Raw genomic sequence first — 144,179 nt, 5'->3', positions numbered from 1 at the left:
GACTCACCTAGGTCAAGCTACCCTTCCATACCCCCTTAATAGTATGGCCAAAGGAAAAAACAAAGTCATAAACTACTCTAAGTGTCTCTTCAACTTCAAATGACACTTAGAACTAGTCCATCCTTAACCTTGTCGTCCATCCTTTAAAAACCAAAACGATTTCCATCGTAGGGGCATGACCACCATGATTACCCAATCAATCTCTATTACCGTAACCTAACTTAATTGCCTCTACAAAACACACGTTAGTCATAGTAATCACGTATTGTCATTAATCACCAAAACCCAACTAGGGGCCTAGATGCTTTCAGCGCCGCGCCAAGTCCTTTGTCCTCATTGATAGTGAGCTCTACAGTCAAAGCCACATCAGAATCCTATAGCGTTGCATCCTCATTAAACAAAGGAAGTAGTTGCTAAGTGATATCCACAGTGGGGTCTGTGGGCACCATGCTGTGCCTAGGACCCTGGTTGGAAATGCGTTCCGACAAGACTTCTACTGGCCAACCACAGTAGCCGATGCTGAACAGATTGTGTGCACCTATGAAGGGTGTCAATACTATGCTCGGCAAACCCACCTACCGGTCCAAGCGCTCCAAACGAACCCCATCATGTGGTCATTTGTGATCTGGGGGCTTGATCTAGTCGGATCTCTTAAGAGGGCACCCGAGGCTATACGCACTTGCTTGTCACTATACTCAAGTTTACAAAGTGGATAGAGGCTCCACCAATCTCCGCAATCAAGTCCAAACAAGCCATGTTGTTCTTCCTTGACATCATCCATCGCTTTGGTGTCCCGAACTCCATCATCATAGACAATGACACACAGTTCACTAAAAACAAGTTCCTCTAATTCTACGATGAATACCACATCCACGTCGATTGGGCCACTGTGGCGCACCCCACGGGAACGGGCAGGTCGAGCGCACAAATAACATGGTCCTACAAGGCCTCAAGCCTAGGATCTTCAACCGGTTGAATAAGTTTGGTGGACAATGGGTCATGGAGCTTCCTGCGGTGCTCTGGAGCCTGAGGACGACCCCCAGTTGGGCCACTGGCTACACACCATTCTTCATGGTCTATGGTTCCAAGGCTATCCTCCCGACCGACCTTGATTATGGAGCACCGAGGGTCAGGGCATACAACAAACAGGGAGCTAAGGCATCCCTCGAGGATTCCATGGACCAGCTAGATAAAGTGTGCGATGTTACCCTCCTCTGCTCAGCCAAGTACCAGCAAGCGTTACACCGGTACCACATCCATCGAGTGTGGGGTCAGGCATTTAACATCGCAGACCTAGTGCTCTGCCTCATCCAGAGCAACAAGAACCACCACATGCTCTCTCTACCATGGGAGGGACCATACATTGTCATGGAGGTGCTCCGACCAGGCACCTATAAGCTCAGGACCATCGACGGCGAAGTTGAAAGTGCAATCAAGCCCCAATCAAGCCCTAATTGTGGGTTTTCTTGCTAATGACCACGCAATTAGAGAACTAATAATATTTATCAAGATGACAAGCAGGGAATTTATATTCGAGGATGCTACATGAAATAGTGGAGCCCCCAATTACAAATATAGATGGCTTTAAACTCAAAGGAGGTTTAAATTCTTTTATATTTTGAATTTGAGTATAGGAAAAGCCATACTATAAAGGGGGCAACATGCTTAAGCTAATATGTGCTACCAAGTGCTCAAACAACCATATGCATCCTCAGATTCATAGCCAAGACAATCTACACTTCACTATTACCCTTGCTGTCTTGCGCGGTGCGGCACTACTGCACTTGAAGAGAGGTTCTCCCGTCCCCTTGGTCATGGGCTTCGGCTCGCTCGACCCTAAGGTCATGGGATCTGGCTCTACTGACCCCTTGTTCATGGGCTTTGGCTCTCTCGACCCCTTGGTCATGAGCTCTAGCTCAACCGACCCCTTGGTTTTGGGATTCAGCTCGTCTAACCCCTTGGTCATGGGCATCGTCTCGCTTGACCCCTTGGTCGTGAGCTCCGTCTCGCCCAACCTCGAGGTCGTAGGCTTTGTCTCAACCGACCTCGAGGCCATAGGCTCTATCTCGCTTGACCTCGAGGCTGTGGACTCCTCCTCGCTCGACCTCAAGGCTATGGGCTTCATCTCACCTGACCCTTGGGTGCGGTGTCTGTTGAGGGCTGGGGGTATATATACCTTTCTCTTTCCTCCCCAATAGCTATCTATGATTTAAGTGACCGTTGGGGGCTAGGGGGGTATATATATAGCTTTTCCCTTCCTTCCAAAGATCCACCTCTTCTTCCTCAGTTCAACACATTCAAAACAAAGCAGGAGCTCCCTCTCTCTCTCTCCATTGTTGAATTTGAGCCCTCAAGCAAATATATTGATTTCCCCATCAATCCTTGAGGAAAAAGGGTCCAAAACTCGATTAGAGAACAGCTCCATAGATTTTCAAAGTCTAAAGAGCATTTGGTTCATGTTTTGGCTGGCGGTTGTGTTTGTTACTCTTAGAGCTTGCCTCCTAGCTAGCTAGAGCATGACCCGGTGAGCTTGCCAAGTTTGTGGCAGCACCGGGAGGTTTGTAACCATATCTTGCAGTGAGTAAAATCACCCCTCAACTCAATAGTTCACTCTCTTGACTTTAGAATGAGGTAGGGCTACAAAGCCCTAAGCCTTAGTGGTATACCTCAACAACGTGGACTTAGGCAAGCCTTGGTGATGAGCTGAACCACATGACAAATCCTTGTGTCATCTTGTGCTTGTGTTGCTACACTTGTGTTCTTGCTATTGTTGAGGTGATTTCTAGGGTTTGAGGCCAATCTACTTGTGTGTAGTGTTCCCACCACTTTTAGCTATCGATCTATGATCTACTACTCAACAGGAAGCTAGGAAATTTACCCGATCTAAATTTCGTTGTGTAGATTTTGAACTATGAACTAATCTCTCTTGTAGGTGTGGCAGTGTCACTGTTTGGTGCGACAGTGCTGTGGGTGAATTTGACTTTGGTTTGAGTTGAATTTTTATAAGCCTATTCACCTCATCTAGGCGTATCAGAGATCCTACAAGTGGTATCAGAGCATGTTACCTCATGTGCGCTTCACCGCGTGAGGTCTAGAGCCTAGGAGAGGATTCGGTGTTATGAAGCCCATCAATGTCGATCCAGAGGACATTGGGCTGCATGACATCGACATCAGTGAACTTAGTGCCTCTACAGCGAGCAACTCCATGCTCCCACAACTAGAGGCAACCGATGCTGAAAAAGCTTAAAATGAAGAAGAAAGAAGAAGAAGAAGGGCAATTAGAAAAGAGAAAAGATAACCAGGAGAGAAGAAGAAGGAGAAGCAACGGTTAGAAGGGAAGAAAGCAAGAAAAGAAGAAAGAAGACTCAAGAGAGAAGCTAGAAGAAAAAGAAGAGAAGCAAGAAAGAAGAAGGAACAAGAAGCAAAAGCCTCCAATGCATCTTCAAGTGAGCTATCTAGCTGCTCCGAAGATGGTGATGATGATGAGTCCTACCAAATGCATAGCAAGAAGGACAAGAAAGAAAAGGGCAAGAAGAATGATGACAACAAATATGCCATAGTATCCTTTAATTCTTCAATGTCTATGACTAACCATGATCGCAAGTCTTTCATCAATGTGCCTACGGGCAAGTTATCTCATTTTGATGGGACTAACTTGCCAAGTGGAAGCACTTGATGAGAGCCTATCTTATAGGTCTTCATCCCAGCATTTGAGAGGTTGTTTGCAATGGATTTGAGCCACCAATTGATCCCAAGAATCCAACCATGGAAGAAATGAGAATCATCCACCTCAACGATCAAGCTACTAGTATGCTACTTAGTGCCTTGGATGGTGATGAGTACAATAGAGTGATTGGTGTGGATGTTGCCAAGCAAATTTGGGATACTTTGCATCTTGCACATGAAGGAGTTGACAAAGTGAGAAAGGCAAGAATTGATTTGTTGATGTCCAAGCTCAATCGATTTGTTATCTTGGATGGAGAAGGGACACAAGAGATGTTTGATAGGTTGATGACCATGGTGTGCAAGATTAGAGGCTATGGTTGTGATGAGCTAGATGATCACAAAGTTGTCAAGATTATGTTGGAAGCTTATTCACCAAGAAATGACTCCATAGTAACTCTAATTAGAGACAAAAAGAAGTTTGAGTACTTCACACCAAATGATGTACTTGGGAGGATCTTGACCTTTGACATGCAAAGAGAAGAAGCAAATGAGAGGAAGAAGCTTGGAGAATTGCAAGCAAAGCTAGAAGGCATCAAGATCAATAAGGATGTAGCTCTCAAGGCCAACAAATCAAGCAAGCAAGACTCAACTAGCGGATCCAAGACCAACAAGCAAGCTTTAATTAGCAAGCCCAAAGCAATCAAGCAAGTTCAAGAAAGAGTAGAGACCACCTCATCCTCTAGTGAGAGTGAACATGATGATGACCAATACGAGAAAGTGGATGATGTTGATCTCTTTATGAGGAGGTTTCACAAAGGGTTGAAGAAGCAAGGGTACAAGGTAGTAAAGAGGAAGTTTCCAAACAAGAAGAAGAGGACATGCTACAATTATGGAAGCACCGACCACTTCATTGCCAAGTGTCCACATGAGATCAAGGAGAACAAGTATAAGAAAGAGAAGGAGGACAAGGCTGACCGGAGAAAGAGCACGAAAAACATGGGAGAAGCTCACATTGGGCATGAATGAGATTCATCTATTGAAAGCTCACGTGAAAAAGATGAGAAAGTTGCAACCATTGCTATCTATGAGCCATCTTCTTCACCAACATGTCCGATGATGACTACTACTCCCCTCACATTTGTCTTATGGCAAAGGGTGAGAAGGTAAAATCTAAATCCAAGGCCAAAACTCCTCCACCTCCACCTGTTAGTGATATCTCTAGTAGTGACATTAGTGATAGCTCTAGTGATGATGAATCTAGTGATGAAGAAATTGATAAATTAACTAAGAACTTAGATGGAAAGACCAAACTATTCATCACTAAACTAATAGAGGATTTAGAGAGTGTTCAAGCCGAGCTAGAATCTAGAGAGGAAACTCTTATCCAACAAGAGAATCTCTACATTGCTAGCAAGGAAGCTCTTGCATTAGAGAGAACTAAGGTGGAATTCTTGCACAAGGCCTTAGCCAAAGAACAAGGGGACCATGCTATCACAAAGAAAGAAAATATTGCTTTCAAGAAAAAGTATTGTGACTTAGATAAAAAGCACAAAGAACTTGAGCTGCAATATAACACTCTTTGGGATAACAACTCACATCCCTCTAAGGCAAAGGATGCCTCTACTACCTCTACTAGTCAAGGTTGTGGAAAATGTTATAATATTGATTTGAATGCTTATTCCACTAACCTTGCAAACATGGAGGCAATAAGAAAAGAAATTGCTAGACTCAAGGAGATTATTGGCAAGGGTTGCTTGAGTGGTAAGGCTCAAATAAGTAACAAGGAAGCAAATGATTCAAAAGTGTCTCAATTCGAGCAAGGGAGACACCCCTCAATCAAGCATAGGCTTGGACACATTGTAGGAGCCAAGACAAATAGAAGAAAGATCATAAATGGCTATGAGTGTGTCAAGTTTGAGAGGAAGGAAAGAATTGGTATAGATCAGCCTGCACAGACAACGATAGTGCCGTAGTAAAGAGCGGCAGTACCACACTACGGTAGTGCCGTAGTGAAGGCCGGCTATGCCGCTCCTCACAAAAATGAGAAGGCTACCAATGCTGCTCCTGATCAAACTAAGCCCAAAAAGGTGTTCTAGTAGAAACAAGTTCAGCAGAAGCCAAAGGAATCAGTGTGGGGCACTATGAACAAGTATGCCTACCAACCAAAGTTTCAACCACCTCGATAAAGCTTGACTTCATGTTTTGTTTTAAGGAACAACAATAGTGGAAAAGTGGTTGCCAAATATGTTGGAAAGGAAGCCAACACATATAGGAATACTTTTATTTGGGTTTCTAAATTTCTTGTGACTAACATGCAAGGCCCCAAGTCTAATTGGGGACCTAAATCAAGCAACTAAATCTGTTTTGCAGGCATACTCCTCTGGTGGGTCAAGTTGGGTGCTTGATAGTGGATGTACAAATCATATGACTAGAGAAAAGAGTATGTTCTCATCATATACCCCAAAGATGGACTCAAATAAAAATATTCTCTTTGGAGACAACTCTAAGGGGGATGTGATTGATCTTGGTAAAGTTGCTATAACCCTTGAGCATTCAATTATAAATGTTTTACATGTTGATTTGTTATGTTACAATTTGTTGTCCGTCTCTCAATTATACGAGATGGGTTTCAATTGTCTCTTTATGGATAAGGGTGTGGAAGTCTTTATAAGGGAGGATTCCTCTATTATCTTTATGGGTCATTTAAAGAATAAGCTTTACCTAGTTGATTTCAACAAAAGTAAAGCTAATCTTGAGACTTGTTTAGTGGCAAAATCTAGCATGGGGTGGCTTTGGCATCATCGACTAGCCCATGTTGTTATGAGGAACTTGGCCAAACTTCAAAAGGACAAACACATCCTTAGGCTAATAAATGTTCACTTTGAGAAAGATAGGATATGTAGCGCTTGTCAAGCCAGAAAGCAAGTTGGCGTACCTCACCCACCAAAGAGCATCATGACTATGACGCAACCATTAGAGCTCATACACATGGATCTCTTTGGATCGGTCACCTACCTAAGTATCGGGGGTAACAAATATGGTCTTGTTGTTGTTGATGATTATTCCTGTTTCACTTGGGTATTTTTCTTGTTTGATAAGTGTCAAGTTAGAGACAAAGTGAAGACTTTTGTTAGAAGAGCTCAAAAGGAGTTTGGTCTCCCCATCAAGAAAATGAGAAGTGACAATGAGATCGAATTCAAGAACACCCAAATTGAGGAGTTTCTTGATGAAGAAGGTATCAAGCATGAGTTCTCAACTCCATACACCCCTTAACAAAATGGTGTAGTAGAGAGGAAGAATCGTACACTAATTGACATGGCAAGGACAATGCTAGATGAGTACAAGATGTCGGACCTCTTTTGGTGCGAAACTATCAACACCGCTTGCCATGCCATCAACCGCCTCTACCTACACAAGAAGTTGAAGAAAACTTCATATGAGCTTCTAACCGGTAACAAACCAAAGGTGTCCTACTTTAGAGTGTTTGGGTGCAAGTGTTTCATACTTAATAAGAAACCCAAAACCTCTAAGTTTGCACCTAAAGTTGATGAAGGTTTTTCTCTTGGTTATGGATCAAATGAGCATGCCTATCGTGTTTTCAACAAAACCTCTAGGAGAGTTGAAATAGCGATAGACGTGACATTTGATGAATCTAATGGCTCTTAAGTGGAGCAAGTTGATTCAAGTGTTGTAGAAAAGGAGGATCCACCATGTGAAGCAATCAAGCAATTGACTATTGGTGATATAAGACCACAAGAATACGAAGTCACTGAAGTGGAGGTTTCTCAAGCTGCTGATGAACAAAGTTTTGTTGATGTACCTGATGCTGAGGGGGAGCAACCCCCTACTACAAGTCAGTAGAGCGGCAGTGCCACACATAAGAGCGGCAATGCCATACTCCCTCTAACAGCAGTAGCAAGTCTAACTCTTATTCAAGGACAGAACCTACAACCCATATTTGAGCAAGAAGATAGTGAAGATTCAGAAGATGGACAAGAGGCCATGGATCATCCAAGGTTAAGGCAAACAATACAATAGGATCATCCCATTGACAACATCCTTGGGAGTCTTCAAAAGGGGTAACAACTCATTCATATTTAGCAAACTTTTACCAATATTACTCGTTTGTTTTCTCTTTGGAACCTCTTATGGTTGAGCAAGCACTTGGTGATCCAGATTGGGTGATGGCCATGCAAGATGACATCAACAATTTTGAAAGAAATTAAGTGTGGACCTTTGTGGAGAGACCCAACACCAATATCATTGGCACCAAGTGGGTCTTCTATAACAAGCAAGATGAGAATGGCATGGTGACAAGAAACAAGGCAAGATTGGTTACTCAAGGTTTCACTCAAGTAGAGGGCTTGGACTTTGAGGAAACATATGCACCGGTGGCAAGACTTGAAGCAATCCGAATGCTTCTAGCCTATGCCGCTCATCACAATTTCAAGCTATATCAAATGGCCATGAAGAGTGCATTCCTCAATGGCCCCATTTAAGAACTTGTCTATGTTGAGCAACCACCGGGCTTTGAAGATCATAAGTTTTCCAACCATGTCTACAAACTCCAAAAGGCACTCTATGGGCTTAAGCAAGCACCAAGAGCATGGTATGAATGCCTTAAGGATTTCTTGCTTAAACAAGGCTTTGAAATAGGCAAAGCCGATCCTACCCTTTTCACTCATAAAGTTGGGAAAGATATATTTGTGTGCCAAATATATGTCGATGACATAATATTTGGTAGTACTAATCGTTCTTTTTGTGAAGAATTTAGTAGGATCATGACCAAGAGATTTGATATGTCTATGATGGGTGAATTGAAGTTCTTCCTTGGATTTCAAATCAAGCAAGTGAAGGATAGAACTTTCATTAGCCAAATGAAGTACACCCATAATATGCTCAAGAAGTTTGACATGGTGAATGCCAAGCCTATCAAAACTCCAATGCCAACCAATGGACATCTAGATCTCAATGATAAAGGAAAAGCCATGGATACTAAGGTATATCACTCTATGATAGGCTCTCTACTCTATTTGTGCGCATCTAGGCCCGATATTATTCTTAGTGTGTTCATGCGTGCTAGATTTCAAGCTAACCTGAAAGAGTGTCACTTAGTGGCCATTAAGAGAATCTTGAGATATTTAGTACACACTCCTAACCTTGGCTTGTGGTAACCTAAGGGCTCTAGGTTTGATCTACTTGGGTATTCAGATTCTGATTACGCCGGTTACAAAGTAGATAAAAAAAGCACTTCGGGGACATGTCAATTACTTGAACAGTCCCTAGTGTCTTTGAGTTCTAAAAAGCATAATTGTGTAGCCCTTTCCACTGCCAAGGCCAAGTATGTTGCAGCCGGTGCATGTTGTGCTCAACTACTTTGGATGAGGCAAACCCTTCAAGATTTCGGATGTCACTTCACTAAAATCCCACTCTTGTGTGACAATGAAAGTGCCATAAAGTTATCCAATAATCTCGTAAGCCACTCAAGAACTAAGCACATAGCCAACAATCCCATCAACTATTCTAAGAGTTGGAAGCTGGTGGAAGAGGCAAGGGTGATCAATCCCTATATAGCGCGTAAGGATTTGGGCATTGATTATAGACTCTGGAATGAGTTTCATTCTAACTTTTATGCCACTGCCATTCTTGCATCCAAGAAAACCAAGATCATCAAGATGCAGTATATTGATTGGGGTGAGATGCAGGAGAAGGAGGAGCCTGAGTTTGACAAGGTAATCAAAATTTGTGATAGGTTCTAGCTTTTAGACATCATGGGTTTCCAGTATAACTAGAATGAGGTCCTTGCATAGTTTCATGCCACATACTTCTATGACTAGACCTCTAATGAGATTCACTGGATGACTAATGGTCGGCACTACCGAGTTGACTTTGTCACTTTCAGCTGAATTGTTGGCTTTGGGGAGGAGCATAGAAGTTATACTTACATTCATGATGAGCCTCAAGCTGAGATACATGACATCAGTTACATGTGGAGAGATAGAAGAATTGTAGATGGCAAGATGAGTGGTCTATATAAATTCTATTACATCTTCAATAACCTCATCAGGAACACCATCAACCCAAATGATGGAGTAGCCTCAGATATTAATGGCTATGTGAGAAATATGTTGGCTAGATTTGCTCTAGTGGGGATAGGTTCAATGTCCCTAGATTCATATGGACTGAGTTGAGATTTGTAGTGGAGGATAGGAGGAGGGGGCTGCCCTATGCCCCTGACCTCATGTTTATGATTGAGAGGGTCACTAGATTTTATTTTCTGAAGGATGGGATGTACACCGTCTATAAAATTGAGAAGACCCAGCCAGCTACAGCTACTCAGGGAGCGGGGAACTCTCATACTCATGTAGATATCCCTAAGTTTTCCCGCACTAGGTCTCATAGAGGAGGCAAGATGAAGAAGTTTGGCAAGTGGTTCAAGGCAATCTTCGATAAGTGTACCTATGCAGCTGACAGAGCATATGAGACACAGCTTGAGCAGCATCCGCAACATGGACAGGACCTTCCACCACTTCCTCCTATTCCATCTCCTCCATAGTATGACCTTCCGAGTCTCTCCAACATAGATTTAGATGATGAGAAGGAGCAGCAGGGATGAGCAGCAGATTGGGATGAGACTTTGGAGGGATATCATCAGAGACAAGAGCCAAGGCATTCCACTCGTTCCACTCGCTGCACCGCCACTACTCACCATCAGGGCCGTGCATGTATTGACTCCAACGACGATGTTGGTGATGGTGGTGCTAGGACTATTGCAGTAGGTGCTATGGCTATAGGAGGTGATGATATTGATTGGACGGATATCTAGGGAGATGACGAGTAGGTGTTGATCTTTCTTCTTTTCTTGTCTTTTTGGTGCTTTATGCCAAAGGGGGAGAAAATTAGAGGGGTCAATAACTTTTTCGATGCCATGGAGGTTGATGCAGCTAGAGTCCTATTCATATTTGTTTAGAGTAGTCTTCGTTAGGTGAGAGTTCGAGAGTCCATTAAAAACTTTAAATTATGAAATAATGCTACTATTTGACTCTTTGTCTGGGATATGGACATATATTAATTGGCAACGTATCAGGTGCAAAGCAACCAACCTATGCAAACTTAGAAACTACCAATCGGGACCACTAGATGCTGATCCAATGGATGAAGTGAGGGGTGGGATTTTTTTTGCACTTAAGCCCCCTACCTGCCGGCCTTTTTTGAGCTTAAGTCCCCTCACCCTATCCATTGGATCAACATCTAGTGGTCCTGATCGGTAGTTTCTAAGTTTGCATAGGTTGGTTGGTTTGCACCTGATATGTTGCCATATTAATCTATGATGTCACTTATGATACAATTGTGCTGGAATGTACATCTTTATATGTATCACATGTTGTGTGGTGTCTATTCTGATCTGTGCTATTACATCAAGTGCGGCAGTGCCACACTCAGCTGCAACAGCAAACTATGTTGTGCATAAACTATCATTTGCATCACATTTTACATACCTGATACAGTGTGCAGCACCCCATAGGAGCATGGATGTAGGGGGAGCTCCATCACTTTCACTAAAATGTGAATCTTGGTGTCTTATGCCAATTTGAGAATTTAGTTCTCTATTCACATACTTAGGGAGAGGCTCTACACCCATGGCTCAAAAATCTCAGTATTTATTTCATATCTTTTGTAAGCTCTAATTGAGTTGTCATCAATCACCAAAAAGAGAGAGATTGAAAGTGCAATCAAGCCCTAATTGTGGGTTTTGATGATAATGACCATGCAATTAGAGAACTAATGAGATTTATCGAGATGACAAACAGGGAATTTATATTTGAGGATGCTACATGAAACAGAGGAGCCTCCAATTATAATGTAGATGGCTTCAAACTCAAAGGAGGTTTAAATTCTTTTTATATTTTGAATTTGTGTATAGAAAAAGCCGTACTATAAAGAGGGACACAATGCTTAAGCTAATATATGCTACCAAGTGCTCAAACAACCATAAACATCCTCGGATTTATAGCCAAGACAGTCTACACCTCACTATTACCCTTGCTGTCTTGCGTGGTGCGGTACTGCCTCACTTGAAGAGAGGCTCTCCCGACCCCTTGGTCGTGGGCTCTGGCTCTCCCAACCCCTTGGTCGTGGGCTCCGGCTCTCTTGACCCCTTGGTCGTGGGCTCTAGCTCTCCCGACCCCTTGGTCGTGGGCTCTGTCTCACCCAACCCCTTAGTCACGGGCTCCATCTTGCCCAACCCCATGGTCACGGGCTTCATCTTGCCCAACCTCGAGGCCGCGGGCTCTGCCTCGCCTAGCCTCAAGGCCGTAGACTCCATCTCGCCCGACCTCAAGGCCACAGGCTCTGCCTCACTCGACCTCAAGGCTATAGGCTTCATCTCGCCTGACCCCTTGGGTGCGGTGTCCGTTGAGGGCTAGGGGTATATATACCTTTTCCTTTCCTCCCAACGGCTATCTATGATTTAAGTGATCATTGGGGGTTGGGGTATATATATATATACCTTTTTCCTTCCTTCCAAAGATCCACCTCTTCTTCCTTAGTTCAGCATGTTCAAAACAGAGCAGGAGTTCTCTCTCTCTCTCCCTTCATTGTTGAATTTGAGCCCTCAAGCAAATACATTGATTTCCCCATAAATCCTTGAGGAAAAAGGGTCCAAAACTCGATTAGAGAGCAGTTCCATTGATTTCCAAAGTCTAAAGAGCATTTGGTTCATATTTTAGCCGGTGGTTGTGTTTGTTACTCTTGGAGCTTGGCTCCTAGCCAGCTAGAGCATCACCCGGTGAGCTTGCCAAGTTTGTGGCAGCACCGGGAGGTTTGTAACCACCTCTTGTAGTGAGTAAAATCACCCCTTATCTCAAGAGTTCACTCTCTTGACTTGAGAATGAGGTAGGGCTACAAAGCCCTAAGCCTTAGTGGTATACCTCAACAATGTAGACTTAGGTAAGCCTTGGTGGCGAGCTGAACCATGGGATAAATCCTTGTGTTATCTTGTGCTTGTGTTGCTACACTTGTGTTCTTGTTGTTGTTGAGGTGATTTCTAGGGTTTAAGACCAATCTACTTGTGTGTAGTGTTCCCACCACTTTTAGCTATCGATCTATGACCTACTACCTAGCAGGAAACTAAGAAATTTATCCGATCTAAATTTTATTGTGTAGATTTTGAACTATGAACTAATCTCTCTTGCAGGTGCGGTAGTGCCGCTGTTTGGTGTGGTAGTGCCGTGGGTGAATTTGACTGTGGTTTGAGTTGAATTTTTATAGGCCTATTTACCCCCCTCTAGGTGTACCAGAGATCCTACAGAAGTCTTCGTCAATGCCTAGAACATCGAATAGCTACATCGCTTTTACCCTTAATTTACACACGCTTTCTCTTATCAATTTTGCTATCAACTCCTCGATCTTTAGTGACACCCAACCCCAGCAATGGTAGGGAGTTGGTCCTCACTTGAGGGCTAATAAAACCATATCTATCTAGTAGACATTCTCTATGCTTGACTCTTTCTCATGTTAAGACCTAGAAGCGAAGGTCACAAAAACAAACACTGAGTAAAACTGGTCGGACCACAAGAAACCTACGCCCCAGCGGCTATGGCGTTTTTTGCTCATCAGCGTGATCAAAGTTTTTTCCCGCACACTGAGCTTCTTAAGATTTAACTACAAAAAGAGCCGGGACACATTTAGGAGTATGTCCACCTAGCAAACATTCTATGTGCCCAACCCTCTCTCACATCAAGATCTAGAAGCAAGGGTTGTGAAAACGAACGCTGAGTAAAACTGGTCGGACTGCAAGAAACCTATGCCCCAGCGGCTATGACGTTTTTGCTCACCAGCCTGATTAGAGTTTGTTCACCCACACCCCGAGCTTTATAGCCTTAACAATGAAAAGGGTCAGAACACATTAACCTTTTTATATAAAAAGGGGAGAAGGGCTAAAAATCTGTTTGGCCATAACTAAATTTAAGAGCTTGTCCACTTATTATGAGTTCACCGCCTCACTTATCTACCTAACTAATTTCTTAGGGGGATGATCTAATCCTCAATCTCTATAGAGAGGTCCTATGCCATCGTGTCACCCAAGTCAATCGGATGGCTCGGGCCATTGCCGAGAGATGGGTAAGGAGCAGTAGAATGCCCCATATGGGTTATGCCGACTCTGTCATGAACTATGGACCCAGATTCCACTCGAACATATCCGATAAGAGCTCCCCGAACCCATCACTCAAGCCATCAAGGTAAGTCCTATGCCAATGGGTCACCCAAGTCGATCGGACGGCTTAGGCCGCTCCCGAGAGATGGGTCACCCTTAGTTTATGCACGTTTTCTCTTATTAGTTTCTCTATTGACTCCACAATCTTTAAGCGACACCCGACCCCAGCAATGACAAGGGGTCGGGCCTCACTTGGGGGTTGGTAAGAGTATGTCTATTTGGTAGACATTCTCTATGCCCAACCCTTTATCACATTAAAAACATAAAGGCAAGGTTTATAGAAATAAACGCTGAGTAAAACTGGTCAGACTGTAAGAAACCTACGCCCTAGCGGCTACGGTGTTTTTGCTCACCAGTATGATTAGAGTTTTTTTGCCCGCACCCCAAGCTTTAGCCTTTGCCTTCCCAAGAAGGGTTTCGGAGGGGCCCACCAGTGGAATCTCCATCGATTAGAGGCCAATAGGTCATCCAAGTCGATCAGACGGCTCGAGCCGCTGCCGAGAGACGGGTATGGAGCAGTAGAATGCCCCATGCGGGTTATGCTGACTCCGTCCCGAACGATAGACCTAGATTCCACTCGAACATAGACGATAAGAGCTCCTCGAACTTTACCAACCTCCACTTTACTTTTCTAGTGCATGAGCATTCATTCATCCATTCTCATACATCCAAGCATCGCATATGCAATTATTGCATCACAACGCTTCGCATCATGACACAAAGCGGCAGTCATCTCATTCAACATGAGCGACAACCAACCGGGGTTCGAAGGTTAGCCTATGAAGGGCTCGAGGCCGCCTCACGTCAACATGAGCAACAACCGACCGGGGTTCGAAAGCCAGCCCACGAAGGGCTCAAGGCTGCCTCGTGTCAAACAGAGCTAGGGGAGAAAACACAGATGAGCCCTAGCGACCTTCACCCAACCCACTTAGAAGTAGACAGGGTCATCTTGACCTTCTCATTTGATCCTAACCTCGAGCCATGCCCACAGAATCTCCATCGAGGAGAGGCCAATGGGCCACCTGAATCAGTCTTCAGAATGACTCAGGCATCTGTCGGGAGGTGGGTTAAGGAGAAGTGCAATGCCACATGAGGGCTATATCAACCCCGTTATAAATGACACACCTGGATTCCACTTGGACATGCCCGTTAGCAAGCTCACCAAGCATGACACTCGAGCTATCGAGGCAAGTGACGTTAGCTCAACCCTCTGATTGTGGAAACCACAGACAGGGTGACGATCACAAAGACGAGCCGACCCTCGACCAGACCTTCGGTACATGTGGGGGCTTAAGAAAAGTTGGACTCACAAGGAGACCAAATGCGCGGTCATAGAACGATGGCTTAGATTCTAGGGAGGGGGTACATATGAAAACTAAGAATAACATTTCTAAAATAAGAGACGCTTTCTCCTACTAGTTTTCGCTATCGACCCCAACAACGGCAAGGGGTCGGGTCTCACTCAGGGGCTGATAAGGATATATATATACCCTTTCCGAAACAGTCATCGTGCCCGACCCTTTCTCATGATTAAAAACCTAGAGGCAAGGTTTGCGGAAACAAACACCGAGTGAAACTACAAGAAACCTATGCCCCAGCGACTATGACACTCTTACCAGTGTGACCAGAGTTTCCTGCCCACACCTCGAGCTCTACGGTCTTAACAACAAGAAGGGTCAAGACACATTAACCCTTCTTTACACATAATAAAAAGGAGAAAGAATAGACTTGTTCAAACGAAACAAAAGGGATGGAACTTGTTCGCTTATTACAAAAACAACCACCTAACCTATTTAACTAACTAGCCCCTCCAGGGGAGAACTATGCCTTCTATCCAGTCCGCTAGGTCCTATGAAAGGGGAGCCACCACCGTTTTCATCTCCTCTAGCTCATGGACTTCATAACCGGGCATGTAGCCATGACTCATCACCTCCAGATTGATGCTATCCCCATAACAAGAATGAGCAATTGCGAAGGACTGATTGACCCTAGCGTGAAGGGCATTCCTCTTGAGTTGGCGCACCTAAGCCATGATCTCGATGACATGAGCTATGAGCGAGTTGGTCCCCTCTGACTGCACCACCTCAAGGTCATCGTAGACCACTCCAAGGGCGGTGCTTAGGATACCGAGCTCGTCACTCTCCACCTAAAGATTTCTCCTCACCTCGGCGAGATCCACAGCCAGCCTGGTAGAAACACTCTTTGCCTCTAGCTTCTAGGTCATCTCCCTTTCGAGCTCAGCCTAGAGGGAGCCAACCCTCTGCTGTGCATCATCACGCTCTCATAAAGCCTGGTCGAGCTCCTCGTGAGTCATGCCACATTCTGAGTAGGGCCTCTCCATGGTTTGGATCTACTCATCCTGCTCCTTGCGTAGCCGAGCGACCATCACGGCATCTAGGCTCGCCCTTTTCTCTAGGGCCATGAGCTTCTCCTTGGCCCCTAGCTTTAGATCCCTTTCTTTCTCAACCTCACCTAGAAGGTCAAGGATCCGATAATGGGTTTCGGTGTCCTTCTAGAGCAACTCATCCCACTCCTTACTGACCCTGACAACTTCTTCGTCATCCTTCTACAACCTCGACGATAGGGCCTCAAATGCCTTCTCGGCCTCATCAGCATCCCAATGGGCCTCGGCCACTCATGACCAAAGATTGGCCGCATCCTCGACGTGGGGAGTTAGCTTGACCACCCTCTACTGGGCGACAATGAGCTGAGCTGTCACCTCCCCTCGTAGCCACACCTCGTCAATGAGGCAGTCCCAGGCTTCCTTCTGTTGATGAAGGAACTGAGATTTCCCCTAGCTATGAGCCATAAGGGACTGCAGAGAGATGATGGTCAGGATACAAAAAGTATATAGAGGAAGAAAAGGGCAAGAAGTAGGACTAAGTAATACCTAGCTGGAGGGAACAACAACATTGCGCAATGCTCCCATGGTGTTGTCTAGGGCCTTGAGCATGAATGTGATCCCAACATCGAGGCTCTCCCGCTCCATGTTCTCTACGACATCATCAAGGGTAAAAAGAATTGACCCCAGATCCTGTAGATCTGATCACTAGAGCAGGGGCTTGCCCCATGTGGGCGAGCCACTGCCCATCGATGTCAAGGTCAGGGATGACTCCCCGTTGGCCCCACGCGCCGTGATGTCCCCATTGGGTCACCCCCTCTGATGATGGAAGGGGCCAACGGTGCGGACACAAACCTCTCACCCAGCACCACGACTCCTAGGGAACCCTCAGCCATGTCCCCCTCTGTCTGGCCCATGCCAGGCATCGTCGCTTGGGCTGCTGATGGCATGGGTCATGCCGATGCCTTAGGCAATGCGGCGGTTGCGCCTGGCTGTGACCTATCTATCATGGTCGCCGCCACCTCCACCTACATCGGTGGGGTCATGACCGGCTACGTCATGCCCGCCATGGTCGATGCCACGAGCATGGTCGGTGGCCCCATCCACACCGTCCTCGGTAGCTGTATCGTAGTCATCACTGGCTGCTCCACGACCTCCAAAGGCGCCCCTTGAATGCCCGTGTCCATCCGTCCCACCGAGGGCACAGGCGCCACCATGGGCGGTGCCTGACCAGTCGGTGATGCAGTCACGCTGGCACCGCTCCCATCCAAAATAGGCGTGACACCGGCTGATGGCTACCGCCCTGATTGGAGGGCGATGCTCTTCTTTGGTGCCGACGCCAAAGGATTCCACTGCCTGCCGATGCTGTAAGGGACGAAAAACATAAGTCACGATAAAATCTGACTAAAATAGGAAAAAACAGAGGAATTAATAACTCACCTCAGCGTCGTCGGGCGACAGATATGTTTGGGGGATGAACCCCCAACCCTGGCTCCGCCTTGTCAGAATGATGTTATTTCGAGCCCGCCCCTTGCTCTAGGGTAGTGGGGCTCACCCCTGGGAGCTCTTAGGGCACATTGGCGGAATGCCTCGCTCCCCTTGGCTCTTGGGGCACGATGTCGGAGCCGCCCACCTCCGCTAGCACCTTAGGTGCGACGATAGAGCCACCTACCTCTGTTGGCTCCTGGGGCAGGCCGGCGGTACGTCCCGCCTCCACCGAATCACCAGACGTACCCTCCCTTCTATGGAACAGGAAGGATCCCAATGCCTGCAAGGATGAACCAATGCCTATCAGCGCATTCTCGTTCTCCAGGTTGTCCCACTCGATATCATCGACTACCATTTCTTCTTCCTCCATCACCTCATCATTGACACCATCATCATCATCATCATCGTTGTCAGTGTCCTCCCCTCATTCCTATGCCCATAACTTTCGCTGCTTCTCTTCTTCTTGTCCTACTATGCCTTCCTCAGCCGCTCACCCTCGGTGTGATTCACTGCCCTCATGGCTGAATCCCTCGATAGTGGCACCAGGTGATCCATGAGGATGAGGTCCCATGGCTGGTCCTGTCCCTCTCAAAGTTAGTCTAATGGGGTCGGGAAATCAATTGAAGAGAAGGCAAGAGAAAGGGAAACTTATGAAGACAATGTAGCCTAGCTCCGACCGCATTGGAGGATGCCTCGGCACTGGGTAGACCAAGTCGAGGGTGGCACCCACGTCATCCCGCAAAGGCTCTATCGCCTCCTTGATGTGTTGTGGGATCTCGGAGTTAGGGAGCATTCCCTTGGCGAGCGCCGTTCTATCAAACGATGCCTCGAGCGCCATCGCGTATAGTAGGAGCGCGTGCGTCATCAATGGCGCCACCCTCCTCACATGGTAAGCCCCGATGACGCCTGACCCTTTTGGGCCATTCTTCTTTAGAATGTGGATGGCAACGATGTGGTCTCGGATCTTCTTCATATCCTTCTTCAGGATGCCCCACTTTCTCCACTGCTCTAGGGCCTCTTGGATTAGGCGCCAGTGAACTCCGATAGAGGGGCGACGGTGTCATTCTTGAGGTAGAACCACTATGAGTGCCACCCCTTGTTGGACATCGAGAGCTGCATGGATGGGTACTCGCCGACCCGATTGTTTCAAAGTTGGATGCCAGCGCACCCCATTGGCATGTGTAGCTCCTACCTACCGCCCTTCTCCCTCTTCTTCTGGAGGTTGACGGTAAAGAAATACCTCCACAAGTTGAAGTGGGGGCAGATCCCTAGAAATCCTTCGCACAGCGCGACAAACGCCGCCATGTGCTGGATCCCATTGGGATTGAGATGTTGTAGCTCATTCTTGTAGAAGTGCAGCAACCCCCTAAAGAATTTGTGGGCAGGGGTTGTGAGCCCACGCTTGTGGAAGTAGGCGAATGACACCACGTAGTCATCGAGCGGTGATAGTGAATCCTCGTTGTCTGGCAGCAACCACTGCTCGGCCGAGGTCCATGCGTGGAGAAGACTACAACGGACGAGGCCCTCCATGCGTTGGAAGGTGATGTTAGAATAGCACCAAGGATCCATTGAAAGTGGGGGCGGATGGATCCAAGCTCAATGGCGGTGGAGATGCGGAGGTAGCAAACCTAAGCGATGGCGGTGGCGTAGCTACGGAGGCAAGGATGCAACATATGGAACCCAGAGGGCTAACCCTTTAGTTTTATAGGGCGCATGCAACCTAAGGCCGTCCCCTCAGAAAACTTGTCGGATGTTTTTGCCTCCCCGAATGGGCCATGATCTATCATAGGTAAGAGGGATACAGAGCTAAAAACTCTCCTACAACCCATCAAGGCCCAGGAGTTTGAAGGTTGGCCCACCAACGGATTTGACAACCGCTCTAGGCACCTTTAGAGTGAGGGGTGGAAAGGGATGGGCCTGCTAGCAGCCAGTACCTAGGCGCACTAGCGCCACGGGCATCTCGGCCCATGTTCGAGTCTCGGCTAGATACAATTCATAGTTTTTCCTTGAAGAAAGGCAGAGAGCCCTCAGGACCGGTCGAACAGACTCGAGAACTATATGGATTGACTGATGAGAATCTAGAGTTGGTCACTAGCTGACGCAAGCCAGGCCCCCGCGAATAGGATGCTGGGGCCCCACTCGGACATGCCTGTTAGCGAGCTCATCGAGCACGACACTCATGCCATCGAGGCAAGTGACAATAGCTCAACCCCTCTGGTTGCGAAAACCACGGATGGGGTGATGATCACAATGACAAGACGACCCTCGACCGAACCCCCACTATGGTCGAGGGCTCGAGGAAAGTTGGACTCACAAGGAGACCAAATGCGCGGTCGCAGAACGACAGACCCCTGTAGGGGTCAGAATTAGGAAAGACCCTTTCTAACCCACCAAATCTCACAGCTATACCCTCAAGGGGTCCAATCACGATGAAAGAGAACCGCCGTCATACCAGGACACACCATGGGCTACAAAAAGAAGGCAAGGCCCTCAGAGTCCTCTTGTCCAGAAAAGCCTCCAAAGGAGTATTCTACTCCTCCACCAGGTCGAGGGCTACTGTCGGGTATCAATATTAAGGATACCCAAAGCAAGGGAGTTAGCCCCCACGCTGACTTCCCTGGATAGAGCAAGATGTATTAACATGTCTAGCCTAACCCTTTGGGTACAGGCTCCGTCTCGCCCGACCTCAAGGACGCAGTTTCCATCTCGCCCGACCCTAAGGCTACGGGGGTCTCGCCCAAGGCCACGGGCTTTGTCTCGCCTGACCCCAAGGCCATGAGCTCCGTCTCGTCCGACCCTTGGGTGCGTGCTCCGTCTTGTCTGACCCCTAAGGGTTACGAGCTCCGTCTCACCCAACCCTTGGGTGCGTGCTCTGTATCGTCCGACCCCAAGGGTCGCGAGCTCCATCATGCCCGACCCCCAAGGGTCATGGGCTCAGTCTCGCCCGACGAGGACCCATATCACCGCCAACCACTCCATGTCTAGGTGTATGGGCATGGGTTGAAACTCTGACACCAGGGGAGAGATGGGCATGACTTGTTGTAACCCGAGGCTATAGCGGGCCATACCTAAGGATTCACATCAAGAACAGCGTCGGGCGTACTGGTGCTATTCTGCCTACGCATAGATAGATGATGCCTACGCATGGCGCCAGTGATGGACATGGCCGCAATGTGGAGCCATCCTTGTTGACATCTATAGGATCGGCGAGACCCGCATGAAGGAGAAGAAGGACCCAACGATCTTGGAAGCCTTCCTCTCTCTCATTTCTTCTCATTTTCCTCCGCTGTAATCCGTGCTTTCCCTTAGCCTATAAAAGGGGAAGCAGGATGCCCCATGAAGGAGATTGATCCAGATCCACACAAGATCAAACTACAAGATAAAAACACAAGAGCATGACATGAGCACACAGCTGAGCAGCAATCAAGCTCTAAGCACCCGTTCGTTCTTCTCACCAGAGACTTGGGATTCTCTCCCTCTCTCGCTCGTTTCTAACCCCTACTGAAAACCAAGTGCCGGTAACACGAGCAGCAATAAACTGGACGTAGGGACGTTTCGCCCGAACTAGTATAAACCCTTATGTCCTCCGAGCACACCATCTGAGTCAGACGCGTAAATACAAATTTTCTCGTCGGTGGTCCAAAAACACCGACAAACACCATAAACCTGTGAGCACTCCTAAAAGTCTAAGCTAATAGATCTTGAGATTTACAAAATCACCACATACACATTGTTGTCGACATCGCTTAACTTTGAAGAAAAAATATATTATAAACGCAGATGCTTATATACATGTCCATTTAGGCTATGGACGCACACATACACCATAAACCTATTAGCACTTCTAAAAGACTAAGGCAACAGATCTTAAGATTAACAAAATCACTACATGCACATTGGGGTATGTCGCCTAACTTTGAAGATTAGCATCATTAAGAGCCTGTTTGGTGCGGCTCCTAGTGCTCCGGCTCTTACTCCTAAGACACTGTGCAACACTGTTTTTTACTGTAGCATGAAAAAAACGGCTCCGTCTCCTCAAAAAATAAACTAGAAAGAAGAGGAGCCGGAGGAGCAGCACATTTGGAGCTTCTCCTGGCTCCGCCACAGCAGTGCTACAGTGACATAGCCGGAGCCGGGAGAAGCCTCTCCAAACGGGCTCTAAATCATTGTGTATGTTCTTTTATATCAAGCTTGAAATCATTATACTACATTATTTATATTCCAAATAATGTCAAGACTCATGTTAATATTATATTTTGCTTCAAAAGTTTAATGGCACACGTTTCATGCTCATAGATTTTTTTTTTAAATGGCATGGCTGCAATCCAAACAACCTTTTTTATAAACTCACATTGTTAGTTCCACCTTGGGCGACTGTTTTTTCTATAAAAAGGACACTTAAAAGAGTGCCTCACAATTCATATGTCTTATTGTCCTTCGACGACTGTTTTGGCCGCAGAACAATCGTTAATTTTCCCCCCATTTTAGGCACAGATGCAGTCTCTTAACCAGGGACAGATCTCTGCTTGGATTGGGCTACTAGTAGCAAGTAAGAAGGAAACATGCCCTTCCTCCCAGCCCACAGACCAACCCAGCGGTACGCAGGCCCAGCCTGGACGAAGTCCAGCCACCTGACCGGCAACAGGCCCATGCAACGCAAAGCCCGACGAGATGTTAAACCCATCCGAAAGCAAGGCCCATTTGCTTCACAAGCCAGCCACCAAATTGCGCTTTGTCCCCTAAAAAACTAAACAAATTGCGCTTCGTACTTCTCCAAGCTCCGGCGCCGCCATTCGGAGGCGTCCGGCTGGCGCATTGCTTCGCGCACGGCATGGACGCATGGCGCGCGCATGCAAAGCTCTTGCTCATCCGTGGCGCGCGAGCGAACGCGACGTGTAGCAGCGTGGCGGGCCGTCTCTGTTTTAGGCGAGGGAAGTCCGAGCCCTGACCGCGACCGCGCAGGCGCGTACGGCGGTCAGCGGCGCCCGCCCGCCCGCCCGCCGCCCCGAGAGGCCAAGAGGGAGGCCACGGGCGTACGGCACGGCGCACCGCGACGACGACTCGTGCAGATAAAAGCCGCGCCGGCCGCGCGCGCAACCGCGTCTCGTGCGCTTTAGCGGCGATGCTTCGTGTGGCTCGGTGCCTGCACACGTACTCGACCGCTCCTGCAGGGTTGCGTGCCGAGCGAACATGTCCGAGGTGCCGCGGTTGCCCGCACGCACCCAGCACCCGGTGCTGCCACGTACGGAGGGATAGGCCGTTGAACGCGCTTGTTGGTAAATCTTGAAGACTTTGAGTGGAATTTCCTCGAGGCGAGAAGTGTTTGCGGTTCAGGCATGCCGCCGATCCTCCTCGGCTGCGTGATCTCGAATTCGCTCGATATCGCGCGAGTGAGCCGGTGAGCGTGACCGCTGCTGGAACCGAGTCCAAACGGCGCTGCTTTTGTCCGCGCGCGACGGTGCGCTGGGGACCGCGACTCCGTGAGGCTTGCAACTTGGACCGACGAGACGACGCGTGTATGGACACGGATTCTGCACTTACCACTACTGCAGATCGAACTAGCTAAGGTAGTAAAAGAGAACGTGGATTTTGTGATTGTTTATAGATGCACCTTGTAAACGAGTAAACGACATTCACACATGATGGTACTGGTGTGAAAAAGATAGCTAGCAGGACTGCAGGAGGGACACATTCATCCATTTCACTATTAGCTACGTGTGCAGCACATGGCACGCGCGGCAGCAACGAACCAATCCATGGATCGAGACAACAGGCACATCACGATATCCCATCGCGCTACACGCGCGTCCTGAAAAAACAAATTTTATACACTTGGGCAACCAGTGTGTGGGCAGAAAGATGGCATTGATCATGCTTGTCGTGTTCAGATAAGCCTGGTGTGGTGGCAACGGGAGTCTGTAGTGTCGGACAGTCGAGTCCGATCCAGAACACTTGTTTGGAACTTGATAATTCTTTTTTGACTCTTATGTTTTTACAAAAATAAATTATTTGATAACGATAGGACGAGGACGTCGTCTGGACGCACTCTTTTAAAAAAAACCATCTCACACGACACCCCACCGCAAGCGCCTCTTGTCGCCGCAACCCATACGATGTCACCGCGCTAACTCCATCTCCGCATGGCTCTTCCTTCCCCCTCGCTGTTGCTCCCATGTCTAACCTGACCCCCTTCTCATCTGCTGCGTTGCCGCCTCCAAACCCGCCGCCGCCGCCGCCGCGTCCTTCCTCTAGCACCACCTCTCCGTTTGGCATCCTACTTGAACGCCCCGTGCGCCCTTGCCATTGTGACTGTGTGCACACCGGGCCCCAAGGGTGCCTCCCTATCTCTCGCACTCGTGCCCAATGAGGTCGAGCGCACTCTCACCGGCACTCCCGTCTTCACTGCTTGCAACTCCAATAAGGCCATCGCTGGCCAGGTTTAGGCCAGGCGCAGGCACAGCTGGCCGCTGCCAGGCTGCACCACCATCCTCGGCCGCCAGCTGGCCGGACCTGACCATTCCCTACTCTGCTCTGTGTAGCATGAAAGAAGAAAGGTGAAAACACTTGTTGTAAGCCTATGTTTTAAGTGTTTTAGATGTTTCATAGGTACGTTGCAGTTGCTTCAGATGGAGGTTGCAAAAGTAGATAGGGATGCTGCACATATGTTGCAAGGGTCTGTTCCCCAATGTTTCATCTGTGTTTTCGGGCGTATATTGCATGTGTGTTTTATCTAGGTGTTGCATATATTTTACACATATGTTGTAAGTGTTTCATCTAGATATTACATATTATCGGTGCAGAAAGTGACCAACTAGTGAATATTTGTAGTTTTACCGTACGTTGTGATCGGAGGTGGCCTAGCACTCAATGACACAGGATTTATACTGGTTCAGGCAATATGCCCTACATCCAGTTTGGGTCGGTCATTGACTTTATTCCTGAGCCTAGGTGCTCGAAGTTTGCAGTGGGGTTACAAACGAGAAGGAGGAAGAAGAGGTGTACAGGAGGTCCGGTCGGCTCTGGTCGGAAGGGCCAAGAGCGATAGGAGCTACGCTATAAGCTAAGTATTTAAGCGTGTGCTTAGAGTCCGAACCCGATGGTTCTGTGGTCGTGAGCTAGTGAACTTAATCGGTGTGGTTGTCTTCAAGAAGGGCCCTCTTTTTTTGTTGGAGGGGGCGCGTCCCCTTTTATAAATAAAGGGGATAGCTTTACAAGTGAGAGGGTGAGGGTACGTATGCTACCGAGCCTTGTTGCCCACACCGGCGGGTACAAGATAATGGTAGGCGCCTACAACACTGTTGATGTCACTGTAGAATGTCAGAGAGGTCGTGCTGCCTTTTTCGGGGATGGTGGATGTTGGTACCTGCAAATACTATTTGATACCTAGAGGCATGTGAGGACTCTCGCTATGTTCACCCGGTACGATAAATCCTGACGCCCATACCGCTATCGATGCCCAGAGGCACGTGGGGGGCCTTACCGTATGGGGGTTTTAGCGGCCCCTATAATACTGTAGAGGGAGATATCGGCGTCTACAATGCTGTTTGTGTCAGGGGGGTGCAGAGTACTATTATGTGCAGGGTATGGTCCGTGGTACAGTGATTTTGACTTGTGAGCCTTGCCTTGCTTTTCTCCGCACGTCTTCTGGTTCCCATCGAGCGAGCGTCCCCAGTCGGATGGCTCCAGTTGGCTCTGAGTGCGTCGGTCGAAGAAGAGCGGTGAGCAGGGTTCCTGCGAACCTGGGTCGGAGACGCGAGGTTGGAGTCAGAAGTAGTGTTTTGGGCCAGGCCTTCCGATCAGAGAGGCCGTCCAGAGGCGGCTGGAGTCGAAGCGAACGCTTCGGTCGGAGAGATAGACCGAAGTAGCCGTCGAGCGGGCACTGTTTCTCTCCGGCCAGACCTTCCGATCGATGACTGGGCCGCCCTTCCGGCCTGTCGCTTTAGACTCTTAGGTTGATCCTTGGCATGGAAGCCGGTCCCCGAGGGACCCCGGGTTCATGAACCCGACAGGAGCCCCCGAGCCCCTGGGTGATTCAGGTAGAATCGTCCAGGGCAATTGTATCTTGTTGTCGGGTGCGTGCGAGCACACCCGCGGGTGTAGCCCTTGAGCCCCCGGGCGGTTCGGGTAGAACCGTCTGGGGGGTTTCCTGTGTTGTTAGTGGGGGAGTTTTTTTTGTTTTGAGATGGAGTTTTGTTGACCAAGGCGTCGTTGTGCAGCCGAGCCAGTTTTTTAGTTGTTCTGAGAGATTGGGTGAGAGGGAGCTTATGGATCCTGGTTTTGGTGCGCGCCATGGATCGAGCGAGGGAGTCAGTCAAGGGTGTTGGATGAGACAGAGCTTCATTGATCCAGGCATCAATGCACGCCGTGGGATCGGGTGAGGTAGTTAGTTTTGGACGAGATAGAGCTTCACTGATCCTGGCGTCGATGCACACCACGAGATTGGGTGAGGCAGTTAGTTTTGGATGAGACAGAGCTTCACTGATCCTGGCATCAATGCGTGGCGCAGGATCGGGTGAGGCAGTTAGTTTTGGATGAGATAGAGCCCACTGATCCTGGTGTCGATGCGTGTCGTGGGATCGAGCAAGTCGGAGTCGTGTTTTGGATGAGACAGAGCTCACTGATCCTGGCGTCGATGCATGCCGTGGGATTGAGCGAGGGAGTCCATCTTGGATGAGACAGAGCTCACTGATGCTGGCGTCGATGCGCGTCGTGGGATCGAGCGAGTCGGAGTCATGTTTTGGATAAGACAGCTCTCTGATCCTGGCGTCGATGTGCGTCGTAGGATCGAGCGAGGGAGTCAGTCTTGGAGGAGACAGAGCTCACTGATGCTGGCATCGATGTGCACCGTGGGATTGAGCGAGTCGAAGTTGTGTTTTAGATGAGACAAAGCTCACTGATCCTAGCGTCGATGCGCGCCATGGGATCGAGCGAGGGAGTTAGTCTTGGACGAGACAGAGCTCACTAATGCTGGCGTTGATGCACACCATGGGATCGAGCGAGTCGGAGTCGTGTTTTGGACAAGATAGAGCTCACTGATCCTGGCATCGATCCACGCCGTGGGATCGAGTGAGGGAGTCAGTCTTGGATGAGACAAAGCTCACTAATGCTAGCGTCGATGCGCGTCGTGGGATCGAGCGAGTCGGAGTCGTGTTTTGGATGAGACAGAGCTCACTGATCCTGGTGTTGATGTGCGCCATGGGATCGAGTGAGGGAGTCAGTCTTTGATGAGACAGAGCTCACTGATGCTGGCATCGATGCGCGCCGTGGGATCGAGCGAGTCGGAGTCATGGGGCAAGATTAAGGTCGCGGACCCGGATGTTTGGAGCGCAGTCGGAAGCGTAGCCGGATGGGGCGAGATCAGGGTCGCAAACCTAGGTTTTTTGGAGCATAGTCGGAAGCGTAGCCGGATGGGGCGAGATCAGGGTCGCAAACCTAGGTTTTTTTTGGAGCACAGTCGGAAGGGGCGAGTTTAGGGCCGCAGTCCTAGACTTTTTGTCTTGAGCCCCTGAGCCCTGTTGGGCCTTAGTAGGGGTCGGTGTGAGTTGTGTGCGTTACCCCATCCTCAGTTCCTCACAACCGGAGGGGCTAAGTTTTGTCGCTTGTCCCGATCTCTTAGGCTCGAGTGACGTGCTTGGTGAGTTCGCTAACGGATGTGATCGAGTGGAATCTGGATCCATCGTTCATGGTGGGGTCGACATAGGCCTCTTGTGACATTCCACTACTCCTTTACCTGCAACCCGATAGATGCCTGGGTCGTTCTAGAGACGAACTTGGGTGACCTGACGGCCTCCCCTCGATGGAGATTTTGTGGGTTTAGCGAGAGGTTCAAGATTGAACAAGAAGGTTGAGATGACCCAGTCTGCCTGACCAGGCGAGGGCCACATGGGGCTCATCTACGTTTTTCTCCCCTAGCTCTGTTGGTTGCTCATGTCGAATGAGGCAACCGCTGCTTTGTGACGCAACACGGAACATTGTGATGCATTTTGCTGCACGTGCGATGCTTAGTTCCCGAGCCCTTGGGCGGTTCAGGGCCCGAATCGTCTGGGAGGTTTGGGCATATGGAATGAATGTGCATATGGATGTATGAAATGATTGTAAGGAAACAGAGGGGGTTGGTAGTGCTCACCTTGTTGGCTTTGAGTGATGGGGTTCGAAGAGCTTCAGTGAGAAATGTCCGACCAGGACCTACGCTCATCAATCGTGGGTGAGTCCTTGCGTGAATAGTTTTTATATTAATGAACACATGCTCACCTTGATGACCTGAGTGATGGGGTTTAGAGAGCTTCAGTTGGACATGTCCGATCGGGACTCGTGCTCGTCGTTTGTGATGGAGTCAGCATGGCCTACATGGGGCGCCCCTTCGCTTCCTTACCTGTCTCTTGGTGTCTATCCTGAGTGATTCGATCGACTCAGGGGGGCCGGTGATCTCCCCTGGCGGAGATCTTGTTTGGGTTTCTCGAGGCCTGGCCTTGGGAAGCGGGGTGCCGCCCGCGTGCGGTGGCGCTTCGGTTTTTGTGCCCGGTGTGCGGTAGTGGTTGGTCGTGCGGTAGTGGTGGGCCCGGTCGAGGCCACATCCGGTCTAATCAAGAGCTATTCCATCAGGTAGGGCACGTCTCATCGATCAGGGTGCGTCTTATCTGCATTAAATGGGAAAGAGAGAGAGTTCCTCGCTCCACCGTTTTGCCTTCTCTTGATCGACGCACCCTTCCCTAACTGCTGTTCCCTTTTCCTTAAGTAGGAGAGGGGAAAGGGTTTTCGACCATTTCTTTTGCATGTTCCTCATCTGCCACCGTCTTTCCTCTTCCTTCTTGTCGTGAGCGTTCCTGAGAGCCACAGTGGTTTCTAAGAAAGAAAGGGGAGAGAGTGAGGGAGAAGAAGAAGAACTCACCGATCCATCTATGATTCTGGAGCAAAATGTTGGACTGAAAGTCATCCACCATGAGGGAGTCGGTGTTGAAGGCCTTTGTCGTGATGGGATTTCTACTGCCGAAGGAGGTGGCGCACTGGAGGGTTCCTAGGCGGGAGGAGTCCCCGCAACCTCAGCCCAACAAGGTGATTTCCTTCCTCACCTTCCACGAGCATGGCCTGGGATACCCTAGGCTTTGGTTCCTACGCAGTCTCCTCAACGAGTGGGGTCTTGAGCTGTAGCATCTTAATCCGATGGGGGTGCTGCACATCATCGGTTTCATCACCGTTTGTGAGGCTTTCCTTGGGATGGAGCCGCACGTAGATTTCTTTCGATGGCTCTTCTCCCCGAGAGCCTTGACGGTGGGGGACCCAGCCGAGGTCGCGCTGGTCGAGGGTTTTGCCCTGTAGAGAAAATTGGGCGTGGGAGACTCGTATCCCGCATACCTTCCCTGTGACTCTAACCGAGGGTGGCACAGGGAGTGGTTCTACATCAGGAATCCAGTGGCGGTGTTGTTCCCGGCGTTCACCGGTGGGAGGCCGAAGAAGCAGGATAGTTGGATGTGGGGTTGTGCCAAAAAGGAGAAGCATAAGGTGGGGGTCATTTAGGAGGAGCTCCAGAAGCTCGTAAAGTGCGGCCTTAATGGGGTGCGGGTGTTCCACACCCTGTACCATCGCTGGGTCGCGCCGTTGGCAGAGAGGATGCGACCGATGTGGCTGTACAGCGGCCCGTCGGACCTGGACCGCGCGTCGCTGGAGGATCTACCAGACAATGAGGTCTGGAGTCACCTTGGCCGGGTGCTACAGTTGAAGCCCAAAGAGAAGGTCGAAGGGAGGCCTGCACCTTTCAACTCCTCGATCGTGTCCACCCTGGTATGCTTCCTTCTTTTTAGCCCGCATGTCTGAAAGGATCTAGGATGCCGCCTAGAGGGGGGGTGAATAGGCGTTTCTAAAAATTAACACCTTTAAATGCGGAAATAATTAGAAAGGGGAGTTTCCAAAATGAAAACTCCAAATAAAGAGTACTACCACCCCTCACAAGTTAGCCACAGAGTAAACAAGGTATAAAGAATATATCTAGAAGCTACAACCCTGCAACACTAAGTTAGAGCAGAGAATAAATATTTTCAGTGCAGGCAGGAAATACCGGACGTGTCCGGTATGAATACCGGACGTGTCCGGTATACACGATTTCTGCAGATCGGCCCCGAACTTGCTCCTTTCGATTTCTATCTTCAAACCAAACTGCAGGCACCTAATGGAGATGACAATATACACAGAGAACCTGCAGAACAGCTAGAGCAACACAAATATCAAATGAAATGCGAATTAAGACACGATATTTGTTTTACCGAAGTTCGGACTCGTTGGAGTCCTACTCTCCGTTGAGGGGGCTGCGGGCGACCCAACGAAGGTCAGCCCTAGAGGATACCACGAAGGTCACTCTAGCCGGAGTCTTTTCCAACCCCTTTTCCTCCTTCCACTAAATGATTCCGAGGCGGTGGAATCGACCGTTACAAACTTTCCGAAGCAACCACAATCTCTCGGTTGCTCTCCGGCGACGCCTAGCCGTCTAGGACCGAAGAGTCCAAGAGTAACAAATGCGAATCACGAGATTGACAATATGCACAAGTGCTCAAGTGGTGGCTTGCTCTCTTTTTCAAATCTTTCTCAACCCACAAATTGATTTTGCAATTTGGATCACACACTCACTAAGAGAGGGTTTAGGAGAGTTGGCAAGGCTCAAAAACGTGTGTCTATCTCAGCAGAATCAGCAGCCTCCAAAGGTGGAGGCTTGGGGGTATTTATAGCCCCCTTGAAAAACTAGCCGTTTTATAGCCGTTGCAATACCGGACACGTCCGGTATGCATACCGGACACGTCCGGTATGACTCACACTGCGCCAATGGCAACTAAGTTACAGTGATGTGGTGAGGCGTTGGAACTCCCGAAAAATGCCGGGACTTCCGACCGTCAGAACTCCCGACTCCAGTCGGAACCCCCGACCCTCAGCAATTTTGAAAAACATGTAACTGAGTTAAAGTTAGTGAGGTGTCGGAACTCCCGACGCATGTCGGAACTCCCGACGCATGTCGGAACTCTCGACGCATGTCGGAACTCCCGACCGTCGGAACTCCCGACTTACGTCGGAACTCCCGACCCTTACGGCTTTTGAAAACTAGCCGTTGGCTTCTGGTCATCCATACCGGACACGTCCGGTATGACCAAAACAGTAAAACCTCCAAGTCTGTTGAAGTGCGAGACGTCGGAACTCCCGACCCATGCCGGGACTCCCGACCGTCGGAACTCCCGACCTACGTCGGAACTCCCGACGAACCAATCCGAGAGCAACAATTTTACAGCTGCTGGATAAATACCGGACACGTCCGGTATTGCCAGACCAGCAAGAAATCAGTTAGCACTTTTGTCGCTCAAATTCTCAAAACTCACATGGGTTGGCTTGAGCACTTATGAAACATTATCTATCAACATGATGCATCCCTCTTAGTAGTACGGCATACCTATTAAACTCAAGATCAAAACAAAAATGAATTTATACCACTTGAATTGATTTCTTTTGAATTTATGCCGTCCCTTCCAATCTTCATCAAGTAAGGGTGCTAACAAGTTGATGTTGATCTTTTCACTTGAGCATAGCCATCTTGAGCATGTGACTTGATTCCATTCATCAAATTTGAATAACCCCAAATGTATCAAGTCACTTCCATCAAATACTTCATTATAGATTTGATTCTTCACATCAATATGACCATCTTAGCTTGATTAGTACCTCAACTAAATGCAAGTACTTTCTTCTTCACCCTAGCTAGGTTCTTCGGCCGCCAAGCTGTCGCTTGTCCTTCACCCTTGCTTAGTACCTCGAAGCCTTTCCTTGCTATCTTCACCATCTCAAGCCATCAAGTCACATCTTGTGTTGAATCATCCATTCATATGTATTGTTATCTTTTTTATTTTAATTTAGCAAGCTTCAAATATGAGACCATTCCATATGCAATCCCTCATGTCTCATTAACAAATGATCACGTGCTTGCTTTCACATAGTACATGAAAATCCCACAAGAAATAAGCCTTCACATGAATTCCATTTGCATTGTTGTCTTGTGCTTGAACTGGATTGTTTATACAACAACACATCATTTTGGCTTTCATTAAGTACCTGTGAGATAAGCTATTACCTGTTCACACTTAGCAAACGGGTTAGTCCTTTAATCACGTTGTCATTCAATCATCCAAAACCCACTAAAGGGCTAGATGCACTTTCAATCTCCCCCTTTTTGGTGATTGATGACAACTTGATTAAAGCTTATAAAATGATATAAACATTTAAACTTTTGGGTTCAATGATTTATGAGAGGCTCCCCCTTAATATGTGCTTATGATTAGAATTCACAAACTGACCTCAAATGTCAATTGCACATACTAAAACCAATAGGAGACTCCCCCTAAATCATTGCATCCATGGGATGCATGTGTGTGTGACAGAGAGAAACCGTGATGCATATGACAAGATATATCATACAAGAATAAATATAAAGGCATCACATCAAATATTTTCATTCTAGCATGCATAGTCCTTATGAAAATAAATATGGCACATGTAATTCACACATAGCACTCATTACAAATTTTCTCAAGTCCAGAAACCACTGATATATAGATAAAGATCATGTCTCAAGAGATACATAGATAAAGCATAAGTCTCATCTCTCACAAGATACAATCTATCTCAAATTCAAGATACATCAATGAAGCTCAAAAACAAACAACCTGCAGTACATATCTTCAGGTACAAAGATAAGCAAATGAAACTATCCTGAAGCTTTAATCAGTCTCTCTCTCCCTTTGTCATCTATCACCACAAAGGTCCAACAATGACATACTAAGGACAAAGGGGCTACAAGCTGTCACGGAAAGCTGAGATCACTCATCATCATCATCATCTCGACCAGCATCCTCATCATCTGAGCGTGCAACACCGGCTGGACGAGAACCACCCACACCAGACGGGTCATAGCCACCAGACCCATAGAAGCCACCACCACCTATCAGGTCACTCCACCAATCTGTAGCCTAGTCGTCGGCAGTGCTGGGACGTGGCTGAGAGTGAGTAGGCACACGAGCCTGAAGTGGTAGAGTGTTAGGGTGCACAGGTGCCTACTGCTGCTGCTGTCGCTGTATGAACTCAACATACTCTCTATCATATCTAGCCTGCTGCTGCTCCTCAGTCTCCTACTCACTAGCTGCCTCATCTGATAGAGGAGATCTAGGAGGATCAAGCTCAAGATTAGAAGCAATTTGCTTCAAAGTCCGAGTGTCCTTCCTCCTAGCCTCCCTCTCCTTCTGCTGCCGAGTCTGGATGTCACGGCACATCCCAAATATGGAGCTGAAAAGCCTGCGGATAGGCGAAGGAGGACTGCCACGGCGTGAAGTAGAACGTGAAGGAGCACGTGGTGAAGGTGAGGCTCCTGCTGGTGCACCACTCCCAGGTGCATCTGCCTCTGGTGCTGCTGCTGCTCCTCCTAGTCCTGCTGGAGGTAACCCTATCTTAGGCAGATCTGCAATAATCTTCAGGGCCTCATGAATCTTATCATACTCGAATGTGTGCCCTGTCACCTGCTCAATCATATGCATGATATAAGGAGCAAAACCACAGCCCTTGAGAGGCCTCTCTCCAACACTCCTGATCTCGGACCAAATAAAATCAAACACGCTGAAGGGCCGAGCATCAGGTGCCATCCTATGGAGTAGGTTCCTAGAATAATCTGCAATGTTGCCCTTGTCTCCACCCTTGCAGTCAATAGTCTTCCTGAACATCCTATCTAGGTATCTGTAGGTAGGGTGAAGACCTAGAACCTTCCCCACAGCTCCTCTCTCACCACCTGGAGGATACATGTAGGTGAGCTGCTCAGGAGGTAACACCTGCTCGGTGTGGATCCTATCCCTCTGGAGATCATCCTCTGAGAAGCCAAGATGGGCGGCAAAAATATCATAGTCAACACTGTACCACTGGCCCTCAAGCATCCAGTGCATCCGCCGCTCATCCTCCTCAACAAATAGAGTAGCATAGAACTGAGCTACTACCTCTGTGTTCCAGTCATGCTGGAACTCCATGATCTCATAAACCCCAGTGCGCTGGCAAATAGCAATGGCATGATCAACTGAGGTCTTCTGCAACTCTGTAATGTACTGCCAGTCAATCCACTGAGACCTGGCAATCACAGGGTTCCTGGTGAGAATCACACTGGAGTAGAAGTCTAGATGAAAAGCTATCTGGAAGCGGTGATCGTACTGAACCTTAGGTAAGCCTCTCGGATCAACCCTTCGCTCATCTCTAGCTCTCCTGGTCATACCCTTTCCTCTGTAATCAACTCGGGGAACATAGGAGGGCACATTGGGCAGACGTGTCTCAAGAAGACCATAATGCATCCCCTGACCAGGCTGGTGCTGAACTAGAGGAACTGACTCCTCCTCCTCAATCTCCTACTCCTCATCTGAGCTGTCACCATCAGATCCTCTGTCAGTGCTCTTCCTCTTTCTATCTTCTCTAGGCTCTACTCTGAACTCATCAGAATCAGTGTCAGAAGAAGAGCTCCCTGATCCCTCTGCATACTGAGATGCTGCACTAGAGGCAGCTCTGGTAGGCCTCCTGCTGCTCGGCTGGAATCCAGGATGCATCTCCTGTCTCGCCTTCTTGTACTTCTCAAGTGCTGGATCATGCCTGTGCTTGGACCTCGGCTCCTGTCGTCCACTCATGGCTGCTGTCCTGTATCCAAAGATTTCCAAAGAATTTTAGATACATGCCCATAGCTTATTCTTGAATTGTAATTAGACATAGATTCTTTTATCCAAGGTTTTACAATCACCTCGACACACCATTGTCATAAGGTTTGCAAAACATAGATACAGAAGAAACTGTGCCTAATAAACAATTCTAGGATAGCATTGAATCAAAGGAAGTAGAGAGCCTGCTCTGCTGGGTCATATCGGACACGTCCGGTATCATACCGGACACGTCCGGTATGGGCGACCAGCAACCCTAACCAGGGTTCCTTGATTCAAACCAACATGGATTAATACCAAACTTTGGGCATTGCTTCTCCATCACCAATGCAGCATATTTACCGAAGGAATTTTCAAATCATGTATTGACCATGTAGATCGGACTTGGTCCGTGATTAGGGTACCTTGAGAGGAGAGAAGAGAGAGCGATGTGAAATCCAAATCCACGGGCCTTCAATCCTTGATCCAAGCCTTCTCCAATGCAATCTCCCTCTCTCTCTTTTCCTTGGTGGAATCCTTGATCACCCTAGGTGAGAAGAAGGGCGTCGGCTGGTTGATTTGGAGGAGGCAAGTCTATTTGGGCCGAAGGGGTATGCTCTGTTTTTATAGTCCCGCTCATACCGGACACATCCGGTATCATACCGGACACGTCCGGTATTCACGGGCTGGCCCAAATAATTCCAAAATGTGTTCTCACTCTTCTAATCCTTTTCTCTGTTGTTGCTCAGTCCAAAAAGGTGTATGATCTTGATCCAAACCGAGTACTATCACTTTTCTTATCCAATGCCATCAATTTATTTTCTCTTTTCCAAATATATGGCATAATCAATAATTTGCTTGCTTGAGAGAGATAAAGTGAGACAAAGTAGATTGTGGACTCAAGAAGAACCATGTCATGTGTGATTAGCCGATCAAACAATCAAGGAGAGCCATAATCACCACATGACAGGGCTAGGTCGCAAGGACCAAGATTCAAATAGTTTTTCAAATTCACACCACCTACACATGCTAGTTATGGGTCTTGAAAAAACATCTCTCCTATGTCACACAAATGCACATTCTAACATGTAAAGGGCCTTAGATGCACTTACAATACATGTATGTAAAAACATACCTTTGCCTTGAGCCCACAAGAATACCACTAAGTAGATACATGGCATGATAATCTTTATGTTGACCTTGATTGCCAAGTAATCATGCTTGATACAAATTCAATTTTTCATCCAAAGGACTACAAAGAGTGCTAGATAAATTTGTTAGTCCACAATGGTGTAAAATAGAAATTTAGCTCCCCCTAAATAAGTGCTTCAAGTATTTTGACTGACTTTCAACAAGCACTTTTATTCTAATAAGAAATTGAGAGCCAATTTTCATTTTGACCATAAACCAAAAAAGATTGCCATAGTTAAAGGTGAGTTTAAGAGATGCTCACAATCCACTTAGATTTGATAAAAACACAAGCTTCTGAGTAAGATAGGGATATATAAAAAATGTATGGATCGAATACTCAGTTGCAACACAATTAGTGTTCTGGTCCATGCAATACCGGACATGTCCGGTAGTATACCGGACACATCCGGAATACACAGAACAGAAGCACTGAATTTCTGTCCCTGGCCATATCGGACACGTCCGATAGTAATATCGGACACGTCCGATAGGTGCAAGACAGAACCAATTAATTTGCTGCTTGTGATTCTTCGTTTTAACTGTAATATTTATTTCTTGTATACTTGCATCTCAACAAATAAATTACTCTACTAGAGAGCTAATAAGAGCATCATATGGCAAATATGATAATCATCAAGTAAAACTTATTAACCACTTTCAATATTTCACAAATATGTCTATTTGTGACCTTTTGTACACAAACCGAATAAAGTGGCTATGATATAAAGTTTAGGTACTTGTTACCAATGGTGAGGATGAAATATATGATATGTTCATTGAATTATCTTCGGGTCAACCATATAAGAGATTATGATGAGAATTGGTTGATAGATTGAGTGAATATTGTCAATTTGCTTGCTCAACCACCCCGAAACCTTCATCTCATCACCAAGTACCTACATTATTAACCTAAGCACACTTTGGTACCCAACTCTTGTTGGGTCCTTTTGAGTTAGTCAATAAGTGCTTAGGCACCCAAATGGCTTTAGCATTAGTTTGTGGTGAACACATCACCTTACTAGTGCTAACTCCATTTGTGGTCTTCCTAAGCATATCATTATAAACAAATGTGTTTGGCTTAGGAGTTTTACCATTTGGGCATTCATAGCTTAGATGCCCCTTTCTTCTACAAGCATAGCATATGCGGCCTTTGTGTGCTCTATGCTTGCTTTGCTTGTATGGACATCTATCAACCTTGTGGCCCATCTCATTGCACCCATAGCATCTTCTAGTTGCAACTTGGGCTTCCTTTCTTGCTTCTTTGTACATTGGGCATTTCTTGGTAGGATGCCCCAATTTCTTGCTCATGAGACAAGCACTTTGTCCATGACTCTTCACTTGCTTGGCCTCCTTGGTAGAAGCCTTTTGATTGGCGGCTTCAACCTTGTCGGCCCAACTCTTGTGTGGACACATAGCCCACTCATGTCCATACAATCCACAACCATAGCACATCCTTTTTCCATGTTTCTAGCTCTTGGTTGTGTTGGCCTTGCTTGAGATGTGATTCTTTTGTTGGGCTTTGGAGGAAGCAAGGTTTGACCCCTTCTCAAACTTCTTCACCATGTTATCATGGTTATCTTGAGAAGGTTGTGCTTTCTCCTTACCCTTCAACCAAATCACATCTTTCTTTAATCTTTGCACTTCTTCTTTGAGCTCTATGTTTTCTATAAGATTTAGCTCAATCGAAGATTGGCTTGCTTGAGGAGCACACTCATTAGTACAAGAAATATTTATTTGAGATGGTGTACTAGTGAGCGGATGTGTGAGAGGTTGAGAGAATTTTACCGATGTAATCACAACCTCATGAGCCACCTCAAGCATGATGCTTGATTCTACTACTTCCTCATGAGAGCACTTTAGATGAACATAATTTGCTTATAGCTCATTATACTTGCTTGATAGTTCATCTAGCCTTGCCTTGAGCTCGAAGTTTTCCTTCTCTAGTTGTGAAACACTAGAAGAGGAATTAGTAACTAAAACATGCTCAATTGACAATTTTTCATACCTCTCATTTATTGCCTTTAGCTCTTGCAATTTGGAGATGAGAAACTTTTCTTGATTTTGAAGCGATTGCTCTTGCTTCTCAATCTCTTCTTCAAGCTCATCATTCTTTTCAACTATCTTCATGATGATGAACTTGTCTTTATGGTTGAGATGATCAAGGTTGTAGTTGTCTTCAACTTCAACATCACTCTTATCTTGATCATCTACTTGTGCTTTCTCCTTTTCTTGATCTTTCTTGCTATTCTTCTTCTTGCTTTTCTTGGCCATGAGACACAAGTGATGAGTATCATGAGATACTGAGGTTGACTCATCACTTGGTCACCATCGGGCTTGAGCATTGCTGCAAACAGCTGCTTGCTGGTCTACTGCCTTGGCCATACCGGACACGTCCGGTATGTGCAGGCAGACAGCACGTCATGTACTGCTTGCACTTCTTGCTCCGGCTCGGTGCTCTTGAGGTCTTGTGAGGCTTCTTTGCTGCATGAAGACACAATGGACATACTTTCCATTGACTCGACCTCAAGTGCATCATCACATTTGGATTTTCCATATAAATCAAAAAGTCTAGTCCAAATGAGATGAACACTCTCCGGAGGTGGTTGTCCGTTGAAGATTGCCTCATCTTGAACCTCTACACTCAATGTACTCAAAATAATATTAATAGCTTGAGCATTGAGTTGCACGCATATCTCTTCCTCTTTTGACAAATTTTTGTAGTTGCTCCAATCAACTATAGAAAGAGGTATGCTTGCATCTACAATATGCTCAACAAGAGGACTAATATCTCTAAAAGCATTGAGTACATGTATTGATCAAGTTAGAAAGTTTGAACCATCATTTTGGAGAAGCACCGGTTCCAACTCGATAGGCGTCGACATCCTTTTCTCACGGCGGTGAAGCTTTAGGTGAGAACCTCGCTCTGATACCAATTGAAAGGACCTAGGATACCGCCTAGAGGGGGGGTGAATAGGCGTTTCTGAAAATTAACACCTTTAAATGCGGAAACAATTAGAAAGGGGAGTTTCCAAAATGGAAACTCTAAATAAAGAGTACTACCACCCCTCATAAGTTAGCCACAGAGTAAACAAGGTATAAAAAAATATATCTAGAAGCTACAACCCTGCAACACTAAGTTAGAGCAGAGAATAAATATTTTTAGTGCAAGCAGGAAATACCGGATGTGTCCGATATGAATACCGGACGTGTCCGGTATACACGATTTCTGCAGATCGGCCCCGAACTTGCTCCTTTCGATTTCTATCTTCAAACCAAACTGCAGGCACCTAATGGAGATGACAATATACACAGAGAACCTGCAGAACAGCTAGAGCAACACAAATATCAAATGAAATGCGAATTAAGACACGATATTTGTTTTACCGAAGTTCGGACTCGTTTGAGTCCTACTCTCCGTTGAGGGGGCTGCGGGCAACCCAGCGAAGGTCAGCCCTAGAGGATACCACGAAGGTCACTCTAGCCAGAGTCTTTTCCAACTCCTTTTCCTCCTTCCACTAAATGATTCCAAGGTGGTGGAATCGACCGTTACAAACTTTCCGAAGCAACCACAATCTCTCGGTTGCTCTCCGGCGACGCCTAGCCGTCTAGGACCGAAGAGTCCAAGAGTAACAAATGCGAATCACGAGATTGACAATATGCACAAGTGCTCAAGTGGTGGCTTGCTCTCTTTTTCAAATCTTTCTCAACCCACAAATTGATTTTGCAATTTGGATCACACACTCACTAAGAGAGGGTTTAGGAGAGTTGGCAAGGCTAAAAAACGTGTGTCTATCTCAGCAGAATCAGCAGCCTCCAAAGGTGGAGGCTTGGGGGTATTTATAGCCCCCTTGAAAAACTAGCCATTTTATAGCCGTTGCAATACCGGACACGTCCGGTATGCATACCGGACACGTCCGGTATGACTCACACTGCGCCAACGGCAACTAAGTTACAGTGATGTGGTGAGGCGTCGGAACTCCCGAAAAATGCCGGGACTTCCGACCGTCGGAACTCCCGACTCCAGTCGAAACCCCCGACCCTCAGCAATTTTGAAAAACATGTAACTGAGTTAAAGTTAGTGAGGTGTCGGAACTCCCGACGCATGTCGAAACTCCCGACCGTCGGAACTCCCGACTTACGTCGGAACTCCTGACCCTTACGGCTTTTGAAAACTAGCCGTTGGCTTCTGGTCATCCATACCGGACACGTCCGGTATGAATACCGGACACGTCCGGTATGACCAAAACAGTAAAACCTCCAAGTCTGTTGAAGTGCGAGACGTTGGAACTCCCGACCCATGCCGGGACTCCCGACCGTCGGAACTCCCGACCTACGTCGGAACTCCCGACGAACCAATCTGAGAGCAACAATTTTACAGCTGCTGGACAAATACCGGCAAGAAATCAGTTAGCACTTTTGTCGCTCAAATTCTCAAAACTCACATGGGTTGGCTTGAGCACTTATGAAACATTATCTATCAACATGATGCATCCCTCTTAGTAGTACGGCATACTTATTAAACTCAAGATCAAAACAAAAATGAATTTATACCACTTGAGTTGATTTCTTTTGAATTTATGCCGTCCCTTCCAATCTTCATCAAGTAAGGGTGCTAACAAGTTGATGTTGATCTTTTCACTTGAGCATAGCCATCTTGAGCATGTGACTTGATTCCATTCATCAAATTTGAATAACCCCAAATGTATCAAGTCACTTCCATCAAATATTTCATTATAGATTTGATTCTTCACATCAATATGACCATCTTAGCTTGATTAGTACCTCAACTAAATGCAAGTACTTTCTTCTTCACCCTAGCTAGGTTCTTCGGCCGCCAAGCCATCGCTTGCCCTTCACCCTTGCTTAGTACCTCGAAGCCTTTCCTTGCTATCTTCACCATCTCAAGCCATCAAGTCACATCTTGTGTTGAATCATCCATTCATATGTATTGTTATCTTTTTTATTTTAATTTAGCAAGCTTCAAATATGAGACTATTTCATATGCAATCCCTCATGTCTCATTAACAAATGATCACGTGCTTGCTTTCACATAGTACATGGAAATCCCACAAGAAATAAGCCTTCACATGAATTCCATTTGCATTGTTGTCTTGTGCTTGAACTGGATTGTTTATACAACAACACATCATTTTGGCTTTCATTAAATACCTGTGAGATAACCTATTACCTGTTCACACTTAGCAAATGGGTTAGTCCTTTAATCACGTTGTCATTCAATCATCCAAAACCCACTAAAGGGCTAGATGCACTTTCAATGTCTTCTTCTGCTTTTCCTATGTGTATTTTTCTTTTTCTTTTTTGATTAGGAGTCACACATTCCGCAGGGGCTTGGAAATTACAAGTCCTAGCCACACCTTCCCAAGGGTCCAGAGGGCATGGCCAAGTAGGCCGCTCAGAAGGAGGCAGCAGATGCCCGGAAGAACAAGAAGGCCGAGGTCGCCCACCGGAGGCACAAGAAGGAGAAGGAGGTTGCTTGACGCATGAAGGCTGGGGAGAGGAAGAGCGACGTCGAGGCCAAGCTCGAGTCAGAGGACCCCACGGATGTGGACGACATGGTTTTCTCCAAGGAGGAGGGAAGTTGGGAGGTCGTTGTGACCTCGGTGGAGCGTCGTGACCCCACGGCGATGTCCGCCGGTGATGAGCAGGAGGCCGCACGGCGCGCAGTGTCTTCTGCGCTGAGGAAGTGCGCGGTGAGTGCGGATGCTGTCGGTGAACAGGTGGTAAAGTGGACGTAGTCGTCGCGCCCTTTGGTGGCGTCATTGGTCCCATCGCCGCCTGTGGCGGACGCGGCCGAGCAAGCCGGTTGGTCCACGGAGCGGACTGGCACTTGTGCATCGCCAAGACCGACAACGGTGCGTGACTCACAGCTAGGGGTGTCCCCGCTTGTCGCGGACATGGTCGAGCAAGTTGGGTGGCCTGAGGAGCAGACTAGCGCCTGCGCATCGCATGACTCACGGCCGGAGGATGCCCCGCCCCCTGCTCTGGTCAGGGAGTCTCGAGCCGAGGGCTAGGATGACCCGTAGGTCGGGAAGGAGCCGGTTGGGATGACTCCGCCCTTGGCCAAAGCGAGGGGGCGTGAGTCATAGCCTGCTAGCAGTCCATGTCCTATGGGCCCAGTGATGCTGGGTCTTGCCTTTAGAGTCGTACCGCTTACCACCCGGTATGTTCCCTTTTGTTTCTTTCCAATCTTTTGCCGTTTGAGTTTTTCTCTGGAGTGTGATTTACCTACACCCTCTGTCAGTGGTCGGGGGATGATGGGGTTGAGCATCACCCCAACTCCCATGCGGGAGGCATGGAGGCCCACCCTACAGTGTGCTACAATGAGCGGTGGGAGGAGTAGGATGGCGGCGGCGAGCCCTTCCCTTTCGGGGCAGTTGCTGCCATAGTGATGGCAGCGGCATCGATGTTGGCGGCGATTCTGGTGCTGATAGCAGGGGCTACATCAGAAGTAACCCTCGTGGCCCCTCCTCCCCCGGTCATGGTGGAAGAGGAGAGGGGGACCGAGCTCCCTGCCTCGCCGGGCGGAGGGCCGCATGGCTCACCCGCATGTTCAGAGCCAAAGGCGCTGGGGGAGAGTGCGGTTAGGATAGAGTCTGAATGTCTGGCGATGGTCCACGCAACCAAGGTGGTGGATATCCCATCCGATGATGAGGCAGATAATACGGCGGAGCCACCGGTGTCATCGTGGGAGCTGGTGGTGGTCCGGTCAGAGGCTGGGCCCTCCAGTGACCTACTAGAGGGTGACCTAGAGTGGCCTTGCCCTAAGGACCCAGCGAAGGCGTGGTTCATCCTCTAGGATTCCTAGGAGTGTCAGCTCTAGGACATCCTCGGGGAGCAGGGACATGCCACGGTGTCTGAACTTGCCGATTTGTCCACAAAGCTTAGAGACGCCCAGGAGCAGGTTAAGTTTGCTCAGCAATTGATTGAGGTTGACCTACAGCTGGCTATGGAGGTGAGTTTCGCAGACTTGTCTTTGACCTCTGAATCTTGTGTTGGTTGCCTTAGCATGTTTGTTTTTCGTAGAGACTAAAGGGGACGTCGTCCCGTAAGTCCTGCCTTCTCTGAACAGAGCATGCCCGGATGGCCGAGCTCAAGCGTCAACTAGCATCCACCTGTCGTGAGTCCCAGGACCGAGCAGTCGAGGCGACTGCGGCGTAGGCAGAGGGGCAGCGTGCAGCCAAGCGGGTGACTGCCGCCGAGCAAGGGCTCGAGGCGGCGAAGGCCCGTCAGGCGGAGACCGAGGTGGGGTTGCGAACATCCTTGGCAAACACTAAGGCAGCATTGCGAGAGTCCTTGGTGGCCCTTGAGCCAGAACAGGCCGCATTGGTGTCAGCGCAGAACGCCCTAGAGTCAGCACGGAAGGCCCTAGAGGCAGAGCAGAAGGCTCGGTCGGAGGTGGACCAGAAGGTGCTCATGCTCCGAGGTCCAGTGATGGGATGGAGGACGCGAGTGCCCGACTACACAAGCAAGTGGTTTGACAGGCAAAGGATCTCTCCATCCTTGAGAACTTCCGCATCGGTACGTGCTTTTTTTGTTCTTCGTTGTTGGTTTTTTCCTTCAGCCTGTTTCTGAGCTTGTCGCTCTTCTCTCAGAGCTAGGTGGAAAGGTGAAGGCGTTGGAGCAAGACCTGGAGACGATCAAGGCAACCCTCAGTCAGAATGCAGAGGAACTGGCCAAGTCCCATGAAGAGCGACGTGCTCTCGAGGGGGATCTTGACCAGATCCGCAATGCTGCTCAGCTTGTCGTCTCGAACGTCTTCGGGTCGGCGCCCAGTACTAGCGCACCCGTGGTCCAGCTAGTGGAGGTCCTAGATGCGGTTCAGGACCTTATTAGGAGCGGGCTATTCTACGGGGCGTCGGGGGTGCTAACTTTGGTGGCGACGCACCATCTGAACCTGGACTTCGCTACCATCTGTAGTGGGTATGCTGAACGCTTGAGCATGGATGACATCCAGTTGATCGGGGAGGGCTTGCTACTGCACGCAAGGTCGGTGGTGGAGCAAGTCTCTGTCCAGTGGGTGATGGACGTCCACCATGAAGACATGGCCAGAAGCATGCGTAGAGAAGACGCTGCCCAGTCTGCAAACGGCGTGGAGCCTGGGTCAGAGGTGAACATCGCTCTGGCCCCGACCGAGCCAAATGTCGTGCCACCAGGGAGTGAGCAGTCCACGCCCCCGTCAGTCGCTCCAACAGCAGATGCCACCGGGCCGGTCCAATAGCTTGCAAAATATAAGTAGTTTAGTGAAGGTAGAAGTTTAAGTTTGTGGGGGAGCCCTCGTGTAAATATTACTGTGTGCTTAATGACTACCATCGGTTTTGTTTTCTGTGATGGAATTGCTCTATTTGGGGGAGCCTATTCCCTTTTGTTCCTTAGTTTTCCCTTAGCATAATTTTGTTTTTTATTCTTTCTTTCTCGTACCTACCCATTTGTCCCATAGGCCGTGACCTTGGGAGCCTAGGGCGTGGCCCGCGAGGCTCATCTGCTCATAACCGTAGGGAAAGGCAAGGTGTGATCGGTTGGAATGTTTTTAAAGCAAAGCTACGTACAGCAAAACTAAGGAACAAACTATCCCGTTGGTTGGGTAGGAAGGAATTTCACCATAGAAAACAAAGCAGGGAGGTAGTCATTTAAGCATAATGATAGTAGTGTACCCTAGTGGAGCCCCCGAGCGCCCTGGGGCAAAAAGTGTTCGGGTCGGGGTGCTTCTGTAGGAGCATATACTAAGTAAACAATGGTAAGATTGAAGCTTAGGAAAAACGACATAGCTGTTCCAGTAGTTCGGAGGGATGGGCGTCGTTGTCGTCCTTTGGTAGGTACGTGTCCGGATCTTAGCCTGCTACGCCCCCTTTCTTGGTTGCTGCTTCCTTGCCATCCTTCAGCCTGCCGGCCTACCGTAGAAGGTGCTTGAGGAGCTGGCAGTCCTTATAGAGGTGTTTTACGGGGTAGTCATGGTTGGTGCATGGGCTCTCCATGAGCTCATGGAAGTGGCCAGAAGGGCCCTGCTGGGTCTGTGTGCCCGCATGATCAGCCATGGCGACCAATGCGGAGTTGGCCGATCGGTGGCGATTTTTTCTGTTCTTTTTCCCCTCTGCGTGGAGGGGCCTTCGTCCTGATCCTGGCACTTGGCCTTGCCCTTGCCCCGGCCTCCGTTGGAGCACGGTGGGAGCGGCGTTTGTTGGGGGTTTTGGACAAAGGTCCGCGGTCCCGGGCCATTAGGGCTAGGATTTTGGTCGCTGCTGCGTGTGTCTCGGTTCGGTCCGAGCCACGTGAATACAGGCGGTCAGTGCAGAGTGGTTGCTGGGTCAAGACAAGCAGCCAGTGCGGCCTCCTGTGTTGCACTCAGCGATTGTAGTGGCGATCGGGTGGAGCGACCCATCTGTCGCGTTCTTGTTCCCCTAGCGGAGAGCGAGGACACGTATCGGCGTCGCGATATGGAGCACTCCGCTTGTTGAACAGCAGCGGTCTCCACTAGAGCCCAGAGGTTCCAGTGGATTGCCTATTCATGAGGGTCGTTCGGCTCGGACAGGCCGCGTAGAAGCATTGCCATGGCGGCGATGTTCTGGTTTGCCCGAGCAAAGTGCGGGGGATCGTTTTCCCTATCCATGGTGTTGTGCTGGACCTGACGGGTGCACCCCCGGGCGCCGCTCGCCGGTCTATGCGCGCAGGGCACAGTGTGGTGTGTGGGCGTGCCGGCGCAGTTGGTGGCTGATGCAGCCACCGTTGTCGCAGTTCCTCCCCGTGCTCAAGTGTGAGCTTAGGGGTCTCCACGTGAGGGTCCAGAGAGGTGTGAGTCCGTGAGGACTCTGCTTCCGCCGATGGGTGTCCCGGAGGGTCTGCCATGGCGCACTCCTAGGACGGATGGTGGCTAGGTGCCACGTCGCTGATGCTGGAGCCATCACTCTCGCCATCGTCATCCATGAGGTCAAGGAAACAGGTGGGAGCATAGCTCGCCATTCCCACGAATTCAGATGCGAGAGGGGGCGGCGCAGGCATCCTTCGGAGCCCCGGGGCGTATGCGTCCGTAGAAAATGTGAGGCTATAGGGGAACTGGTAGTACGGCGGTGGCATTGGGGACAACGGGGTTCTGCCAGGTAATCAGCGGAAGATAGAGAATAGTAAGTAAATAACAGTGTGTATATTACTCACAGCAGGGTTTGAGCAAAGAGTTTGCTCGGAAAGAAGCGCAGATGTTGCGTCGTCGAAGCCATGCATCCCGGAGTTCATGGAGGGCGCTCCTCCAACGGGTACCAAGACGTGAGCCTCCTCGCAGAGATGTAGCACGCCGAGCCGGTCGGCAATGAAGTTTAGGCTTCCGAAGAGGAATGCCTGGAATGGCTCGAAGACGGGTGGAACCCGCATCCCAGCGGGTGAGAGTGTGGGAAACTCCAGCGAGCCAAAGCGAATCATATCGCCCGAGCCCACCACGGCAAGGGTGGCAGAAAAGTGGGCCATCCGATGACCAAAAAAGTGTTGAACGTACAACGTCATCCCCACGGACGGCGCCAACTGTCGGTGCAGAAAATGACCAACTAGTGAATATTTATAGTTTTGCCGTACGTTGTGATCGAAGGTGGCCTAGCACTCAATGACATAGGATTTATACTGTTTCAGGCAACGTGCCCTACGTCCAGTTTGGGTCGGACAGTGACTTTATTCCTGAGCCCAGGTGCTCGAAGTTTGTAGTGGAGTTATAAATGAGAAGGAGGAAGAAGGGGTGTATAGGAGGTCCGGTCGGCTCCGGTCGGAAGGGCCAAGAGCGACAGGAGCTACGCTATGAGCTAAGTGTTCAAGCGTGTGATTGGAGTCCGAACCCGATGGTTCTGTGGTCGTGAGCTAGTGAACTTGATCGGTGTGGTTGTCTTCAAGAAGGGTCCTCTTTTTTGTTGGAGGGGGCGCGTCCCCTTTTATAGATAAAGGGGATGGCTTTACAAGTGAGAGGGTGAGGGTATGTATGCTACCGAGCCTTGTTGCCCACACTGGCGGGTACAAGATAATGGTAGGCGCCTACAACACTATTGATGTCACTGTAGAATGTCAGAGAGGTCGTGCTGTCTTTTTCAGGGATGGTGGACGTCGGTACCTGCAAATAATGTTTGATGCCTAGAGGCATATGAGGAGTCTCGCTATGTTCACCCGGTACGGTAAATCCTGACGCCCATACCGCTATCGATGTCTAGAGGCACGTGGGGGACCTTACTGTATGGGGTTTTTAGCGGCCCCTACAACACTGTAGAGGTAGATGTCGGCGCCTACAATGCTGTTTGTGTCAGGGGGCTGCAGAGTACTGTTCCGTGTAGGGTATGGTCCCTGGTATAGTGATTTTGACTTGTGAGCCTTGCCTTGCTTTTCTCCGCACGTCTTCTGGTTCCCATCGAACGGGCGTCCCCGGTCAGATGGCTCCAGTCGGCTCTGAGTGCGCCGGTCGGAGAAGAGCGGTGAGCAGGGTTCCTGCGAACCCAGGTCGGAGACGCGGCGTCGGAGTTGGAAGTAGTGTTTTGGGCTAGGCCTTCCGATCGGAGAGGCCGTCCGGAGGCGGCTGGAGTCGAAGCGAACGCTCCGGTCAGAGAGATGGGCCGAAGTAGCCATCGAGCGGGCGCTGTTTCTCTTCGGCCAAACCTTCCGGTCGATGACTGGGCCGCCCTTCCGGCCTGTCGGTTTAGACTCTTGGGTCGAGCCTTGGTGTGGAAGCCGGTCCCCGAGGGGCCCCGGGTTCATGAACCCGACACATATGTTTCACATATACGTTGCAAGTGTTTCATGTAGGTGTTGCATATGTACGTTTTGCAATGGCTACACCCGTGTCTTCCTGGTACTTTTAGATGTATGTTGCAAGTGTTTCAACTGTTTTTGACGTATGTTGTAAGTGTTTCATCTAGATGTTGTAAAAGTAGATTCGGTGTTACACATGTTGCAGTGGGACCCATCTGCCACAACCGTCTGCTGCAGCTGCTGGGCCCGCTTACATGCTCGTGGGTGTGGAGGAGGCGTGAGCGGTAGACGTGGGAAACGATACAGGCGCAGATCGAGACGCGACCCCGCGTGGGCACATGCAGGCAGAAAACGGAGCGACGTGATCCCCACATAAAGCAGACGCAGACGTGTGGGTGGGCGCAGCAGCATGCCTACCCGGGGCGGGCATGGGCAGGCGCATCAGGCGTGAACGTCCGAACACAGCCCCGTCCGGACATCCTGATGCTAATCTGTCCGGACATCCGGGCGCAAGCTGACGGCCGAAACTTCTACGTTCTACGTTTATAGAAATAAGGTATGTACTGGACCAGTAGAACCCCAGTGTAGCTTCACATAAATCCAAAACATGACGCTGAGAAAATATCTATCTGAATGCAGACATGCAGTTGTGTCCATACGTCCATACCAATACCCTGCATTCATACCATACCAATGCAGGGTCTGTTCGGCTGATATTAAAGCCGACTGATAAATTAGCTAAAACTGTTTTGTTATGAAAAAAAATACTGTAGATTCTAGCTGATAAGTGGATTGATAGAGCGATATCTTGGGACATACCAATTATATAGATATAAATATTATATTACTCCATATATAAGCAAAACATATATACTCCAATATATATACTACTACTACTAATATAAGTACTCCCTCCGTCTCCGTCTATGTCCACCTTCAAAATTACTTTGAGGGAGTACGCAGTCCCAGCTCCAAATGTCCAAATTAATCGCATATACACAGCTTATTTCAACTCTCGTATCAGTAGCAGCAAGGAATGGTCGTGTAGTCCTGCTCCACGATCAGGGCTCGACACGGCCTCATCGCCGGCGGTTCGGCCCAGTCATCCCGATGACGACAATTACGGCTAGCCACCGTCCTTCCTCAGTACGGCTTGCCCCAGTACGTGAGGATGTCCTGGAGCAGCGGGTCGCCGGCGGGCAGCCCCACCCCCACCGCGGCCGCCGGTCCGAGCTGATGCCCGCCAAGCCCCAGCATGGAGCCGGCCGGGTTGATCCCCGGGCCGGCGCCGGCGCCGCCGGCGGCGAACGTGCGCTCCCACTCGGCGATCTTGGGCTGGCTCTGCACCTCAGGCCGCTCGCCGCCGCCGCACGACGACGACGTGGCGGCCAGCGCGTGGCCCTGGCCCGAGCAGCTCGAGTCCGCGCCGTGCGCCCGGGGCATCGAGTCCGACGGCCGGACCTCGCAGTACGCCTCCAGCTCCGAGAACGGCGGCGGCGCGTAGTACCCCGTCCCGGCCGCGGCCGCGGACGTCGGAGGCGGCAGCAGGGACGGCTTCTGCTCCGGCGGCGAGCCCATGGACCCCTGCGCGCCTTGGCTGCTCGCCTCGGCCCCGGTCGGCTTCTCCGGCACGCCTTTCTTGTTGTAGATTCGGCACAGCACCCAATCATCCAACTGCGACAGCAGAAAACCGAAAGGAAAAACAATTTGTTAATCATGCCCATACCGCCCAATCCATCAAAAAGGAAGAACAATTATACTATTTTTTTAACGGTGAAATCCATAGGCATTATTGATGCGTCGTTTTCGACCGTATCCGATCGCTGTCGTAGCTCCCAAAACCAATAGAACAAACATTCGTCCTTTAGATGTAAAAGGTTTAATAACTATTCGACATCTTCTCCGACAACGAGATCTAAAAGAAAACATTTTCTATAAATGAATTTTTAGGAGAGAGAATATCTATATTTGGGTTGTGTTCCTCAGACAACTCAAGATAGATCCCCGTATAGATACTCTGTTAAAGGTTAATTTTAGATATCTGCTATCCATTTTAAGTTTGGATGGAGTTGCTGTTGTAGACGGTCTAATTGGCGGCTGAGGGAGATGACGCACGCCGCAGCATCTCGAGGGGGTTCACACTTGCAGAAATGGGTCTCGCCATCTCTTTTCGCGCCTCGCCTAGCTAGCTAGTAATAATTCGATTGCTAATTATTCTTTGTGATCCATACGTGTCGATGATTACGTTCTTATCTCAACTTTTTTTTTGATACGGCAGTGACTAGTGACGGGACAAGAGATATTACTAGCAAACAATATCGGGACTGTGACACTGAACGTACCCTGAGGCTGTTGTTCTTGTTGCGGGCGGTGCGGTCGACGTCGGCGAGGCGGTACTCATGCATGATCCAGTTGGTCTTGTCGCCCTTGGGCGCCTTGCCGGCGTAGAAGACGAGCGCCTTCTTGATGGCCACGGGCCTCGGCGTGCCCACCGGCTTGTCTGCACCGGTGGCCTTCCAGTACCCGGCGCCGGCGGCGCGGTTCGGCCGCGACCCGTTCGGGTACTTGCGGTCCCGCGGGGAGAAGAAGTACCACTCCTTCTCTCCGTACAACGCCATCCCTGCACAAACCAAAGACAGCACTACCAATCAGGATTCAGGATTTCAGGTACAGGCGAGCTAAGAAACTTGGAACGAACTGTATTGCGTATGCATGGAGCGGCGGCGGACGATACGTACTTGGGAGCTGCCAGGGGTCGTACTTGTAGAGATCGATCTCGGCGATGATGGGCACGGAGATGGGCAGCCCGGCGCAGCGCCGGCAGAGGTAGTGCATCACCAGCTCCTCGTCGGTCGGGTGGAACCGGAACCCCGGCGGCAGCTGCAGCTCCTGCGACTGCGCCGCCGGCGTTCGGCCTCCCCCGCCGCCGCTCATATCTCCTCGACTTGGTTACGTTTCTCCTCCGGCTCCGGCCGACCCGCCGCTTCCGAAACCGTGACTGCTCGGATCACTTTCACAGCTCGAATAGCGAGCGAAGTCAAATCAGCCGCCGATTCGACCCCTTTCTCTAGCTCGCGAAAGGCATGAAACAATGCGCCGTGCTGCACGCACGCCTTATATAGCAGAGCGTGGGGCGGCTGTGCGGCGCCGAGCGATGGCGACCGTCAAGGCTGACACGTGGTGGGCATCGGGCGCCTCAGGGCTTCAGTCAGTGCTGACGACACAGCGCTTGGACGGGGGCGCGCAGGGCCAAGTGCTGCGCGTGGAAAGTGAGGTCCGAAGCTAGATTTCCCAAATAAGCGAAATCAAAGTTTTCTAAAAAAAAGTGAAATCAAAGGGTAAGTAAACTAAATTCATAGCAAAAATAAACAAAATGTTTAGAACCTGCGTAATCCATCCCCTCTAATCACTCAAGCAATCTAAGAGAAAAAATTACAAAATTACTAAACCTCAACCGGTTGATTTGGCTTCTCCCAACAACCAATTTTGGGCCGTCTGACCTGGCGTGGACGGCCATGGCGGGCGCGCGCGCGGCCTGGGCGACGAGCAGGCGAGGCGGCATGGCCAGCGAGGACCGGCAAGGCAGCAGGCGCGGCCGACCTCGGAGCACGCGACCACGGCAAGCGCGAGCGCAGCGACGTCGTGGTCTCTCATCGGTGGCCGACGACGACGTGGGTGAGCGCGGCGAACTGAGTCTCGTATGTTGCCTGGTTCATTCACTCACGGAAGACGGAAGGGAAGGGTGGGTCCCACTGGAATATGTAAATAATTTGTAATTTGTTTTGAAATTTGTGAACAATTGGACATATATTTCTCTAATATCTGCAATCCAAAAAAATAGTTTGTAAATTTTTCTGAAAAATTGGCATATATTTGTGTTATCCCCAAATTACACCACTGTGTCCATTAAATTACACTAAAGATATCATTGTAAATATAGTAATAAGACAGTGTAAATATAGCTATAAGGTAGTGTAAGTGTATATGAAAAATTCAGTTGATAGAAGGGGGCCAAAACAACCAAAAGTAACCTAGACAGATCCAAAAATCACACAAATGTGAAATAACAACAAAGTCCGAATGAGGCCATATCACTCAAATAAACCTGAAAACAAAAATCAAGTGAAAGAAAGTTTAGATTCACACGAATTCTGTCGCCCACCCTCCCCCACCACACCAAGTTCCTAAATATATCTAAGCTTGGATCACTAAGAGTTCTTACCTAAATATAACAGAAATATCGTAAATCATAAATAAAAGAACAGATGCGACAATACTCAATAGTCAATAAACAAAAAACATAAACAATTAGAAAGAACTAAAAGTTTGGATAACAAATACAAAGAAAAATAAGAGAAAGAAACTTTAAACATATAATATAAATTCAAATACATGGTGTAAAACAAATCAATTTTCTTATGGATCTCTATGAACATGCAACAGTCTAACTACTACTATTATATAAGCAATGAATTTCTATGGAAATCAAAATCAAAGGAATAGTTGAAATGAAAAATTAAAAGACGCATTTACATATTCCAAATACAAATGTATGATGCAAAACAAAGGAGATTTATGGATCTTTATGAAAATAGCGACCAACTTTGCAGTACTGTATGGAAATCAACGTCAAAGAAACAGATGAGATGGAAATTTAAAAGAAACATGTAAAGATTACAAATATAGATGCTTGAATCAAAACAAAGGGATTTTCATATAGATCGTTATGAAAATAACGAACAGCTTTGCATCAATCGAACCTAACTACTATTAGAAGATATCAATTTCTATGCAATGGAAAAACACAATAAAATATGATAGGGAAAATAAAAAAAAAACAAGCGTAAAACAGATTGAAAATCCATAAGCTTGAAAGGCAGCAAAGGGATTTTCATATAGATCTTTATGAAATTCCCAAGCAACATTACAACATTCGAACCTAACTACTACTAGAAGCTATGAATTTATATGGAACATCTCCATCGCCATCAAAACAACAATCAATCATTCATGCGAATTTACGACAATCCTCAGCTGGCTATACTCATCAGCATGATGACGAATATGAGGCCTTTGTATACCCAAGTTATTTGACAGTAGTCAATAGATCTCACACAAATATGTAGCTGGTAGCAAATCAAGTGATTTATAGTAAAAAAATCACCTGAGTATTGAATAGGGACAAATAACATAGTGTCAGAGATATGGGCCAGGGGTACTTGCACCGCCCGTATATATGACCATCGACCAGCTATCAGCCCAACAGTCGTCAGAGGGGAGGCCCGCGAGCGCCTGCGCCATTGACCAACGTGGGGATCAAGGCAAACCAAGGCGGACGTATCTGGACGATAGCTATGATCAGTCTGTTGCGCATATCGTGTAACAAACTAGGAAACAATCTATTAGCCCGATCGTCTTCTCTGTAACCCTACCCCTCCTGCCTATATAAAGGAGGGTAGGGACCTCGGGCTCGGGATCCATCTTCAACACATTCCAATCTACTACGTAGCTAGGAGCAACAGCCCCTGTAATTGAGCATACGAATACAAGAGCAGCCGCACCACTGGAGTAGGGATTAGCACGCATCGCGCCTTGAACTAGCATAAATTCTGTGTCTCGTGTGCTACCATCCGATTCCACCTACGTGATCACGTTGTTAGATATTGTCGGAGCAAAACAACCCGACAGTTGGCGCGCCAGGTAGGGGCCTTTCACGTTCAGATTTGTTTTTTCTATTTTGGATGGCTATTTTACGCAGGTCGAGTAAGGGTCTGATCAAGAAGCGATCAGAGAAGGACGGCTGTGGCGCCGCCACCTTCGTGCGACCAGGAAACCCATGGCGTGGCAACCTCAAGATTCACACGTGGGCTTCGATATCGACATCGCCTGACCAACTCTACCTCACCAAGGTCGGAGACGCGATCAAGGCAGGGCCACTTCAGCTGGCACGTCACGTAAGTCGCTATGCTGAGTCCACTTTCTCTCAATTTTGTTAGGAGTACCTCCTCGACACCGCACGCACAATCTGGTGAGAATCATACTACCTAGATAATACACATCTACCACCGTCGCTAGACGTTGTTCTGCCTGGATTCTTTGACAGGCTCAAGAGTGTGGCGATGGCACATGCTTGGGAACTCTTCCTGTCTCTCATGGTCGACCCTAACAGGGCCGGGGCACCTCGAATATCAAAGACAAATCATGGAACCAACCAGCTAAGTGTCAAGCGAAGCCAAAAGCTGAGCTATCGGGTAAATCTTGGCTACGCCATGAATCTCCCGTGCCAGAATCATGGGTACCCGGTGGCTCATCTCTCCAAAGACTGTAAGATGTACCGTGTGATAGCTGCTGTGGGCGACTCTCCCATGGGGCACCCCTCAAGGGGATAGTCGATGGCACAAGGGACACTCGAAACAAACCCTCAAACAAGTTATGCTATTTGTGCCCATACTAGGATTCGGTCGGATTCGGGATGCATGCCTACTGTTCGGGAGGCTCATGTCATGGTACCCGCAGCAACGGCCTGGTTACCTTGGTCTAAGCACCCGATCACTTTCGACGAAAGTGACCAGCCCGAACTCTCGGTTGATGTCGGCAGGTTTCCCCTGGTTGTTAGCGCAATTCTCGAGACTATCCGCGCCACTAAGATCTTCATGGACGGAGGAAGTGATTCCAATCTGATATATTGGGGCACTTTCGAAAGACTAAAGATTGGCACGGACAAACTGCGCCCACCGAGGGGCCTGATCACCGAAATAGTGCCAGGGAGACAGGTGATGCCCCTCGGCATCATAGATCTACAGGTCATGTTTGGTGAGGCAGCAAACTATCGCTAGGAGATACTCTCCTTCGAGGACGTGAATTTCCACGACACTTTTCATACCGTACTCGGCATGCCGTGTTTCGTCAAATTCATGGCTATGGCTCATTACGCGTACCTAAAGATAAAGATGACGGTCCTAATGGTGTTATCATCATCTCTAGAGACCTTGAAAATGCCTACCAATGCGAACTACTCGCTATCAAGAACATGGTCCAAAATTTGGATCTGGCGTAGCGCGAGCTAGACTACGTCCTCATGCAGAATCAGGACTCGGGGGCTTCGACGCAAGCGCCGTCGTGCCTCGATTTTCAATCTTCACCTCCCAAAGAAAAGAGGCTCTCACCAACACAATTCACGCCCTCAGGACCAACCTGGAGAGTACTCGAGGAAGGTCCACTTGGAGAAGACTGACTCAAGCAAGACCACGAACATTGGGAGGATCCTGAACCAGGCACAACACGATGAACTCACCAAATTCCTGGTTGACTATTGGGATATCTTCGTCTAGAAACCCTCAGACATGCCTGGGATTCTAAGAGAAATCGCCTAGCATTCCCTGAGAATCTGGGCCGATGCTAAGCCGATCAAGCAACACTTGAGACTGTTTGATGACAAATGGTGTAGAGCTATAGAGGAAGAGATAGCCAAGCTCTTTGATGTGGGCTTCATCAGGGAGGTCCTGCATCCAGACTAGCTTGCAAACCCCATCCTGATCCCAAAAAGAACAACAAATGAAGAATATGTGTCAACTATATGGGCCTTAACATGGCATGTCCCAAGGATCCTTATCCCTTGCTCCATATAGATCAGATCATTGGCTCCACCATAGGATTAGAGCTACTCTGCTTCCTCATCGCTTAATCCAGATATCTTTAGATCCAGATGAAAGAATCTAACCAACTAGCTACTTTGTTCATCACCCCAATCGGAGCATACTGCTACATCACCATGTTGTTTGGGCTAAAGAACATGGGGGCTACTTACTAGCACTGCATGAAGTGTTGCCTCCACGAGCAAATCAGTAGAAATGTCAAGGCTTACATCGATGACATCGTCATGAAGTCGTCAAAGGCTAGGGACCTTATCCGAGACCTTTTAGAGACCTTTAACAACCTCCAAAAGTTCAAGATCAAGCTCAACCCATAGCAATGTACCTTCGAGGTACAATCCAACAAACTGCTCGGCTACATCATATCGGCTCATGGGATTGAGACCAATCCGATGAAGGTTAAGGCCATCCTCGATATGAGACCTCCTCGAGCATTAAGAGACACCAAGAAACTCATGGGATGTCTGGCTTCCTTAAGCTAGTTCATCTCTAGGCTGGGCGAGAGAGGACTCCCCCTCTATAAACTCTTGCACAAGATGCCAGACAAGTGATAGACCCCGGAGGCTCAAAAGGCCTTCGACGATATCAAGGACTTCCTCACCAAGCCCCCTATGTTAGTGGCTCCCAATGAAGAGGAACCCCTACTCCTATACATTGCAGCTACTACTCAGGTGATCAACATGGCTATAGTTGTCGAGAGGAAGAAAGAAGGCCACATTCAAACCATTCAGCGACCGGTATACTTTCTCAACCAAATACTGGCCAAGACCAAAACTCGCTACACGCACATCTAGAAGATACTATATGTGGTGAACTTGGCAAAGAAGAAGCTAGTTCACTACTTCGATGTGCACCAGATTACTGTGGTCACCTCCTTCCCACTAGGAGAGATCATCAATAATTAGGACGCCACCGGATGGATTGCCAAATGGGCTCTAGAACTTATGGCATACGACATCACGTATGCGCCACAAACAACCATAAAATCCTAGGTCTTGGTGGATTTCATTATCGAGTGGACAGAAGCACACATCGACCCCACTGTAGCCGACCTGGAGTATTGGAATATGTGCTTCGATGGCTCTTTGATGCTGTAAGGAGCAGGAGCGGGAGTCATCTTGGTCTCCCCCAGCGAGAACCGAATGAGGTATGTGCTCCATTTAAATTTAGAGGGTGCTACCAACAACATAGCAGAGTATGAGGCCCTCCTCCATGGGCTACGCACCGCTATCACCCTTGGGGTAAGGAAACTTGTTGCCTCGGGTGACTTTGAACTTGTCGTTGGGCAAGTAATGATGGTCTCAGCGTGCCGCAACCACAAGATGGAAGCTTACTATGTTGAGGTCAAAAAACTTGAGTCAAAGATCGACAAACTCAAACTATGCCATATCCCTTGAAGGGATAACGAGGAGGCTGACAACCCTGCTAGGATTGGCTCAACCCGAGACATGCCCCTAGGTGGCGTGTTCCTCAATGAGCTCACAAGACCTTTGGCTCACTGGGAAGTTGAGACTCAACTCTCCCCTAAGCCGAGCATGCTTATCATCACCAGGGCCGTAGGCTCTAACCCAGACTAGGCATAAGAACTCATCGACTATCTACGACACGGCATCCTTCCTATTAATAGGGACGAAGCTGATCGAGTATGTCGGAGAGCTAAATTCTATGTTATGAGAGATGATGAAATCCATCACAGAAGCACGAGCGGAATCCTACAATGGTGCATACCCACGGAAGATGGGATAAACCTCTTGCAAGATATCTACTCGGGGGTTTGCGGCCACCATGCAGCGCCAAATACTTTGGTGGGTAAGGCATTTCAATAAGGGTTTTACTGGCCTACCTCAGTTAAAGACGCGCAACACATTGTGAGAACTTGTGAGGGATGCCATTTCTTTGCCAAACAAAAGCACGTTCCCTCTCAAGAACTCCAAACAATCCAATCACCTAGCCCTTTGCCATTTGGGGACTCAACCTCATCGGGAAACTCCCGCCTACCCCCTGGGGGCTTTGATCACTTGTTCGTCATGGTTGACAAGTTTACCAAGTGGACCGAGGCTAAAGCCATAGCCATAGCCAGCTCGGAGGCAGCAGTCAAGTTCATCAAGGAGGTCATACACTGGTATGGGGTCATGATCGAACACGATCATCACTGACAATGGAACCCAATTCACGAGAAGCGTGTTTGTCAACTTCTATGGTGAACAATAGATCAACATAAGATGGGCCATAGTGGCCCACCCTCAGACTAACGGACATGTAGAGAGAGCGAACAGATGCATCCTTTGGGGCCTTAAACCTCAAATCTTTAGAAAACTTAAGAAGGTCAAGGATAGATGGGTCCGGGAGCTTCAACCGGTTCTGTGGGGGCTTACGAACCATCCTACTAGGCTGATGGGGTTCACTCCCTTCTTTCTCATCTACGGTGCAGATGAGGTATTACCTGAGGAGATTGGTACTCCTCTCCTTGAGTCCATGCCTATGATGAGGACACAGCAGAGGAAGCCTTATAGGATTCCCTCGATAGGCTCGACGAGCATCGCGAAACAACACTTGTTCACTCTGCAAAATATCAATAGCAGCTTTGCCAGTACCATAGTAAGCATGTTTGGCCACTAAACTTCGTGCAAGGTGATCTGGTCTTGCTCCAGGTACAATCTACTAAGGGGGAAAATAAGTTTTCACCTCCTTGGGAAGGACCGTTTGTCATGGCCAAAGTGCTAAGGTCGAGAACATACAAGCTGGCAAACATGAAAGGTGAAGTCTACACAAACGCCTAGAATGTTGACTTATTGCGATGTTTCTACGCGTAAAAAACAGCCTTATACTAGGGCATAATTCATGGGTGGTGCGACCACCAACCCATCATAAAGATAGTAGACTACATCAAAAGGGTCAATTGGTATGTCCTTGGGCTTAAACTAAGCACCCCAGCAAGTCACACTGATTTGCCGAGGCACTCGAGAGCTACTCGATCAAAATCTTTCTAGAGTATACCACGATCGGGTAGAGCATCTATTAGGCTCCTATCAATCACCATGATACGTTACGACTAACCTATTACGAAGATCCGAGGGCTACAACCAATACTACGTGAGCCATGAAGCAACTACTCAAGAGAACACAAAACACGAACTGCAAAAGTCTTCATTTCAAGGCTAATGCAACTTATACATCATAAGGAGAAGAGCGGATTACATCTGCTACTCTCTTAGATTCGGCAATGGCACCTACCGCACCCCTGAACTCCACGGCCAGTGCACCGACATCATCGGGCCTTTCCACCGATGGAAACCTGATCGCCATGTCACGAAGGTCCTCACCGCTCCAGAGGGTAGCAGCCGCCAGCGCTAGCGTGGCCCCACGATGAACCGCGTGATGAGTCACTTCCCTAAATCGCCTCAATACATTCTCGAAATGGTCCTCCACACTCACCCCACCAGCGAGAGCATGTCAATAAAACCTCTGCATGCCTCTAATAAGGTAGCATGGAGGTCCTAGTATTGACCTACCTTAATCGCTATAGTGGATGAGTCAGCCATGGCAGCGTCACGGTCACGCTTCGCCCCCATCACCTGCTCGGCCAAGACGGCGTTGGCTTTACGAAGCCTCGCCACGTTGCCTTGGGCAGCGGCTAGTTGCTCCTGAGCGACTGGAAAGCACAAGAGGAGCAACTGCTCACCAAGGCAGGACATCTCCAAAATGGTGAACATGAAACCTCATCAAGAACTTACCAAGAAGCTACACCTTGGCCTCAGCGCGGGACACCCGGTGGCGGTGGCCTCCCGCTCCGACTTCGCCACCATCACTTGTACAACCTCCAACTGCGCTCGAAGATGGCCCGCCTCATCCTCGACCACTACGACCAACGGCGGAACCATGGCTTCCACCATAGCAGTGCTGCCCGGTGATTCAGGAGAAAGAGGAGGACTCGCGTCGTCAAGCACAGGAAGCCTAAAAAGACACCTGATGAGAAGAAATATGAAACCCCAAGTTCACCCAATCCAGGTCAGTCGAAGCACTTACCCAACGAAGGCAGGGCAGATAGGTGGATAGTGCTCGGCCGCCGCTCGCCTAGAAATCTCCATCCTCGAGCTCCCCCACGCTCTCCATCAAATTAGATCTAAAGGGATAGAGGTGGAGGTGCTTGAAAAAGTTAAAGAAAGGGAGGTAAGCTCAAGAGTGCATAGATGAAATTATGCCCATTTATGCCTCCCCCTTCTTTATATAAGTAGGAACCAGTGCACGGATGGCATCCCAACCGCACACGTCTATGTGTGGGAAAACGAGCCAAGAACACCGATGCTCTGACTTCTAGTAAGCAAACTTACCTGCGGACCCTGTTGACACCTATGGTCGCACACAAAGACAAAATCCGCAAGCGCACGGGTATTGAAGTAGTTTTTGCCCGAAGTATTATCGAGTATTGTATCCATGAGGAAACGCGTGTGTGTTGTCTAACAACTAGTTTGTCTAGGGATAGCAATCAAGGTATAAGGTATGAGTAGAAAGGATTCCTATGGTTATGACCCTATGCAAAGCAAGGCTTATGATTCTAGTATTCACTTTGGGATGCCGCTTAGACGGTAAAGCACCGCTAATAGATAACTCTACCGACGCGACTATGGTCCTACTAATTTAAGAACCTGCTCAATTCAGCGTGGACTACAAAGGATAGATGGGGCTGTCACCTCCCGCTGCTACTACACAACTAAGAAGTAGGGAGTAAACACAGGTAGCCGATAGCCTAAGCACCACGCTTATGGTAACAATTACTACTCTAATCCAGAGATCTAACAAGGACTAGAGCACTCAAAAAACTGTGAACCCATGAACAAAAGAGCACAAAACTTACTTTAAACAGAAATAAATTATCAAAAGTATCTCATATGTAGACTTGGAGAAGCCTAGATCCGCCAAAGTACAAGTCGTAGAGGTAGCACCGATAGGCCGATACTCCCTCCAAACTCTTCCCTCACTCTCTAGCTCACTATTTCTATTTACAAGACTAGATCCTATAGAGGACTAATCTTCTTTTGAGAGCTAGCTCTGATCCTAATAAGGAGGATATGAATTAGGGTTTCAGAATGGTCTCAGGGAGAGGGGTACAGGGCCGTATATATAGGGGGTAGCATCAATTCTAGACCCTCGGATCAAACCGACTTGAATAAATGGCATAGATGCAATCTTTAAGGCGGTGGAAAACTGACCTACGATGGAGACCCTGACCTATGGGGCCCACAGGCCAGCTGGCCTAGGGGTAGGGCCGGCCGGCCCCCCTGTCAGCGCCTCGGCTTGATCTTCAGTGGGTTACCTTCTGGATGGTTCTAGAGTCTTCCAATGTCGGTTTTGTTGTGGACAAACTTGATTTACTTTGACGAATAGGTCCACCTTGATGGTTTTCTAGATAAACCCTGCTGAAAACACAGATTCACCAAAACTCATGGAATTTATTAGTTTAAACCCCTAGACCTATGTTTGGTGATAGAATTAAGTATATTTGCAGGTTATTGATAGTTTATGATTGATGTTAACAACCGTCAACAGACACCAGTGGTCCGTTTTCAATACATTCTCATCCAAGCCAGTGTAGGCGAGTGGTCTGACACTCAAATCGGGTACTCAGACCGGCTGACCCTCATAGCAGGTGTAAGTGGTAGTGACTTGTTCACTATCGACCCTGTCCCTTCTAGAGTCAAGGGGTATTCGGGAGGGTTGCCAGTCCGACCCTAAAACCTCTGACACTCAGTGTCACGTAAATCTCCCAATACCTAGACGAGCTCAAAGTACCTTATTTCAGCAGATGTGTGCCTCTTTGTGGGAAACCGGAAAACTTGTTGGCCCATGGCTATAACCAAAGTACGAGCTCCTAGAATCTAGAAAAAGAGTTTTCATGATGTGCCCCCGCTCATCAGGCTTTGTCCTACCATTTCCTTTTAGTTATAGAGGATGTTCACTCGTTCTACCCATTACCAGCCCAAAGAGTAATATGCGCAACTACCCATAACTGCTCACATGTTCGTTACTCGCCCACAGTGGTTCCCTTACTGGAGCACTGTTATATTAGCCTTGGGGCTCCAAGACAATGTCCTTGCTCTCCCCACTAATGAGGCTCACGAAAATCTAGATCGCGTTACTTAACGGGTCTCGAAGAAAAACGTGACGCCCTTAGTGTTTGTTAATAAACGACCTATATCAGGTCACCCTAAAAAACCAACTATCTTAGTGACGCACGAGTAATGGCGGTGCACCTACCCCATCCTCATTATTGTTTTATGACTAGGACTTAATGATGCGCAACCACTAGTTATACGCCAGAATATGTCGGGAACCAACTTCTCGAGTACAGTGGTGTTATCACCCAAACCTTGTGCCTACGGCATCCTAGAAGCTACGCTTCCATTTATCGGTCATCACCACCTGAACATGATGCTGACAGTGTCCCGAGGGCTACGCCTAGGAAACCACATTTCCCGATATGGGATGTACCACCTGAGCTAGGCGCTTACAGCTACCGAGGGACTACGTTCCTTGATGTACGGTGTACCATAGCCCCACTCGGTGCTTGAAGAAGATTCTTGCTACCCAAGAAATGCTCTTGGTACTCGAACAACAACATGTTGGCTCCCCAATACTTGGGAATATTAAGTTGCGCTGCTTGAAACTTCGGCACCCGAATATGCTCATTAGTACTTACAATACACATAACATACAGGGGAGACTACGACATCCCGAGGACCAAAAGCTAGGGCTACTGTCATCAAAGGGGAGGCCCACAAGGGCCGGCGCCATCGACCAACATGGGGATCAAGGCAAACCAAGGCGGACGCATCTGGATGATAGCTAGGATCAATTTGTTGCGCATATCATGTAACAAACTAGGAAACAATCTGTTAGCCCGATCGCCCTCTCTGTAACCTTACCCTTCCTGCATATATAAAGGAGGGTAGGGACCTCAGGCTCGGGATCCATCTTCCACCCATTTCAATCTACTACGTAGCTAGGAGCAACAACCCCTGTAATTGAGCATACGAATACAAAAGCAGCTGCACCACTGGAGTAGGGATTAGCGCGCACCGCATCCCAAATCAGTATAAATCTCTATGTCCTATGTGCTACCATCCGATTCTGTTTACGCGATCATGTTGCTGGATATTATCGGAGCAAAACAATCCGACACATAGATTAAGAAACACAGTATGATTTGAACCTTCTATTCACCGGAATACTACTACTATATCATGTAAACATCAAATGACCCCAAAAACAAAGGAAACATAAACAAGAAAACCATTATATATGTTGCAAATGTGGAAAAATTAATTAGGCTCAGTTCAACTAGACCGTATTGTCAACCAAATCTAAAATTGATACTTACTATACCTAGAAATTACACTGATTCTAGAATAGATCTTTAATATACCAATTCCACCTAGGAATTATACCAAAATAATCACCGTAACTTTAATATATGCAAATGCTATTTTGGAATAATAAAGAGAATGGAAATGACAGCAAAAATTTCAGGTGTGAGAAAGAAGATTTTCACTCGAGCATGATTGCAGCGGAACTTAATAAATTTTATGTATTGGAGCAAAGCATATGCATACAAAGATCGAAGTGATAAAATCTAAAATTATTTTTATGGATTACAAACTCGATCTACAAAATTATTTATAAAAATAAAAAATTTAGGGTATGGTTATATATAGTGCACATGCACCAAAAATTGTATAGATTTTGACATCTAGAGCATATAATTATTGAAATGGCAAGCTTCCAAACTTTTTGAAAATACCAAAGTCCACCTAGTTAAATTTTGCATGATTCTCAAACTCTGATGCATTTGCACTAAGTTTGCACCCATCTATGATAGGGCAAATGCATCAAAGTTTGAATTATTAGTTTTCTACATTGACTCTATGAAATGATTTTCTAAAATAAACTAGAAGGCTAGGAGCTAAAAAAAGTAGATTATCTTAATTCACTACATGCATAGAATCACTTATGCAAAGAATTTATCCTAAAGAATCATCGAGAGTCATTCTTGTCTACAAAATCACTTCTGTTAGAAAATCACTTCCCATAGAGAATCAAGAGCAGGAAGAGCTCAATGAAATAGGCCCAATATGGTTACATGATTTTCAGGAATGATGTTGTTGCTCAAATTTACATCTTGCATATACATATAAGTATAATGAAAGATGGTGCATCCATCATGTGGGAACCTAATTGCTTGGCCATGTGCAATCATATTCCTCGAATTGAACATATCACATGATTTAAAATTAAGCCCACAATTGACACTTTATGTAGCAGACAGATAAATCCGTAAGCACATGGATGTCAATGTAGCATTCACTCGGGAGTATTATAAGGTATCAAATTTCCACAGGGAATGTGAAGTGACTCGTTTAGAATCAAGATCATCTAAGGGAAACAAGGGTAAAGGATGATGATTAGAGAGGATATATGTGGTTTCCAAGATACTCTAGCAAGATTAAGAAAGATTATACTATGACTGTTTACTTCGGGGCACGACCCAAACACCAACAGAATGGGGTAACAAGGGTTGAAAGAGGTAGAGCATTTTTGGACCCTATGTTTTAAGAACCTTCTCGAACATGGTGGATTATGTAGGCTAGACAAGGTTGTCACCGCCTGCTAGCTAGCACACATCTGTGGGGCAGTCTGTATCCATAGGTAAGCTATAGCCTAAACAACAAGTTTATGCTAGAAACTTACTAGTCTAACCCAGATCTCGACAAATTGATTAGAGCATTCTACAAATTTTGGTCAAAGTGAACTTCATTTAGACCTGATGATAGGCCCATGAATCCATGTGATCTCCATTTGGCTTCATCGTGTCCACCGATCCTATTCGACATTGAATCAACATGTAAGATGCATCATGAGTGTGTTTTCTCTACATGGATCAAAGTGGTGGGCTTGGATGGGTTTGGCATGGGTCGACTAACCTTGGCCAAGGTCAGCCGATGCCCCCCCCCCCCCCCCCCCATTTAGCCCATTCGAGCCCATCGTTTGTCCATTTGTCCTTACACTCACATAGTCATCAAAACTTATGGAATTTGTTAGAATTAAACTTTATGACTAAGGTGGATGTGATATACATTCCTGTATTAAGCACTGTTGATGGTGTGGAATGATGAGTTGGTGACTATCAACACCCACATCATCAAATCTCTCTTGGTGTTCAACATGGCAAGTTATATGTTCTTTTTTTCTCGAGCATGCAAGTATCCAAAACCACACACAAACACATGCACATGCAACACACGCTCATGCCCACACTCACGCCCATGCAGACACCCACACCCACACACATGCAAGCATGCCCGACCCACACACATGCAAGCGAGCGCGCACACACACGCACGCACACACGCACACACGCACATGTACATGCACACGCGCTCATGCACACATACACAAAACACTAACTATGGCGATTAGATTACATTTGTGTCATTAGTGTAAAAAATTGTCCAACATCGCAATTTGGTTTAACTTTCACAAAAGTAATGTAAAAGACCTTGTATAAAGCTCACCTAATTTTCCATTTCATTGTGGCAGCTTAAAAATATGTTTGCACTAGAACATTAAAAAACTGTCCTTGAGATGTAAATTGGAGGAAGTTAAGCAAATAAAAAGGCACTTAGATGAAGCTTAAGGTGGATGCTCTGACAACACTGATCGAGCATGGCACCAACAAGCAGCAGAAGACGAGCAACAAGATGGCGAGGATGGTGGACACATGAATGGAGGCATGAGTGGAGGTCCATCGCCTCTGATCCATTAGTTGTTGTCATCCAATGATAGCTACTTCCTTCAATGATGTGGAATCCCATGTATCTTAGTGGTAATAAGTGTAGTTGGGCCCTGCGTGGCCAGAGTTGGGCATCAATGCCCTTGTCATACTATTTTCCTAAAGAACTAAGTTGGCCTAAGCCTGCTGGCTTTGTTGCCTTCAGCTTATAGCCTCTAGGGACCTCGTGTCGGCCTGCTGGCTTTGTTGCCTTTGGCCAGACCAAGACTTTTGATGTAGCTTTTGAGCAGCAGCTCCACCTGACGGCCTGCTTTAGTTTCTCGCCAGTCGTTATGGTTTTCGATAATGTCAGCTAAGGACCGGTACATTGTATGCTGGAATGTGAGAGGTCTAAATGACGGGGCAAAAGGGCAAGTGTCCGCAACCTCATAATGTCCACGAGTGCAACTTTGGTTTGCCTTCAAGAAACGAAGATTGCAGTATGGTCTCAAAGTTTAATGAAAAAACATCTTGGATAAATCTCACTTGATTTTCCATTTCATTATGGCAACTTAAAAATGTGTTTGTACTAGAACATTAAAAGATTGTCCTCAAGTTGTAAATTTGTATGGCAGCTTAAAAATCACTATTTTTATTATGATCAACACCATACATGGTTCATGTTGCTACAACACAATGCTATTTTGCAAATAAAGGTCATGGTGAGTTTTAGGTTGGCTTAGGCTGAACCTATAGTCAAGTTATACTATTTTCCTTTTTGAATGTTGCACACTTATGTGGGGGTGGGGGTGGGGGGAGGGGCATGCGCCCTAGCCACTTGATAGTCACATTCAAAAATCAGGAAGTGCCCTATAACGAAAGAACAATGATATGCAATGTTTTTTCATTATCCTACCACTGTAGTCCTCTTTCAACAGATTGGTGAGTACCATGATTATAATATCACAAAACCACAAAACAACCATTATATATAGTTAGAGTATATAACAATCATGCAAACTTTGATTACAATTTTGTACCACATAGGGTCTAATAAAAATTTGTTTTCCAATAGTATTTTGGAGATCAACTCAACTCAACTCAAATTATATGTGTCCCCAAGAATAGAAGTGACGCCAAGAAAATACAGGCCACATTAAATCAACACTTATCAAGAGCCTTCTACCACATTATTATTTAAAAACTATACAAGGATTGTAGCGTTGTAAATTCATTTAGTTTCCTAGTCCAACTCAACTCAATATGACAAAATCAACTAGATGTTTGTTATTATATAGAGAAAGAATAAAAGAACAAAATCCAAAGAAGATATAGATACTAACAAAGCCAAAAAAAAGAAGAATAATCAAAATGGAAAAAGAGAGGAAAAACCAACGTGCCCAAGCCAAATGTCTTAAACACACCCCACATAGTGGAACGACAAAGTACAATGGCAACAGGAGCCTGCCCATGGACTTCGTCACGTCCTGCAGGGACGACGAGGAGGGCAGCATCAGAAGAGCCATGTACGACAAAGACATCTTGGCCGGTGCAGGCAGTGCTCAGTCTCAATTGTAGTGCCTCCGAATGATTGGCGAACTTGCCTCAACAAGTACGTGGAGGAGAGACCCACAATGGCTGAGGTGGTGGAGGAAGTTAAGCAAATAAAAAGACGCTTAGATGGAGCCTAAGGTGGATGCTCTGACAGCACTGATCGAGCATGGCACCAACAAGCAGCAGAAGACGAGCAGCAAGATGACGAGGATGGTGGACATAGGAACGGAGGCATGAGCGGAGGTTCGTTGCCTCCATTAGTTGCTGTCATCCAATGATAGCTACTTCCTTCAATGATGTGGAGTCCCATGTATCTTAGTAGTAATCAGTGTAGTTGGGCCCTGCGTGGCCAGAGTTGGGCATCAGCGCCCTTGTCGTACTATTTTCCTGAAGAACTAAGTTGGCCTAAGCCTACTGGCTCTATTGCCTTTGGCTTATGGCGTCTAGGGACCTCGCGTCGGCCTGCTGGCTTTGTTGCCTTTGGCCAGACCAAGACTTTCGATGTAGCTTTTGACCAGCAGCTTCACCCGACGGGCTACTTTAGTTTCTCGCCAGTCGTTATGGTTTTCGATAATGTCAGCTAAGGTTGGCTTAGGCCAAACCTATAGTCAAGTTATACTATTTTTCCTTTTTGAATGTTGCACACTTATGTGGGGGTGGGGGTTGGGGGGGGGGCATGCGCCCTAGCCACTTGATAGTCACATTGAAAAATGAGAAAGTGCCATATATCGAAAGAATAATGATATGCAACGATTTTTCATAGTATCCTACCACTGTAGTCCTCTTTCAACACATTGGTGAGTACCATGATTATATTCTCACAAACCACAAAACACCATTATATATAGTTAGAGCATATAACAATCATGCAAACTTTGATTACATTTTTGTCGTCATGGGGTTTAATAAAATTTTGTTTTCCAATATTATTTTGGATGTCAACTCAACTCAACTCAACTTATATGTGTCCCCAAGAATAGAAGTGACGCCAAGAAAATACAAGCCACATTAAACCAACACTTATCAATAGCCTTCTACCACATTATTATTTAAAAACTGTAATATTAAAAACTATACAAGGATTGTAGCGTTGTAAATTCACTTAGTTTCCTAGTCCAACTCAACTCAATATGACAAAACCAACTAGAGTTTGTTATTATATAGAGAAGCAATAAAAGAACAAAATCCAAAGAAAATATAGATACTAACAAAGCCAAAAAAAAAGAAGAATAACCAAATTGGAAAAAGAGAGGAAAAACCTACATGCCTAAGCCAAATGTCTTAAACACACCTCACATAGTGGAACGGGGCACACAATGAGCAAGGAAATCAGCAACCTAAAAGCCCCTTTGCGGCTTTGCGCCTATCTGACACCACCATAGTGTTCACTTCATCCCAAGTTATGTGATCATGTCATTTGGCATTAGTCATAGCTCAAATTGAAAATACAATCATTACCACACTTCCAAATTGTTAGGATAAGCAGGAGTAATATCGTGTACTAATCCAAGTTGAAACCTGTCGTCTATCTTTGGCACCCTGTGCTACTCCACATCAGCCCTGCTCGTCGAACCTAGTTAGATTAGAAATCCGCATGTGCTTGTTGCTAGTGTATTTGAAAGTAAAGATATGCAAAGGGAAACTATAATATGATAGTAGAAATATTAAGACATGCATAGTCATATTTTGAATGGTTTTCTATTACTGTCCAACATAGTGAATATAAATATACACATAGTACATATATTTTAGATATGATTTTTGCAATTCTTATAATATAATAGAATGCTTATATGGCAAAGTTTGATATATAGCGATACTTAAAATATCAAGTATTGAATATTCATAATAAAAACATAATTTTGTAGGTCAACTCAACTCAACTCAATACACGTCAAACCCACGTAATAATGGGAACTAGAATAAAATAAAGCCCTCATATCCGCGTTCTCCAAACCAACTCCTCATCTATCATCTTTCTACAGGAAACTCTACATCACACCTAACTACATACATACCGTTTTGCAAACTATATTACTTAATTACTAACATCAACTAAGTGTGTATGATACACATAATCTCACTACCCGAAAAGTGTCTGCAAGCATACGTTGCAGGAACAGTCGAACGCAAGAACCGCGCGCAGAACGGTGGAGCCACAAGGACGGTGTGCGCGGAGGATCCAGATTCCCGGAGCGGTCCAGCCGCTGAGCCGCCGCACAAGGCACAACTGGTGCGCGCACGCTGGCCACGTGATTGAGATGTCTGCCCCGCCCGCCCGTCGGCCCGAGCATTGCTGGTGAGATACGCCTCCACTAGCTGAAGGCCAGGCCCGTAGGCTGAGCCAAGGCAAGGAGCTCCGTGGAACGGGATCTGTTCAACCTGACAGGTGATAGAGATTAGGTTGGGCTGGGCATTACCATCGGATTGGACCAGTCAAAGCCCACTTTCGCATCTGCTGGAAAAAGTACTTTCGGGTCGACACGTATGGGTGGCAAAGCTTATCGAGCACTGTTAGGATCCGGTAGCTTTCACAGAATGAATTACATGAGATTTTTAGTCCGTCCTGTGTTTTTTTCTTTCTTTTGCCAGTTAATGTCGTTTTCTTTCAGCTAAGAGGAAGGCTAAAGGTTTACAGTTTTCTCCGAGTTCATTTATACAGTAGTAAAAGTCTTCACTATTAACGTATAGTCCATTGTTTTTTTTAGTTCTCATGTCTAAACCGGCTGTAAGCTTACAGTCCGTTTCTTTTCTTTCTTTTTTTTTTCTCCACCTCAGTATTTAGTTAGCTTACGGTCTGCTATTGTACTTACTCGTGACCATGGAACGTTAGTAATATTTATATTCTCCTGCAGCTTAGCACGATATGATATGCTGCGGATGGCATGCGTAGTTACCCTGCAAGACCAGCTAGCTAGGTAGCTACTCTAGCTGCTTCGAGAGTGGCCCAGGCTCTCACACACATGTAAGTACGTACACGCCAGATTCTCCACGCATGCACCGTACCGTACGTGCAGCAGCAGCGGCGCCGTGGACGACGGACGACAGCAACGTGCCGACGGATGTCTAGCTGTCCGAGGCGTACGTCTAACCGACCAGGAGACGGGTCTGATCATCGATCATCTACCACATGCATATATAGCGATCGTTCGAATTCGAAGGGGGTGTTTGGTTCCTATTGAAAAATTTTAGTCCCTGTCCCATCGAATATTTGGACACATGCATGAAGTATTAAATATAGACAAAAAAAATAACTAATTACACAGATTGTGGCTAATTTGCGAGACGAATTTTTTAAGCCTAATTAGTCCATGATTTGACAATGTTGTGCTACAGTAAATATGTGCTAATGACGGATTAATTAGGCTTAATAAATTCGTCTCGTAAATTAGTCTCCATTTATGTAATTAGTTTTATAATTAACTCATATTTAGTTCTCCTAAATAGCATCCGAATGTCCGATATGACATGAACTAAAATTTAGTCCAGGAAAAAAACACCCTAGTCGCCGTCGACGGGCACCGGCCGGCATGCGGTGGCGCCGTCCGCCGCGTTGGGAACGCGTGTCGCGTAGACATCACCGCACTGTGCGGCGGATTCGATCGATCGGCGGCTCGATCGCCACCACTGCACTGCACGCACACCTTCTTTTCTCGAGCGATCGATATGATGATGCGTGCATACGTACGTGGATGATGAATCGGCTAGCTAACTGATGGACTGATGGTGATGGTACATAACCGTATTCGGGCGGAATCGGAGAATATATATATTGAATTCAATTCAATTAATTAATTAATTGTTGGATCCAGCGTCGTCGTCTGTGAACGAAAGTTTGTTTAATGCACGTCCAGATTTGGGAGGTGACACGTAGGCGGAGAGCGATCAAGTAAAGTTGGGAACGTGGGCTACTAAAAGCAGACGCTGATGTGCCGCCTCTCCAAGCTTGTTATTATTATTATAACTAGGAAATAAGTTCCTGCGATGTAACGGGAGCACGGTTCGTCTAAACGGCTGTTTAGACTATTTAAACACCGTGTAAACGCTACACGGTGGTGCCCTATTTTCATTTAATTATCTGTTTATCCCGTTTAATTAGATATTTAGCCTGTTTAATGGACCGTTTAGCCCAAGTAATGGCTAAATGGTGGGTGACTGACTGTTTACCGTTTAGTACTGAACGGGAAAAGAAAAAACTATCATACGTTAATAGGAAATAAGGACGAAAATGTTATATATCTATTTATATTTTACTTTTTTCATAAATTTGAATGGCTATAATTTATTTCATGATGATCATGACATCCATAATAAAGTTAATATCGTTAATAATATGACAATGTCATATTAAGTCTAACGAATTAAAATTTTCCCATTGCTCCAAATCGTAAGTTAGAGTTATGGTATCGTGTCCATCCTGTTTTTTTTTTCTTTTCTCTGTTTGCTAGTATGATTGTTTGTTTTTTTCACAATCAGTTTCTCTTTTTCTTGCGTCCTTTTTTTTTGTCCATTGGGAGTGAGGAAGTGCGGAAGTAGCCGACTTAATAAGAAGTCTAATAGCCGGATTTGACTTGCAGGTAAAATAAAATATAAAAAGAAAATAGGGACAAACTCCTACGTGGACTCACAGACTAAAAAAAGAAAGCAGCGTGTCCGTGTATGGTAATGGGAGAAAGAAAAAAACTATTAAATGTTAATAAAAAATACGGACAAAAATAGTATATATCTGTTTATGTTTTACCTTTTTTAAGAAATTTGAAGGCTATAGTTCATTTTATGATGAACAATGGGCTAATCCAGGTTCTAATAAAATAAGTTTGGAGATACATTTATTTTATAGAAAACTTTTTTAAATTATTTCAGTTCATGGTTTGATCGTTGATCCATCTTCTAATAATTAAAATAAGTTTTATCTCTAATCAAAAGTGCACCAATAGTTTAGTGCTGGGAATATTTGTATATTTGTGAATTAGCGAGTCAAGAGTTCAAAATCTATAATATCATATTTATTTACTTTTTTTTCTTTTTGATGTTTATATATAGGGAAAAAATGATATACTCTAGAAAAAAACGGAAAGAAGACAGGAATGGCCACGCAAAAAAAAAAAAAAAAAACGATGCAAAGAAAAATTACCTAGATGACTTGAGTCTTTAAACTATATATACCATGGCCTACACGTGCACGGCTTGAGAACCGGTCTCGTATTGGATTTAGGTTGTGCTAGTTTTAGTTTGCAAACCTGATCACGTGTTGGACTTGGAGAGCTGATATCTTGTTGAATGCAAATGTGGCCATGCATCGAAAAACAAAACTTGCCGATGAAAAAAAAAACAGAAAACGAAAACAAATCAGAAATTACGGAAAACTATACCGTTGGGGAAAAATCAGAAAAGAGAAATTGAAAACCGTCATGGAGTCAGAGAACAGTTCCATTGTAACAAATTAAATCCACGGTGGATAAAAGAAGAATCGGAAACCACCTCCGTATCGATCTAGACAAGAGCTATTCTAACTCGTATGAGCACGGGTTATATATATAAGTCCGGACGGAAGAAACTCTCACTTGTCCGGTAGTTAGAGGGAGTCAGACCAAAAAAAAAATGGGTGGAGAAAATTTTTGCTTTTTTATTATTAGGTATAGATATAGATATACAGCCTGTTCGTTTGTTAGTTTCAGTCAGGGCTTATCAGCCATGGTACAGTATTTTCCTCTCACAATAAACCAGTATCAGTTGGACTTATCAGCCCAGAAATCAACCAGCGAACATACTGATAGATATCAAAGCTGGTTTATAGGTACGGTAGCGTCGGTTGCTATAAGTAATAACAATATAATAGTCGAATTCAAAAAGAAAAACAATATAATAGTCTAATAAACAAATCAAGAAAAAATAATTTATTTCAGGTATGTATAAATAATAGTATATGTATATACCTACGCAATTAACAATATAGACGAGAGAAATAATGGAATGAAGTCACTGTTGCATGTAGGCCAAAGGCGTGCAAAGCGTCTGCCCTCGCGTCGTGACAGACGGCTGCTGGCAGGTGAGCCGTGAACGTACGTGGATGCTTATTGATGTGTGTGTACAGTACATACTTTCAGCGTCAAACAAAAGAGAGATAGGTTCGTGGGCGCGAGCGAGTGAGAAACAAACAAGTTAGATTATTAGATGCCAGGAAATCAAGTCAAGAAAATTAAAGCAGCAGCCAAAAAGATATCGCAGATATGATGATTCATACGTGCCCCCATCTCATGCTCTGATGCTTGCCGGCCACGTACCTACGTAACCGGCGTGTAATCTGAATTATTTAGGCTATACGCCTCGCTAGACCAAGCTCATAATCAAGCTAAGTACGTGTCGCGCTGTCTCTTAGTCACGCGGCACAACCATGACGGCACGCTGATGGGTAGTGCTAGTAGTTGACATTATTATTATTATTATTATTATTATTATTATTATTATATATATATATATATATATATATATATATATATATATATATATATATATATATACTGTTCTACGGCTGGTCATAGAATAACTTATTCTGTGGCCAATTTAAGTTACGATAGTTACTATGCTAATTTACGATACTACAATAACTTTTTACTAAGTGATTTACTATAACATTATGGTAAATATCACCGTGAGTTATAGTAACACGAGTATCGTAAATACATATTCATGTTATCGTAAATTGGTACAAACATTATCATAAATCAAGGTGGCTATAGAATAAGTTATTCTATGGCTAGCTGCAGAATAGCCTTACCCTATATATATATAATTATTACTCTGTAGTTGGCTACAAAATAGCTTATTCTGTAGCCACTTTGAGTTACGACAATTACTATGTTAATTTATAAGATTATAGTAACTCCTTACTAAGTAGTTTTACTATAACGTTATGGTAAATATCCCAATATGTTATAGTAACCCAATTATCGTAAATATATATTGATATTATCGTAAATTAGTATATAAAATTACCATAAATGGAGGTGGCTACAGAATAACTTATTTTGTAGCTGGCTAATGAATATACTCTCCCTATATATATTGCATTTTATATACTTCCGAGAGTAGTTACTTTCATAATCAATAAATCACGTTGCATATACGTACATACTTATTTATCAATTTAAGTATGTAGACATACTAATATTAAGATACTCCAGATCTTTACTACGTGAATTTTTTTTTTCAAAAGAGCACATATTTTTTAATAGAGTAAAGTGCACCAGCGGTCCCTAAACTTGTACCGCTGTGTCATCCCGGTCCCTAAACTCGCAAATCGACCGTTTAGGTCTTCAAACTTATTCATCTGTGTCATCTCGGTCTCTAAACTGGTTCGACTGTGTCATCTCGGTCCCTAAACTTGCAAATCACTGGTTTAGGTCCTCAAACTTGTTCAGTTGTGTCATCCCAGTCCCTAAACTTGGTTTTGAGTCGCATCTGGGTCAAAACAAGGTGATCTAAAAACTTTATATCAAAAAATAATTCATAACTTTTTCATATGAACTCGAATGAAGACAAACTTTATATCAAAATTATAGCCCTCGACGCGATCTACGACTTTGTAGTTGAAAAGTTTTTGAATTAAAACTGTTTAGGGTCTCAAAATATTATTGTATGTTTATAGATTTTGAAATTTAAAATTATTAAACAATCTTGGATATTGATATAGTCTATATAAAAGTTATAGTTCTCAATACGATCTACAACTTTGTAGTTGAATTTTTTTTTTGTTTAAAGTCATTTAGTGTCCTAAAATTTAATTTTAAATTTTAAATTTCAAAATTTTATAAACATACAATAATATTTTGGGACCCTAAACAGTTTTAATTCAAAAAAAATTTCAACTACAAAGTCGTAGATCGCGTCGAGGGCTACAATTTTGATATAAAGTTTATCTTCATTCGAGTTCATATGAAAAAATTATGAATTATTTTTTGATATAAAGTTTTTAAAGCACCCTGTTTTGATCTAGATAAGACTCAAAATCAAGTTTAGGGACTGACATGACACAACTGAACAAGTTTGAGGATCTAAACGGGTGATTTGCAAGTTTAGGGACCGGGATGACACAGCCGAACAAGTTTAGGGACCAACATGACATAGATAAACAAGTTTGAGGACCTAAACGGTCGATTTGCGAGTTTAGCGACCGAGATGACACAACGGTACAAGTTTAGGGACCGCTGGTGCACTTTACTCTTTTTAATATATTATATAATACTATGACAGTAGCATATACAATAAATATAACCACATACTCTAAGTATACATACATACTTGTCATATATAGTACCATAGATAGTCTATAATAATGATATACTCTATCTACATACACTTCGTCGGGTCATATACGTCTTAAATCTAGAGATATACATGTACAAGTAGCTACTCCCAGGGACTGGAAAATAATTTCCCTATACATATACAAGGACGGGACGAGCGCTCCGCTGCGCGCGCACCTTCTCTGTGCACCCATGGAGATTTACATGGGTTGTCGATTCTACCATAGAATAAACCAAAAGGACGCACTACATGGTCAAGACAACATTGCCACAGGATAGTCCTTAAACAGGTCATTCAATGATTGGTTTAGAAAAGATAGCATGGTTTATAGTTAATCTACATAATATGCGGAGCGTGTTCTCAGTGCTCAGATAAACGGAACCCATCTAACTTTAGAAGGAAGAAAGTCTGAATCTACAGACATAAGTATAGTGTTTTTGGACGTGCTGAGATTGCATTCGGCAAAAGTAACACGATGATTTGCCTGCTGAACCTCGTCATCGTGAAGACTGGATACTGGCATAAGAACCTTCATTATTAATGTCTCCAGTAGTAATTATATCAATAATTGCCTTGGAGGCCGCCTTCATTTAGTTGGTCAACTGCAAGTATAAATAAAAGGCATGTTGTTGTGAAAGCAAGGAAAATTTGTTGAATGCAATAGAAAAGGTAAATTACTGAAGGTGACCTCACTGACCTGAGAAGCAGTAATCTTCAGCCTGTTTCTGGTACTCTAGTGTTGTAGTGCGTGGCCTGATATCTGCATGGCAGTCTTTGTATAAACAATATGTTATAGTTATAATTTCTAAAAACATAGATGTTTTTAGGAAACAATGGTCATGACAATGACATTGTATTACCTGGATGTGTCATTTATTTTCATATGGTTTGGCTTTGTTTTTAGATTGGTTGTGATTTCCTGATTCTATATGCATCTTCTGAAGATAGCAACTATCATGCATCATGGAGTACTATTAAGGGTAGCATTTACACAGGAAGGATGAAGACAACTGGTATACGTGAGCCAATGCAAGTGTTTGTGTTGGTGGCGTAAGGGAAAAGTATTCTATATAATAAATAAAGTGGGCTGTTTACGAAACAAATAACTATCTTTGTCTATGCTAGTAATTAAAGAAATGGCTAGAAAATGATAGCTTTATAAGCATAGAAATAGCAAGGAAATGATACGTTCGTCATTACTGAGTACATTTAGGGCTTGTTCGGTTACTCCGGAACGAAGGCCTGGAACGATTCCCGGTTGGAATGCTTCACTAATTTGTATAACGTTGATAACCTGGAATAATTCCTTGCTTCATTCCGGAACAACCGAACGCACCCTTAAGGATGAAATAATTGACATGGAACCTAACCCTGCAGTAACAGGGAGGAACAGGAACAACAACTACACAAAAAATGGTGTCATCACCTTTAGGTAGAGTGATCCTGCACTCCTATTCTTTGTGTTCTGAAATTTTCCTTTGGTAGTCTCTGGCCACTATGTTTAGTAAAAATAAATAGGTAATTTGAAAGGAACGTTTATTGATTTGGTAGATAAAAATGTAATAGTCAAGCAGATTTTGCTTCAACGAAGTCTGGATTATCAAAGTGAGGTGTAAATTATCCAATCTGCCCAGTTTATGAACCTCTAAAGATTATTCATAAATTAAATCAGATAAAGGAAATGAGTATCCTAAGATGCTCATGTGCCCATACACTAATACATAGTACCATAATTTCATTTTTGCAACAGTAATGGCTGTCAGGACCAAACAACATAGGCAAAGGAAAACAAACAAAATAATGAACACAGAAGTTTAGAATTCTCCTATGAAAGGTTTGAGATATCTCAAATCTGCTGAGTATATAGAAGGCTGTCTGAGATATTGGGTTTTTGCAGCTGTGTATACCTTCCTCTCCTTGCAACTGCAGCACAACATGGAAGATGCTTCGTTCTTCTTTCCCACCAAGGACAGCAGCAAGCAGCCCCTTCATTCTCAAGCAGAGCAAACCTGTCTGCATCCTCTCTCAATTCGAAGCAGCTGCTCCTGATTGTTCTTGAGTCCCCATGTCATCTGTCAAAGCACCAATACACTCTGAATCTCCCAAATGAGATCAAGCAGCACCCAGGGCCACACTCGGCATCCTCCCTTTGATTTCCACGATCAAGCAAACGCAACAACATTCTTGTTCTACCTAAAACTTTCTCGTCTCGAAAACTCCAATCTAGTTTATGTTACACCCAATGAACCAAATCAGCATGGGGGAAATCTCTCTCTCACACACACACACACGTAGAGAGAGCAAGAGGCTTTTACCTGTGTACCCTTAAAAAAGATGCCACACTCCTGCGTACCCCTCAAAAGTTGGTCGTCACCTACATGCCCTCGCTCGAACTTTTCTTTTCCCTCACGTCATTCCGTCGGCATTTGCTCCTAACGGTGGGTAACGGCTCTGGAGAATGACTCAGAACTTTTTCGTTTCCCCTGTGCCATTGCCAGGCCGTGCTCACCAGCGGCGGCCGCCCTCCACAGACTCCAGCGCCGTGCTCACCAGCGGGCAGCGGCGGCCGCAACGTCAGCTTCTCCCCCTACGGCGCCACGTGGCGCGCGCTGCGACGGAACCTCGCCTCCGGTGTGCTCAACCCGGCGCGGCTCCGGGCCTTCTCCCCCGCGCGCCGCTGGGTGCTCGGCGTCCTCGCCGCCCGCGTCCGCGCCGACGGCCGCCACGGGGAGACCCCCGTTGCCGTCATGGAGCCGTTCCAGTACGCCATGTTCTGCCTCCTCGTCTACATGTGCTTCGGCGGCGACCGCGTCGGGGACGACGCGATCGTCCGGGACATCGAGGCCACGCAGCGGGAGCTCCTCGCCAACTTCCTCAGCTTCCCGGTCTTCTCCTTCCTGCCGTTCGTCACCAAGGTCGTGTTCCGGCGACGCTGGGAGAAGCTCGTCTCGCTGAGGCGTCGGCAGGAGGAGCTCTTCGTCCCGCTGATACGAGCCAGGCGAGAGGCCGGCGCCGCCGGGGACTGCTACGTCGACTCCATGGTGAAGCTGACCATCCCCGAGGACGGCAGGAGGCCGCTGACGGACGGCGAGATCGTGAGCCTCTGCTCCGAGTTCCTCAGCGCCGGCACCGACACCACGGCCACCGCGCTGCAGTGGATTCTGGCGAACCTGGTCAAGAACCCGGCGATGCAGGACAGGCTTCGGGACGAGGTGTCCAGCGTCGTCGGCGGCGCCGACTGCGAGGTGCGCGAGGAGGACCTGCAGGCGATGCCTTATCTCAAGGCCGTGGTGCTGGAGGCGCTCCGGCGCCACCCGCCGGGCCACTACGTGCTCCCGCACGCCGTGCATGAGGACACGACGCTGGACGGGTACCGCGTGCCCGCTGGCGCGCCCGTCAACTTCGCGGTGGGGGACATCGGGATGGACGAGGAGGTGTGGAAGGCCCCCGCGGAGTTCCGGCCGGAGCGGTTCCTGCCCGGCGGCGAGGGGGAGGACGTGGACCTCACCGGCAGCAAGGAGATCAAGATGATGCCGTTCGGCGCCGGCCGCCGGGTCTGCCCCGGCATGGCGATGGCGCTGCTGCACCTCGAGTACTTCGTGGCCAACCTCGTGAGGGAGTTCGAGTGGCGCGGGGCCGACGGTGAGGAGGTGGACCTCACCGAGAAGCTTGAGTTCACCGTCGTCATGAAGCGGCCGCTCAGGGCTAGGGCCGTGCCGCTGCGGTCACCGCCGCCCGCCGTCGCAGCTGCTTGATCGAGGGCTGCCTTCTCTCTAGCTGTATTTACGTACGTAGCATCATGGCAACCAATTGGCAGTAGAGTCTGCTTCTCGTTGCTCGGTCGATGTATTCATATAACCAAATATTAGGTGCGAGTAATCAAATTTCTCTTGTTCTTTTGGGGGCTTTGGTAATGGCGTAATGCTGCAGCTGCACTAGCTAGTGTGCTTGTGTGTACATATAAAATACGTAATAAGTAAGTAAATATTTTACCCCCATTGAACTACAAAGATGATAAGTATGTAGACCATTTATATTTGTCTCCAGCGTTTAGCAGTGTTGAAGAAGCGACATCAGGCCACACTTGTGCGATGCATCGATGGTGACAATTGACAAATACTCCGTCCGGTTCTCTAAAACAAGTCGTTTTGATATCGACACGGTCTTTAAAAAACGACTTTGACTGTAACTTTTTGTTATGAAATAGTTATAAAATATAGTCAATATATACTTTTATAAAACTACATTTCGAGATGAATCTACTTACATCACTTTTATATTTTCAAACTCAACCCAAAAGAAATTATTTGTAGTCAAAGTTTAAAATGTTTGACTTAAGACAACCTCAAAATGACTTGCTTTAGAGAACCGGAGGGAGTACCATACACTACAGCCCTCTCAAGGACGATGGCGTGGCAGCGATCCAGGTTGCTGTTTGTAGAGCTGGGCGATGCAAACACGAAGCTTTTTCATCTTCAGGAGTGTCACCGTAGCAGAAAAAACTGCATTCGCTCATTTAACTGTTGACGGTCACGCTGTTGTCGACTGCGAGCAAATGAACGAGGCTCTGTTCGCACAATCGCACACTACAACCAGTCTGCTTGGAACGCCGGCACCACGTTCAGCTTCTGTTCGGTTCGATCACATTGGTCGGCCGACCTTGGAGCTTTTGGGCCTTGATGCTTGCTTCACGGCGAAGGATTCCTGCTGCATGTAGTAGGGGAGCCGCGCCGGGTTGAGCACACCGGAGGCGAGGTTCCGTCGCAGCGCGCGCCACGTGGCGCCGTAGGGGGAGAAGCTGACGTTGCGGCCGCCGCTGGTGAGCACGGCGCTGGAGTCTGTGGAGGGCAGCCGCCGCTGGTGAGCACGGCCTGGCAATGGCACAGGGGAAACGAAAAAGTTCAGACGCCCATACAAGCCCAAGGGCAACTGAGTCGTTCTCCAGAGCCATTACCCACCGTTAGGAGCAAATGCCGACGGAATGGCGTGAGGGAAAAGAAAAGTCCGAGCGAGGGCATGTAGGCGACGACCAACTTTTGAGGATTACGCAGGAGTGTGGCATATTTTTTAAGGGTACACAGGTAAAAGCCTCGTAGAGCCAGGGAGACAATACCTTGGCTGGATGATGCTGGATGCAGAGGTCACGACGATGGGCTGGGCAGAGGATGGAGGGAGGCGCCATCGATGGTGCAGGGGTGGACGGGCGGAGGCGAAGGCGGACGAGTTTCGTACGCACCCCTACAGTCGCCTGCCTTCACCTCGAGGACATCGTCGGCAAAGACGACGGTTAGGGATTCATGGGAGACCGTGCTGGCTGTATCTCCATCTAAATCGGTGACGACAACGACGCGTGCGGAGAGCAGTGGAGCCGTGGAGGCGGGTGCGGTCTCAGGGCAGCGCGACTGGTGTACGGCGCGCGAGGTCGCCGGGGCGGCCGAGGTCGCGAGGCGGCACGACCCCTCTCGAGGCGGCGGAGGTTGTAGACGAAGGCGCTCGCAGCGAGGTGGAGCGTAGGCGCAGAGCTGTAGCGATGGCGCGGGGAATGCGGAGAAAGGAGCCGAGAGCTGTGCGCACGGGGCGAGGACGGAACGGTCGCGGAGGAGGCGACGGAGCGCACAGGACAGGACGACGACGGAGAGGAAATCGAATCGACCATCGCAGACTGGAAGGGGATCGAGGGCGTACACAGGTTAGTGCGCGTCAGCGCGTAGGTCCTCAACAACTGTAGACATAACCAATGAGCCAAGAACACCAGCAATGAGGCCTGGTTTAGTTTCCAAAAAATTTTATCCCAAACTATCACATCGAATCTTGCGGCATATGCTTGAGTATTAAATATAGACGAAAAAAACTAATTGCACAGTTTGGTTGGAAATCGCGAGACGAATGTTTTAAGACTAATTAGTCCATAATTAGCCATAAGTGCTACAGTAACTAACATGCGTTAATGATGGATTAATTAGGCTTAATAAATTCGTCTCGCAGTTTCCAGGCGAGCTATGTAATTAGTTTTTTATTAATATCCGAAAACCCCTTCCGACATCTCCGAAACATCCGATGTGACATCAAAAATTTTCATTTCGCGACCTAAACACCCCCTGAGTCGTATATATGTCACAAACAAGACGGCGGGATGTAGGGGCTCGGCCCAATGTATTTTCTCCAGTGTGTACTACGCTGAAACGAAGAGCCTCTTTGGTAGAGCTCTTGTAGGGCTTCAGTTTTTTGCTCCGGTCAAGAGCTAGAGCCATTTTTTTCCTGTGCAGGAGAAGCCTAAAAAACGAGCTTTGCGCGGCTCTTTACTGTGGGTTCACGTCGTCTAATGCGAAGGAGTCGTTTTACCAAACATTTTCTAAAACAACTTCAGCTCCTAAAAAAAACTGCTCTTTCAGAGGAGCCGGAGCCAGAGCTGAAGGAGCCAGAGCCCTGCAGGCCCGAACTCTGTACCAAGACAGAAGAATAGAGCCCGATGCTCCTTTCTTCACCTCCGTTGCCGACCTGCCGTTCTTCCTCTCAATACCCAGAAATTTCCTCTCAGACCATTCCTAGTCTTTATTTGTCCGGCAAAGTAGGTAACAATCGGTACCTAGAGCTGGGATATCATCGGTTTCCCCAAATTTCTTTTCTCGTTCTGACGCAAAATCGAAGAGCTAGCACCTGCGCGCAATCCGAACAAGTTTGAGATCCCTAGAGTGCTACTGCTCTGGACAGCCGTATGGACGCCCGTGTCCAGATACCCACTCCACGTACCGCTCGCCTCATGCGGCATCTGCACCCCACCCAGCCCCACGCGGCGTATGCACCCCCGCCTGACCCCGCATGCCCTCTCCGATAGCTGTAACAGGCGGGTCACATTGTAACATGTGTAACATCTGATTTACTTCTGAAACATCTATATGCAACACTTGTAACATACGTATGAAGACAGATGGAGCACTTGAAACATGCGTATGAAACACTTGCGAAAACATCCGAAATTGAAAACTATTGCAAATATACACAAAATCCACATAAAACACTTGCAACGTATATGTAAAACGTATGCAATATCTAGATAAACACACTTACAACATACATCTGAAAAACAGATGAAACATTAGGAAAAGACGTTTGCAACATACATTTACAACCATTGTAACATATGCAACATCCCGATCTACTTTTGCAACACCTATATAAAACACTTACAACATACCTCTGAAACATTTGAAGCACTTAAACACATATGCTTGCAACATGCGATGTATCTCGATGCCTCCTCCGCCGTCTACAGCGGGGCGCCACAGCCGGAGGGCTTTCGCGCTAGGGCTCGACGCTTCTCCTTACGCCGGCGGCACCTGTCGGCGTCGTGGGGCACGAGCACGAGCACGCGCACGGCGGCCTCGGTGGCCAGCTAACGACCGATGAAGCGGTCCCCACGCGTGACGCGGCGGTGCCTGCACCATTATGTGGGGCGGGCAGCAGAGCAGGAGCAGCGACAAGGGAGGTCTGGTGGGCGTGGAGGCTTGAGCGTGGAGGTGACAGCAGTAGGTTTTGGGGAATGAGAGGAAGGGAACGCCATGGACGATGGACAGACGGTGACCGTCAATGGTGGAGCAGAGCAGAGCAGGGGAGGTCTCTCGTCTCATTTCTTTATCTGGCTGGTGCAGCGAAAGGGATAGATGTGGGCACCGTAATAAACAAAAGGATGAACTATTGGGCTGGTCCGCAGGCCCAAGAATAAGAAGGGGGTTTCGGGCGAATGAACCCCATGCACATAACATTACTGTTGAAGAAAAGATAATTATTGGAGACTAAAACATCACATATTGTGTCGTTGGAGGCTTGTAGACTAAGTTAATTACAATATAATTACTACAAAACACATAAAAAAGTGACTCTTTGGATTTTTCTTAGCTCATAGAATCAGATGCCAGAGGTTATAAAGCTCTTGAATTTTTCTTAGCTCGCAGATTCACCATCTCTACACCACTGTTTGTCTAAACGACCGTTTAGCCCGTTTACACACCGTTTAAACGCTATACGGTGGTACACCGTTTCTATTTAATCGATTGTTTTGACCGTTTAAACGACTGTTTTTCCCGTTTAAACACCCGTTTTGCTCGAATAATGGGCTAAACGGTAGGTGACCGACTGTTTACCGTTTAGCGTTTAGGATAACACTGCTCTACACACATAGATATTGGCAAAATTTGAGAAACTAAAATTAAACTATTTGAGCTAACACACCCTGCTAAGGTTTTCCATCTCTTTTAGATTGAAAAAAAAAAATCTCTGCAGTCCAATCAGTAATCAATTACCTAGCCATGCACGTACTAGCAAACCATATGAGATCTCAGATTCATTATCCAATAGCTTATTATGATCAACATCAGAAACCGTATCAGATCATAAAGTCAATCACAATCTAATGAACCTTTTCTGCTTCAGTCTTCAGAAAACTCAACCAGAGCTCTTGGAGTTAGAGCAGCTTATCGCCTGATCATCGAGTCCAAATAAACAGTCAGTTTGTGCTGGAGCTACTACCGAGAACAATGGTAGCGAAGCTTGGGCAAACAGGATCATGGACTCTACTTTAACCACCTACGCAATAATCATTGTCACTTTGATCAGTGGCAAACCACTAAAACTATCACATGTCCATACGAAATCTCTTCATAGCCATATAAAGCGTCTCATTGCAATACACAAAGTTGAATTTGACACGTAAAATTGAATCAAGAAATCTTAGAATTTGTACACGTACAATTGAATCAACACATCTCGATCGTTTGATCCACTCCTCCGGCCTCCTGTCATACCCAATGTACGCCACGTACGGTATCCTACATCGCCGCGACGCCACCGCCAGCGTCCACGCCGTTCCCGCCACCGTGGCAACGACGACGCCGGCACTGCGGGGACTGGCCGAAGTTGTCGACGGGGAACGCCTGCGAGAGCGGGCCGACGTAGAACATGAGGTGGTCCGCGTCCTCCATGACGACGCGGTCGATGCCCCAGTTGAAGAGGAACATGCGCACCGAGACGCCGCCGAGGTTCCGGATGCTGCCGCCCTCGACGTTGCCGTAGATCCTGCGCCGGTACGTGAGGCGGTAGCCGCCGTCCACCTCGAACTCGCAGTCCCCGCCCATGAACACCTCGAACGCGCCGTCCGACGGCTGGTACGTGTACCCGGTCACGCCCTCCGGCAGGATGCCCCTCGGGAACCCGAACCCCTCCAGCATCTCGTACGCGCTCGGCTGGCCGCCGGCTGCGGTGCCGGTGGGGAGGAGCGTCGAGTCGAAAGCCGACACGGTGAGGAGGAGGAGCGAGAGCAGAGGCAGGAGGATGACGAGACGGCACGTGGTGGCTGTGGCCATGACCGTGGCCTGTGTTGATTCTTGGTTCTCGGAAGTCGTTGGACTCTTGAAGGTGGTAGTTGATGACGACGAGTTTTATAAGGGATGTTGTTGAGAGGAGTTGGGAATTGGGATTGGAGTCGTAATCGGCTGGATTTTTTGGATTGAAGTTTGGGTTGATGGGAGATCCGGAGGAGCTGTCAGGGTTGATGATATGGCGATCTGTTTCTCTTGGTTTGGCGTGAGGGTATGTCCTGACTTCGGCTGTACGCTGGACACGGACAGCAAAAAGAATGCTTGCTCGCACTATAACGTGCACGGGCAACCAATATGCACGCGCGCTTTCATGTAACGATTGACTGAACAGACGATTGGACAAATTAGACGGCAATGTATGTTCTCCGTAACATGGCCAAAGAACCAGATTTTCAGCAACATTGTCACAACGGTCCAGAAATATTTCATCCCAGCAAAATCATATTTCCCATCAAATCAAACAACCATTGTTTTGTTTTGGTGGGTGGTTTTTGATTGCTGGGTGGGGTAAGGGTGGGGCTAGGGTTTAGGGTGTCATCATATATACAACACAAAAGGATTACACCCAAGCAGAACATTTATATCTGCCTCAAAGCCCTCCCGTTTTTCCGCGATAGATATACCTACGTATTGTAAGGGACCGTGACACCTAAAAGAAATGAATTACACAACTTAAAATTCTACTTCTAACTAAGGCCTCTAATTTCACCTAGTCAAAACCTACGTAGGAAAGTAATATATCTAAATGTGCAACTACGGTTTTGCTAGGTACGTTGTTATCTCTACTGAAAAAAATGATGCAACATAAGTTTCAATCATATCAACTAGCCTATAAACTAAGCTAGAGAAGTAAAGCACACAACTAAGGTAGCAATGTAAATACGGAAGGTAAAGATGAGGTAGAGGTGCAAACTCCCGTCGACGACTTCGGTATTTTTACCGAGGTATCGAGAAATGTTGAAGCTCCCCCTAGTCCTCGTTGGAACCCCTCGCAAAGGCCAAGCTCCCAGTCGGATAACTACTTGGATAGCCCCGGGCCTTCCCCATGCACAAGTGGGTCTCTGGTGTGCCTTTCGGCAAGCCTCTCCCGGACCGCTCCCCGCAGTTTTCACTATCAAGTTTTCGGCCGAACCGCCGCAGGCCTTGTTCCCTTCGGTACACGGTGGCGGCCACACCACATACGCGGTTGGTGTGATCTCGTAAGACTATAAGCCCCTCCGATGTATAACAATGGTGCGCACAAGCACCGATTGATAAGAGGTGTGCAAACCCCACTAAACACTAGGCCTAAACCTAGAGCAAGCGCATAACCGGTGGTCTAATCAACCTAAGCACTTCACAAAGAACCTACGCTAATCACCTAATGAATCACTAAGCACTATGCTAGTGGAGATCACTAAAATGGTGTATCAATACCCTTGGTATGTTTCCCCAGCTCTCCACATATCAAATGGCCGGTTGGGGATCTATTTATAAGCCCCATGGAGAAAGTATCCGTTGGGGACGAAACCTAGCTTTCTGCTACTGATCGGACGTTGTTGTCGTCCTGACTGGACACGTCCGGTTGTCCCGACCGTTGAGCGCGCGCGTAGAGATCGGACGCACTGCTGAGTCCGATTACCATCAACCAGACGCGTTCGGTCGCAATTCCACCGCCCTGGAACCTCTCTAGACATGATCGGACGCTGCACTTTGTACGTCCGGTCATCCAGTGCCGCTGCGTCCGGTCACGCTGAAAACATTTCCGTGACGAAGAACAGTGTCATCGGTGCGTCCGATCACTACTTTACAAAGCGTCCGGTCATAGCTGCTGACGCCTGCTATTGCCGAGCAGCTGATCGGATGCGTCCGATCCTCATAGGGCCACGTCCGGTCACCTCTGCCAAGCTCGTTTCTTTGCGATCTTGCGTTCGGCTTGGTTCCCATCTTCGTGCTTGACTTTGCTTGATATCTTGGGTCTTCTCTTGTGCTTCTAGAAAGTTGCTTATGGTGTTGATCGTGGGATCATCATGTCGCCTTCTTTCAAGTCACGTCTTGCACCCTATTGAACTACAAAACAATTACTTGCAAATTTATTAGTCTAATTTGGTTGTGTTGGTCATCAAACATCAAAATCCAATATAAATGAGCCTAGGGTCCATTTTCCTTACAATCACCATCCTTCACAACATGGAGGACTTGAGCACCATGACCCCGGTCATAGTCATTAGCAAGATAGTGGCATTTGAAATGTCACGGAAGATGGGTCAAGAAGAAGCCTCGTCATCAAGTAAAGGCAAAGCTCTCGCATGTAGTGAGAAAAAGAAGATGAAGGGCAATCAAGTTGAGACAAGCTCAAGCTCAAGCTCCTCAAGTGAAGATGAAGAAGAAGATAAGGATGATGATGATGATATAGATTCAAGTGATTTTAATCAATCTTCCTCCACCTCCGACCTTAATGAAGAATCAATCAAACTTATCAACAAAGTGGAGAAGATGATCCAAAGGTTCAATGTCAAGGGTGTGCCCATCCAAATTCAAGATTTCATCTTCACCAATCAAAGAAATGAGCAAAGAAAGAAAGGATGTTATGGATGCGGCGAGTTGGAACACTTTATGGAAGTTTGTCTAAACAAGTCCACACCCAAGACAAAGAAGAAGGCGTGCAAGGACAAAGCCCTCACATCAATAAGGTCATGGGATGATTCTTCAAGTGAAGAAGAAGACCATCACAAGAGACAAGGCCACAAGCACTTATCATCAAGCTCTTCTCGTGTGTGACTTATGGCACGAGGTAACGAAAGCTCATCCTCTAGTGAGAGTGATAGTGATGATAAAATGCCTTCTCTTAATGAACTTGTGTAAGAAAATCTTAAATATGCTAAGGCTTGCACTAGCCAACAAAAGAAGTTAAAAATATTGCAAGAAAAGCTAGATAGTTCACAAGAAGCATATAAAACCTTGCCTGAATAATATGAGACATTTGCTAATCTCAATATTGAACTATCTACTAAAATTGAGCAACTTGAGGCTAGTGCAACAACAAATGCATTCACAATCAATGATGAGCAACTTGTAAAGAAAAATGATAAATTAAAAGAAAAGTTAGCTAGCTCACAAGATGCTTATAAAAGTTTGCTTGCTAAAATGAAAACCATATGCAAACATTGTGAAGAGCTAACTAATAAAGTTGCTAATCTTGAAGTTGTCGGTACAACCCTCACCAAGGCACCTAAAAAGAAAAGTTCTATCTTTGACATGCCTAAAAAGGATGCTTCTACTTCTTGCAATGATTTATGTTTAGACTCACCCTTGTGCAACCAAGTTTATGTTGAGAAAGTTGTTGTAGATACATGCACATAAGAGGTCGCAATGGAGAATGAGCAACTCAAGCAAGAAGTGACTCGCCTTACCAAGAACTTAGACTCAAGTAAAAGGCAAAATGGAGCAAGCCCAACATTATCAAGATAACACCATTAAGGGAGTGAAGAAGCTTGATGAAGGACAAACCGTGGTTTGCTACGTGTGCCACAAGGAAGGCCACAAGTCCTATGAGTGCAAGATGAAGAATGGGGGAGGAGCTAAGAAGAAATAGAAAAATAAAAAGGAAACAAGCAAGCTCTCCAACACCTACACCAACAAGGTGGACAAAAAGGCCTCCACACCTTATCTCTTGAAGAAGAAGAAAAATAACAACGTGGTGGCCATCAAGGTGAACAAGCAAGCCAACAATTTGGCCAAACGCATTTGGATGCCAAAGGAGATTATTTCTAATATGAAGAGCACAAAAAAGGTTTGGATCCCGAAAGGGAAGTGAGAAGTCCGATGGACTTCGGGGAATTTAGAGACTTGGTAAAGTATGGGTGCATTTCATGGGGTGCATCATTATGGACAAGGTAATTGCCAAGTGGGTTAGTAAATACTATGGACTAAAATTCCCATTTCCATGTTATATAACTAGATTTAATTTCTTGCAATTTCAATTAGCATCTAGTTCCTTTTCATGTCTAGGTTTGCATTTGCATGTTTAATCTTTTGTCTTGCATACACTAGGTATATCTTATGGTAGGCTTGCTCGGTTTCACTCTTAACCCTTGGAGCAAACCTACATGGTTTAAATTGTTTAGCAGCACGACACATAGCTTGTTTTACAATTGTTCATCTAATATGTGTCAAAGTCTAAATTGTAGATAATTTCTCCCGAATGTCACTTTTGAAAATGATTCTCGCATTCATATGATGTCATCTTTCAAGTGGTATTTTTTATTCTAAAATCAATGTGCATGTCTCCTACAAGTATTCCATACTTGTGTGCACAAATTTAGGGGAAGGTTACTCTATAAGTTGGATGCTTTGAGACTAACACCTTTTCAAGCTTATCATGTGTGTAGTAGTCTCATTGCAAGGAAAATAGAGTCCCCGGAGTTAAGCATCATACTTCAACTATCCACCACCTATTGCAAGTGGTATAAATCAAATTGGTTTCCACATGTGGTATTTCTAAATCGATATCATCATATTGATTTTACTTCGGTATTTATATGCTTTCTCCATGCATTATATAGATTAAACCCCCTTGAGCATTAATTTGCCAATTATGCATAAACTACATTCTCCATCATATGTATGCATATATTTAGGGGGAGCTTAGTCTATGTAATGTGAGAGTCAAATTTTGTGACCTATTTCACTCCACATACAAAGGATCACAAAGTTTGACCCTCCCTTGTGCTACTAATGTCTTCCTTTTCGGTGTTTGATTCCAAAGGGGGAGAATTTGTAGAACCAAAAGCAAGCACGATCATAATAATTTATAAACGGTAATGGTCCGAGAAAGGGAGGATAGTGGATTATGGAGTTAGGGGGAGGCTTAAATCCATAAATGCCACATGGAGACATTTGCAAGGGCAAGATAAGTTTTCAAATATGTTTACATGTGGTATGCATTAGCTTACATGTGGTATCTTTTAGCATCATATAACCTTGCCCTTTGCATTGCATCCTAGCAAGTAAATAGCTTTTCAATTCCAAAAATTTTATAATTTGCTTGTTTTGGTCGTGTTATCATCAATCACCAAAAAGAGGGAGATTGTAAGGAAAATAGACCCTAGGCCCATTTACTTTGAATTTTGGTGTTTGATGACCGACACAACCAAATTGGACTAATGAATTTGCAAGTAATTGTTCTATATTTCAATAGGGTGCAAGACGTGACTTGAATAAAAGCGACATGATGATCCCATGATCAACACCATAAGCAAGACCCTAGAAGCACAAGAGAAGACTCAAGATATCAAGCAAAGTCCAAGCACGAAGATGAGAACCAAGCCAGACGCAAGATCACGAAGAAACGAGCTCAACAGAGGTGACTGGACGTGGCCCTATGAGGACCGAACACGTCTGATCAGTTGCTCAGCAACAGCAGGCGTTAGTAGCTATGATCAAACACTGAGCAAAGCAGTGACTGGACGCACCGATGACACTGTTATTCATCACGAAAATGTTTTTAGCGTGATCGGACGCAGCGACACTGCATGACCGGACGCACAAAGTGCAGCGTCCGATCATGTTCAGAGAGACGGAATTACGACCGGACACGTCCGGTTGATGGTGACCAGACTCGGCAGTGCGTCTGATCTCTACGCGTGCGCTCAGTGGTGGGACGACCGGACGCGTCCGGTCAGGATGACAACAGCGTCCGGTCAGTAGCAGAAAGCTAGGTTTCGTCCCCAACGGATACTTTCTCTATGGGGCTTATAAATAGACCCCCCAACCGGCCATTTGATATGTGGAGAGTTGAGGAAACATACCAAGGGTGTTGATACACCATTTTAGTGATATCCACTTGCATAGTGCTTAGTGATTCATTAGGTGATTAGCGTAGGTGCTTTGCAAAGTGCTTAGGTTGATTAGACCACCGCTTATGCGCTTGCTCTAGGCTTAGGCCTAGTGTTTAGTGAGGTTTACACACCTCTTACCACTTGGTGCTTGCGTGCACCATTGTTATACATCGGAGGGGCTTGTAGTCTTATGAGATCACACCAACCGTGTTTGTGGTGTGGCCGCCACCGTGTACCGAAGAGAACAAGGTCCGCGACGGTTCGGCCGGAAGCTTAACAGTGAAGACGGTGGGGAACAGTCCAGGAGAGGCTTGCCGAAAGGCATACAGAAGATCCACTTGCGTGTGGGGTAGGCCCAGGGCTATCCATGGAGTTACCCGACCGGGAGCTTGGCCCTTGCGAGGGATTCTTTGCTGTTATGAAACGGTGCCTGCCAGTAGACACCTATTCATCGGTGATCTCATCCAATTAGACGTGAAGTTAGAGATAGGATTAGAGATTAGATTTACAGTTAACTGTGTCACCGAAGGGGCATGTCTCTTGGTGACGAGATGTAACTTCTCCCATCAGTTGTGTCCTTTGGACACACCCCTTCACTTGTATATATTCTATGAGATCAATGAAACACAGAAGTTGTTCCCAAATCTTTGTTCATTTCATTCACTTTGCAATATGTTATCAGACATGTTGCTCTCAGGAACAGGAGAAGGAGAACGACAAAACAACAACAGAGGCATGTATGCCTCAGCACCACCATTGGTAAGCATGGCAAAGATCAACTTACCTTCACATCTTGTTCGTTGCTTCTCTTCGCCCTTCACCGCGTCGGTGGAGTTCGCCGTGGCCCGATCCGCCACCATGGCCACCATGGACAATGCCGTAGTGTCTTCGAGCGCCTTGGGCCTTGTGTTTGTCGCAACATTGCCCATGGTCATGGCCATGGTCCTTTCGGTTGCCTCTTCGACTCTGTTGTTCATGGTCGCCGTGCCAATGTAGTTCCTCACCGCCGATGGACTCTTGTTCATGGCCGCCATGCTTCTCCTCCATGTAATCTTCGTCTGTAGAGCCAGCCACCATCTCCTTGCCTTGGCTTGGATGGTGCTGGCCTCAGCAACGTTGAATTGTGCGCTGTTGAAGCCTCGGCGCCACCAGTCGTCGAAGCCCCGGTGCCTCCCGTTGAAGCAGTGGTGGCCACACCCGCCTATGTCCCCATGGAGCCGATGTCGCCGGCACCGACACCGCCTCGCTTCTGGTGTGACTTCTGCAAGGAGTTCACCTCGATCCTCCACACGCTCGAGTATGCCTACTCACTGCCGACGCCCACACCAGCCTCTCCGACTCTAGTAGCGACAGGTAATGGCGTCCCCCCCGCTAGATCCATGGTTCCTGAACAAGGTGGTCAATGGTGGCGGCTTCTACTCCCCCAACAAGGGGGAGTCCTCTTCCAACTGAAGATGGCGAGCAGTGGCAGCACAATGGAGCGCGGTGGCGAGGAGACAACCAACGGTGGTGGCATCCGAGATGGCAGTGGCGGTGAGCAGTTAGGGGCTGAAACCCTAACTGCCGCCCGAGCCCCCCCCCCTTTTAAGGGTTGCTCGCGCGACGATGGGTCGGGCCAAGGCCGGTGCTCTGCCCTCCCTCCTCTCCCCTGTGCATGTCGACTGGAACAGGCTGGGCCCAAAATGAAAATGGCTTTTCTTTGGCCTGGCTTCTTATCTGTTTATTTATTTTTCAGCATTAATTCGTCAATGACTATGTTAGTCTCTTATAATTATGTGCTTTAAAATTAAGTACTCTTATGTTTAGTCGTTGACTTTAACTATAATTGTACTTGTGATATTTTATCATTGTAAAATATCCATTTATGATATTATTCAAAGTATTTGTCTCGGTATGTATGGCAAATCCAATAAATAATGTCCTTGTTATTACAACCATGATCTTACAAATTATTTATTTATCTATTTTGCAATGGATCATTTTATTTAAGTCCTTTTATGCTTTTCAAATTTAAAGCACTACGCGCTTAAATAATGGATGTGACATTTTATGTGTATTTTTCTCACCAATTGTATAACACGCATGTTCTCTATTTGTTTGTTGGCCATACACAAGGTAGCACCATTGTTGCTACTGTAGGATCTACACTAAGTAAACACTTAGTGACTATCATCAACGTGCGTACACAACATCACAAATTAGAACATTTGGTCTACATCTTTTAACAATGATGACTACCATTAATTTGCATTCCTATTGGCCATACACAAGGTAGCACCATAGTTGCTACTGTGGGATCTACACTAAGTCCACAACTTAGTGACTATCCTCAACATGCGTACCCAATTTGTTTGCGAATTGACTAAGGTCTACATCATTCTTGATGACTACCTTAAGACGTGTTTATACAACTTGCATAATTACTTGGCATCTACTGTTAATACAGATTATGCCCCATTTGAGGCCTACACCTTATGGTGACTACCTCCATTTTACAATTTATGCATATGAGATCTTTACACCATTAATAATACAAGATTTATCTTGTCTCTATTTTGCATCCCATAATTACAACACACCACAATATTTTAATAACTTAAAATGTTTTGATGGTTTGCCTCGTGTAGGATCAATGACCGTTAAAGAATTTGAATTGTTAGCTCTAGACGGCCACAATTATCCAACATGGGCTGTGGACGTAAAAGTTAGTCTTGTGTCCTGTGGACTTTATCGAGCTATGTTACCACCCGAAGAGGGTGTTGCACCACTTGATGATCAACATGTATACACGGCCCTATATCTCATTAAAAGCCATATTCATTCTGATCTTAAGGCTGAATACTTGTTGGAAGAGAACCCATGAAATCTATGGAACTCTCTTAAGCAACGCTATGAACAACAAAAGGCACTTGTCCTGCCTGCGGACAACTACGAGTGGACGCAACTTCGCTTACAGGATTTCAAAACTGTGAGTGATTACAACCATGTTGTTCATAGGATTTGCTCAAAGTTGTAATTCTGTGAGAAAGAACTTACAGATGCGGATAAAATAGAAAAGACTCTGTCTACTATGCTTCCCTCTGAAAGAATTCTTCAACAACAATACCGTGAAAGGCGTTTCCAGGTTTATTCTGAGCTTATACAAACTTTACTTGAGGCCGAAAAACATTCTAAACTTATGGTTTGGAATAATCAGCAGCGCCCCGTAGGGTCTGCTCCATTGCCTGAAGTACATGCCTATACTCAGAATAAAACCAAATTTTATGGTGGACTTTCTAAGACCCATCCTCAGAGAAATTCTAAGAAAGGTAAAAAACAACGCAGACGCAATAAGAAATCCCAAACTCGTGTTTCCAACAATGGTAAGAACATTTCCAAATACAGGAATGACAGACCTGTGTGTCAGAAGTGTGGTTGTTATAACCATACTACAAAGAAATGTTGTGCCTCAAGTCATCTTGTTGATCTCTACTTAGAGTCTGTGGGTCATAGACGTGCTACACCAGGACAGAAGTATGAAGTCCACTTCAACATTCGACCTGACACCACCAGGAATGAGGCTGGTTGATCACAAGTTCCAATGGAACCAAGCAACAACAACATATGAGGAGGCGAGAATCTTGCTGATACGGGGAATATGATCGTGGAATATGCATCCAACGACATATTTGGAGACTTTGAATAGGCTCCCAATCCCTTAGATTCTCATGTCTTTATGTCCTAGTGATTATAATAGTTAAAATAATTTATGTCCTAGGTGTTGTAAATATTTAATAATGTCATCACTATTTAGTTTGAATAACCAATAAATGTATTGTACACATTTGATGTATTGTACACATTTGATATTCAATAAATAAAGTATGTATTCTATATATCATCAAAGAGTTTTATATCAAATTCTTTATTTATATATAGTTTCTACGGGGGTCAATCTGATGGAGGAGGAATTATGCCTAGTGGATAGTGGTACAACTAATTCTATACTTAGAGAAATAAAGTATTTTCAAACTCTTATAAAAAGACAAGAAAATGTTTTGACAATCGCCGGGCGCGATGCTACAATAGTTGGCTCTGGTTGTGCCACTATTGTACTCCTCATGGGTACCCAAATTATAATTGAGGATGCATTATTGTATCCCGATTCAAAGCGTACCTTGTTAAGTTATAGAGATATCCATCAAAATGGTTTTCATATAGAAACCTGTGATGACAATAATGAGGAAATTCTTCTTATTACTAAAAATAGCGGATATGGCAAACGAATTATTGAGAAAATTTTCTCTTTTCCGTCCGGATTGTACTACACATACATCAAACCCGTACTACATGTTGTGTACAAGGTAATTTTTTAGAATGTTGACGCATTCAAAACTTGGCATGAACGCCTTGGCCATCCTGGTATAGGGATGATGCAAAAAATTATTATCAATTCTAATGGTCATGAGTTAAATACGGCTAAATTCCCCAAATCTTTAGATTTTATGTGCACTTCATGCGCTACAGAGAAATTGATCGTACGACCATCGTCCGTAAAGATCCAAAATGAGCCACTAAAATTTCTTGAACGCATTCAAGGAGATATTTATGGCCCCATACAACCACCGTCTGTACCGTTCAGGTACTTCATGGTTCTAATAGATGCATCTACTAGATTGTCTCATGTGTGTCTTTTGTTCGTATGTAACCATGCATTTGCAAACATTATTGCTTAAGTTATTAGACTTAGAGCACATAATCCTAAACATCAAATTCAATCAATTCGAATGGACAATGCTGCTGAATTTTCCTCACAGTCTTTCAACGATTATTGTATGATTTTGGAAATTCAAGTTCAGCACTCTGTCTCATATGTCCGTATACAAAATGGTTTAGCAGAATCTCTTATTAAGAGAATTAAACTCATTGCAAGGCCGTTATTACAAAATTGCAACCTACCAACTTCATATTGGGGTCATGCAGTCTTACACGTTGCTGACTTAATTTAATTGCGACCAACTGCATATCACGCAGTCTCCCCATTGCAATTAGTACGTGGGAATATGCCAAATATTTCCCATTTGTGAAAATTCGGTTGCGCTGTATACGTACCGATCTCACTGCCTAAGCGTACCTATATGGGCCCATATAGAAAACTTGGTATCTATATGGGATATCAATCTCCATCAATTATCAAATACCTCGAGCCTCTTACAGGGGACTTATTCATGGCCCGATACGCTGACTGCATATTTAATGAGGATCATTTCCCGACATTAGGGGGAGACTTCAAGTACCAAAATGAATGCTAGGAAATCATTTGGAATGCCTAAGGCATTCCCCCTCAGATCCACGTACTCTAGAGACTGGACAACAAGTTCAGAAAATCATAAACTTGTAACATATTACAAATAACCTGCCAAAAGTATTTACTGATTATATAAGTGTCACTAAATCCTCTTATCCTGCTCGCAATGCGCCCGAAAGAGTGGAGGTACCAATAAAAACCATTCAACTCCCACTTCCAAAGAAGAGAGGGAGAAGTACGACCGCTCCTAAGGATAATGCTCCAAGTAAGCGTCTGAGGATATCAAGGGCTAAATCCTCCAAATCAGTAAATCTAAGTCAGCCTCAAGTTGGTAGACACCCAATAGTGGATAAAAATCCAACACTAGGACCAAATCCACAACCTGGATCAACGGTGCATCCAAATTCCGATCCTGGGATATCGGAACACCCTGACTCCATAGTTTTGAGAAATGTTGAGTCAAATAATAGAGTGAAAGAAATTTTCATCAATTACATAGATTCTAGAGAATCATACGATCGTAAGACTATTGTTGTCGACATGTACTTCTCCACAGCAATTGCAGACATCTTTCTCAATGATCCAGATCCCAAGACCGTGGCAGAGTGCAAAAAATGCTCGGACTGGGCTAAATAGAAAGAAGCAATTCAAGCTGAGATAGCCTCGCTCACTAGAAGAGAGGTATTCACATCTGCAATACCTACACCTTCCAAAGTCTTTCTTGTAGGCTTTAAACGGGTTTTCATCCGAAAAAGGAATGAGAACAATGAGGTGGTGAGATATAAAGCGAGGCTAGTAGCACAAGGGTTCACGCAGAGACCCGATATTGATTACAATGAAACCTATTCTCCAGTAATGAATGGAATTACTTTTTGATACTTAATATCATTAGCAGTTCAAAATCATCTATGTAGTTGATGGATGTAGTGACATCATATCTATATGGGTCATTTGATTCAGACATATACATGAAGGTTCCCGATGGAATCTGAACTCCGAATCCAAACGCAAATTGCAACATGTATTGTGTAAAACTACAAAAGTCATTATATGGCTTGAAGCAGTCGGGACAAATGTGGTACAACCGACTGAGTGAATTCCTTCTAAAGAAAGGATACACTAACAATGATGATTACCCATGTGTTTTCATTAAGAAATCTCGAACGGGATTTTGTATTATATCCGTGTATGTTGATGATTTAAATATCATTGGTAGCCCAAAGGATATAGAAGAAGCACGCAAACATCTAAAGACAGAATTCAAGATGAAGGATTTGGGTAAGATCAAGTACTGCCTAGGCTTACAACTTGAGCACTGTCCTTTAGGGATTTTAGTGCATCAATCAGCCTATATCCAGAAAATATTAGAGAAATTCAATATGGATAAATCATACCCTAATAAAACTCCGATGGTTGTTCATTCCTTAGAAATAGGGAAAGATCCATTTAGACCACGGGATATTGGGAAAAAGATGTTGGGACAGAGATCCCATATCTCAGTGCCATTGGCGCACTTATGTATCTTGTAAATTGCACCAGGCCTGATATCGCATTTACAGTGAACTTACTGGCTAGGCATAGTGCGGACCCAACTCGTCGTTATTGGACGGAAGCGAAGTGTATCCTTAGATACCTTAATGGCACAAAGGATCTTGGTTTATTCTTCAAGAAAAATCATGATCTCAGTATGATTGGTTATACCGATGCAGGTTACTTATCTGATACTCATAACGGAAAATCCCAAACAAGATTTGTATTCCTACATGAAGGTATAGCTATTTCATGGAAGTCTTCTAAGCAGACTCTGACAGCGACTTCTACTAATCATTCTAAAATTATTGCTCTATACGAGGCATCACGAGAATGTGTATGACTTCGTAGAATAATTAACCACATACAACAGTCATATGGTATTGATTCAATTGAATCACCTATAATTATCTATGAAGATAATTTTGCTTGTGTTACATAGATGCAAACAGGTTACATAAAGAGCAATATCACTAAGCATATTGTTCCTAAACTGTTTTATCCCCATAAATTATAAGAAAGTGAGGAAATAAACATCTTGCAAATCAAGTCATGTGAAATCTCGCTGACCTATTTAATAAGTCCTTATCAACTTTTGTGTTTCAAAATTGGTACATAGAATTGGTATGCGGCGACTTCGAGATTTGACCTGTACCAGCATCATATTATACTCTTTTCTTTCATAAGTTTTACTTATAAGGTTTCTTGTTAAAGTTTTTAATGAGGTAATATTAACATAAGCATGTGTCATATTTCCTATTTTCTCCACCGGAGTTTTTGTGGAAAATATCAAAGACACATATTGTCCTCACAACTCATCCATGATTTTTCCCTGAAAAGGTTTTTCATGTGAGTTATCCAAGAGGCAATACCAATAATATGTCGTCATATTTTCTCCTAATTTTTTCACTGGGTTTTTATAGGAGTTTTAGCGACATATCACTTTATATTGCTCCTCATATTTTTCCTAAAATGATTTTTGGGAGAGTAATCTATACGTCGTATCTCCAATATTTTTCCTCACTAGATTTTTAATGGGATACCAATGACATAATGATTTATTTAAATCACACTCATATATGCTATTTTCTCTTTATTTTTCTATAAGGTTTAAAGGAGTTTTTATAGCATATCTATACATACATATTCCTCAGATTTTTCCCATAGTGTTTTCAAGGAATTCAAGCATACAACTGCATTGATCTCAAAGAAGATTCGATCAAGGGGGAGTGTTATGAAACGGTGCCTGCCAGCAGACACCTATTCATCGGTGATCTCATCCAATTAGACGTGCAGTTAGAGATAGGATTAGAGATTAGATTTACAGTTAACGGTGTCACCGAAGGGGCATGTCTCTTGGTGACGAGATGTAACTTCTCCCATCAGTTGTGTCCTTTGAACACACCCCTTCACTTATATATATTCTATGAGATCAATGAAACACAGAAGTTGTTTCTAAATCTTTGTTCATTTCATTCACTTTGCAATACTTGCGAGGGGCTCCAACAAGGACTAGGGGGAAGCTTGAGCGCTTCTCGATACCTCGGTAAAAATAACGAAATCATCGATGGGAGTTTACACCTCTACCTCATCTTTACCTTCTGCATTTACATTGCTACCTTGGTTGTATGATTTATTTCCCTAGCTTAGTTGATAGGCTAGTTGATAGGATTTAAATCTAGATTGCATCATTCTTTTATGGTAGAGATAGCAACACATCTAGCAAAACCGTAGTTGCACATTTAGATAGATTACTTTCCTGAATTGGTTTTGACTAGGTGAAATTAGAGACCTTAGTTAGAAGTTAGAGTTTTAAGTTGCCGAATTCACCCTCCCTCTTTGGTGTCACGGTCCCTTACAGTGATGATGCTTGTATATTTCTTTTGTGGTAGGACGAAGATAATCTTCCTCACGTTGTCCGCATCATCTAGCTTTGTTAATCCTATTGAATGGAACTAATTGATAATTAGATTTAAACGAGAATACATATCACAAACAAGCTCATCATCATTCATTTTAAAAGAATAATAATTTTATTTAGCTAGACAATGTTTTTACTCACAGATATTAGTTGTGCCGTCATGGAGCTCCTGAAGTTTTAACCAAATTTCATGTGCTGTATTTAAAGTGAACACTTAGTTAAACACATCCATGCTAAAAGATTCAAACAAGCAATTTTTAGCTCTAGCATTGAAATAAATTTCTTTTTCTTCACTCTTTGTGGGTTTATCGGGATTCTTAATGGGGTTCATCCCGTCACGAGTGACTCACCAAACACCCAAATCTACTGTCTCAAGGTGAGAAGCCATTCTAACTTTATAGTAGGAGAAGTTAGTGTCGTCAAAGTACGAAGGCCTAGAGGTATCCATCACAACCACTCTAAATAGCGTCGGCTCAACGCCGGTGAAGCAAAAAATCCAAATTGAGCCAGTCTGGCTCTGATACCACTTGTGAGGGACCGTGACACCTAAGAAAGGGATGAATTAGACAACTTAAAATTCTACTTCTAACTAAGGCCTCTAATTTCACCTAGTGAAAACCTATGCAGGAAAGTAATCTATCTAAATATGCAACTACAGTTTTGCTAGGTGTGTTGCTATCTCTACCGTAAAAGAATGATGTAACCTAAGTTCCAATCCTATCAACTAGCATATCAACTAAGCTAGGGAAATAAAGCACACAACCAAAGTAGCAATGTAAATGCGGAAGGTAAAGATGAGGTAGAGGTACAAACTCCCATCGATGACTCCATTATTTTTATCGAGGTATCAAGAAGTGCTTAAGTTTCCCCTAGTCCTCATTGGAGCCCCTCGCAAGAAATTCCTCGCAAGGGCCAAGCTCCCGGTCGGGTAACTCCATGGATATCTCCAGGCCTTCCCCACACGCAAGTGGATCTTCGGTGAGCCTTCCGGCAAGCCTCTCCTAGACCGCTCCCTGCCGTCTTCACTATCAAGTTTCCGACCGAACCACCACGAGCCATATTCCCTTCGATACACTGGTGACCACACCACAAACGCGGTTAATGTGATCTCGCAAGACTACAAGCCCCTTCGATGTACAACAATGGTGCGCATAAGCGTCGAGTGATAAGAGGTGTGCAAACCTCACTAAACACTAGGCCTAAACCTTGATGTAGACTAGACCCGATCTTTCGAAAGATATGGTAGCGTCGATTGGTGGAGACTCGACGTTCACGATCTAGGCTTCGAACCAAGACTGATCCGGACCCCCACAACTGTTACACCACTGCTCCGTTGGTTATCAACCATGCGAACGCGATTGACCTCGCCGAGAAGGTTTTCCTGCAAGCGAATCGCGAACACAAGCAAGAACGGAATGAACGTAATCTAAAATTACAAATAAATATGAGGCTTATGAAAATAAGGAGTTTAAATCTTTATTCGAAAGGACTAATCACCACAGGCGAACAAGATCAAGAACTAGGGCCCTGGTTCACAGCAAGCAGCCTTGGCAGCACAGTTGCAGCAAAACGATGTCTGTTTCACGAAAAAATCAAGAACTAAACAAAACCCAAACCCTAAGGAGAGCGACGACTGCTATTTATAGAGTCTTGGGCGTCACCCCTCTGGACGCGCCCCCTAATGGGCCCAAACACGATACATGGTCCAACGGACCAAAAGAGGGTGTCGCAGCACCCTGACAGATTCTGGACGCTGACTCGTTTCGACGATTTCCGTTGATTCCGAAGGTCTTTTGACGTGAAACCACTTGGATTGGCTTCCTTATCAAATTAGCTTTCCAACCATATGTGGATCGTCGAAAACAGAGTCCAGATGCGTCCTGGGTGACCAGTTTAAGGCAGACTGGTCCTGGAGCTGGAACCGGACTCGAACTTGAGTTGGACTGGACTTCCACCATGAAAAAGCTGAATTGGACGCCTATGCTGGACCTCCTCCTCTCCTTGGCTTGTATGCGATGAAGTAGTGATGTCCTCATCAAACCTAGAGTAAGAGCATAAGCGGTGGTCTAATCAACCTAAACACTTCGCAAAGCACCTACGCTAATCACCTAATGAATCACTAAGCACTATACAAGTGGAGATCACTTAAATGGTGTATCAACACCCTTGGTCGATGAGGGGGTATATTTATAAGTCCTATGGAGAAAGTAGTCGTTAGGGACAAAATCCAACTTTCTGTCATTGACCGGATGCGCAGGTCATCCTGATCGGACACGTCCGATCGTCCCGACTGTTGACGCTCACTGTTGATCCGACTCTCTGGCGAGTTCGGTCGCTTATCATCTGACGCGTTCGGTCGACGTTTTGTCGTTCTAGAACCTCTCTGGACTCGATCGGACGCCACTGCCTAACGCGTCCGGTCGTCCACAGCTGCTGCGTCCGATCCTCACTGAGTTGTTGCCACGACTATGAACAGTGAAGTCCGTGCGTCCGGTCACTGCCTCGCTTAGAGTCCGGTCGCTGCTGCTGACGCTTGCTGTTGCCAAGCAACTGATCGAACGCGTCCAGTCCTCATAGGGCCGCGTCCGGTCATCTCTGTCGAGCTCGTTTCTTCGCGATCTTGCGTCCGATTTGGTTCCCATCTTCGTGCTTAGAGTTTACTTGATATCTTAGATCTTATCTTATGCTTCTAGGGTCTTACTTATGGTGTTAATCGTGAGATCATCATGTCGTCTTCGTCCAAGTCACGTCTTGCACCCTATTAAACTACAAAACAATTACTTGTAAATTCATTAATCCAATTTAGTTGTGTTGATCGTCAAACATCAAAATCCAAAATAAATGGACCTAAGGTCCATTTTCCTTACACATATAATACATCTAGTCTTCTACGAGGCTCCTAACTAGTAGCCTACCTGGTCATCATCTGTAGTGCGTCTGTGAGCAAGATGGCATCCTTGCTAGTTTGGCCTGCTCTCCAGACTCTGAAGTCCTTGGTGAAGAAGCCACTTTCCCACCACATGCGCAGGTGCTGCATTATAAATGGCCCTTGCTCCTCACCCTGAGGATCAATGTAATACCAAATGGGCTGCGGGCCTTCTCCATTCACCTTCACCTGTCTATGGCCTCTGCTATTTGTCTCGTGTTGCACGGGATGGTTATCCCCGGCATCATCAGCTTCTAGATCAACTACTGCTGTTTTTTCTTCAAAAGCAACTACTGCTGTTTGTTCTCCTTTATCACAAGGATGATTGTCATCGTCGTCGTCGTCTTCAATGGTAATAACATCAGCAGCTGAAACAAGTCACGTTCAGTCAGGTATAAGAATGAAGGGAGAAAAGGGATTAACAACTTGAAAGGACAGAAATATCATGTTTTCAATCAACTAGCGTGAGAACATTAGCAGCACAGCAGTGGAACAAACCTTTAGCACACTGCTTTTGAAAAAATGCTCCAGGTGCATCACCGCCAGTGTTGGCTTTGGTAGCTATGTCAAGTAGCAACAATGAAAAGCATCAGATAGCTCAACATGGTGCATACATCAGAAAAAATACAGCAGCGGAAAGAGGAAAGCTAATAAAAGAACCATCCTCAGAAACTCATTGCAAGCAAACCTTCAATGCTCCCGTGTTGAACATCTGTTCCAGTTTTATCACCATCAATGCTAGCTTTAGCACCTGCATCACACAAAATGAACAGTGTAAATAAGAAAAGCATGCATTAGAGGTTTTTTTCAATCAACCAGCATGAGAATATTAGCAGCAAAGCAGTGGAACAAACCTTTAGCACACTGCTTTTGAAAAAATGCTCCAGGTGCATCACGGGCAGTGTTGGCTTTGGTAGCTTTGTGAAGTAGCAACAATGAAAAGCATCAGATAGCTCAACATGGTGTATACGTCAGAAAAAATACAACAGTGGAAAGAGGAAAGCCAATAAAAGACCATCCTCAGAAACTCATTGCAAGCAAACCTTCAATGCTCCCGTGCTTCACATCTGTTCCAGTTTTATCACCATCAGTGCTAGCTTTAGCACCTGCATCACACAAAATGAACAGTGCAAATAAGAAAAGCATGCATTAGGGGTTTATCCAAAATGCAAAGCAAAGTGGATGTGTAAATTTGCACGATTAGACATGCAGGGTTAGTATAAGAGAACCTTCAGCATCCAGCTTTTGAACAGGTGAAATATCACCAGCATTATTGGCTTCAGTGGCAGCTTGGCGATGTAAATACTTTGGTAGCTCAGGAGAAAATGCAATGGCAGCTATTCGGGTAGAGGAAAGGTTACTAGATCAGTTGTTAGAAAACTAAGTGAAAAGACAGATAATAAGAGAACCTTTAGTGCTCTGATTTGGAGTGTGTATTACAGCGGTACCACCATCGGTGTAGGCCGTAGTAACTGCGTCAAAATAGTAACAGCAATGAAAACTAGCCACGTATCCACTTCAGTTTTTAAATCCTACTAAGGGCAAAGCATAAGCGTTGGTGGCTTGGTGGATTTGGAAGCATAGGAACAGTTTTGTCACTTTAGTGCAAGAGATAAGAGACGACGGCAAAATGTGGGGTGTGGTGTGTGGGTGGTCTGTTGGTCACATTTAGGAAAAATATATATAAAAAAGAAAACCGTGACGCAGGAATTCTAGAAAGTATACTTGCTAAGTCAATTTCTTTAATAGTTGTATTATTAGGGTGCCCATTAGACACCATTAAAATGCTATTGGTTAAAACCAGTAAATTTTCCACGTTGACAGGCTAGAATTTTCCAGCAATTCACTATGTGGTCTAATCCACACGCAAATATAAGGAAAATATTCATGTGTTGCGATTGCCAAGCCACAAAAGTGGAAAGACTAAACTTGAGCAATATTGTGTAGCTAAATTAGTTACAAACCAAATGGGGCCAATAGTTCAATACAGTGTCTAATTCGAATGTCTTTATCGTTGCAAATGCCAAATAGACAGATTATACCACCCGAAATTAAGCTTAAAAGGGCCACAGAACTTTAAAGAATCAAAGAAAATGTATCTTGTAGAAGCAAACCTTCATATTTTTCTTCCAATAAACTTTTCAAGGAAAGATTTCTCTCGCCACCAGTACCTACAGAAAATTAGAGTGCTTAACTCTTCCATCCAAAATAATTGAGCACATTTTATATAACCTTTAAATTTTTCTTTTGAAGTAATATTCAAGCAAAGAGCACTCTTCCAATCAGTACATACACATAAAACACAATATTAACCTCATATAAATTTCTAACAGTCAAGTCCTGAATATACAAGTAAAGTGCAAAACCTTTGAATTTTTTTTCTGTGCAGGTCTTCAAAAATGGAGACCCTGTCCCATTGGTACCTACAAAAAAAAAAAGAACATCACAATGTTCACCTTGCATGAATTTTTTTTAACCCAAACTATAAAAGCAAATCCTTGTAATTTTCTTCTGAGCATCTTTTCAAAGAAATAATGCTCTCTCCATTGGTACCTGCAATATAATAAATGGTTGCCTTCCATTCAAGAAAATGAAATTTCTAAAAAGAAGCCAACGAAATAAACAAGAGAATTCAAAAAAAGAGTGATTCGTTTCTGATAATTCAATGTATCCAATTTTATGGCCAACTTTTACAGTGTTCATATTCAAAATAAATAACAGGAGGCAACCCTAGTGTAGGGAAGTTACATTAAATCGCAAATCTAAGCAAAAGAAGAAAACATACCACAAAGGACATTGATGATGCAAAGAAAATTCAAGTGCTACTAGAATTTATGTTCATATAATTTCTGGATGCTTTTGATGTTACACAGATCCAATTCAGTAACAATTAGCAATAACAGAAATTTTAGGAGTGTCACCTTGTAAAGAGACAGTACTCTCTTGAATAGGTTTGTCTTGTCCTGTAACTTGAAATTCGGTATCTTTACTATCTTCCATCTCTGGAATAACTTGTGGGACCTCTTCAAGTAGACGTTGTTGTTCAGATGGTTTTCGCAAGAGCTGTTTCTTATCAAGGTATTCAAACTTCGTAAAATGCAACCAGTTAAGGATACAATAGTACACAGCACAAAGTTCACTTGTGACTTGTGAGTCACAATCAACAGTCATAAAAATGAAAACAAGATAGATTCCATATTAAGAAACATCAGTACATGATTAAAAGAGCTCATATAGCAAGGATATTCCTTGTGCCAACCTTTCTCACTTGCCCTGTCAATTAATCTTTCTAGCCTCTGGAGTTCTTTAGTGATCCACTAAAAGGGAAAAATGACCACTCAGTTATAATATCTTACAAACAATTCATTTTGTAAAATTAGAAGAGAACATCTATAGAAAACATGTCTGAGAACCAAAGTACAGATTTTAGTGCGATAGCCAAGTCATGAGAACTGAGATACAAACAGTGATTATTGACTAACCAAAAGAAGAAGTTTATCTCAAATCGAAATGCAAAAAAAAAAGGAATGTACAAACATAATGTGCAATGTCGATCTGATCTTGTAGCATACTTACATGACTCACTATGTCCCTGCGTAAACTTCTTGCTTTCTCCTCAAGATCACCCTGTAAAATTCAGCAAGTTAAGACAACTAGAAGAACCTTAGCTCATAAGTTAGAAAAAAAAAACACTCAATTAAAACAAACAAGCATATGTCTGATTATTTACCATGCCACACCAATGACTCAATAAGTCAATTTATTATGTTATGGTACTTAATGTCGTCTACTTATATGTAATGCAATTTTCCCGCATTTTGGGAACTTGCATTGCTTGTTGTCCAACCCTTCTAGATACTCAATGTTTAAATTCTTAGACTACTGAACTGCTTATAGTTATAAGTTAGTCTTTGCACTTGATTATTCTTTAGTCAAATTAATCCCCAGATTAGTTGAGCTCCAAACAAGGAACAGCTCAAACAATCCAGTATGTTTACTTGTTTAGGTAACAACAACCATGCAAAATACTATACAATATATATCAATTCGCTGTGTTAGTATTTATCTTTCCAACAACTAATTGGCAAAGAAACAGTTCCAAGTCAAACTAGTATATGAAGATTTTACAAAGTAAACATTTCAAACAGCAAAATTGGGACAACAAGAAAACTACAGATAGAATATGAAGTGAAATAACTAAAAGCCATGGCCTATGCAATAATGCAACAGGAGAATAATTGTATCCGGTATTGTTTGCTGCTAGTATTACGAATAAAGCACTGAATAACTGCTTCATCACCACCAGGGGGCAATTGCATAAGTACCCTCAATTTGACATCTAAGTACATGTTTTTCAACTTTGCATCATTGCCCCCTGATTTGACCAAGTCAATGCACCATTGCCCCTGTGTTCGCCTTCTTTGATGGCAAAACCAGGGGCAATGATGCATTGACTTGATCAAAGTAGCAGCAATGGTGCAAAGTGGAGAAAAGGAGAGCAAAAGTGCAGTTAGAGGTCAAAGTTGAAGAGCAGCATTGCAAATGGCCCAGTGAACAATAATGCATGTCATGGTTTAAATAAACATTTTCTGTTATTGACTTATCTAGTATGTGAAGTGCCAATTCTAAAAGCACGTTCACCACAATAGGACAAGTTTAGCCAATCATTCATAACAACCTTTTTAAAATCTGTGTCAACTGAGTGGACGGGGAAATTGATCTTTTTGATGTCTATTAGCCGATACTATCGAAATATGATCAATAATGGCATGAAAGAGATTAAAATTTATGGATAGTGGCATTGGCAGAATTTGAGTTTTTTAGGTGGCAGATCAGGGATACAAGTATTAGACAATGGAATATACGAAAATTACCCAAAAGATTAACAGCCCATGGGCCACGGTGCATTTCACTCTTATTTTTATTGGTGGTTCTTATTGGGTTTCATGCGTAGCCTACCCCAACTTGTTTGGGACTACAATTGAATGGCTTTGTTTATTGTTGTTGTTGGTACCTCCTTCCCTGCTATCACAAAGAATGCCTACTGAAATTAGAACCTCAGTGGCTTGCATTATCATCTGCTACTGGGCCACCAGCATTTTTGTTAAAGGAAATATGAAGCAAGGGTAACTTACAACAGTAGGCCTTTTAAAGGATTCATTCTTGGCCAGCAGCCGAAGATCTTGACATTCTTCCTGTTATAATAAACAATAGAATGTTTTCCTCAACATCATGTATGCAAGGAAAAAATATGTAAGTGACACAGGGAGGAAACTATTATTCTAAATGAGAAATAATAACAAATGCAGTTTCATAGTGTACATATTTACTTTTTAAAAATAAACATATTTTCCCAAAAGAAAATGTAGGTATGAATCTATGTTTCCTAACACAGCCTGCCATCAATAGCTGCTGGAACACACAAAGGCACAGTAAATCATACCTCATCGAATTCGTCATCTGACAAACTCGAAATTTTGACATCAGGTATGCTGGAAATACATAAAAGAACATCTGTCGATACGTTGTTTATCTTGTAACCGTCAGAGGATTTCCTGGTGCCTGTTTGCATATCTTACATGAGCAGATAGCAAGCAAATATCTGGTTGCTAAAAGCCAGAGAGCATGGATGACTAATATATGAAATCCATTATAATTCCTTATTTAACTCACAGAAAGACTGATTTCACAACAGAATAGAAAGAGCATGCATGAGAAGCAGATTTATAGTCATCTGCTGGAGGAATAACAAAGATGCAGGTGAATTAAGCATAAAATAGTGTAAGTTCACAGTTGGAGTGGTAAAAGTTAAGCATTACCTGTTACTAGTCCAAGCTGGTGCAACTTTTTATGCTGGCGCAACGTTTTATGCATGTAGAAACTATAATCGTCGGGATCGATCTTTACTCTCACAAAACAACCAATAACTTTGCTGTCAAATGTATCTGGCTCCTTTAGTAGATCCACAACCAAAGATTTCTTCAAGTAGATTAAATTAATGTTATCACGAACAAGAGCAGCAAAACATTTCTTGTTTATTTCTGGAGTACTGGAACTGTAGTTCCCAATACGAGCTTTCTTTCTCACAAATGTTTCATTGTTATCGTCAGAGTTCACAAAAGTTTCATCCTCTGATGTCATATCCACAGCAATATGCTTTCCTAACAAGCTAAATATCCTGTTGTACCTCACTTTTGACCTCCTAAACAAATTCTTGAGCTTGTCATCACATAGGACAAGTTTTTTCTTATTATCTTTTGCGAAGAGACCTTTTTGTTGAATGTACACCCTCACAACTTCAGTAGCACCATGTTGATCTAGGGAGTTCAATGTATCTTTGCCTATTGAGGAAAGGAACTCAATGAGCTCTTTTGAACCCCAGCCCACATAGCCATCCTTCATTGACTTATCAGCCCTCAGGAAGGATTTCATTGTATTTGATGTTCCATTGAATTTGGTTACGGAAGATGGCTTGTTGTCGTCGTTGTCATCACTATTGCCCACAAAATCATCATCTGAAATGCACTCTTCATCATGAACCTTTTCTAAATCTAGATCTTGTTTGCAGTTTAGATCTTTTTTCAGAGAAGCATATGCTTTTTCAAGCTTATCCAGAGTCATGCCCTCCTTGTCTTTAACCATCTCCTCCCAATACTCCTTGAATAAAAATTCATAAGTCGCCCTGTCATTGAAATCAACCCTTTCCTAGAAAACACAGTACAAAAGGGAAGTGAGAAAACATAGATTCAAGTGAAGTCAAATGGAAGAGACTCAGGCTGCCTTGACTCAACCAGATTAACTTTAAGGCTTAATCTACCCTAAGTTAATTATCCAAAGAAATTTGTTCTACAATATAACTATCTACTCCCTCCGTTCCGGTATAGAGGGCGCGACCTGGCTTGTTTCAGATACCAAGGACGCCAGCCCATCACCTGCAAATCGTATTAACTCGTGTAAACCGGCCATCAAGTCTAACCGTCGTTTCATTTTTTGCCCAATAACTCATGTAGTATACAGCCCGCATGCATGCAAATCGATCGCTGGTCGAGTAACAGACGCTTTGGTTCCCATGCAGACGTTTCGATTTCCATGCATACAATAAGTACTGCTCCCAAACCAGCAGCCCCGCCTTCTAATGCGGTCAAAGTGAAAAACTCTTCCACGCCCTCTACCGGAACGGAGGGAGTATCATGCAAGCAACTACACTGTAAGAGACAGGCATGTTACACAACACTGGTAGGAACCAGCTGCAACCTCAAGCAAATAATTACTAGTGGCTCAGAAGGAATAAGTGATCTTGATTCTTGAGACGATATGGACAAACAAAATACCACAAGCCAACAATTATTATTAGTATATAAGTTTATAAGATATGTTAAAGCAGAACTGTAGATTAATCAGCAGAGGTAAAGTAATCAGTAAATGTTTAGGGAAACATTAAATTACGTTAGGTTAATTTTCACCAAAAAAATACAAGGCAACAATATATAACCAAACTACACAAGGCAATGATACAGAACCAAATAACACAAAACGACCATATGGAAGAAAGATGACTGTTAAACAGCAATTGTAGGACATTTCTAAAGCTGAAATCCAGTATAGACTATTATCAGCTAGTTACAGATGATGAAAGGGAGAAGACAAACATAGTAAAACGGGAACAATTGATGGCATGAGTGACAGTAGGGAAAAGTAGTAATTGCACACAGATCGTGTGCAAGTAGTTACCCCATCGGAGTCAACATCAACATTCTTCTCAATCATGATTGCCATCCTTAAACAATTGGTGCAGAATCCCTTTGTCTTCCTCAAGACTGGGACAAATTCTGCTTGTTTCACGCAACCTTGACAAAAGGCGTGCCACGGACAGCAAAAGCAATAATAACGTGAACGCCCTTTGCAAATAAAGCAAGTATGCCATTCTGCAAAGTATAGTTTAGTAAAAAATTACGATAATTCATAATCTAGTGGGGAATATAACAAAAATTAAAATTGAATCCACAAAACTCAGAACCAATTCAAGTTACAACTGAGGTAACTTTCCCAGTTACGAGCATTAGGTTTGATCATGTGCCCAATTAAGAAATTAACTCATTTATGCATTTACCCAATTAGTTGGCTGCCTAAAAATATGAAGATTTCTCTTTCCCAAAAATCTGATTTCCTAATATTGAGCTGCATATTGCAGTCCCTTATATAGGATACCCAGAGTAAGAAGTAGAAGAAAAAATAAGAAAGACCAAACAATGTTTAAGCCTATGGGACTTTATCAAAAAGGAAGGTCAACTTTCAGTAAGCCAGTATGTTCCCCGGCACAGTGACATGCATTTTCACAACAATAATGGGTGCTCATAGAAAGATTAAACAAAGAACAATGAAATGCTTACTACAGATGAATTCTTCATCTGAATTAAGGAAGTCGCTATCTTTCCCCACGCAAGCAGGATGGTAAGCTTTGTGACAGCCCCTGGGGAAAAAAAAAGAGTTTTGAAAATCTCAGGAACACGAAAATGGACTACAACAATACAACAAAGTAATTTGACTCCTTAGAGATGAATAATTGATAATGCCATGACACCAAGGGATAAGGCAATATCTATTGTCCAGTTCAATGTTTTGCTACATGACAACCTCACCAAGCTTGCTATTTATAAGGCAAAACACGGTAACGGAAATTGTGATTGGATATTCGGATAATGAGCAAAGGACAACACACGCCAATGAAAAAGCAAATGCGCACTGATAAAATTTTCAGTTTCAATCTAGAGCTGCAGCTCTAACTATGAACACAAGGAATCAAGGATCAATGGCAATACAGGCATCAGGCCTATAGTGGTACCTACATGGGCGTCGCTGGTCAAAGTTTCCAGAACACAAAAAACTACACTGTTTGGAATGCAGGTTTTTTTCCCTGTTTGAGGGATGTGATTCCTGTAAAATCCTGCATTCCACGTGGTCCCTAAACCTGCCCTATCAATGCCAAAGCGCGCTCACAGTCACACAGGCATCCTCCCGAGTTTGTAGGTTCCCGAAACCAAGACATGCTGTTTTGGCCGTCCTCCTGCCCTATATGAACTCTGGTTCGCACGCCACTCTCACCGACGGATCATGACATGAGACGAGGAAAGTCCGGGGGAGAAGGGGTAGGGGGCGAACCTGAAGTCGCAGACGCGGAGGTCACCGCCGTCCTTGCAGACGAAGCAATAGTCCTCCCCCTCCACCGCTTCCTCCTCCTCATCCTCCCCCTCCACTGGCTCCACTTCCTCTTCCTGCTCCTCCTCCTGTTCCTCCTCCGCGACCCGCCGCGGGCGCTTGCTCCCGCATCCACCCCCGCCGGCGCCAGACGCACGGCTGCGCCTCCCGCTCCTCGCCCCCTTCCCCATCACAGCCGACCCAAGCGCCCCACGCCGGCTAGCGACCTGGGCGAGCGCAATCAACGGGAGAGGAATCGAGGGGAACTAAATCTGATGGAAGATGCCGCCGCTTAAATGCTTACTACTAATTAATGCAATGCGGGAAGAGGAGCCGAGAGCCGGGTTGGGGATTATTCGTGGTTCGTTCACCGGGTGCAGACTGCAGAGGGGTTTGGGTTTATAAACTCCGTGTGCCGAACTGGCGACGTGGGCGAGGCGACCGCCGACCGGGTGGATTCCGAGGAGGGGCTCCGTTCCAGGCGGCGGCGGCGGCTGCTGCTAGTGCTAGTGCAGCGGTGCAGCCTGCAGTGGACCTCTGTGTGTGTGAATCGTGACAGGTGTCAGTGGAGCGTCGACAGCCCACTGTTGCCTCAAACAAAGGAAAAGAGAGTGCAAGCGTGCCCACAGCCACCGGCGGGCATGTCCATACCTCTCTTTATCAGTACTCACTTATCAGCCTATTTAGGACATAGTTTTTATACAGCTGGTTGCCCTCCTACGTGAATGTGTGACCCGCCCTCCGCCGCCTCCCACCACCGCCGTGGCCAGCGACACGCCGCCTCGTTGCACCGCCTATCATCCGCCCTCGCCCTCCGCTAATACGTCGTCTTCGTCATCGCCGACGAGCCTCCCCCACTTCTACTCCGCCCAAACCGCGCCTCCACCACCACGGTCGGTCACACTTCGCCGCCTCACTGCCTGCTGCTATGGATCTAGAGTCTGGGGGAGGAAGCAAACCCTAACCGCCTCCGGCGGAGGTGACGTTGAAGCGGCGCGCGGTCTCGCGAGCGTGTGACCATCGCGTATTAGAGTTTGCGCTTATTTAATGTTCATAAAATCCCTACTTAAACTGGCCTACGAGAAATCCCGATACTAAAAACTTTCTATAGCTATTAATTTATTTAGATACTACACATAAAAATAGTCGCAAGAAAAAAAGATACTACACATAAAAACTATGTTTTATGTATATAGTTCCAATAGAATTTTTTTATTGGTACTCTTGAGAAAGTTCATGATGTGAAATTTGATGAAAGCAAGGGTTCCCAAGATGAAGATAAGAATCTTGGTGATGTTAGAGGCATTCAATTATCAAATGCAATGAAGAACATGGATGTTGGTGATCTAAGGCCTATACAAGTGATAGATGAAGAAGATGATCAAGTGCAAGAGCTTTCTAACTCAAATGTGCAAGATGATACTAATCAAGCAAGTACAAGTGGCTCTCATGACAATGTGCAAGATCAACAAGTGGCTAGTTTTTCATCTCAACCGAATGCTCAAGCTAGTGCAAGCAATCAAGTTCTAATACTCCAACCAACCAATGTTACAAGAGATCATCTATTGGACACCATAATTAAAGATATTTCTAGAGGTGTACAAACAAGATCAAGATTGACTTCATTTTATGAGCATTTCTCATTTGTATCATTCATTGAACCAAAGAAGATAGAAGAAGCATTGAAGGACGTTGATTGGGTGAATGCTATGTATGAAGAGTTGAATAACTTCACAAGAAATCAAGTATGGGAGTTAGTTGAGAGACCAAAGAACCATAATGTGATTGAAACCAAATTGGTCTTTCGCAACAAGCAAGATCAAGATAGGATAGTAGTAAGGAACAAAGTAAGATTGGTTGCACAAGGTTACACTCAAGTAGAGGGTCTTGACTTTGGAGAAATATATGCCCCAGTTGCTAGATTGGAAGCAATTAGGATTTTGCTAGCCTATGCTTATGCCCACAACATCAAGCTCTATCAAATGGATATCAAGAGTGTATTTCTCAATGGCTACATCAATGAAGAAGTTTATGTTGAGTAACCTCCTGATTTTAAAGATGACAAGAAGCTCAACCATGTGTATAAGTTGAAGAAGGCATTATATGGCTTGAAGCAAGCACCTAGAGCATGGTATGAGAGGTTGAGGGACTTCCAACTCTCTAAAGGGTTCATTATGGGACAGGTTGACACTACTCATTTCACCAAGAACATTGGCAATGACTTGTTTGTGTTGCAAATCTATATGGATGACATTATCTTTGGATCAACCAATCAAGACTTTTGTGAAAAGTTTAGGAAGATGATGGCTAATGAGTTTGAGATGTCCATGATTGGACAGTTGAGTTATTTTCTTGGTCTTCAAATCAAGCAATTAAAGAATGGTATATTTGTAAGTCAAGGCAAGTACATCGAAGATATGCTTAAAAAGTTTGGGATGAATGAAGCAAAGCCAATTAGTACACCCATGGGAACAAATGATAATTTGGATAGTGATGCAACTGGCAACACGGTAGATCAAAAGTTGTATCGGTCTATGATTGAAAACCTACTCTATGTGACCGTATCAAGGTCAGATGTCATGTTTAGTGTATGTATGTGTGCAAGATTTCAAGCCTCGCCAAGAGAAAGTCATTTGAAAGCTACAAAGAGAATATTGAGGTATTTGAAGCATACACGAAATGTTGGCTTTTGGTATCCCAAATGAGTAAAGTTTGAGTTAGTTGGATATTCAGACTCTGGTTATGTGGGATGCAAGGTTGAAAGGAAGAGCATATTGGGCACTTATCAATTATTGGGTAGATCACTTGTTTCTTGGTCATCAAAGAAGTAAAATAGTGTTGCATTATCAACCGCCGAAGCCGAATACATATCCGTCGGTAGTTGTTGTGCACAAATTCTTTGGATGAAGGCCACCTTGAATGATTTTGGAATCAAGTTCAAACAAGTGCCATTGCTATATGACAATGAGAGTGCGATCAAGCTCACTAACAGTCTGGTTCAACATGCAAGAACAAAGCACATTGATGTCCGCCACCATTTCATAAGAGATCATCAACAAAAAGAGGACATTTTAATTAAGAGTGTGGGCACCGAAGATCAACTTGCTGACATATTCACCAAGCCACTTGATGAAAAAGGTTTTGCAAGCTAAGAAATAAGTTGAACATATTGGATTTCTCAATTATGTGTTGATGCACCCCCACTTATATGACATGACTCTCCTTCGAGCAATCTAAGGTAAAAGTTATTTGGCTTGCATACATTCTTTGCTAAGGACATGTTTAGTGCATCTAGTCATTTCTCACATTTAATAGGCTCATTTATGGAAATCAAATGAATTTGATGCTTGTATGGTACCACTATTGTTTCTATGCTTGACTTGATCTAGTGGTAGCATATGACATGTTTGTGGGCTTGTGAACCTAGTGTTTGATCTAGAAAATGAACTATAAGTGTTTAACTCAACATGGTCAAGATAACCCTTGAAATGAGGTGTGAAGAAGCTTGTCCTTGGATCAAACCGAGTTAAATATCCTTGGCAAGTGTTCTAGATTAAACCAAATTTGGGAACATGATCCTCACCCTATTGATTGACATTGATAATCTTAACCTATTTAAAATTAAACCTTTGTGGTCATTGATGACAAAGGGGGAGAAGTAATTCACAAAGATAGGGAGAGAAAAACAAAGATAAAAAAACTTGACATAAGGGGAGAAAAATAACAAAGTAAGGGGATCAATTAAAATTTGAGCACACAAGTAAGGGGAGCAAGCTCATGGACTTGATTGATTCATTTGAATATGCATTTACATATGCTTGCTTGCATTTGTCAAGTTTAAATTTGATATACATGCTTGTGTGGTGTATGCTAGTTGTAGGCTTGAATGATGAAATAAAAAAACTAGAATGCATAGGATGATAGTTAGATGTGACTTGCTTTTGTTTTCACAAGTGGTACTAGAACCTTACTTATAATGTTGATCTCACGGGGTACTAGTGTTTGTGTTTTGCAAGTGGTATCTAACTAGCAATGGTGCTAAGGATGGTATATTGGTGCACTCTGATTGGTATCATGCTCCAAAGGTCCATCTCTTATATCCTAGCATCATTTGGTAGGCATTACTCTCCCATAACTCAAATCGATGCATATGTGCAAGTTTCAATCCAAACTCTTAGCACATATGTAGGGGAGCTAATGCTACCAATTCAGATTTATGAAACTTGTCCAAATACTTTACACATGGTAAAAATGCTTGGGCAAGCAACATGGATTCAAAATGATTTCAATTCATATCTTTGTGAAAGCATTGTCATCAATTATCAAAAAGGGGGGGATTGAAAGCTCTAGTTTGGTTTTGGTGAATTGATGAAACTCTAAGTGCTAACCTTTGGCTCTAAGTGTATATGAGATAGGTTAGTACCAATCCAAGTGGTGGAGCAATTGAAGTCCATGGTGATGGTATTGGACATGGGATGATGATCAAGCTTTGGACTTGGAAAAGAAGAAAGAGAAAAATAAAAAGCCTCAAGGCAAAGATATATTTGATATGAGCTTTTTGTTTTGGCACTCAAGACACCAAGTGGTTGTGAGTGTGTTTAGGATAGATAGCCATACTATTAAGAGGGGTGAAACTCATCGTGAAATGCGGTTATCAAAGTGCCACTAGATGTTCTAATTCATTGCATATGCATTTAGATTCTAGTGAGTGCTAACACCCTTGAAAATATTTGTTAAAAGTTGCTAACACACATGCACAAGGTGATACACTTGGTGGCTAGCACATTTGAGCAAGGATGGAGAAGTTTGAGAAGATGAGGAGTCAGTTTGGAGGACCGAACCTTGGGTCTCGGGCTGACCGGACCTAGGCGAGGCAGAGTCCGGTCTCCTCCACGTAGGCGCTAGGTGCTTTGGACCCAGGCGCTGGGCATGACTAGACCTAGGCGTGAGGGTCCGATTATGTGGTGACGTAGGCGCTGCTGCGAGCGGAGGCGACGTGGTAGCACGTGGAGAATAGGACCTTGGCTTAGAGTCCAGTCTTGAGTTTCGGACTAGGTCCGGTCATGTTTTGCCCCCTCTGGACCTCTCTAGAGTTGATTGGACCTAGGGAGCAGTGGGTCCCGTCGTTGGCTCGACTGAGTCCGGTCTTGGTTACGTTGGCGCGCAGGCGTGAGAAGTCTGTGAGGGTCAGACCCGACTGCTGGGTCTGGTCTCGTTGGTCAAACTAGGTCCGGTCGTTCTTAGGCACTCAGGAACCTCTTTGTTTCCCATCAGACTCGCGCGTGTGGTGAGCTTTAGACCCTGGGGTCTATGTCCGGTCTGGAGGAGGCTTGACCGCGACACTAACTTAGCCATTGGAGATCAATGGCGCTAGTTTAACTAAGGGGACACATGGCACACATTGGGTGACCGGACCCTGGTGGTGTAGAGTCCGGTCCGGACTTAGGTGGGTCCGGTCACCCCAAAAAAACCCAATCAGAGGGCCAACGACTCTATTCTTTTGGGCTGCCTATATAAGCTTGTTGGCCTACCATGGCTCACTCTCTTGGCCATTTCTATTGAGAATACACCCTAGTGAGCCTAGCCATTCCTCTCTCACTCATCAAGCTTGATTGATTCATCATTTGGTAAGATTGGAGAGCATCCAAGTGTATTGCTTTGAGTGATTGCATATTTCGCTTGCTACTCTTGGTGGTTGTCGCCACCTAGATGGCTTGGTGCAGCGAGGATCATCGAGCGGAGGAAGGTGATTGTCTCTAGCTCTGATCGTGGGGATTGTGAGGGGTTCTTGACCTTTCCCCGGCAGAGAGCCAAAAGGTACTCTAGTGGATTACTCGTAGCTTATGGATCCCCATCTTGTGTTGGTTGTGCGGCACCCGATTGCAGGTTAGGCATGTGATTCCTATTAGGGTGTGAACCTCCAAGTGGGTGAATTGCTACAATGAGGACGTAGCCTGTCGACAAGAAAGTGAACCTTGGGGATAAATCATTGTGTCATCATTGTCTCTAGGATTCTCTTTGTGATTGATTGTATATCATTGTGTCACTACCTCTCTTGCATTTATTTTCCTAGTGTAGCTAAGCTATTTAGTGTAACTAGTTTTAAGAGCTAGCTTATGTCTTGTTAGTTTGGTTAGTGAGACTCTTTAGTTAGTCTTTGAGAGCTCACTAACTTAGAGAGTAGTGACTTAGCCATTGTGTGGATTAGAGATCATAGCAACTAGAATTGTGGATATGTGGCTTGCATTTTTAGTAGGCTAGCACAACTTTTGCTTCATCTCATAATTGTCTAACCATTTGGCTTAGTGTTATTATAGAATTTTTAATAGGCTATTCATCTCCTTCTAGCCATTAGAACCTTTCAAGTGGTATCGGAGCCATGGTCATCGTGATTTGAGGCTTAACAACCTTCAGTGTCAAAATAGCTCAAATCAACAACACCAAGAAGCCACCCTAATTTGATGGCTCAAATTATCCATATTGGAAGACAAAGATGACCACCTATATGAAGTCAATCAATAGAAAGGTGTGGAAGGTGGTGGAGACCAAGTTTTAGGTAGCCAATCTAAAAAATCTCACCACGGCCGAAGAAGTGTTACTACAAAACAATGGCATTGCTCTTAGTGCTACTCATGGTGCTTTGGATGAAAGGACATTTGAGCAAATCAAGAACATTGAGATAGCTCATGATGCATGAAAGAAGTTGGAGGAATCATTTGAGGGCACTCAAGCGGTGAAGGGCGCCAAGGCATATATTCTCAAGGAGAAGTTTGCTAGCTTCAAGATAAAGGATGATGAGAGTGTACCGAAGATGTTCCATAGGCTACAAGTGTTTGTTAATGATCTCAAAGCACTTGGCGAAGAGGTGAAAGACAAGGACTTCTCCCACAAGTTCTTGAGATGTTTACCATCAAGATTTGGCACATTGGTCACTATTCTAGTGAGAAATGGTGATGATATCCTAACTTATGGGTATGTTAAGCCTCAGGTCCAACGGTTCCCGAACACACACCACATGACAACCTCACCATGCCTGCTATTTATAAGGCAAAACACAGTAATGGAAATTGTGATTGGATATTCAGATAATGAGCAAACGACAACACACGCCAATGAAAAAGCGAATGCACACTGATAAAATTTTTAGTTTCAACCTAGAGCTGCAGCTCTAACTATGAACACAAGGAATCAAGGATCAATGGCAATACAGGCATTAGGCCTATAGTGGTACCTACATGGGCATCGCTGGTCAAAGTTTCTAGAACACAAAAAACTACACTGTTTGGAATGTAGGTTTTTTTCCCTATTTGAGGGATGTGATTCCTATAAAATCCTACATTCCACGTGGTCCCTAAACCTACTCTATCAATACCAAAGCATGCTCATAGTCACATAGGCATCCTCCTGAGTTTGTAGGTTCCCAAAACCAAGACATGTTGTTTTGGTCGTCCTCCTACCCTATATGAACTCTAGTTCGCACACCACTCTCACCGACGGATCATGAGATGAGATGAGGAAAGTCCAGGGAGAAGGGGTAGGGGGCAAACCTAAAGTCACAGACGCAGAGGCCATCACCGTCCTTGCAGACGAAGCAATAGTCCTCCCCCTCCACCGCTTCCTCCTCCTCATCCTCCCCCTCCACCGGCTCCACTTCCTCTTCCTGCTCCTCCTCCTATTCCTCCTCCGTGACCCGCCGTGGGAGCTTGCTCCCACATCCACCCCCACCGGCGCCAGACGCATGGCTGTGCCTCCCGCTCCTCGCCCCCTTCCCTATCACCGCTGACCCAAGCGCCCCACGCTGGCTGGCGACCTAGGCGAGCGCAATCAACGAGAGAGGAATATGGGGAACTAAATCTGACGGAAGATGCCGTCGCTTAAAAGCTTACTACTAATTAATGCAATGCGGGAAGAGGAGGCAAGAGCCGGGTTGGGGATTATTTGTGGTTCGTTCACTAGGTGCAGACTACAGAGGGGTTTGGTTTTATAAACTCCATGTTGAAAGCATCTAGGCCCCTAGTTGGGTTTCGATGATTAATGACAATACAACATTACTATGACTAATGTGTTTTTTGCAGAGACAAGTAAGTTAGGTTATGGTAATAGAGATCAATTGGGCAATCAAGGTTGTCATGCCCCTACGATGGAAATCATTTCGGTTTTCAAAGGATGGACGACAAGGTTATGGATGACTAGTTCTAAGTGTCGATTGAAGTTGAAGTGACACTTAGAGTAGTTTAGGACTTTGTTTTTCCTTTGGACGTACTATTAAGGGGGGTATGGACGGGTAGCTTGACCTAGGTGAGTCTAGTGAGTTAGGTGTGGTGCACCCTTGTTAAAACTAGCTCTAGGTAGCTCCTATGAATGCCTAAGATCCTTTGGAGCAAACTTCATTCACATATGTTCGAGAGTTGGAAGTGAATGGAGGGTCAAATGCTGACCGGACGCTGGCTGCAGGGTCCGGTTAGTTCATTTGATCAACAGACTGCGTTCGGTGTGACCGGACGCTGGAGAGGTCAAGTGACCGGACGCTAAAAGGGAGTGTCCGGTCGACTCTAGTAAGGTTCTAGAGAAGGGAATCTACGACCGGACCCTAAGGGTTCAGCGTTCGGTCGAGTCCAGTAAGGTTCCAGTAAGGGTTTAATGTGACCAGACGCGTCCGGTCAGTGGTGACTAGACCCTACTAGTGTCCGGTCAACACATTTTCACTGGTTCGCAGGTTGAACTGACCGGAGCATCTGGTCAGTACGACCGGAGCATCCGGTCACCCCGCAGAAGCTCATAACAGTTCGTTTTTCAGGCTGCCTTATAAATAGGAGCTCCACTCGTGTGTGGAGTCATTTTTGCTCATTCCAACAACTGAGAAACATGTTTGTGAGTGCCAAGAAGAGCAAGGTCCTAGTGAGGTGATTGAGATTTGAGAATCCAAGAGAGTAGCCTCATTAGTGAATCAAGAGTAGCCAAGTGTGCATCCATCTTCTCATTAGGCTTCGAGTGGTCAAGTGATAGTTCGTGCTTGTTACTCTTGGTGATCGCCATCACCTAGATGGCTTAGTGGTGATTGGGAGCTTGGTGATCACCCGACAGAGATTGTGGGTGACCCAACTCATGTTGTGAGCGGCTTTGGGTGATTTGTCACGACAGAGTGTTGAAGAATCAACCCGTAGAGAGCACTTGATCCTTGTGCGGATCAAGGGGGAGCTACACCCTTGCGCGGGTGCTTCAATGAGGACTAGTGGGGAGTGGCGACTCTCCGATACCTCAGCAAAACATCGCCGTGTTCCTCTCTCTCTATTTACTTTGAGCAATTCAATACTTGTCTTTACATTCATAGAATTGCTATGCTAGAGTAAGTTTGGAACATAGGTTGCAAGTCCGTTGTGCGTTAGATCAATAGAAACACTTTTCTAGGCACAAGGGGTTAATTGGGCTAACCATTGGATTTGTTTATTGCAAGAAAATTTAGAATTAGCCCAATTCACCCCCCCTCTTGGGCATCTTAATCCTTTCAATTGGTATCAGAGCCTTGTGCTCACATTTTTAAGCTTAACCGCTTAGAGCAAGATGTCTCACGGGGATGGACCTCCTCCTATCTTTGAGGGAGATGACTTTCCATATTGGAAAATCCACATGGAGGCGTACTTAGAAGCTCTAGACATTGGTATTCTTAGAGCCGCCTCTCAAGGCTTCCCAAAACCTCGGGATGCAACTAATTTACAAGGCGATGAGGTTAATTATGAAAAATGGAATGCAAAGGCTCGAAACACCATCTTTAGAGGCCTTTGCAAAGATGTGTTCAACCGTGTAAGGAACCACAAAGACGCCCATGCACTATGGTCGGACGTTTATGCGCTCCATGAGGGACCCAAGAGTGAGCGTGAGGAACGCTATCATGTTGTAATCAAAAAGCTAAATTCCTTTGAGATGCTTCCTAAAGAAAGTGCTAATGAGATGTATTCACGTTTAAATGTTCTTGTAGAGGAAGTCAATGGGCTAGGACTTACTCAAATGTCACTATCCGATGTTGTGAGAAAGATCTTGAGTGTCCTCCTCATTGACAAATATGGGCACATTGTGACCGTGCTACATCAAGGTGATCTTTCCACCGCTACACCGACACAAATCTTGGGAAAGATCAATGCTCATGAGATGTATATGCACATCACACCACAAGATGGCTCATCCTCTACAAAGAAGAAAGAGAAGGACTTAGCATTCAAAGCTAGCCAAGATAAGGGCAAAGCAAGACTTGAGTATGAGAGCTCAAGTGACGAAGATGATGAAGAAAGTCTTGCTCTCATGGTAAAGAAGACCGCCAAGATGCTAAAGAAGCTAAACAAGAGTAGCATCAAGTTTGACGGCAAGAAGAAAAAGTTCTTCACTAGCTCAAGAAGAAAGCCAATCTCCGATATGGATTGCTACAATTGCGGCAAACTTGGCCATCTAGCTCATCAATGCACAAAGCCCAAGAAAGACAAGTTCAAGAACAAGAACAAGGGCAAGAAAGATGACTCAAGCAATGAAGATGAAGATGCGAAGAAAAAGAACAAGCCATACAAGAAGAGAGATGGCAAAAAGAAGGACTTCTACAAGAAGAAGAGTGGAAAGGCCTACATTGTTGGTGATTGGCTCACGGACATTGATTCATCAAGTGGATCATCCGATGATGATAGTGACAATGAGAAGGTGGCCGCCATTGCTATTGATCTTGCATCTTCACCGCCACCATCGCCATCATCCTTTACACACCTATGCCTTATGGCCAAGGGTGAACGCAAGGTAACTAAGAATGATGATAGTAGTGATGATGAGCATGCTAGTGATGATGATAGCGATAGCGACGATGATGATTCACCTACATATGATGATCTTGTCAAAATACTAAGAAAATACACTAAGATCATTAGAAAGAGTAGAGCTACAAATGAAAATCTTGATGCTAAAAATAATTCACTCTTAGCTAAGTGCGATATATTGGAAAAGGCTAATGATGAGCTTAGAGAAACTAATGATGCTATATCATCCAAACTCAAGGAGCTCAAATCTTCTAAGAAAGAGCTTAAAGATAAACATGATAAACTTGAGTGGGTGCACAATGAGCTCATCACTAGTCACAACAAACTAAAAGATGAGTATACAACTCTTAAGATCAATCATGATACTCTTGTCATTGCTCAAGAATTCCTACCAAATGAGACACATGATGCTACTAACCATGTTGTTAAGATTGATATAGCTACATCATGTGATGATTTGATTGATGAAAGCATTGAGCAAGGATCTAGTGGCAAAGGCAAGCAAGTGGTTGAGTGCAATGACTATGATGAATATGTCAAGCTCAAGAACACAAATGAGAAGCTCATGAAAGATCTTGAAGAAATGAAAAGCCACAACACCATTGTGCTAGAAACTCTTGATCATGACAAAGAGTTGATTCTTGAGAATGAGAAGCTCAAAGAAGAAAACAAGAAGCTCAAGGAAGAAAAGAAAGATGATGCTCTAAAGGAAGAAAATAAGAAGCTCAAGTTGGAGAAAGAGCATCTCAAGATTGGATTGAGCAAGTTTGCTAGAGGCAAGCATCTCCAAAGTGAGCTACTCATGAACACCGTCATGAAGATAGATAGAAGTGGCATTGGATATATGGCAAGTATAGAGAATAAGAGGGCTCAAGTTCAACAACAACAATCAAAGCCAAAGCCAAAGCCAAAGAGATGTTTTGAGTGTGGACAAGAAGGCCACTTTGCTCATGAGTGTCAAACTCCACCGCCACAACCCTTGCCCAAGCATGCTAGACCCTTTGCCTTCAATGCTCACTACATGCTTAGAAAGGACTCTAGTGGAAAGATGAAAGTCATGTTCTTAGGTCCCCCTAACAAGAATAGGCCTAAGAAGATTTGGGTGGCTAAGTCACTTGTTGAGAAGGTGAAGGGCCCTCAACAAGTTTGGATTCCTAAAGCTTGAATCTCTTGTGTGTAGGTGAACTACAAGACTGGTGGAAGTCATTAGGTTATTGATAGTGGTTGAACTCAACATATAACCGGTGATCCTCGTATGTTCACCTCACTAGATGAAGAGGTAGATAGACAAGAGAAAATAACATTTGGAGATAACTCAAAGGGCAAGGTTAAAGGATTGGGCAAAGTGGCAATATCAAATGATCATTCCATCTCCAATGTGCTCTATGTTGCTTCATTGAGCTTCAACTTACTATCCATTGGACAATTATGTGATCTTGGCTTCCAATGCTTGTTCACCAAGAAGGAGGTTGTTGTATCCAAGGTAGATGACAATCAAGTGATATTCAATAGATTTAGATACAACAACTTATATCTAGTGGACTTCACCTCCGAAGATGCAAATTTGAAGACTTGCCTATTCACCAAAACAACACTTGGGTGGCTATGGCGTAGAAGACTTGCTCATGTTGGGATGAGCTCACTCAAGAAGCTTATGAAGAATGATTTGGTGAGAGGGTTGAAGGATGTGAAGTTTGAGAAGGACAAGCTTTGTAGTGCATGTCAAGCCGGCAAGCAAGTTGCAAATACTCATCCAACCAAAACTTTCATGTCAACCACAAGAGTGCTAGAGCTCCTACACATGAATTTATTTGGACCAACAACCTACAAGAGTTTGGGAGGGAATCTCTATTGTCTTATGATTGTTGATGACTATTCAAGGTATACATGGGTATTCTTCCTTCATGATAAATCCGAAGTTGCATCTTGTTTCAAGAAGTTTGCCAAGATAGCTCAAAATGAATTTGAAGTGAAGCTCAAGAAGATAAGAAGTGACAATAGCAAAGAATTTGACAACACAAACATTGAAGCCTATTGTGATGAAGTTGGAATCAAACATGAAGTCTCTGCAACTTATACTCCTCAACAAAATGGTGTAGTTGAGAGGAAGAACCGGACTTTGATCACTCTTGCAAGGACAATGCTAGATGAGTACAACACCCCCGAAGCTCTATGGGCGGAAGCCCTCAACACCGCATGCTATGCATCCAACCGCCTATTCCTTCAAAAGTTCCTTGGCAAGACACCTTATGAGTTGCTCAATGGGAAGAAGCCAGACGTCTCCTTCTTTAGGGTGTTTGGTTGCAAATGCTACATCTACAAGAAGCGGCAACACCTAGGGAAGTTCCAAAGACATTGTGATATTTGTTTTCTTGTTGGCTACTCATTGAAGTTCAAAGCATATAGAGTATTTAATCATGCCACCGGCTTGGTTGAAGAAACATATGATGTGGAATTTGATGAATCTAACGGCTCCTAAGGAGCACATGAGAATCTTGATGATGTAGGTGATGAACCATTGAGGGAGGCTATGAAGAATATTCTGGTGGGAGACATCAAGCCAAAAGATGATGAAGATGATGTACAAGTCATTAACCAACCTTCTTCATCAAGTGTGCCACAAGATGGTGAAAAAGATGGGAGAGTAGAAAATGAAGATACTCATATTTCCCATGAGCAAATGGTGGTACAAGCACAAGATGTTGATGCTCCACAACCTCCTCCCCAAGTGGTCAATAGAAGAAATACACCTCTCCTACAAGATCATCCACAAGATCTCATCATAGGGAGTCCATCAAAGGGAGTAATGACTCAATCTCAAAAACTTACTTCATTTATTACTCATCACTCTTTTGTCTCTTGCTATGAGCCTACCAAGGTAGAAGAAGCTCTTAAAGATCCGGATTGGATCAATGCCATGCATGAAGAGTTGAATAACTTCACTCGCAATGAAGTTTGGACTCTTGAAGAGCGACCAAAAGGTGCAAGAGTCATTGGAATGAAGTGGGTGTTCCGCAACAAGTAAGATGATCAACGTGTTGTTGTGAGGAACAAGGCAAGACTAGTTGCAAAGAGGTTCTCTCAAGTTGAAGGTTTGGATTTTGGAGAGACCTTTGCACCGGTTGCAAGATTAGAAGCCATCCGTATCCTACTTGCATATGCATCACATCATGAAATGAAACTATATCAAATGGATGTGAAAAATGCATTTTTAAATGGCTTTATTAATGAACTAGTCTATGTTGATCAACCTCCTAGGTTTGAAGACCCTAGATATCCTAATCATGTTTATAGGTTGTCCAAGGCACTATATGGGCTTAAGCAAGCCCTAAGAGGTTAGTATGAGCGCCTTTGGGACTTCCTTATTAAGAAGGGCTTCACCATTGGGAAGGTTGATACCACACTATTCACCAAGAAGCTTGATGGGCATATCTTCATTTGTCAAGTATATGTTGATGATATCATCTTCGGATCATCAAATGAAGACTCATGCAAAGAATTTGGTGAATTGATGTCGAAGGAGTTCGAGATGTCCATGATTGGTGAGCTTACATTCTTTCTTGGTTTTCAAGTCAAGCAAATAAAAGAAGGCATCTTCATCTCTCAAGAGAAATACACAAAAGATCTTCTCAAGAGATTCAAGATGGATGAATGTAAGCCAATCAAGACACCAATGACTACCAATGGACATCTCGACCTAGATGAGGGAGGTAACCCGATTGATCAAACTCTCTACCATTCTATGATTGGTAGCTTGTTATATTTAACCGCATCTAGGCCCGACATCATGTTTAGTGTGTGCATGTGTGCTAGATTTCAAGCTAACCCTAAGGAAACACATTTAATTGTCGTAAAAAGAATCCTTAGGTATCTTAAGCATACACCAAGCATTGGCCTTTGGTATCCCAAATGAGCTATATTTGAATTAATTGGCTATTCCGATTCGGATTACGCCGGATACAAAGTTGATAGAAAAAGCACATCCAGAGGGTGCCATTTGCTTGGTAGATCACTTGTATCTTGGTCCTCCAAGAAACAAAATAGTGTGGCTTTGTCCACCGCCGAAGCGGAATACATTGCCGCGGGTGCTTGTTGTGCACAAATATTATACATGAAACAAACTTTGCTAGACTATGGTGTAGTTCTAGAAAAAGTACATCTTTTGTGCGACAATGAAAGTGCTGTAAAACTTGCAAATAATCCGGTTCAACACTCTCGCACCAAGCACATAGATATCCGCCATCACTTTCTAAGAGATCATGTTGCTAAAAATGATATATCACTAGAAGGTGTAAGAATCGAAGATCAATTAGCGGATATCTTCACTAAACCGCTAGATGAGGCTACATTTTGTAGATTGCAGAATGAGCTCAATGTACTTGACTTTAGCAACTTCACTAAAAATTGAGCTTGTGTTGTCCCTTGCATTCATTGTAATATACAACATGTTTAAATTTTTGGCAATGCATATAGGGCTTGTCTAACATGGTTAAGATAACCGCCGGGAAGCGTGTGAAGAAGCTTAACCTTGGATCAAACTTGACAAGCAACTAGATTTACTTCCAAAGTATTCCATATGCATGGATGTTGTTTTGTCGTTTTGTTCCATTTGCCCTCTTATTGCCTATTTTCTTAAAAAAAATATAGTCTAAGGCAAAATATTTTGAAAAATATGAGGGTTTGAGAGAGGTCACTCACATCAGTCCTAATTGGTGTTTATTTGGATCTTATTCAAGTTAGGACTTGATTGGGAACAGGCAGCGCGAAGGAACATTGAAGATTTGCTGGAAAAGGACCACCGGACGCTGCACCGGACGCTGCTGTCCAGCGTCCGATCTGTTCACAGGAGGTGAACTGCTGCTGAAGGAGTGACCGGACGCTGCGTTTGTGCGTCCGGTCAGGAAGGGATCCAGCATCCGGTCGTTTGAAGGAGAATCAGGCTAAGCTGACCGGACCCTGCCTGCATCCGGTCATGGACCACCGGACGCTCTCGGTCGTGATTCTAGAGGAATTGGACCTCTCTGGAATTGACCGGACGCTGGGTGGTAGCGTTCGGTTACTACCACCGGAGCGTCCGGTCAGTGGATCTCGTGCGGCTTCAGGACTCTTTTTCTGTTTCCTTATCTGTTGCGTTGGGGGGACCTATTTAATCAATCGACCGTACCATTGCTGGCCTATTCCGCCACCGTCCTATCCTGTGCCCTAACTGCCGATGCTGCCGCAGCTCGCCGCGTCGCCGTAGCCTCATGCCGAGCCCCACGCGCCACCACAAGCTCGCCGCAGCCGTGTCCTAGCCGCTGCGCCACCACATCTATTCCACGCCATCGAGCTTCCTTGTCGCCGGAGTCTGCCCGCGTTTGCCCCTGCTCCGTGGCCAAGCACCTCTAGCCAGCGTGCTGTCTCCACCGCCACAGCCAAGCCCGTGCGCCCAGCGCCGCCAGCCAGCATGCTGTCTCCACCGCGCCAATCGGCCGTAGTGCTCGGGCCAGCCTCCAAGCGCCATCACAGCAGCAGGTCTTGCGCCCTAGCCCTGCTTCCTCATTGGTAAGGCCCAACTCATGCTCTTAATTTCATTCGCCTATAACCTAGACCAAATTGCAAAGCACTAATTTCAAATCATCCAGGGCAGTCAATTCATTCACCGTTCATAACCCTAACCCTAGCCGGTTCAGTGTTTCCCTGCGTGACGTCTCATCCTTTCTCGGTTCATGGTTCGTCAGGTAGCATGCCCGTCGTCTCAATTTTGTACCTACATTGCTTGCTTCCTAGGGTTTTCGCATCTATTAGTTATATTGTATTTATTCGTATATCCATCTATTCCATCGTGCAGCGAGTCGGTGCCGTTGAGGTTCTTGTGGTAGTTGTCAGACAACTCGGAGCCAAGCTTGCGAGTACAGATCGAGGCCAAGCCTTAGGAGTGTTAGTTTGACAGTTGATCTTTGTCAGCGATAGTTCATCTTCTTGTCAGATCAGATGGCTCGCACCAAGAACGTTGGTGGTGGTCCAGGAGATGATGATCGGAGGCCCTCGCCTCGCTAGCCTGTAGGATCGAAAGGCAAGGCAATGAAGCAGGTGACATCCAAGAAGCGCAAGTACCTCGACGCAGAGACAGTGAGGGCAGCAGTAGTCGCTAAGGCCGCAGAGCGTGCTGAGAGAGGAGATGCTCGCAGTGGTGTGGTCGTTGTAGATCCGCAGCTTACACCGGCACAGAGGGCAGCAGTTGAGGAGGCTGAGCATCGTCATGGTGGTCCACCTGGGACTATCATGATGGCAGGACGTCGACTGGCTCTTATAGAGCCTTGACCTCAGGGGGAGCCCCAGCAGCAGCCACAGCAGCAGCCCCCACCAGCAGAGCCTCAGCCAGCTCAGGAGACTCAGGAGGGCTAGCAGACCAAGGAGACCGAGCCAGCACCCCAGCTACGCCACTCTGGTCGTACCGGTGCTACAGTTCCATCAAGGCTAGCTACACAGCATAGGGGTTCACGCCCACCGCCCAGACCACAGGGTCCGCCACCGGTGGTACACCTTGACTTGAGGGCCACCACAGCCAGATAGGTTCGCCAGCTGAGGTTTGTTGAGTTTGACGTGTGGTTCCCTCCGAGGAGGGATGAGAGAGCAGCAGAGGGCTTCTATACACTGCTCTAGGAGGACTTCTGTAATGCTTATCTCAATAGTGGGGCAGTGTTCAGATCTTAGAGAGTCTATAGTATAGAGTCTATTGTGGCAGCAACCGGAGAGCATATCCACCCCTACTTGTCATATTTGCCAGGGCTCACAGATCTCATTGGCCGGACAGGAGTTTATGTACTATCTTGGGTTCGGCAGTTTTATGCTTCACTCTACATTGATCCGCATCACAACTTCATACACTTTGCATTCAATGGCAGAGACTACTGGGTGATGAGATTCAGGGCCTGGGAGATACTGAGGTTACAGGATCAGCCTATCAAATTGCATGAGGTATGTTATGGACAGCAGGAGTCTCCTAGGTGTCCTCATGGAGGGTTGGTGCCCCCTACTGATCTTGTGCACCATTGCTTCAAGGAGCCCTTTGGTGAGGGGTCGAGGAGGAACCCCAGTGACCTGACTCCTATAGCTCGTGTGCTAGAGGCCATTATCATGAGGACACTACTTCCCAAGTTGGGATACAAAGAGGGTCTGACTCGCCTACAGCTCTGGCTCCTTAATGCCCTGATGCAGTAGACTATGTTCGACATTTGGGACCTCCTTCTATAAGAGATGGAGGATACTATAGCTAAGGGCTTCAAGGGTCACAGGCAGCTTCCGTATGCACATTGGATCACTTTCTTAATGCTTCAGTCTGTGCAGGTTCAGACCCCAGAGATGGTTGCCGAGTATAGAGGTGCCACTACTGAGTTTCCAGCATATAACATGGCACAGAGGATTCGGCATAGCACACCATAGGCACCTGCTCGGCCCAGTCATCGTCCAGATGTTCTAGAGTCAGTAGCTCAGCAGGACGAGATCATCAGAGGCATAGCCGCTACTGAGGAGGAGGAGCTTGAGGCACAGCAGGAGATGACTAAGTCCAGTGACAGTTCAGATGGTGATTATCAACCGATTCCTCAGATGCCTCCATGCCAACACGATGCAGAGGCCAGCAGTTCTAGCTCAGTTCCACCTGCACCGTAGACGAACCCCGCATTGATTGCTATTCTTGAACGGATGCAGCAGGATCAGGCACGACAGGCACAGGAGACGGCTGCCAACTTCGCATAGTTTTAGACTCGTTAGGATGAGTTCCAGCGGCAGCAGCAGCTCCTCTAGCAGCAGCAGCAGCGGATGCATCAGCAGCAGTTACTCATGCAGCAGCAGCTTATGGGATTTATGCATCATGTAGTGATAGCACTTGGGGCCCCACTACCACAATCTTCGCCCCAGCTTGCTTAGCCTGCCACCACTTCGATGACTCCAGCTGTATAGCCCAGTGGGCTTCAGAGTTAGGGATAGCCTCCAGCTCAGTTTGCTTCCCCTATAGTTCAGGTGTCCCAGTGGTTGTCCTCACCAGTGGTAGCCCGCAGTTCACTCCATATCACATGAGCTTCTCACCGGAGCAGTCACCCTCGCTAATCGTGCCTGACACGTCAGTCTCCAAGAGTCTTGGAGCATCTTTCAGCGAGTTGACCGGCATGCCTACACCGCCTCATATGCATACCGCCGGTCCTTCTATAGCAGCCCCAGTCATAGTGACTACTCAGAGGCTCCCCTCGTCTGTCGCCTCTTCAGATCCTACGACAGACGTCCCAGCAGGATCACAGGTAGCACCTGCCCTAGCTCAGACCCAGACCGCTTCAGAGATGCTTCTAGCCATAGAGGGTCAGTCAATTTAGAGCTTAGGGTCAGATGATGATGGCGCCCAGTTTTAGCTTGCTCCTCGCACCTCAGCGCTCGGCTCGTCTGCTGTAGCCCCACCGACCGACCCTTAGGTTTTGGTGTTTGACGCCAAAGGGGGAGAGGATTCGAGTATGTAGACTCAGGGGGAGCAACGTTTAGGGGGAGCTAGTTATCTAGTATTAGCTTATTATATACATTTGGAGTTTTATCTGTGTGATATACTGTTACCTTTATGCATTCATGTGTTACTTTCATGCATATTATTATATCTATGTGATAGTGATATCTACGTGATTATGATAAATGACATGTGTGCTCTCTACTTTGCATTATTTATATGTCATATCACTTGTGTTATGCTCATTTGCCTTTGCTTCCACGTTTATACTTTGATGCAAATGAGCTTTATTACTTGTACTCTTGCTTAATTCATATCCTTTGAGTACATTGTGTTGGATTGGGTCATATAAGCTTGACTAACACTTTTGTTCTTATTGACAAAAGCTTATATGAACCAAGCCCGTCAAAAACCTCACTCTTTCACATACTCGAGGTGGTATTGTCATCAATCACCAAAAAGGGGGAGATTGAAAGCATCTAGGCCCCTAGTTGGGTTTCGGTGATTAATGACAATACAAGATTACTATGACTAATGTGTGTTTTGCAGAGACAAGTAAGTTAGGTCATGGTAATGGAGATCAATTGGGCAATCAAGGTTGTCATGCCCCTACGATGAAAATTGTTTCAGTTTTCAAAGGATGGACGACAAGGTTAAGGATGACTAGTTCTAAGTGTCGATTGAAGTTGAAGTGACACTTAGAGTAGTTTAGGACTTTGTTTTTCCTTTGGCCATACTATTAAGGGGGGTATGGATGGGTAGCTTGACCTAGGTGAGTCTAGTGAGTTAGGTGTGGTGCACACTTGTTAAGACTAGCTCTAGGTAGCTCCTATGAATGCCTAAGATCCTTTGGAGCAAACTTCATTCACATATGTTCGAGAGTTGGAAGTGAATGGAGGGTCAAATGCTGACCAAACGCTGGCCTCAGTGCGGCCGGACGCTAGTCGTAGGGTCCGGTTAGTTCATTTGATCAACAGACTGCGTTTGGTGCGACCGGACGCTGGAGAGGTCAAGTGACCGGACGCTAAAAGGCAGTGTCCGGTCGACTCTAGTAAGGTTCTAGAGAAGGGAATCTGCAACCGGACGCGTCCGGTCAGTACTGACCGGACCCTGAGGGTTCAGCGTCTGGTCGAGTCCAGTAAGGTTCCAGTAAGGGTTTAATGCGACCGGACGCGTCCGGTCAGTGGTGACCGGACCCTGCCAGCATCTGATCAACACATTTTCACTGGTTCGCGGGTTGAACTGACCGGAGCGTCCGGTCAGTATGACCAGAGCGTCTGGTCACCCCGCAGAAGCTCATAATGGTTCGTTTTTCAGGCTGCCTTATAAATAGGAGCTCCACTCGTGTGTGGAGTCACTTTTGCTCATTCTAACAGCTGAGAAACATGTTTGTGAGTGCCAAGAAGAGTAAGGTCCTAGTGAGGTGATTGAGATTTGAGAATCCAAGATAATAGCCTCATTAGTGAATCAAGAGTAGCCAAGTGTGCATCCATCTTCTCATTAGGCTTCGCGTGGTCAAGTGAGAGTTCATGCTTGTTACTCTTGGTGATCGCCATCACCTAGACGGCTTGGTGGTGATGGGAGCTTGGTGATCACCCGGCGGAGCTTGTGGGTGACCCAACTCAAGTTGTGAGCGACTTTGGGTGATTCACCGTGACAGAGTGTCGAAGAATCAACCCGTAGAGAGCACTTGATCCTTGCGCGGATCAAGGGGGAGCTACACCCTTGCGCGGGTGCTCCAACAAGGACTAGTGGGGAGTGGCGACTCTCTGATACCTCAGCAAAACATCGCCGCGTTCCTCTCTCTCTATTTACTTTGAACAATTCAATACTTGTCTTTACATTCATAGAATTGCTATGCTAGAGTAAGTTTGGAACATAGGTTGCAAGTCTGTTGTGCGTTAGATCAATTGAAACACTTTTCTAGGCACAAGAGGTTAATTGGGCTAACCATAGGATTTGTTTATTGAAAGAAAATTTAGAATTAGCCCAATTCACCCCCCTCTTGGGCATCTTGATCCTTTCACATGTGCTGAACTGGCGATGTGGGCGAGGCGACTGCCGACCGGGCGTGTAGGTGGTCAAGTGAATTCCGAAGAGGGGCTCCGTTCTAGGTGGCGGCGGCGGCTGCTAGTGCTAGTGTAGCGGTGTAGCCTGTAGTGGACCTGTGTGAGTGTGAATCGTGACATGTGTCAGTGTAGCGTCGACATCCCACTATCACCTCAAACAAAGGAAAAGAGAGTGCAAGCGTTCCCACAGCCACCGGCGGGTAGGAGCATGTCCATACCTCTCTTCATCAATACTCACTTATCAGCCTATTTAGGACATAGTTTTTATACAACTGGTTGCCCTCCTATGAGAAGATGTGACCCGCCCTCCGCCGCCTTCCACCACCGCCGCGACCAGCGACACGCTGCCTCATTGCACCACCTATCATCCGTCCTTGCCCTCCGCTAATACGTCGTCTTCATCATCGCCGACGAGCCTCCCCCACTTCTACTCCGCCCAAACCACGCCTCCACCACCATGGTCGGTCACACTTCGCCGCCTCACTACCTACTGCTATGGATCTAGAGTCTGGGGGAGGAAGCAAACCCTAATCGCCTTCGGCGGAGGTGACGTCGGAGCGGTGCGCGGTCTCACGAGTGTGTGACCATCGCGTATTAGAGTTTGCGCTTATTTAATGTTCATAAAATCCCTACTAAAACTGGCCTACGAGAAATCCCAATACTAAAAACTTTCTATAGCTATTAATTTATTTAGATACTACACATAAAAATAGTCGCAAGAAAAAAAGATACTACACATAAAAACTATGTTTTATGTATATAGTTCCAAATTATTTTTTTATTCAATTACATGTCTTCTCTCTTTGTCATGTATCTATCACATCTTTTTCATGTCTTGGTTCTCTTGTAGACCTGGTTTCTTAGAGCAAGGCCAATAAAACTTGACTATAAGCCAAGATAAATCATCTAGAGACAAGTTTATTAGCCAATGCATACAATAACTAGTCTATCTTTTCTTACTTAAACATTTATTTTGCACCTATCATGTGTGGAGAGAGTTTGAGATGAGAATGGAAGACATTTGAGAGTGGTGGCCCCACGCATAGGGGTGGAGCATTGGTTTGCACGCTCAGCTAGTTGCTGGCTGGAGCGACAAGCTTCCATTTCTCTCCCCTTCGTTTCATCCGCTTTGCTGACGCGTTAGAGCAAGATTAATAATAGAGCCAAATATTTTCCTTTAAGTCAAGTAATAAGAGCTAAGCTATACAACAGTTAATATTTTTATTTGTCTACAAACTTTATTATTATTATTATTATTATTATTATTATTATTATTATTATTATTATTATTATTATTATTATTATTATTATTATTATTATTATTATTATTATTATTATTATTATTATTATTATTATTATGTTTTCATTCTCTTTCCTATTTCTTCTTGCATACATCTCTATTGGGACCCCCTACTGCCTATGCTTTCATGCCCAGCTTGCTGCTTGCATGAGAGCCAAGGTCTCCTCTCCTCTCTTTTCTCCTCCATATCAGTATTTGCTTAGCTATAAGCCAATTATTGTACTCGCTCTTAGACGAGTCGTCTGTTGTTGTACTTGCTTATCTAAGAAACCTTTTTTCTCATCTCTCTTCTTTAATGGTATGTCACATATTTTTGCTCAATTGATACCTTTAATAATGAACATAGAAATAATGTTCTCCTTTCGTCCCTTTTTAACTGCAGTTCTCACTTTTCAAGAAGTCAAATGTATTCAACTTTAACCCAATATATATAAAAAAATTAATATTTATAGTACATAATTAGTATCATTAGATAGATCGCCGAATCTATTTTCGTAATAAACTTATTTGAAAATACAAATATTGCTAATACTTTTACAAACCTAGTTTAAACTTAAAAAAGTTTGTTCAACACGAATACCATAGAGACACTTGACAGAGGAGTAGTTTCTTGGTCGTAAGTATCCTGAAGACAAAGGTTCAATATAAATCAAGATGTAAAAACCAACTACATAATAGTTGTATTCTATTTGTTTATAAAAGTTTTTATGTAGTATGGTTTTTAAGTAGTTGTACAACCCAAAAGTGTAAAGCCTCGTTGACCCAATGAGTAGTATGGGTGGATCCAGATATTTCTTGGCTACTATAGATCATGAATACTATCAACAGATAAACACTTATAGAAAAGATGTAATGCAAGATTTTAGTTGGCCACTTCAGAATTTTAACATGTGTCATCGAGCTTTAGCTCGTGCATATTGCCGTCCTTTTAACCGTTAACATATGGAATACACGCATGTATCCATGCATGCTACTGTGTATATGGATTGCAAAAGCCGCTTTAGCGGTTGAAAGCTCTAGTTTGGTTTTGGTAAATTAATAAAACCCTAAGTGCTAACCTTTAGCTCTAAGTGTATATGAGATAGATTAGTACCGATCCAAGTGGTGGAGCAATTGAAGTCCATGGTGATGGTGTTGGACATGGGATGATGATCAAGCTTCGGACTTAGAAAAGAAGAAAGAGAAAAACAAAAAGACTCAATGCAAAGGTATATTTGATAGGAGCTTTTTGTTTTGGAACTCAAGACACCAAGTGGGTGTGAGTGTGTTTAGGATAGATAGCCATACTATTAAGATGAGTAAAACTCATCATGAAATGCAGTTATCAAAGTGCCAATAGATGTTCTAATTCATTGCATATGCATTTAGATTCTAGTGAGTGCTAATACCCTTGAAAATATTTGTGAAAAGTTGCTAACACACGTGCACAAGGTGATACACTTGGTGGTTAGTGAAAGGTCCTAATGGCTAGAGGGGGGTGAATAGCCTATTAAAAATTTCTACAATAACACTTAAGCCAAGTAGTTAGACAATTAAACGACGAAGCGAGTGTTGCGCTAGTCTACTAAAAATGCAAGCCTCCTATCCACAATTCCAATTGCTATGATATCTAATTCACACAAGAGGCTAAGTCACTACTCTCTAAGTTAGTGAGCTCTCAAAGAGTAACTAAAGAGTCTCACTAACCACTAGACAATACACAAGCTAGCTCTCAAAACTAATTGCACTAAAGAGCTTAGCTACACTAGGAATGTAAATGCAAGAGAGGTAGTGAAGTTATACCGCCGTGGCAAGAGATGATCAATCAATCACAATGAATACCAATGAAATCTTTAGAGACAAGATGACACAATGATTTTTCACCGAGGTTCACTTGCTTGTCGGCAAGCTAGTTCCTGTTGTGGCAATTCACTCACTTGGAGGTTCACACGCTAATGTGCATCACACGCCTAACCCGCAATCGAGTGCTGCACAACCAATACAAGATAAGGATCCACAAGCCACAATCAATCCACTAGAGTACTTTTTGGCTCTCCACTAGGAAAAGGTCAAGAACCCCTCACAATCACCATGATCAGAGCTGGAGAGAAGCACCACCCTCCGCTCGACGATTCTCGCTGCACCAAGCCATCTAGGTGACGGCAACCACCAAGAGTAGCAAGCAAATCCCATAGCGAAACACAACCACCAAGTGTCTCTAGATGCAACCACTCAAAGCAATGCACTTGGATGTCTCAAATTTCACTAGATGATGGTCCAATCAAGCAAGGTGAGTTGGAGAGTGTTGGCTATGCTCACAAGGATGTATATCCAATATAAATGGCCAAGAGAGTGAGCGAGAGCAGGCCATGGGGCTTAAATAGGAGCCCCCACGAAATAGAGTCGTTAGGCTCAACAGGCAGCTCACTATGCGACGACTGGACGCGTCGGTCGGGTTGACCAGACGTGCGATGCCCAACGTCCGGTCACGTGATTGCTGCCATGTGTCCTCTCCTTCAAACAATTACTATAGATCTCAAACAGTCGAGTTCTCCCACACCAGTGCTCAAGTGATGATCGGACACGCCGGTATGGCGACCGGATGCGCCAATGTCGCGCCAGCCCACGCGTGCACCCGTGCCCCCGAGATGTTGATCGAACACGATGCTAGGAAGACCTAACTCACGCCCATGCCGAATTCAATCACATCCAGTAAGGTTCTAGAGCCACAAAAAAGCGACCGGACGTGTCTGCTCCACCATGATCGGACAGAGGCAGAGTCTGATCCCTTCTGTCCTCGGGCAAATTCTCACGTCAGCATACATCACCTCTAACTGAATGCACCCCCTGTGCATCTGGTCCTTCCTCTTCTTTAACATCCAATCAAAGGACCGAGGCCACACCACACTCTGTGCCACTATCCGGACGCGCTTGCCTGAGTCCAGTCACTGCCTAGGCAGCATGCGGTCAGCTCGAGGTAGCACCTCTAAGTTTCAAACTTCACCACCCTTGATCAAATGTGCTAACCACCAAGTGTATCACCTTGTGCGCATGTGTTAGCATATTCTCACAAATATTTTCAAGGGTGTTAGCACTCACTAGAATCTAAATGCATATGCAATGAGTTAGAACATCTAGTGGCACTTTGAAAGTAGCATTTCATGATGAGTTTCACCCCTCTTAATAGTACGGCTATCTATCCTAAATACGCTCACACCCACTAGGTGTCTTGAGTGCCAAAGCACAAAAGCTCCTATCAATTGTACCTTTGCCTTAAGCTTTTGTTTTTCCCTTTCTTATTTTCCAAGTCCGAACACTTGATCTTCACCATGGACTCCACTATCATGATCTTCATCATTTGCTCCACCACTTGGAATGTGCTACCCTATCTCATGATCACTTAGAACAAAGGGTTAGTACTTAAGGTTTCATAAATTCACCAAAACCAAACTAGAGCTTTCAGTTAGCACATTTTAGCAAGGGTGGAGAAGTTTGAGAAGAGGAGTCGATTGAGGACCCGACCCTAGGTCTCAGCTAACCAGACCCAGGCGGGGTAGAGTCTGATCTCCTCCATGTAGGCGCTGGGTGCTTTGGACCCAGGCACTGGGCGTGACCGAACCCAAGCGTGAGGGTCCAGTTATGTGGTGACATAGGCACTGCAGTGAGCGGAGGCAACGTGGCAGCACGTGGAGAGCCAAACCCTAGCTTAGAGTATGATCTTGAGTTCTAGATTGGGCCCGGTCGTGTTTTGCCCCTTTGGACCTCTCTGGAGTTGATCATACCCAGAGAGCAGTGGGTCCCATCATTGGCGTGACTGAGTCCGATCTTGGTGACATTGGCGCACGGGTGTGGGAAATCTATGAGCGTCGAACCTGGCTGCTAGGTCAGGTCATGTTGGTAGGACTGAGTTTGGTCATTCTTAGGTGCTCGAGAACCTCTCTGTTTCTTGTCAGACTCACGCGCGTGGTGAGCTTCGGATCCTAGGGTCTAGGTCCGGTCCAGAGGAGGCTTGACCGCGGCACTAACTTAGGCATTGGAGATCGATGGCGCTGGTTTAACTGAGGGGACACATGGTGCACATCGGGTGACCATACCCTGGTAGTATAGAGTCCGGTCCAGACTTAGGTGGGTCCGGTCACTATGAAAAACCCCCAATCAGAGGGCCAACGACTCTATTCTTTTGGGCTACCTATATAAGCTTGTTGGCCAGCCATGGCTCACTCTCTTGGCCATTTCTATTAAGAATACACCCTAGTGACCCTTGTCATTCCTCTCTCACTCATCTAGCTTGATTGATTCATCATTTGGTGAGATTGGAGAGCATCCAAGTGCATTGCTTTGAGTGATTGCATCTAGAGGCACTTGGTGATTGTGTTTCGCTACGGATTTTGCTTGTTACTCTTGGTGGTTGCCGCCACCTAGATGGCTTGGTGTAGTGAGGATCATCGAGCGGAGGAAGGTGATTGTCTCTAGCTCTAATCATGGTGATTGTGAGGGGTTCTTAACCATTCCCTGTCGGAGAGCCAAAAGGTACTCTAGTGGAGTGCTCGTAGCTTGTGGATCCCCATTTTGTGTTGGTTGTGCGGCACCTGATTGTGGGTTAGGTGTGTGAACCTCCAAGTGGGTGAATCGCTACAACGAGGACGTAGCTTGCCGGCAAGCAAGTGAACCTCGGGGATAAATCATTGTGTCATTATTGTCTCTGGGATTGTCTTTGTGATTGGTTGGGCAAGCAAGTGAGCCTCCAGGATAAATCATTGTGTCATCATTGTCTCCGGGATTCTCTTTGTGATTGGTTGTATATCTCTTCCCATGATGGTATAAACCTCACTACCTCTCTTGCATTTATTTTCCTAGTGTAGTTAAGCTCTTTAGTGTAACTAGTTTTGAGAGCTAGCTTGTATCTTGTTAGTTTGGTTAGTGAGGCTCTTTAGTTAGTCTTTGAGAGCTCACTAACTTAGAGAGTAGTGACTTAGCCATTGTGTGGATTAGAGATCATAGCAACTAGAATTGTGGATAGGTGGCTTGCATTTTTAGTAGGCTAGCGCAACTCTTGCTTCGCCTCATAATTGTCTAACCATTTGGCTTAGTATTTTTGTAGAATTTTTAATAGGCTATTCACCCTCTCTAGCCATTAGGACCTTTCAGCAGTCACAGGTGAAAGCATCTAGGCCCCTAGTGGGTTTCAGTGATTAATGATGACATAAGATTATTATGACTAACGTGTGTTTTGAAGAGGCAATTTAAGTTAGATCGCAACAATGGTGATTGTTTGGGCAATCAATGGTTTTCATGCCCCTATCGATGGAAATCATTTTAGTTTTTAAAGGATGGATGACAAGGTTAAGGAAGAACTAGTTCTAAGTGTCGTTTGGTGTTAGAGAGACACTTAGAGTAGTTTAAGACTTTGTTTTTTCTTTGGTCGTACTATAAAGGGGGTATGAACTAGTAGCTTGATCTAGGTGAGTGTCAGAGATATGGGCTAGGGGTACCTGCACCGCCCGTATATGTGACCATCGCCAAGCTATCGGCCTAGTTGTAGGGTCAAGATGGCAGACTAGAGGGGGTTAATAGTCCTTTCTAAAATTAATCGCATCGGCTAACCGAAACAAATGTAGAATTAAAACTATTAATCTAGCTAATACTACACCCCTCTATCTAAGTTCACAAGCACCTCATAAAGATCCTAATTAGGCAACAAAGGTGTCTGGCTAGCTAGAGCTCACCTAATCAATTCTAGAACAAGGTCACACAACCTATGCACTAGTAGTTTGGCAACCGGGGAGCTTTGTCGGGGACCAATACTAGGGTACCCAAAGAGGAAGAGCTAATGACAATCAACATTGATTTATCCACATGGTTAAGAGTGCAACTATGCCTCTCGCCAGGCTCTGCCTCATTTGGCCACTGAGGCCATGGGCCCTACCTCGTCTGACCCCAAGGGTTGGCTCTGCCTTGGTGGGTGCTGTGGCCACAAGCTCCGCCTTGCTTGACCCCTAAGGGTTGGCTCTGCCTTGGCTGACTCCTGAGGGTTGGCTCTGCCTTGCCCAATGTCTGAGGGCTGGCTCCACCTTGCCTAACGTCTGAGGGCTGGCTCTGCCTCGCCTGACGTCTAAGGGTTGGCTTCGCCTCGCCCGATGTTTGAGGGTTGGCGCCTCGCTCGACGTTTGGGGGCTGGCTCCGCCTTGCCCGATGTCTGAGGGCTGGCTCTGCCTTGCCCGACGTCTAAGGGCTAGCTTTGCCTCGACTAACGTTTGGGGGCTGGCTTGACCTCGCCTATCGTCTGAGGGCTGGCTCCGCCTCACCCAACGTCTGAGGGCTGGCTCCGCCTCGCTCGACATTTGAGGGCTAGCTCTACCTCACCCAATCCCTCGGGCATAGATCCTTATGGAAGCTCACGACAACCACTACGGTCTAGAAGGTGTGACCTAAGGTCAAACTTCTAGAATCGTGTAGGAAGCGGTCACATCTCAGCATGACCCATCCCCATGACATGTCATTCTAGGGAACTCACATCACCCACAGTGATGGATGCATGGTCACTGTGCGGCCTACTCCCTGTATGGTCGCTGATCAGCACGCTGGTTTGCCACGCCGCCCACCAGGGTGGAGTAGGACGTGATGGCCCACTGACAATGCCAGGGCATGGCATTGTCAGTGAACAGGAGCCCGGCGTGGCCCTATCATAGTCAGCAGACAGGTGCCCGGCATGGGGCTGTCCCTATCACCGCCTGCCATGTCAGTGGGGCCCGCTGAAAGGGTCGAGATGGCGACTAGAGGGGGGTGAATAGTCTTTTCTAAAACTTAATCACGTCGGCTAACCGAAACAAATACAGAATTATAACTATCGGTCTAGCCAAGACTACACCCCTCTATTTATGTTCACAAGCACCTTTCAATGATACTAATTAAGCAACAAAGGTGCCGAGCTAGCAAGAGCTCACCTAACCAATTCTAGGAGCAAGGTCACACAAACCTATGCCACTAGTACTTTAAGCAACAAGGGAGCTCCTACACATGCTAGTAAGCAAAAGCACAAAGCCAACTAAGCTCACTAGCAATGCTCAATAACAAGGCAACCGATGCCAAATTAGAGAGTGCAATTACTTAGCTACATAGACTAAGTAATGTGACTAACAAGGTTACACAAACCAAATTAGCCACGCAAGGGAGCTACTTCTATGCTACACAAGCAAGAAGGTAACTAGTAAGCTACACAAGCTAACTAATTACAAAAGCAACAACACAAGCTTAATGTATATGAAAGTAATCGCAAGCTTATGTAACGGGGATGCAAACTAACGGGAAGAACAAGGTTGACACAATGATTTTTCTTCCAAGGTTCACGTGTTTGCCAACATGCTAGTCCCCGTTGTGTCGACCGCTCACTTGGTGGTTCGATAGCTAATTGGCATCACTCGCCAAGCCCACACGTCGGGTGCCACAAGAACCTACCCATGGAAGTGAGGGTAGCTCAATGACATGCTTTACTAAAGTTGCTCTTCACGGCTCCCGCGGGGCGAGCACAATGCCCCTCATAAAGCACTTCTCCGGAGCGCCGCACAAGCTTCTTGCGGGCTTCGACGGAGACCACCACCAAGCCATCTAGGAGGTGGCAACCTCCAAGAGTAACAAGCACCACCGGCTTGCAACTCAATCACCTAGTGCCACTCGATGCAACCTCATGATGCAATCACACTAGAATCGCTCACTCACACAATCGGATGATCACTATCAAGTATGTGTGAGATGGAGGGCTCCTAAGCACTTTCAAGCATGGACACAAAGTCCCCCAAGGTGCTCAGCACTAGCCATGGCCGAAGGCCACTTCTATTTATAGCCCCAAGGGCTAAACTAGCCGTTACCCCTTCACTGGGCGTTTTTTCAGGCCGACCGGATGCAGCACCGGACGCGCCGGTCGCGAATACCGGATGTGTCCGATAGCTACCTGACTGCCACGTGTCCGACCGTTGCCTCCAATGGCTCTCTAACAAGATGACCGGATGCATAGTCCAAAATGACCAGACGCTTAGCCGCTGAGTCCGGTCGAGTCCAGTAAGCCTCCAGGGCCGACCGGACGCGTCAGTTAGAAACTGACCGGACGCTGAGCCTTAGTGTCCGGTCGAGTACAGTAAGCACCAACCGATGACCGAACGCGTTCGGTCACACCGGACCGGACACTGCCAGCGTCCGATCGACTACACTACCAAACACTGCTCTTTCTGACTCACACCGGACGCGTCCGGTGTGGCGACCAGACGCGTCTGGTGTGGCGACCGGACACGTCCGATCGCTGAGTACACCGCCAACTACCGGACGTGTCCGGTCACCATACCGGACGCGTCTGGTCACTCTGTGACCAGCGCGACTCACTTGTTTTCATCACCAACTTCTTCTCCTTTGCAAATGTGCCAACACCACCAAGTGTACACCATCATGTGTATGTGTGTTAGCATTTTCACAATCATTTTTCAAAGGATTAGCCACTCAACTTGCCACACCACTCGATCCTAGCGACGATGCAAAGTTAGATCACTCGAGTGGCACTAGATGACCGATATGCAAACAAGTTTGCCCCTCTTGATAGTACGGCCATCTATCCTAAACCCGGTCATAAACTTCTCTACACACCTATGACTGGTGAAATGAAATGCCCTAGGTTATACCTTTGCCTTGCGCATTCCATTCCATCTCCTCCAATGTTGATGCAACACATGCACCGACATGATCAACAATGATATGATCCACTTCATATCATCACATGATCATATTGGTTCATCGATCTTGACTTCACTTGCTCTTCACTGTTGCCATCATCCATCGACGCCAAGTCTTGCTCAAGCTTCACCGCCACACGGTCCATCACTCCAAAGCCTTCGACTTGCCCTTCACGCTTGCAACCGGTCCATCAAGCCAAGTCTTGTCTTGATCTTCTCCACCTTGATCACATGACTCAATGTCATGTCTCATGTGCAATGAGCTCCTTCATCATCTCATGTGTGAGCTTTGCAACATCTCCAAGACATTTTCACCTTCATGGCATATGTTGCTCAAACACATGTACCTGTGGACTAATCACCTGTGTATCTCACATAAACACAATTAGTTCACCTAGGTTGTCACTCAATCACCAAAACCACACAAGGACCTTTCACCCGCACGGAGGAAAAGGAAGACCCGGTGACCCTAAAGGACTTCCCTTGGCTCTCAGGTCCCTCGCTCTCCCATCTGTAACCCATGCTCTCCCTTGGCCTATAAAAGGGAAAGCAGGGCACCCCACTAAGGGCATCAATTCACGACATCACACATCACACTACATCACAGTAGAACCACTAGCATCGAACCTCGAACACATAGCTGAGCAGTGACCAAGCTCTTAGCACCCATTCGATCTTTCCATCAGAGACTTAGGACCTGTCCCTCTCTCGCCCATTTGTAACCCCTACTATAAACTTTTTAGTGCTAATAACATGAGTAGTAGCCACAAACTGGACATAGGGACATTCTGCCTGAACCAATATAAACCTTGTGTCTTTTTAGCACACCATCCGGGCCAGACACGCAATAATACAAATTTACTCATTGGTGTTTACTCAAAACACCGATAAGCTTGTATACATGCTAGTGATGCAAAAGCACAAAGCTTCTAAGCTCACTAGCAATGCCTAATAACAAGGCTACACAAGCCAAATTTGAGAGCGCAAATCACTTAGCTACACAAACTAAGCATTGTGCCTAACAAGGTTACACAAACCAAATTAGTCACGTAAGGGAGCTACTTCTATGCTACACAAGGAAGAAGGTAACTAGCAAGCTACACAAGCTAACTAATTACAAGAGCAACTATGCAAGCACAATGTAAATGAAAGTAAATACAAGCTTGTGTATGGGGATCGCAAACCAACAGGAAGATGATGACACTGTGATTTTTATCTGGAGGTTTACTTGGTTGCCACCAAGCTAGTCCCTGTTGTGTCGACAGCTCACTTGGTGGTTTGGTGGCTAATTGGCATCACCCGCCAAGCCCACATATTGGGCACCGCAAGAACCTACCCCAAAAGTGAGGGTAGCTCAATGACACCTCTATTAGAGTTGCTCTTCATGGCTCCCGCGGGGCGAGCACAATACCCCTCACAATCACTTCTCCAGAGCACCGCACAATCTTCCTTGCATGCTTCAATGGAGACCACCACCAAGCCATCTAGGAGGTGGCAACCTCCAAGAGTAATAATCACCACCGGCTTGCAACTCGATCACCTAGTGCCACTCGATGCACTCTCACAATGCAACGCACTAGAATCACTCACTCACAATGGATTCACACTTCTCGCAAGCATAAGTGAGTTAGAGGGCACTCAAACCAAGCACACACAAGGGAAACACATCCCCAAGGTGCTCAACCTCAGCCAAGCCTGAGCTCCACCTCTATTTATAGCCCCAAGCGAAATAGAGGCGTTGGAGCCTTGGAACACATTTCTACGCAGTCACCGGCTAGCAACGTGCGGGCACCGGACATAGGGTGGCGGTGCCCAATGGTTGAATTGCAATGGCTATATCAAACTAGCCATTGGGACCCTGGTACCAGACATAGGGGGGCGGTGCCCCGCCCTAGGGGTGACGGTGCCCCCGACGAGTTTCTCTCCTCTCTGGAAAAAGGGGTGCTGCCACACCGCCATGGTCACCGGACAGTCCGGTGACCCTAACTTGCTCCAAATCGAGATTCACCACTTCAGTCTTGTAGAGCATTTCATTAGCTTTCCAAAAAGTCCTAGATCATCAAAATTGGAGTTCGGAGCTAGGAGTTATGCCCGAAATACGAAAGGGTGCTGCTACTATTTTGAGGCACCGCCTTTGGCACCGCCCTAGGGGTGGCGGTGCCCACTTTTTGGCCACCGAAAAGGGCGGTGCCACCCACTA

General features: G+C 45.6%; 3 protein-coding genes and 1 pseudogene across 5 annotated transcripts; 1 reads left to right on the top strand and 3 right to left on the bottom strand.

Moving 5' to 3' along the window:
• Positions 1-48,159: 48,159 nt before the first annotated feature.
• On the bottom strand, positions 48,160-50,387 carry LOC136517534 (NAC domain-containing protein 48-like). Its single transcript, XM_066511124.1, has 3 exons — positions 50,056-50,387; positions 49,660-49,937; positions 48,160-48,991 (listed from the first exon to the last, which is right to left on the bottom strand). Exons 1-3 carry the CDS (start codon positions 50,249-50,251, stop codon positions 48,461-48,463), a joined length of 1,005 nt encoding a protein of 334 aa, XP_066367221.1. The 5' UTR covers positions 50,252-50,387; the 3' UTR covers positions 48,160-48,460.
• Positions 50,388-76,910: 26,523 nt separating this feature from the next.
• LOC136517531 (cytochrome P450 89A2-like) lies at positions 76,911-78,503 on the top strand (annotated as a pseudogene).
• A 4,416-nt stretch (positions 78,504-82,919) lies between these two features.
• On the bottom strand, positions 82,920-84,028 carry LOC136518822 (uncharacterized). The gene has a single exon (XM_066512509.1). The coding sequence runs from the start codon at positions 83,953-83,955 to the stop codon at positions 83,422-83,424; it is 534 nt and encodes a 177-aa protein (XP_066368606.1). The 5' UTR covers positions 83,956-84,028; the 3' UTR covers positions 82,920-83,421.
• A 17,255-nt stretch (positions 84,029-101,283) lies between these two features.
• Positions 101,284-111,281, bottom strand: LOC136516875 (uncharacterized protein At5g08430-like). 3 transcript variants are annotated; one of them, XM_066510370.1, is made up of 19 exons: positions 110,953-111,281; positions 110,613-110,875; positions 109,844-109,923; positions 109,185-109,378; positions 107,273-108,158; positions 106,897-107,015; positions 106,589-106,648; positions 105,030-105,080; positions 104,700-104,770; positions 104,375-104,544; positions 103,820-103,876; positions 103,568-103,624; positions 102,863-102,925; positions 102,683-102,790; positions 102,497-102,559; positions 102,308-102,370; positions 102,142-102,204; positions 101,952-102,014; positions 101,286-101,821 (listed from the first exon to the last, which is right to left on the bottom strand). In XM_066510370.1, the coding sequence occupies exons 2-19, from the start codon at positions 110,837-110,839 to the stop codon at positions 101,439-101,441; spliced, it is 2,778 nt and encodes a 925-aa protein (XP_066366467.1). In that variant the 5' UTR covers positions 110,840-110,875; positions 110,953-111,281; the 3' UTR covers positions 101,286-101,438. The 3 variants fall into 3 exon arrangements, with proteins under 3 accessions (XP_066366468.1, XP_066366469.1, XP_066366467.1); XM_066510371.1 differs by lacking the exon at positions 102,863-102,925 and having other exon boundaries at positions 101,284-101,821; positions 110,613-111,281; XM_066510372.1 differs by lacking the exons at positions 102,683-102,790; positions 102,863-102,925 and having other exon boundaries at positions 101,285-101,821; positions 110,613-111,281.
• Between the last annotated feature and the right edge of the window lie 32,898 nt (positions 111,282-144,179).

This window comes from Miscanthus floridulus, chromosome 17 (genome assembly GCF_019320115.1).
Source record: "Miscanthus floridulus cultivar M001 chromosome 17, ASM1932011v1, whole genome shotgun sequence".
Lineage (NCBI taxonomy): Eukaryota > Viridiplantae > Streptophyta > Magnoliopsida > Poales > Poaceae > Miscanthus > Miscanthus floridulus.
Note: the sequence above shows the minus strand (reverse complement) of the source record. Positions and strands in the feature narration are given on the sequence as shown.

Bases quoted from the DNA above. Each gene is read 5' to 3' on its own strand.
- LOC136517534 (XM_066511124.1), bottom strand. From the start codon at position 50,251: ATGAGCGGCGGCGGGGGAGGCCGAACGCCGGCGGCGCAGTCGCAGGAG. The intron at 49,938-50,055 runs GTACGTATCGTC...TGGTTTGTGCAG, and splicing joins CGACCCCTGGCAGCTCCCAA to GGATGGCGTTGTACGGAGAG. The intron at 48,992-49,659 runs GTACGTTCAGTG...CTGCTGTCGCAG, and splicing joins ACAAGAACAACAGCCTCAGG to TTGGATGATTGGGTGCTGTG.
- LOC136518822 (XM_066512509.1), bottom strand. From the start codon at position 83,955: ATGGCCACAGCCACCACGTGCCGTCTCGTCATCCTCCTGCCTCTGCTC.
- LOC136516875 (XM_066510370.1), bottom strand. From the start codon at position 110,839: ATGGGGAAGGGGGCGAGGAGCGGGAGGCGCAGCCGTGCGTCTGGCGCC. The intron at 105,081-106,588 runs GTAAGTTACCCT...TGAATTTTACAG, and splicing joins CCTTTAAAAGGCCTACTGTT to GGTGATCTTGAGGAGAAAGC. The intron at 102,560-102,682 runs GTTCTCTTATAC...TGTGTGATGCAG, and splicing joins TCAAAAGCTGGATGCTGAAG to GTGCTAAAGCTAGCACTGAT.